The sequence below is a fragment of the Gymnoscopelus braueri genome (assembly GCF_963280865.1).
Source record: "Gymnoscopelus braueri genome assembly, chromosome: 24".
In the NCBI taxonomy this organism is placed as follows: domain Eukaryota; kingdom Metazoa; phylum Chordata; class Actinopteri; order Myctophiformes; family Myctophidae; genus Gymnoscopelus; species Gymnoscopelus braueri.
Window position 1 is genome coordinate 12,360,115 of NC_137626.1, and position 144,179 is coordinate 12,504,293.

The 144,179-nt window shown below is 40.2% G+C and overlaps 6 protein-coding genes across 8 annotated transcripts in view; 1 reads left to right on the forward strand and 5 right to left on the reverse strand.

Annotated features, from left to right (window-relative positions):
• The first annotated feature begins 26,298 nt into the window (after window positions 1–26,298).
• On the forward strand, window positions 26,299–45,240 carry cybb (cytochrome b-245, beta polypeptide (chronic granulomatous disease)). The gene is made up of 13 exons (XM_080422640.1): window positions 26,299–26,563; window positions 27,664–27,756; window positions 29,230–29,340; window positions 29,993–30,077; window positions 31,253–31,398; window positions 32,611–32,792; window positions 33,881–34,013; window positions 36,143–36,235; window positions 37,062–37,315; window positions 39,121–39,283; window positions 41,634–41,780; window positions 43,799–43,923; window positions 44,994–45,240. Exons 1-13 carry the CDS (start codon window positions 26,522–26,524, stop codon window positions 45,109–45,111), a joined length of 1,692 nt encoding a protein of 563 aa, XP_080278766.1. The 5' UTR covers window positions 26,299–26,521; the 3' UTR covers window positions 45,112–45,240.
• Window positions 45,241–49,198: 3,958 nt separating this feature from the next.
• LOC308080722 (dynein light chain Tctex-type 3-like) lies at window positions 49,199–57,111 on the reverse strand. Its single transcript, XM_080422675.1, has 5 exons — window positions 56,964–57,111; window positions 56,224–56,265; window positions 52,455–52,578; window positions 51,709–51,786; window positions 49,199–50,333 (listed from the first exon to the last, which is right to left on the reverse strand). Exons 1-5 carry the CDS (start codon window positions 56,988–56,990, stop codon window positions 50,260–50,262), a joined length of 345 nt encoding a protein of 114 aa, XP_080278801.1. The 5' UTR covers window positions 56,991–57,111; the 3' UTR covers window positions 49,199–50,259.
• A 2,697-nt stretch (window positions 57,112–59,808) lies between these two features.
• LOC308080699 (tubulin alpha chain-like) lies at window positions 59,809–69,999 on the reverse strand. The gene is made up of 4 exons (XM_080422646.1): window positions 69,944–69,999; window positions 64,357–64,579; window positions 63,099–63,247; window positions 59,809–61,036 (listed from the first exon to the last, which is right to left on the reverse strand). The coding sequence occupies exons 1-4, from the start codon at window positions 69,944–69,946 to the stop codon at window positions 60,056–60,058; spliced, it is 1,356 nt and encodes a 451-aa protein (XP_080278772.1). The 5' UTR covers window positions 69,947–69,999; the 3' UTR covers window positions 59,809–60,055.
• A 1,863-nt stretch (window positions 70,000–71,862) lies between these two features.
• Window positions 71,863–77,533, reverse strand: LOC308080700 (tubulin alpha-1A chain-like). The gene is made up of 4 exons (XM_080422647.1): window positions 77,474–77,533; window positions 74,050–74,272; window positions 73,380–73,528; window positions 71,863–73,281 (listed from the first exon to the last, which is right to left on the reverse strand). Exons 1-4 carry the CDS (start codon window positions 77,474–77,476, stop codon window positions 72,304–72,306), a joined length of 1,353 nt encoding a protein of 450 aa, XP_080278773.1. The 5' UTR covers window positions 77,477–77,533; the 3' UTR covers window positions 71,863–72,303.
• A 19,534-nt stretch (window positions 77,534–97,067) lies between these two features.
• Window positions 97,068–101,346, reverse strand: LOC308080701 (tubulin alpha-1A chain-like). The gene is made up of 4 exons (XM_080422648.1): window positions 101,232–101,346; window positions 100,109–100,331; window positions 98,409–98,557; window positions 97,068–98,310 (listed from the first exon to the last, which is right to left on the reverse strand). Exons 1-4 carry the CDS (start codon window positions 101,232–101,234, stop codon window positions 97,333–97,335), a joined length of 1,353 nt encoding a protein of 450 aa, XP_080278774.1. The 5' UTR covers window positions 101,235–101,346; the 3' UTR covers window positions 97,068–97,332.
• Window positions 101,347–112,541: 11,195 nt separating this feature from the next.
• The window catches only part of bin1b (bridging integrator 1b), a 44,236-nt gene continuing 12,598 nt past the window's right edge, over window positions 112,542–144,179 (reverse strand). For 2 of the 3 annotated variants that reach the window (XM_080422658.1, XM_080422657.1), the window contains 13 exons: window positions 135,023–135,103; window positions 132,983–133,037; window positions 131,244–131,338; window positions 130,279–130,374; window positions 129,167–129,274; window positions 124,458–124,543; window positions 123,216–123,291; window positions 123,057–123,112; window positions 121,746–121,790; window positions 120,247–120,298; window positions 115,276–115,329; window positions 114,238–114,339; window positions 112,542–113,889 (listed from right to left, as the gene is read on the reverse strand). In XM_080422658.1, coding sequence (XP_080278784.1) covers window positions 113,788–113,889; window positions 114,238–114,339; window positions 115,276–115,329; window positions 120,247–120,298; window positions 121,746–121,790; window positions 123,057–123,112; window positions 123,216–123,291; window positions 124,458–124,543; window positions 129,167–129,274; window positions 130,279–130,374; window positions 131,244–131,338; window positions 132,983–133,037; window positions 135,023–135,103 — 1,008 coding nt within the window. In that variant the 3' untranslated portion in view covers window positions 112,542–113,787. The remainder of the gene's footprint in view (window positions 113,890–114,237; window positions 114,340–115,275; window positions 115,330–120,246; window positions 120,299–121,745; window positions 121,791–123,056; window positions 123,113–123,215; window positions 123,292–124,457; window positions 124,544–129,166; window positions 129,275–130,278; window positions 130,375–131,243; window positions 131,339–132,982; window positions 133,038–135,022; window positions 135,104–144,179) is intronic. The other variant, XM_080422659.1, reaches the window with a different exon arrangement.

Consider the following 144,179-nt stretch of genomic DNA (forward strand, 5'->3'; position numbering starts at 1 on the left):
CTTAATGCGTTGAAGCCACCCCCCAGGAGGATGGTGGAGGAACATCCACAACAAATGAACTCACTGATAGTGAAGTCTCGGAATTAAAAACAAAGGACAGTGTGCTGAAAACAACTGCTGATAGCCTCAATCCACAGGAGGAGATTGCCACGGCCCCCCGACGTCGACTCTACTACAGCCACGGTCATGCCAGCAGTGGCTGAGGATGAAGACACAGAGGAAGATTATCCAACCTTCCTCCTCTTCATCATATTTTTCCCTGTCCCCAATACCTCTTCTGGAGTTCACCAGTAGCATGAATGACTTGATTAGCGCGGGGACTAGACTCACCCCCCCAAATCAAACGCCAGGCCCCACAACCAGACTCACCAAAAGAAAGAAAAGAAAAGAGAAGAAAAGAAGGGGGGAAACAAAAGCCCCCCCTGGGGATCAAAGTCTCTCTTGTGATACAGGCAGTGGTGTAAAGTAACTAAGTACATTTACTCAAGTACTGTACTTAAGTGCAATTCTCAGGTATTTTTATTTTACTGGAGTATTTCCAATTTTCAGTACTTTTACTTCTACTCCACCACATCTCAAAGGCAAATATTGTACTTTTACTCCACTACAATTATATGAAAACATTAGTTTCTAGTTACTTTGTAGATTTTCAATATTATTACAAAACATACAGTAACAACTTCAGCCTGAGGAAGAAATCACATGGCTGCTTATATCTAACCTTTATATATATTTTACCATCACTTATAAATACTTTTACAATACATTATGATAATTGACAGCTTGTAAGAGTGTAAATGTCCCCACTAGGCCTAATAGCTATTGTTTTGGTACAGCCTATCTTGTTATGGTTCAGTTTGTCCTTCAGGCAGCTACAGTATAACTATGATCTCTGCCCTGAGCTCAAGGCAGAACTACCATACCACTGACATGAGTGTTAATGTACTTCTGACCATGATATCATGTACATAAAGCATAACCACCTCCACCTAGAATATTGTCTCGACTCCTATGTGCCTCATCGATTGCCGATTGATCCAGAATTCCACGACAAGCCCCATATACATTTCGGTCATTTGAAAGTAGCCGATCTACAAGCTCGCGATGCGACGCATTGTGAGCTTGGAGATCTGCTATTTTCAAAAGATTTGTACACATTTTATACATTTGAAAACTTGTGAAACGTGACATTCTGCATAATGAGTACTTTCTACTTTTGGTACTTTAAGTACTTTTGATACCAATACTTTTACTCAAGTATATTTTTAATTCAGGACTTTCACTTGTAACAGAGTATTTCTACATTGCAGTATTGATACTTTTACTTAAGTACAACATGCGAGTACTTTTTCCACCACTGGGTACAGGAACGTGTGACCTCTGAACCCACACGGTGTCTGTTAGTGTGTGATATAACATGTCCTGTAACAGGCCGTTCACACCAAAAACACTCATGTATAACTAACAGTAAAGCGATAACTATAACTATATGGTTGACCAGTGTCTTTTTATAGTTGTGGTGTGTGAACTCTAACCGGACTCCGTCAAATGGAAGAAGCTTGCGACACACATTTTGTTTCACAGCCTACTTCCATCTGAGACTCCGCTAGCAGAATCGATGACAAACAGCGTTTAATTTTTTCAAGATACTTGGCAGGTGATTGGATGATCCCGCCCCTAGCAGCCGCTGATTGGTTCGCAAACGCGGCGACCGGGCAGCTCTACTCCCTGTGCAATCCCAGACCTCCTTCCTGAAATCAAATGCAAATGAGATTTCCGGAGGGAGGGGGGTTTACCAGGCTATGTGAACTCTGCCATCCACTTGAGTTAAAAAAGAACTATATTTACAGTTCTAGTTAACCCATTAACACATTGCATGCCAGTCGCGTAGATCTACGCGAACCTATTTATAGCCGCAGCGTGCCAGTCGCGTAGATCTACGCGAACCGCCGATTCCCATGTTAAGTGCCCCAGGTGCACTTTCCGAATTTTTTTGATCCATTTCCGTTTCCGGTTTCTGGTCGGAAACGGAATTATTCGGGTTCCGGTTTTTTCGATCGTATCCGCTTCCTGTCTGGGATCCTGTTTAAAACTCGATTTTCTCTGGTTGTTGTTTTTCTCCTCGCTGATCACTGTTTATGGTTGATCGGCTGTAGCTTCAAGATGGCGGCACGGATTTGGAAACTGTTTTCGCTCGCCGTTTCTCACGGATCCGCTGTGTGTTTAGAACCAAATGAACGCGCACTTTTAACTTATTTAGCGAGGTCTGTGGCGACATGAAAAAAACTAAAAAACAACAATAAAACGCTGGCACTGGTGAGTACATTATGAGATTAAACTCTGGCATGGAATGTGTTAAGACCGGGAACGCATCTCCGTGTCATTTTTAGATTTCTTTGGCTATTCAAAAATAGCAGATATACAAGCTCATGAGCTTGTAGATCAGCTATTTTTTTTAAATCGTGAAAATTTGTGCAAATGTTTGAATATATTTTTTCAAAGCAAACATTTTTAACTCAAATCTTTGCTTATGGGGAATTCTACAAATGTCTTCTAAATCCTAAAAGTAGCCTAAAAAAAAGGTATGTTGCTATATCAGTTCTCAAAAAATGTTCATGTCAAGGACCCCCAAAATGATATTAATTTGCCCGCGGACCCCCCCCCCCCCCCCACATCTCAAAATATTTTGTTCCAGGGAACCCCAGAGGCAAAGATTTGAGTAAAAAATGTATACATTATATATTCAAACATTTGCACACATTTTTCAAAAATAGCAGATCTACAAGCTTGAGCTTGTATATCTGCTATTTCTTAATAGCCAAAGGAATTTAAAAATTACACACAGATGCGTTCCCGGTCTTAACCCATGAAGACCTGGAACGCATCTGTGTCACTTTAGATTTCTTTGGCTATTCAAAAATAGTAGATATACAAGCTCATAGCGCGGCACTATGAGCTTGTAGATCTGCTATTTTTGAAAAAATATTGAAGAAGAAAAAATCCTAACATAAAAAAAATTAAAAAAAATCTTCTCTATTTTTATTTATTCTTTATTTGGAAAACATTTTTAAGAATCGCCTCAGGTCTTAAAGGGTTAATGGGTTAAAGTGCTCGGTTTGAGACACCATGGGGACAGAGGGCACTTGCACGTGTCACCTGCATGTCTTGTTCCAACACGTGTCACAAATGAACTATTAACTAGTAACTGCATACTTGCATATGTGTCTGTAACACACATGTGTTTGTGTATAGATGTGCCATTCATATTCTCAGTGGTGGAAAAAGTACTACATTTCTTTACTTAAGTCAAAGTATCTGTGAATACTGCGATATAGAAATACTCTGTTACAAGTAAAAGTCAGAAATTCCGAATTTATGTCAGTAAAAGTACGAAGGTATTGGTATCAAAATGTACTTAAAGTACAAAAGTATAAAGTTCTCATTAGGCAGAATGTCCCATTTCACAAGTTTTCAAATGTATAAAAAAAACTTTTGAAAATAGCAGATCTACAAGCTCACAATTATGAGCTTGTAGATCGGCCATTTTCAAATGGCCGAAATGTATATAGGTCTGAAGCGGGTAGTGTATCTTTTGTAATAATAATCAAAATCGACAAAGTAAATAGTAAACTTAAGTTTTCAAATAATTGTAGTGGAGTAAGAGTACAATATGTGCCTCTGAGATGTAGTGGAGTAGAAGTAAAAGTACTGAAAATTGGAAATACTCCACTAAAGTAAAAATACCTAAAATGTTTTACTTAAGTGCAGTACTTGAGTAGCCTACATGTACTTAGTTACTTTCCACCACTGTTGGGCACATATGCCACACGGTAAAATCAGAGTGTTAATCTAACAGAGTATACAAAGGTAACCAAATGGACCCATGCGGGCCATAATCCCTAAGTAAGTCCCATATATGCATGCACAGTATATGCTTAACTCTGAGCGCGAACAAATGGAACCAAATAGACCTGTAAGGGTCCATTTGGTTCCATTTGTACACTCTCAGAGTCTGGGGCTCTCAGAGACTCTCAGAGACTGGGGCGTAACATTAGGCAATGGCACAAATGGACCTAAATAACAATCCAAGTGAGAAGGCAACATCAGCATTTTCATGAATACGTTTCATGCGATTCCGAGGTGTTTAACTCATTTAGACCAGTAAAGCATCTTGAGTCATTTTTAGATATCTTTGGCTATTAAAAAAATAGCAGATATACAAGCTCATGAGCTTGTAGATCAGCTATTCTTTTTTTTTAAATCTATTTCTGCTATTGGGGTTTTGTGCCTTTGGGGGTCCCTGGAACAACATCCCTAGTCCCTTCCAGGGAACCCCCCCCCCCCACCCCACAGCAAAGATTTGAGTTAAAAACGTTTGATTTAAAAAAAAATGTATATATTCAAAGATTTGGAAAGATTTTCACGATTTTTGAATAGCCAATGAAACCAAATGGACCCATAGGTTTCATTTTCCATTTGGTTTCATTTTACTCTCTCAAGAGTTAAAGATCTATAAGGGTCCATTTGGTTACCAGCTCTCCATCATTCGGCTGGGGACCACCTGGAACCCCCTCAAAGGCACTGAGTGCCGCGCTATGAACTTGTAGATCTGCTATTTTTGTTAGACAGGGGATAAGTGTCTTGCTCAAGGACACCTCAGCGTGTTGCCGCGGTGCCGGGGATCGTACCTGCATGGACCTTCTGTCTCCCAACCAGTGTTGATTTTGTAGTCTTTTGAATAAAATTCCATTTAGTTTCGGTCATATTTTAGTCACCTGAAATGTTTTACTGTTAGTCTAGTTTTAGTCGACTAAATCTACAGTTGATTTAGTTAATATAGAAATACTCTGTTACAAGTAAAAGTCCGGAATTAAAAATGTACTTGAGTAAAGGGTACAAAAGTATTGGTATCAAAATGTACTTAACCCTTTAAGACCTGAGAAGATTCTAGAAAGGTCTTCTAAATCCAAAAAAAAATTTGAAAGAAAAACCCAATTTTTTTTCCCTCGATTTTTCAAAAATAGCAGATCTACAAGTTCATAGCGCGGCACTCGGTGCCGCGCTATGAGCTTGTATATCTGCTATTTTTGAATAGCCTAAAGAAATCTAAAGTGACACAGATGCGTTCCAGGTATCAATGGGTTAAAGTAACAAAAGTAAAAGTACTCATTGTGCAGAATGTCCCATTTCGCAAGTTTTCAAATGTATGCAGAATCTTTTGAAAATAGCAGATCTACAAGCTCACAATGCGTCGCATCGCAACGCATTGTGAGCTTTTTCAAATGGCCGAAATGTATATAGGGCTGAAGTGGTTAATGTATGTTTTGTAATAACAATCAAAATCTACAAAGTAACTAAAGCTGTCAAATAAGTGTAGTGGAGTAAAAGTACAATATTTGCCTCTGAGATGTAGTGGAGTAGAAGTAAAAGTACTGAAAATTGGAAATACTCCAGTAAAGTAAAAGTACCTCAAAATTGTACTTACAAGTACATTTACTTAGTTGTTTTACACCACTGATTTCTTTACCCTGCCCCGTGACGTCGCGCTCCATTTGCACGTGCACGGCACATTCCTAAAACTTTCACTCTCAATAAAGCGCCTTCTGTTGTTTGTCGGCGACGCCAGCCCAGAGCTCCATCGGCGAGACAAGAGGGACAGACATCCTGACGTCGGATCAGCCCCGACTCGAATGGATAATGGTTCTTCCTCTGGATTAACCCTTTAATCAACTTCTTAATCGACCCATAGTTTACAGCCCCCTCTCTTACTGGATACTGGACACCAAAAGTGACAAAGTCACAGCCTGTCACTCCTTTTTTTTAATTTATGATTTTTATTCAGCATAGGTAGTAGTTGGGCAGTTATAGCAAAAACATTATACAGTACTCATGCCTTTTTCTTTTTCCTACATACAGAAACAAACGAACAATACAATACAAAACAATTCACACCCTACAGAACATTTAACACGCAACTTAAGAGACAAGGATGGTTCAGTTCACTTTGAACAAAACTCAACTCTCCCCATACCCTCCCTCATGGGTCTTTAGTCCGTTCACTTCAGCACATGGGAAAAAAAAAAAATTGTAAGATGGAGGTTACAGCCTGTCAACTCCTACTGCAGTATCATCAGTAGTTATTTCACAAGCCCCTCCCAAACAATTCCCAAGTCCTTTGCAACCCTCAAATGCAAGTTCAATCGTTACTACGTTTGAACTTTACTACGTAAGCAGGGACTTCGCGATTATCAGCCAAAGCCAACCAAATCAAACCCAACAGCATCGTCGTGGCGATCAGCAGCGCACAGCTGCTGCTGATCGCCACGACGATTGCTTTTAAACAACCTGAACATAATCTCACCTCTGTTCCTCTCGGTGAGGCGTCTGACTGTCTGTACGTTAGGCGGATAAATCAGATGATCTCTCACCTTTATAGGCCCAGCGTGTGATGTCACTCATCTATGATGTCAGTAGACAACATATGACTGCAAATTTGGGCAAGGTGATATAGGTGTGTGTGTGTGTGTGTGTGTGTGTGTGTGTGTGTGTGTGTGTGTGTGTGTGTGTGTGTGTGTGTGTGTGTGTGTGTGTGTGTGTGTGTGTGTGTGTGTGTGTGTGTGTGTGCAAATATTTGAATATATATATTTTTAAAGGGAACATTTGTAACTCAAATCTTTGCTTCTGGGGGTCCCTGGAACAAAACGCTTTGAGATGGGGGTCCACGGCAAAATACATATAATTTTGGGGGTCCTTGAGAACCACTGATATAGAAACATACGTTGTTTTTTTTTAAACTGTAGGATTTAGAAGACATTTGTAGAATCCCCGGAACCAACGATTCAAAATAGCAGATCTACAAGCTCGTAGCGCAGCACTCGGTGCCGCGCAATGAGCTTGTATATCTAGCAATTTTTGAATAGCTAAAGTATAAAATGATGGTTTAAGTGATTACACAGATGTGTTGCCGGTCTAAATGGCTTAGGAAGAGCGTCTGCTAGATGCCTAAATTGTAAAGTTTCAAGTGAACCCCCGCCTCCATCAATCCATCCATCAGGTGAACGAACAACCTTGCCTCCCAGCTCGCCCGACACGCTCACATTCCATCTCCAATGGTGGACGACGACGCACGTCACGACATCTCCTGCAACATGCCTGTTGCCAAGACAACCGGTTCCAATCGATCAACGGTGCACTTGGAGGCCAATGGTGCACACAATGCCAGTGGTGTAAAGTAACTAAGTATATTTACTCAAGTACTGTACTTAAGTACAATTTTGAGGTACTTTTACTTTACTGGAGTATTTCCAATCGTCTATACTTTTACTTCTACTCCGCTACATCTCAGAGGCAAATATTGTACTTTTACTCCACTACAATTATTTGAAAACTTTAGTTACTAGCTACTTTTCAGATATAAATGAATACATTATAAAGCATACATTAACCACTTTAGCCCTATTTTATACCTAGGCTATTTGAAAATAGCCGATCTACAAGCTCACAACACGTCGCATCGCGGCGCGTTGTGAGCTTGTAGATCTGCTATTTTCAAATATTTTTGTGCTTTTGCTTTTGGTACTTTAAGTACATTTTGATGCCAATACTTTTGTACTTTTACTCAAGTCAATTTTGAATTCCGGACTTTTACTTGTAACAGAGTATTTCTACACTGCAGCATTGATACTTTTACTTAAGTAAAACATTTGAGTATACTTTTTCCACCACTGCACACAATGCTGTTTATTGTCCTATGCCTATGGTTTACGGAACTCAAACGGACGCACGCACGCGCTCACAGCAGGGCGCCAGAGCCCTGCAGGGCGCGAGCGGGAGTCGAACAAAAGACGAGACAGAGAGAGAGAGAGAGGATGAACAATATTGCTGGGTGGGTGTTGTGATGAAAACTGAATCACACATCACAAGACGTCCTCCCCGAGGACAAGCTTGGGGACAAAACGCACGATGAGTCTCATGTTTTCCCTCTATATATAGAGAATAAACAGGACGAAGGACATGTCCAAACACATTAGTCCATTAAGACCGGGAACGCATACAGTGTCATTTTAAGATGTCTGTGGCTATTAAAAAAAATAGCAGATCTACAAGCTCATAGCGCGGCACCGAGTGCCAAGCTACGAGCTTGTAGATCTGCCAATATCTTTTTTTTTTAAAGCGAACATTTTTAACTCAAATCTTTGCCGCTGGCGGGTCCCACTCCCTGCCTGGAACAAAATATTTTGAGATGGCGGAAAAATACATATAATTGTGGGGGTCCTTGACATGAAAAGGTTTTGAGAACCACTGATATTAGAGCAACATGAAGTGTTTTAAAAAAAAAACTGTTAGGATTTGTAGAATCCCCTGAAGCAAAGATTTGAGTTACAAATGTTCGCTTTAAAAAAGATATATATGTATTCAAAGATTTGCTAAATCTTTTATGATTTCTCAAAAAAATTAGCAGATCTACAAGCTTGTATATCTGCTGAGATTTGCCGTCACACTGGTTAAGATTACCAGCTCACGTCTTTTGTTTCCTAGGGTTGGGATCCGCAACCCGGAGGAACCGGATCTGACAATCGAGGAACCCGGAAATCGGTTTCATCACATTTGGAAACCGTTTCCGGGGAACAGTTTTTTTAATCTATACACTGTCAGAGCTGGTTCGTCTGCTGTCATTTTGGATTTCCTTGGCTATTCAAAAATAGCGGATATACAAGCTCGTAGCGCGGCACAGGCTACGAAATTGTATTATTAAAAAATTATTAATTAAATTATTAATTATTATTATTAAAAAAAAACATACATTAACCACTTCAGCCCTATATATATTTCAGCAATTTGAAAATAGCAGATCTACAAGCTCACAATGCGTCGCGATGCGATGCATTGTGAGCTTGTAGATCTGCTATTGTCAGAAGATTTTTATACATGTGAAAACTTGTGAAATGGAACATTCTGCCTAATGAGTAATTTTACTTTTGTACTTTAAGTATATTTTGATACCAATACTTTTGTACTTTTACTAAAGTACATTTTTCAATTTCAGAATTTTACTTGTAACAGAGTATTTCTACATTGCAGTATTGATACTTGTACTTAAGTAAAATAATTTAGTACTTTTTCCACCACTGGGAACTCCCTATAAAAATAAATAAAAAAAGAGAGAATCATTAAAGAACCAGAAAAGTAAAAATTCCTAATAGGAATTTTAACTTTTCTGGTTCATCTGACTTCAACAACCAGGCTAGCAGGAAGGTGTGTCGGAGCAGACAGTCTGGGAAAGAGAATCAAAACACAAAATGCACAGAGACATAGTGTGTTCTCTGTCCCAACTGTCATGGCAGATCCAGGAATGGATAACATCAACACCTTGATATGAAAAGGGTTGAAAACCACTGCTGTAGGTGTGTACACCACGCATGCACATAATAACAGAGTGAGGCGGAATCCCCTAGCATTGATACGGTACCAGCGTTGATTTCGTCGACTAAAACTATGACGAAAAATGTTCGTCGACTGCCTTTTTTTCACTGACGAAAACTAAATAAAAACTAAATAAAAAACTAAGCTATGACGACTAAAACTGAGACTAAATATATTGACAATATCGTCAACAAATAAAACCTAGACTAAAATGTCAGGGAGGGACGAGTGGAGAAGAGATCCAGTAGTTTGGTTGCACTCGTGTTATACGCTCTGAAAATAGCGTCACAGTGCGACGCGTTGTGAGCTTGTAGATCGGCTATTCTCAGCATCCAACCAAGTGTAAAATCAGCCATTACGACGCCATCAAGGCACCGCCAAAATACATTTTAGTCGGCTAAATCAACTGTAGATTTAGACAACCGTGATCTTATGATATTTAGTCGACTAAAACTAACAGCAAAACATTTCAGGTGACTAAAATATGACTAAAACTAAATGGAATTTTATTCAAAAGACTATGACTGAAACTGAATCAAAATTTGCTGACAAAATCAACTCTGGGTGTCACGCACACACACACACACACACACACACACACACACACACACACACACACACACACACACACACACACACACACACACACACACACACACACACACACACACACACACACACACACACACACACACACACACACACACACACACACACACACACACACACATTCCTAGGCCAATAATTTGATGACCAGCGGACCGGTAGGCAGCGGTTCCGGTAGGAGACACAAAGGAGACTCTTTGTGTCTCCTACCGGAGCCGCTGCCGGCTATCATATGATTGGCTTAGGAATGTGACAAAAAAATATATAAAAAATCCATGAATTCAAGTCTCCATGGGGTGACTAATCGATAGAAAAAAAATCATTTTGGGGGTGAACTATCCCTTTAAGCCTGATTTATTATATTCCAGGCTAGGTCTGTATACTGCCATGCTGCGAGAATAGCCGATCTACAAGCTCATTCCAAAAAAAACATGGATGCCACGTTGAAAATGGTTAATGATGAGCCTTGACGTGCGATTCCGATTCATAGTGGAAAACATAATTGAGAGTTAATCAACAACCTTCAGTTCTGGTTGTGTCCACTATAGTGCAAATTTACTCATGATTGAATTATGGTTCAATTTGGAGTGACCTCTAAAGTTACTAAATCAATGGATGTTGATTCATCTTGAATTCACCCAGGAATTCATCTTGTGACTTACCATGACTAAATAACGTTAAGCTCAAATTGGTTGGTTTTGAGGCTACACAACCAAAACACTTACACACAGAACATGTCAATTTAAAATGCTGCTACAATATGTGATGCTTAAAGGTGAGCAGACACAATTGGAACTGGAACACTATAAAAATGTAAGCTGATATAGCCTATGGCTCCTCTCTTCTGACTTTCTGACTGGGTATCCTGACTTTTTGCATCTTAATATCACAGCAATTCTAACAGTTTCTTTTGTTCTCACTTGACACTTCATTTTTCTCACCCGTTGCACAACTGCCATCACCTCTCACACAGGTAGAACGTGTATAAACGCAAAGAAAAGGTGGATTGTAAGATGTGTGGAATCCTTGACCAATGGCGATGTAGATGTAGATCTGCTATTATCGAAAGATTTTTTATTTCATACATTTGAAAACTTGTGAAATGGGATATTCTGCATAATGAGTACTTTCTACTTTTGGTACTTTAAGTAGTACATTTTGAATTCCAGACTTAGTTGTAACACAAGTATTTCTACATCGCAGTATTGATACATTTAATTAAGTAAAACATTTTAGTACTTTTTCCACCACTGCAAATCTGCAGGGGGGGGGGGGGTCACAATTAAAACGTGGGTGATTAGTGAGAAATTAGAATGCCACGGAGGTGAATGCCTCCAAGAAGAGAGTGACTATATATATCAGCCCCTTCCCAGGATTCTAGCAGGCAAATAGACCCCTTAACAGACGACGTCACACTGATAAGAACCAGTATGCGTGCAACCAGTGTGCGCGCAATGAAACCCATTCTGTCAGGTCTCGCTAGGACGTGCCTCACTAGCCAACACACAAGAGAGGGGGTTGGGGTGTGCTGAAACAAGCGCACCCCAAAACAACAGGTTGAGAATTGATTGCATGAAAAAATCACCTGTGCGTCCAGTCTCAATGTTGGTAAACAAATAATTGGTCTATACTGTACATACTTAATCATTATTGCAGACATTCACAATGCAGCCTAACAATAACATAGGCTCAGATGGTGATCCATCACCCGTGTGGCTCAAATGCCAAATAAATAATGGTCCTCGATATGAAGAAAAGGTTGAAAACCAATGCTTTAAAGGACAACTTTGTTTTTTTTACAACAAGGGTTATTTTATTAGTTTGTAATGATAATAATTAAAAGATGAGTGTTAAAAAAATCATGAATTGCTTTCTAAAGTTTTTTAATGATTTAGGCAGGCAGATTCACATTTTGGCCTATTTATAGGCTTATTTATAGGCCAAAACGTGAATCTGCCTGTTACAGCGCCACCTTGAGGCTGATTTGAAAAACGTAGGGTGGCATTTCTTCCTTGGCCTAGTGGGGATGTCTGTACAAAGTTTCACGGAAATCGGAGGCTGCGTTCATGACTATTTACCAATGGATCAAATACCCCCCAGTTAAAAATCACTGAATCATTAAAAAACGATAGAAAGCAATAGGCCTACATGTTTTGTTTTTTTTACACTCATCTTTTAATTATTATCATTACAAACTAATAAAATAACCCTTGTTGTAAAAAAGAAAACAAAGTTGTCCTTTAACACCAGTGGTTCGGGGGTCTAAATGGACCCTTGCAAGTTTGACCCTAACGGGTCCATTTGGGTCCATTTGTACACTGTCAGAGTTAAAGGTAGGGTAAGTGATATATTTTTTTTTATTTTTTTTGTTAAAAAGGTTAAAGTACTATATTCTGATAGTAATCATTGCTACAGAGCGTTTGTTCGGTCACAGGTCTCTTTTTAGTAAATTTAGGTGACAACATTTAAGCCAATCAGGAGGAGAGCACTGAAAATGCATTTTCTGTTATAATAAAGAGCTGGAGAGACATGATGGGATGGGAGGCTCCTTTTACTGAACAAACACTCAGTGAGTACTATCACAATATAGAGCTATTCAACACTTATTTTAACCAAAGTAAATCACTTACCCTACCTTTAAGGGGAGACCCTTAAAAGTTTGAGAACCGTTGCTTTACACCACTGCTGAATAATAATAATAATAATAATAATAATAATAATAATAATAATAATAATAATAATAATAAGGGTAATAATAATAATAATTATTATTATTATTATAAAGTTTATTTATATAGCACCTTTCATGACATAAATGCAGCTCAAGGTGCTTTACAGAGCAAGAAAGACAAAAAAACTAAACAGAGCAACAACAAAAAAAAACATTAGAGCAATGGCAACAATAGAGCAATGGCAAAAAAACAATGGCAAGAATTTATGGCTACAAATAAAAGGCAGAGGGTCAAGCAAAACAAGTAAAACAATAGAGCAATGGCAAAAAAAAAAAACAGTGGCAAGAAATAATGACTAAAAATAAAGGCAGTGGGTCAAGCAAAACAATAAATAAAGACAGAAATAACACAGAGATTCAGAAGAAACAGAATCAACTAAAAGCCAGAGTGAAGAAATGAGTCTTGAGCTGCGCTTTAAAAACTGTCTACAATAATAATAATAAGAGTGCGTCTCCTCTTACCTCGCAGAACACAAGCCAGTGAAGCCACGCTCTGCAGACAGTTAGTTGGAGCCGAATCCTTTCATTAAAACAGTCCTCAGTGCGCTCTGATAGTTAAGAGTTGAATGATTCTAGCCCCGGTGCCCCCACGTCATCGGCGCCCATGGTTGAATCCTTCCATTCCTGATTCCCGAAGGCAATTAACCTAACGAACAGCCCATGCATGTGCACGCGTGTCTTCTTTGGCTGCTGTCGACACAGTGAACAGCAGCTATACACGGCCTACTAGACACTACTGTAAAACAACTGTACACTAAACAGTTGAGTCCACTATGACTGGGCGTCAGTCAGCAGTGGACTCGTTGTCATGCGTTAGTATGGACTGGACTGGAGGCTCCACTACTCTGCTCCATCCCATAGCCCGGAGGTACGGTCGCGCTGTGATTGGATACCTATAGTTGTCAGCAGTGGTAGTCCATGAGCCAGAGCCCCAAAATTGAGCAATGATTATCAAAAGAGTGGGCAAAACCATACCTATATTAAATTGTTTATAGGGTCAATATAAGTAAATACTAAATAGATATATAACCTTTCCACAGGAGCAGCTTTTTCATATTTATCACACATTGTTATTTTCCCCATACGTACATGACAGGTGAAAAAATGACAACATTTAAAAAATACGTATCAAAATGAAGCTTCCCCAGTTGATTACTTACATGAAGACAATGATTTATCGAAATTGTATATTTAAATATGCAAATTAAGCATTTAGTCCATGAGCCATGCAGAGCCCCAAAATTGAGCCATATATTGAATATTCCCTCGTTAAAAACCTTTGACTCCAACATCTTAACAAAATGAAATAAGAATGTTGACTCTGGCTTTGTCCAATGTTCCAATGTTGATTCTGGAAAGTTATGCAAATTCGGGCATCCTTTCCTAATGCCCAATTTGCATATTTAAATATACAATTTCAGAAAACTTGTAATACGATAAATCATTGTCTTCATGTAAGTAATCAACTGGGGAAGTTTCATTATAACTATTTTTTAAATGTTGTCATCTTTTCACCTGTCATGTACGTATGGGGAAAATGACAAAATGTGTGATAAATATGAAAAAGCTACTCCTGTGGAAAGGTTATCTTATATTGATTTACTTATATTGACCCTATGAACAATTTAATATAGGTATGGTTTTGCCCACTCTTTCGATAATGAAATCTTGTCTGGCTCATGGACTATGGTACTGGTGGATGATTGAAATACTTTATTTAGAAGTTTGCAGAAAAAAAGCACATGAAAGTACTGGTTAAACACAAGGTGAACACATGAAAGCCTAATGGCAATGGGAAAAAGTACTCAAATGTTTTACTTATGTAAAAGTATCAATACTGCAATGCAGAAATACTCTGTTACACAAGTATAAGTCCAAGTATTCAACATTTACTTGAGTAAAAGTACAAACGTATTGTCATCAAAATGTACTTAAGTACCAAAAGTAAAAGTACTCATTATAGCAGATCTACAATAAACATTTTCAAATAGCCAAAGTATAGGGCTGAAGTGGTTAATGTATGTTTTGTAATAATAATCAAAATCTACAAAGTTTTCAAATGATTGCAGTGGAGTAAAAGTACAATATTTGCCTCTGAGATGTTGTGGAGTAGAAGTCAAAGTATTGGAAATTGGACATACTCAAGTAAAGTACAAAAACCTCACAGAATTGTACTTAAGTACAGTACTTGAAAGTTGAGGAAATGTACAGTTACTTTACACCACTGTGTAGTAGGCTATTAGAGGCTCCACTCTGCTCCATCCCATATCCCGGAGGTATGGTCGCGCTGTGATTGGATACCTCGTTGTCAGGCCAACCGCTGACTTGTCTTGGTCCGCCGGTAGTAAACAGTGAAACGTGACAGAAGTGGTCATATAATAATAATCAGTGGTGGAAAGTAACTAAGTACATTTACTCAAGTAGGCCTACTGTACTTAAAGTACCATTTTGAAGTGGAGTATTTCCAATTTGCTTGATACATTTGGAAACTTATAATGGTTAATTGTAGGCCTACTACTACACTAGTGGTACTCTAAGTATATTTTGACGCAGTATTTCTACATGGTGGTATTGTTTTACTCAAGTAAAGAAATTGAGCACTTCTTCCGGAATTCAATATTTACTTGAGTAAAGGTACAAAAGTATTGGTATCAAAATATACTTAGGAAGTAGTCATTATGCAGAATGTCCCATTTCACAAGTTTTCAAATGTATAAAAAATCTTTGAAAATAGCAGATCTACAAGCTCACAATGTGTCGCGATGCCACGCATTGTGAGCTTGTAGATCGGCTATTTTTAAATGGCCCAAATGTAGGGCTGAAGTGTTTATTATATGTTTTGTATAATAATGAAAAAAAGAAATTAACTAGTAAGTTTTCAAATAATTGTAGTGGAGTAAAAGTACAATATTTGCCTCTGAGATGTAGTGGAGTAGAAGTGAAGGTAAAATTGGAAATACCCCGGTAAAGTACAAACACCTCAAAATTGTACTTATGGTACTTAAATAAATGTAGTTACTTTCACCACTGGGTCTCACTACATTTCAACAACCCAGTGTGACCACTGATAAGCTCAAACATCTCTTGAGAGTCATATCTCATCTCATATATCAATGATTGCATCATGTTAGATCTATATGGTCAACAGGGTCATATAGGAGGTCAAATGGCCAATACAATTATTGTCAGGTGTTTGACATAAAGCTTTGGCTCTTAAAGGACTAATTTGTTTTTTTTACAACCAAGGTTTATGTTTTAGCTTGTAATTAAAGTAAATAAAAGAAGAGTGTAATATTATTTTTTTTCATTTACTGCTTTCTATAGTTTCAGCAATTTTCGCGATCTTTTTTACAGTGGGCGGGGCATTCGGGCAGGTGGCTAAATATGTCCTTTTTTACACAATAGCCCGGCGATTTCTTTATTATTATTTACAGTAGCTCTTCTAGCCCCCAATAACTCCCATCTGGCCATCAAAGACCACGGGACCTTTTGTATTGTGTAAAAAAAAAATACATATTTAGCCACCTGCCCGAATGCCCCCGCCCACTGTAAAAAAAAAAGACAAACTATAAAAAGCAGTAAATGAAAAAAAATGTAACACTCATCTTTTATTTACTTTAATTACAAGCTAAAACATAAACCTTGGTTGTAAAAAAAAACAAAGTTGTCCTTTAAAGGGCAAGACCACCATGGTAGAGGTCTGGGTTGTGTAGTTACCTTGCCACGATGTAACTCCAAAGGTGGACAAGAAACAGGTTGTTTCCTGATTGGACGTGGGCCTTTCACAGGACCATGATCTTCACAGGTCGTTGAACTAATCCCAGATTTGTAGGAGAGGGAGACACGCCACACTTTCACTATCATTACATACCGTTAGGCCCACAGCAGGTCAGTGACGAGTTACATCACACACTGGGGTGTTATGTAAAAGTTGCACATACACACACACACACACACACACACACACACACACACACACACACACACACACACACACACACACACACACACACACACACACACACACACACACACACACACGGCTTAACCTATTAAGACCGGGAACTATTTTTTTGAATAGCCCAAAGAATTCTAAAAATGACACAGAATTCTTTAGGCTATTCAAAAAATTAGCAGATATACAAGCTCATGCCGCGCTGTGAGCTTGTAGATCTGCTATCAAACAAGTGTAACTCAAATCTTTGCTTCTGTGGGGTTTCAGTTTTTTGAAAAAGAATGTTGCTTTTTTCATGTCAAGGACCACCCAAAATGATATGTATATGTGTGAGTGTGAGTGTGAGTGTGAGTGTGAGTGTGAGTGTGTGTGTCTGTGTGTGTGTGCGCCCGCCCGCGCGTGTTTGTGTGTGGACCCCCCCATCTCAAAATATTTTGCTCCCCCCCAGAAGCAAAGATTTGATTTAAAAAAATATATATATATTCAAAGATTTGCTCAAACTTGCACACATTTTCTAAAATAGCAGATCTACAAGCTCATAGCTATGTGCTTGTATATCTGCTATTTTTGAATAGCCCAAAGAAATCTAACACGTGTGTGTGTGTGTGTGTGTGTGTGTGTGTGTGTGTGTGTGTGTGTGTGTGTGTGTGTGTGTGTGTGTGTGTGTGCGTGTGCGTGTGTGTGTTTCTCTGTTGTGGTGGGCTGTGAATTATGTGGGACTGAACTGGGGGGATTAAGTAGAAATGTGTCACAACAAACAGACAGTGTGGATTTCCATGATAAGGTGAGCAGATTGATAAACCCCTCGGCTATATTGGCCGCCTGTATGCATCCTTCATGACACATAGGCCTGCACAGTGGTGGGAAAAGTACTCAAATGTTTTACTTAAGTAAAAGTATCAATACTGCAATGTAGAAATACTCCGTTACGAGTAAAAAGTCCGGAATTCAAAATGTACTTGAGTAAAAGTATGAAAGTATTGGCATCAGAATTTACTTAAAGTACCAAAAGCAAAAGTACTCATTATGCAGAATGTCCCATTTCAAGTTTTCAAATGTATAAAAATAATTAGAAAATAGCAGATCTACAAGCTCACAATGCGTCGCGATGCGACGCATTGTGAGCTTGTAGATCGGCTATTTTCAAATGGCCGAAATGTATATAGGGCTGAAGTGGTTAATGTGTGTTTTGTAATAATCTAAATCTACAAAGTAACTAGTAACAAAGGTTTTCAAATAATTGTAGTGGAGTAAAAGTACGATGTTTGCCTCTGAGATGTAGTGGAGTAGAAGTAAAAGTATTGGAAGTATGAAATACTCAAGTAGGCCTAAAGTACAAAAATACCTCAAAATTGTACTTAAGTACAGTACTTGAGTACATGTACTTAGTTACTTTCCACCACTGCACATCCATTTGAACTGTCTTGGGGCTTTTTTTCAGACATGTCATTTATTCCAAGTCACGCTCTGCAGTGCTATTTTTATGATAATTTTCATTTCTGATCATTTTCCTGAATTGAGTGAGATGATTATTAGATGATTCGTTAGATGATGATTGGATGATTACGAGGGAGCAGAGATAGTGCATGTTTCATAAAAGAGGATTCTGTCTGGCACGTTTCTGATTTATTTTTATTTTTTAGGGAACGATTACAAAAGCACAAGTATCCAATTATATACTATAATAGTCTCCGTTTGTAAAAAAAAAAGTAAAAAACAAAACAAACAAAAAAAGCTAAGAAAAGAAAACAATGAACAGGTAATCAGCAGAAATCATGTGAGTGTGTTATTTCAAATGTATTAACACATTCCCTGCCAATCATGTAGATCTAGGTCAATGCAAATACAACCGTTCACCGCCAATCACGTAAATCTACGTTTTTCAAAAGAAATTAAAAAATAATAATAATAATAAAATAATGATTTTATTGACAGAACCAGGAGATAACGCGATCCGAAGATTTACTGCTCCATTCACTTCCTGGTTAATTTATTTGGGAAATAACCTGTATCTTGGCTCCTGTGTTTTACTATGTATTTTTGGTGAAACATGAGCTTGTATATCTGCTATTTTTGAATAGCCAAAGTGTAAAATAATGCTTTTTAGCTCAAATATTTTTTTTTTTACAAAGATGCGTTCCAGGCCTTTAAAGGGTTAAGCCCTATTAAATTAAAGAAAACAATGAAAATGACTGAAATTGCAGCTGAAGTGCATTTTGGGTACATTAATCAATTTGTTAAAATGTAAGTTTTTAATTTTGGACAAAAAACTTTTTACCAAAGTTTACAAAGGAAATGTTTTAATTGCATGCTTTTACTTAATTAAAAATCCCATTTGATGGTTTAATGGTGTAAATATTATTACATTCAGAAAGACAACTAACGCACATCCTCTGTTCCTTGGTGCTGAGCGAAAAGAGCAGTGAATTCAATGCATCCCCTGATCAAGGCAGGCAGGCTCTATTATCACAATGGTAAAAATGTCAGCACTTGCACTGGAAACTAGGTTCAAATCTGGGGTAGAAGAGGAAAGTTCAAAGTAAAAAAAAGTAAAACTAAAGTAAATACCTCAAAATTAGTACAGTTAGTACAAAATTAGTACAGTACTGCTTTCCTGACGTCAAACGCGTGGGAGTTTGTATGACGGCCCATGTAACTGCCCTGTAAGTGAAAAGGAATGACTAAGATTTGCTCGAGGGCCTCCCTCCCATTGAATGATTAATCCAAGCTTCAGAGGGTTACAGAGATGCTTGATCGAGGTGAAGAATGCCAGCTAAAGTGTAACCCGGGGAGGAGGAGTAGAGACAGGGGCGTCACGGCCATTCACTGTGCGTACGACGTCGACGCGACACCCTCACTCTCACAGATCCGTGATTTCATACCCCCCACCTTTTGATTTTTTTTAAAAATAAAACGTTTTTTTTAAATAATAAATCGGTAAAATCAGGTAAAAATATGAATTAAATAACCTAACCCTAACCCTAAAACCGAAATAAAGTAACAAAAACACGAAAAAAAACTAACAAAATCCGCCCAAAAAACGCAACATTTTGAAATGACAAAATGTGTTTACATTTGACAGTTACAAATGTTTTTCACGACTTTTCAAAAATAGCAGATCTACAAGCTCATAGCGCGGCACTCGGTGCCACGCTATGAGCTTGTATATCTGCTATTTTTGAATAGCCAAAGTGTAAAATAAGGGGTATAGTCCAACGAAAGTCCATCCCCCCCACCTTCTGAGAGCCTGTGACGTCCCTGAGTAGAGACATACATATTTCAACGCCTGCTCACCGAGATGTACTGTAGTAGACGCGTCAGCTGTGGTATGCATTAACATGCTGGCCTCTGGGTGTACAGCAAAGTCGCATTATATGTGCAGGTTTCATGCCAGATCTCTTGGTTGAGAGATCACAAAGACCAGTGGTGGGAAAAAAGTACTCAAATGTTTTACTTAGCGCGGGGGAAAAAAATGACGCTTCACCGGCACGTTTCAATGTTGTAGCACTCCTTTAGCAGCCGCTGCTTCTACATTTCGGCACTTTTCGCTGATAGTTCTGTACTTCTTTCACTTTCTCCACGCCGTTTGGTTCCCCCCCCCCCCCCCCCCCCCCCCCAGGTTGGTGCCCTGTGCCTTCAGCACCTAAAGCCCGTTGGATAAGCCAGGCCTGGGCCTAAGGTGTGGTTGAATAGCAACTGCTTTTAGCTCTAGCCTGGCATGGTCAGACTATTATCACTAATCTGTCGACTTTCTTTGTTTAATTGCACCAGCAGATTCCTCTGGTTTCCAGGCTACTTTTGCTCCGTCTGCAAATTAAGTGATCTACAAGTGTTCTGCTGAAACGCAATCAATAATGCCGGGATTAGAAAGGATTACTTGACAAATTTAGCAGGGATTTTGAACACACACTAATGGTACAGTACAAACCAGAAACACAGGCTGTTGTTGGCCTAAATATTAAAACGATAAAATAGTATAAAGCATGTAACACTGTGAAGGGAGCCTCAAAATGATAGAAAGTAAATCCGTGTACGTCTCAGTGCGTGTACATGTACGTGAGTGCGTGCGCGTGCGTGAGTACAGTGGCGATTCGATACGGGGGACAAGGGGGGAAACTGCCCCTCCCCCTCCTATTTTTAAAATAACTTTTTTATTATTATGTTATTTTTTCCAATATATGGTAAGTACATGCAGAATATATGCTGCATATATTCCATATTCAGGTTCATATATGTGCATATATGTGAATATATAGAAAATGTATGTCTCATATATAGCTTATACTATATGTCCACATACAGTATATGCCTCATATATGGATATATATGCACATATGTACATATATACAGGCGGCAATTTCAAATATGTCACATATATGATAAATATGTATGTTGCATATATAAAAACATATAATATATGTTCATATATTTCCTTTGCACCCCCTGCTGGCAGAGGCAAAAATCGCCTATGCGTGAGTACACAATTGTATTCTTGGCTCATCTTACAACTCACCAATGATATCAAACCTCCCACAACCTCAACACACATACGTACGTACAACTCAAATCCATCCTTAGCATTCACTCACATTCTGACGATGCCTGTATGTGAAATGCTAGGTTTTACACACAATATCTTGGGTGGATCAGAGGGCTATAGGTGTAAACCATGCACATAGCAAGTATGAGTCCTTTAGCATGAACCTCTCTCACACACACACACACACACACACACACACACACACACACACACACACACACACACACACACACACACACACACACACACACACACACACACACACACACACACACACACACACACACACACACACACACACACACACACAAAAGTACCCTCACCAATCGAGTATATTCCCAGCATGCATTGAGCAAAGTGCCATACATGCATCACAATATGCATAATTCACCACCGTACGTACGGGTTGGCAAATCCTTGATCTGGTTGACATGCACTCAAGACGAAGCCTGAGTGTACATGTGAAGTCTTGGATATGGTTGATGTTAAGATAAATCATAGTAGATCTGCAGTTTCCTCCAGGGCTATCTACCATCTGTTCATCTAAATACAAATTTGATTTAGTCTTAAGCTCCTTATACACACCGGGGGCGTTTTTTTTTTCATGCGAATAATACGTTATTTTTTTAAAACCTTATAAAGTCAATGCAAGCTTCCACGGAGCGAAAAAAGCGAAGCGAAAAAAGCGTCTTTTAATTATTCGGAACGAGTCCGAATTTTGCGTATATTCGCATGATCTCGACCTTGACCTTTAGTCTTAGTCTTTTGAATAACACACCATTTAGTTTGAGTCCTATTTTAGTCTTCTGAAAATTGTTTAGTCTTAGTCTAGTCTAGTCGACTAAATATCAAAACCTTAAGTATTTTAGTCTTTTAGTCTTAGTCTTAGTCTTAGTCAAAAACAATTACACTGCAGCATATTCTGATTAAGTCTTAGTCTTTTGAATAACACACCATTTAATTTTAGTCTTCTGAAAATTGTTTAGTCTTAGTCTAGTCTAGTCGACTAAATATCAAAACCTTAAGTCTTTTAGTCTTTTAGTCTTAGTCGACAAAATTAACACTGCCAGCTAGGAATATCTATTCAAGCTTGGACTGAGACACTTACACAAGATGGCGCACAATTACAACACGCATGCTGTACAAAACGCATGCTGTCCCTCAAGTCCTGACAGGAGGATTTCTCCACTCTACCCTAAACATTATGAGTTCCGCGCTCTGCGCTTGTAGATCTGCTATTTTTTGAAAACAAGTCGTGGAAATGTGTGCAAATCTTTTGAATGTATAGATTTTGAACTCAAATCTTTGCCTCTGGGGGTCCCTGGAACTAAATATTTTCAGATGGGGGTCCGCGGCCAAAAACATATCATTTTGGGGGTCCTTGACATGAAAAAGGTTTGAGAACCACTTCTATATATGGCAACATATGTGTTTAAAAAAAACTGTTAGGATTTAGAAGACATTTGTAGAATCCCCCAGAGGCAAAGATTTGAGTTACAAATGTTCGCTTTAAAAAATTATAGATAGATAGATAGATAGATAGATAGATAGATAGATAGATAGATAGATAGATAGATAGATAGATAGATAGATAGATAGATAGATAGATAGATAGATAGATAGATAGATCGATAAATAGCACAAGCTCACAATGTTGTGAGCTTGTAGATCTGTTACGATTTGTATACATTTTTGTATACATTTTGAACTTGTGAAATGGGACATTCTGCACAATGAGAACTTTCTACTTTTGGTACTTTAAGTACATTTTGATACCAATACCTTTGTACTTTTACTCGAGTACATTTTGAATACCTTCTACTCGTAACAGAATATTTCCACATTGCAGTATTGACACTTTTACTTAAGTAAAAAATGTGAGTACTTTTTCCAACACAGCTTGAAAGACACTTTCAGAAGGCATCTCTTGTCCTCCTTCCAATCAATAGCTTGCCATAGCATTTTTTTTACATCACCACACTCCAATATACACTGCCACCATGAAGAAAAGTAGAAATCGCAGTGGATCCTTATTACTGCCGGTCATTAGATCATGTTTCACAGAGGATTAGGCCTTGGGAGCCAGATTGTTGACGTCATCCCAGACTTTAATCTTTAGTGCCTTTGTATTCTTCACGTCCACTTTTCTTTTTTTACATGTCAGAACCAGTGTTGCCAGATTCTGTGAGAGAAACAAGCAAGCAACCAGGTCTAGGAAAACCAGTCCCAAAAGAAGCGACTATGGGCCACATGAGCACTTTAACATATACATCAGCTAATTGAAAATAGCACATCTACAAGCTCACAAGTTGTGAGCTTGTAGATCGGCTATTTTCAAATAAAACTTGCGGGGAAATGATAATAAGCAGATCTGGCAACTCTGGTCAGAACCATGTGTTTGCCTTACATGTAAGCCTCTGTTTCATCAGAGAGTGTGGTATTTAAGGCTTTCTCCAGGCCAGGACACGTAGTGGTATACCGCAAACAATCAGCTTATTGGAAATAATCCCCAACAGAAGATAGAGTCCATTGATATAATGGCGAAATCGGTGATTGACGATGACGCAAAATCCCCTCTCAGAGTTGCAGTGGTGTAAAGTAACTAAGTACATTTACTCAAGTACTGTACTTATAAGTATAATTTTGAAGTATCTCCCACAGTGGTGGAAAAAGTACTAAACATTTTTTTACTAGTAAAAGTATCAATACTGCAATGTAGAAATACGCTGTTACAAGTAAAAGTCCGGAATTCAAAATTTACCTGAGTAAAAGTACAAAAGTATTGGTATCCAAATATGCTAAAGTACAAAAGTAGAAAGTACCCATTATGCAGAATGTCCCATTTCACAAGTTTTCAAATGTATACAAATCTTTGAAAATAGCAGATCTACAAGTTTGTGGATCGGTTATTTTCAAATGGCCGAAATGTACTGTATAGGGCTGAAGTGGTTAATGTATGTTTTGCGATGATAATCCAAATCTACAAAAGTAACTACTGTAGTAACTAAAGTTTTCAAATAATTGTAGTGGAGTAAAAGTACAATATTTGCCTCTGAGATGTAGTGGAGTAGAAGTAAAAGTACTGCAAATTGAAAATACTCCAGCAAAGTAATGCCTCAAAATTGTACTTAAGTACAGTACTTGAGTAAATGTACTTAGTTACTTTACACCACTGATATATAGTTAATATAATGAAGTGGTGGCATTAATAGTACGTCTAGAAGGTGAGAGTGCTCCGTTTTCTGAGAAACGGGAAGCTTCGTGGCAACTAAACTCATACAGTTTGCTCTGTTATTGCTACGGTGAAAATCCAACTTCCTCCACATCAAATTAACTGTATGTCGCCATTCAGTGACAACTTCCTCTAATCAGGCCGTGTGGTTGGGCCAATATGAACTAACCATTTGTTTGCATTTCTCCTCATTTGTGTTTTTTTTTTTCTCCATTATTTCCACAGCCGCTGGTATTGCGTGAATCTCTTGAGAACAAAAGGAGGAATTGCGGAATAGATTTAAGCTAAAGTCATATCCTCTTTTGACCCTTATATAGGCTTTAGACTCTAAAGTTTAGAGGGTGTGTTTATGTAAATCCCTTGGGGAGTGGACTCAGAGACTGAATGCAGTGGTGGACATTAACTAAGTACATTTACTCAAGTACTGTACTCAAGTACAATTTTGAGGAATCTTCACTTTACTGGAGTACTTCCAATTTCCAATACTTTTACTTTCTACTCCACTATAGCGTCTCAGAGGCAAATATTGTACTTTTACTCCACAACAATTATTTGAAAACTTTAGTTACTTGATTATAATTACAAAATATACATTAACCACTTCAGGCCTACTTTGGCTATTTAATAAATGTAATAAATGTTACACGTATTATGATAGCTTGTGAAACGGGACATTCTGCATAATAAGTACTTTCACTTTTGGTACTTTAAAGGGAAACACCACTCATTTTCAACATTGAACTATGTCTTTTATACACCTTAGAGCTGTTGTGTGGAAATAAGAAAAAAGTCCCCCCCCCCCTTCTATGTTGCCTAAAGCTGGATAAATGATTGAGGTCATGTGATCAGTGACATACGCAGGGTGTGCTTTTGGCTGAGGGGGCGGAGCCAAAAGTACACCCTGCGTATGTCACTGATCACATGACCTCAATCATTTCGCTTTTAAAAAAAAGATTATATTCAAAGGTTTGCACACATTTCCACAATTTAAAAAAAATAGCAGATCTACAAGCTCATATCGCGGCACTCTGTGCCTTGCTATGAGCTTGTAGATCTGCTATTTTTGAATAGCCAAAGTATAAAAAGGTTAAAGTGGTTAAAATTATTGTGATGCTATATTAACACTTTTCGCTGGGGACCCCCTGGAACCTTCCCCAAGGACCCCTGGGGGTCCCCGGACCCCACTTTGAGAACCAATGGGCTCCTGTCAGTCTGTGCAGGTTGTTGCACACACAGGGGGAAGTTGCCTCGCAACAAGACATTTAGAGGTTACATGCATGCCTTGCTCAGAGGCATCTGGACAGGAACGTGGAGCAATTCTCATCAACCACAAGAACCCTTTAGCGTCCCTATTCTGGGCATGTCGTAATAGGTGAATATGTTTGTGAAAATAGGTCGCTTTGCGTTGGTGAGCTTGTAGATCTGCTATTTTCAAAGGATCGTTATACATTTGGAAACTTGTGAAATGGGATATTGTGCATAATGAGTACTTTTACTTTTGGTACTTTAATCATATTTTGATGCCAATACTTTTGTACTTCAACTCAAGTAAACATTTAATTCCGGACTTGTACTTGTAACAGAGTATTTCTACATTGCAGTATTGATACTTGTATTTAAGTAAAACAATTTGAGTACTTTTACCACCAGTGGCCAATATGGCTGCCATGCAAAGGGCCTATTGCTGAGAATAGCCCGTCCCCTTTGAGAGAAAAGGATATAAAACACACTTCCTTATTTGCTACCCGGCAACAAGGCTATAAAAGCAGTGATGACTCCACCTGCCTTGCTTCAGAGCATGTTGGCCACCACGCACACTCTCCTGACTTCCTCCTCCTCCTCCTGTCTTTATCTGCTTCACTAGAACTCTCTCTCTCACACTCACACACACACACACACACACACACACACACACACACACACACACACACACACACACACACACACACACACACACACACACACACACACACACACACACACACACACACATTCACACACTGTCAGACGCACCCGCACAAAAAAGCAGTCACCATGGGCTTTGCCGCAAACGACGGACTGTCCATCTTTGTCATTGTGAGTATTAACCCATTAAGGCCTGAGGCCATTCTTTAAAAAAAATCTAAATCCTAAATGTTTTTTGGAAAAAAAAAAAAATGTTTAAGATTTTTCAAAAATAGCAGATCTACAAGCTCATAGCGCGGCACTCGGTGCCGCGCTATGAGCTTGTATATCTGCTATTTTTGAATAGCCAAAGAAATCTAAAGTGACACGGATGCGTTCCAGGTCTTAAGTAAAAGTATCGATCTGCAATGTAGAAATACTCTGTTACAGGTAAAAGTCTGGAATTCAAATTTCACTTGAGTAAAAGTACAGAAGTATTGGTATCAAAATGTACTTAAAGTACCAAAAGTAAAAGGATACTCATTATGCAGAATGTCCCATTTCAAGCTTTCAAATGTAAAAAAATCTTTTGAAAATACAAGCTCACAATGCGTCGCATCGCGACGCATTGTGAGCTTGTAGATCGGCTATTTTCAAATGGCCGAAATGTACATAGGGCTGAAGTGGCTAATGCATGTTTTGTAATATAATCTAAATCTACAAAGTTACTAGAAACTAAAGTTTTCAAATAATCGTGGTGGAGTAAAAATACAATATTTGGATCCGAGATGTAGTGGAGTAGAAGGAAAAGTATTGGAATTTGGAAATACTCAAGTAAAGTACAAATACCTCAAAATTGTACATAAGTGCAGTACTTGAGTAAAATGTACTTAGTTACTTTCCACCACTGGATTTGAGTTTGATTCTTTCAGCTATAAAGGGGTTTGCTTGTTTTTCATTTGTTCTCCTAAGCCTATTCACTGCATATGATGACAAAACATTGGAAGTATAGGGTTAAATCTTTTTTTAAATAGCATATCTACAAGCTCATAGCGCGGCACCGAGTGCCGCGCTATGAGCTTGTAGATCTGCAATTTTTTTTTAATCGTGAACATTTTCGCAAATCTTTTAATTTTTTACTTTTATATATATATATATATATATATATATATATATATATATATATATATATATATAATTATTATTTATTGTTATTATTTTCTATGCACACCGTATCTAACTTCTCACTGCACGGCCCACTATACAAACTGCTTTGTAATGTGTGTTTACAGTTCGTATGGATGGCGATCAACACGTACCTGTTTGTCCAATTCTACTTCAATTTCCTCACAGAGAGATGGTTCTATTCCAGGGTACTTCTGGGGGTAAGTTTGTCCTTTTCATCTTGTTCTGGGACCGTTTTCTAATCCTCCGGTAGGGGGCAGGGGGACGAGTCTGTGTCCTTCAGTAGGTCTGTCTTATGGGGGTAAACCAGCTTATTTTACACAACCATGGGGTTTTTCAGAGTGTAGGTAATAATGATAACAACAATGCTTTGCTTGGGTAATGTGGGGCGAAATCGACGCCTCTGCATTTGATATCTCTCCCTCTGATCATTAATTCTTTTCACAAATAGCCGATTATATAAGCTCACAACAAGCCCCCTCTGTGTTTCATTGAGCTAAAAAAGGATTTGAGCTAAAAAAGCATTGTTTTACACTTTGGCTATTGAAAAATAGCAGATATACAAGCTCATAGCGCGGCACCGAGTGCCGCGCTACGAGCTTGTAGATCTGCTATTTATTTTTTTAAATCGAGAAAATGTGTGCGAATCATTGAATATATATATTTTAAAGCGAACATTTGTAACTCAAATCTTTGCTTCTGGGGGGGGGGGGGGGGGGGTCCCTGGAACAACATATTTTGAGATGGGGGTCCGCAGCCAAATTACATATAATTTTGGGGGTCCTTGACATGAAACCACTGACACTGACATAGCAACATACGTTTTTTCAAAAAAAAAAATGTTCCTCAATGGGTTAACGAACTGAACCCTGGGCCTCGCTAACCCTACCCCCCCCCCCCCCCCGCCCAAACGGCAGGGCTGGGGAGATTAAAGATAGGGAAGTAGGTCTAGTCTGCAGGAGGATGTCATTCGGTATTTGAGGCCACACATCTGTTCTTATGACCCGCTGGGGGAATGCCACTGGCCCGCCCAGGTGGCTGAGCCACTGAGCAGAAGTGAAATGGAGGCCACTCACATGTTACTATGTCAGTGGTTCTCAAACGTTTTCATGTCAAGGACCCCCAAAATGTATATCTATTTGGCCAAGGACCCCCCCATCTCAAAATATTTTGTTCCAGGGACACCCCCAGAAGCAAAGATTTTGAGTTACAAATGTTCGCTTGAAAAAAAATATATTCAAAGATTTGCACAATTTTTTACGATTTCTCAAAAGTAGCAGATCTAGAAGCTCATAGCGCGGCACTCGGTGCCGCGCTATGAGCTTGTAGATCTGCTATTTTTGAATAGCCAAAGTGTAAAAGAATGCTTTTTAGCTCAAATGAAAAGGTCAGTTGTGTCTCCTACCTGAACCGCTGCCGGTCATCACATTATTGGCTTAGGAATGCGACAAAAACTAAAATAATATCCATGAATTCATATGAAAAAAAGGCTTTTTGGGGGTGAACTATGCTATCCCTTTCAATTGTCACTTTACTACCCCCCCCCCCCCCCCACGGGGGTCCAACCGTGTACATGTGCTAAATGTGTTGTTCATCTCTGCGTATATAATGCTGATATATTAACGCTCTCTCTCTCTCTCTCTCTCTCTCTTATCTCCCTTGTGTTCCTGCAGCAAGCGTTGCCCTGGGCCAGGGCGCCCGCGGCCGTCCTCAACTTCAACTGCATGCTGATCCTGTTGCCCGTGTGCAGGAACCTGCTCTCCATCATGCGTGGCACCATCCAGGTTTCTATAAATTCGTTGCTATCTCCCGTTCCTTAAAGGGATATTTCACCCCCAAAATGACTCTCCCCCCCCCCCCCCCCCCTATCGATTAGTCACCCCGTGGATACTTGAATTCATGGATATTTTTTTAGTTTTTGTCGCATTCCTAAACCAATACTTTGATGACCAGCCGGACCGGTAGGCAGCGGTTCCGGTATAGGAGACACAAGGAGACTCTTTGCGTCTCCTACCGGAAAATCATTGGCTTAGGAATGAGACAAAAACAAAAAAATATCCATGAATTCAAGTCTGCATGGGGTGACTAATCGATTGGTGAAAAAAGTCATTTTAGGGGTGAACTATCCCTTTAACCCATTCAATCCGGGAACACATCTGTGTCATTTTAGATTGTAATCTATTCAAAAATAGCAGATATACAAGCTCATAGCGCGGCACTCGGTGCCACGCTATGAGCTTGTAGATTTTTTTTTCTTCTTATATCTTATAATGTCAAGTACATGTTGAATTCCGGACTTTTACTCGTAACAGAGTATTTCTGTATTGCAGTATTGATACTTTTACGTAAGTATAAAGTTTGAGTACTTTTTCCACCACTGTTTTAAATGGAGAACTATAACCACAGGCCTGTCTTCTTTGTCTCCTTGCGTTTCAGTGTTGCGGTCGCACGGTCACTCGCCAGCTCGACAAGAACATAACGTTTCACAAACTGGTGGCTTACATGATCGCCTTGCAGACAGGTGGGATTCCATGTCTCGCACACGGTCAATGGTGTCGATAACGTGATTGTTGTGATACATACTGACAGTGGGCGTAAAGTAACTGAGTGCATTTACTCAAGTACTGTGCTTAACACATCGGGTGCCAAACACGGTCTGAACCGTGTTTGCGCAGAGTAGCGGTCCGGTGCCGAACACGGTCCAGACCGTGAAATATGTCTTTTTGTTTTTTTCGTTTTTCTCCACACGGGCGGGGCTAGAGCAGCTCTGGGAGTACCCATTGTGATCTTGAGAAGGATAGGCCAGATAGATCACCGGAAAAACAAAAACATGGCTGCCATCCACTTCCTGTCTATTTCCTTCTTTAAAACACCTATATCTCCGAATCTGTTTCCGGTGGGGAAAACCGGTCATGCGCGATGCGCGATCCCCCCCCATTGTAACTCGCGAGTGAAATGTTATCGTTCCAGGCTGTAGCCAGGGTCATCGCGCAACATGAATGGATGTTTTTTTTTACATGGATTTGCTCCTCGTGGAGTCTAGAGCTTTAAACAGCAAAGCGCAGTCAATGGGGAGAATGCTGGCACCCAACGTAAGTTGTTATGAAAAAATGCTGGCACCCAATGTGTTAAGTGCAATTTTTAGGTATTTTTTTTATTTTACTGGAGTATTTCCAAATTTCAGTACTTTTACTTCTACTCCACTACATCTCAGGGGCAAATATTGTACTTTTACTCCACTACAATTATTTGAAAACTTTAGTTACTAGTTACTTTGTAGATCTTGATTATTATTACAAAACACACATTAACCACTTCAGCCCTAAATACATTTCGGCCATTTGAAAATAGCCGATCTGCAAGCTCACAATGCGTCGCGATGCTACGCATTGTGAGCTTGTAGATCTGCTATTTTCAAAAGATGTGTTTACATTTGAAACTTAAAATGGATAATAAGTACTTTTACTTTTGGTACTTTAAGTATGCTGTGATGCCAACACTTTTATACTTTTACTCAAGTACATTTTGAATTCCGGACTTTTACTTGCGACAGAGTAATTTCTACATTGCAGTATTTATACTTTTACCTAACTAAAACATTTGAGTAATTTTTCCACCACTGTTTATCACTGAGCAAATGGACTAAAACAAAACAAAGAAAAATAACCCCGTTTTTCCCTCACCTTGTTGGGGCAGCTGTCCACATCGTAGCTCACCTGTTCAACTTCGAGTATTTCTGGGACGCCGCGCTGAGCGACGAGAACACGCTGCCCTTCGCCCTGTCTCAGGTCGGAAACAACCCCAACGAATCCTTCCTGAACGTCTTCAGGAACAACGAGACTGTAAGTTCCAACTTCCAACCAATCCTACACCTGAACATCATTAGGACTTGATTGATTGATTGATTGATTGATTGATTACTTTATTAAAATGCGTAGTAACAGTACAGGTAGGTTATAGTAAAGGTTACGAGACTGTATGTTCTCTGCTGTTGTTGTTTTTGTTGTTTTTTTAATACAAACTCTTAACAGGAAGTGCACCTTCAGGGAGAGAGAGGGAGGGGGAGAGGGGGGGAGAGAGAGAGAGGTAGAGGTAGAGAGAGAGAGGTAGAGAGAGAGAGAGAGGGGGGGGAGAGAGAGGGGGGGGGAGAGAGTGGGGGGGGAAGAGACACACACACACACACACACACACACACACCGAATTGTGATCTTGTATATCTGCTATTTTCAGTATCATATAGCAGTGGTTCTTAACCTTTTCAGGCAGTGACCCCCCCCCAATTTTTTAATTTTAATTTAAATGGACACTTTCTTATATTATTTGACAATTCGGCCAATGTTTGACCAGTTTTTATAGTATAGATTGTTGTTTACTTTTGATGCAGTAATGGTCTTTTTTCTTTTCTTTCTTTTTGAGGTATTAAAAAGGTCTTAAAAGTCCTTTAAATGGGGGTCTTGACCCACAGGTTGAGAACCACTGGCATATATAGCATATTTATCAAGCCCTTCGCATGCAGTCACACAGTATAAAACCAAGGGCCCAGCTTCCTGCTTTGAAATTGAATCGCAATAGGAAGAGAGTTCAAATGACAGTTCATACACTATGAATGGCCTGTAGTTTAGCTGTTTTACCCCAGCTGGTGTGAGAAAGAATTTATCTTAATGCAAGCGGATGGGTTTTTGACGAACTTTAAACTTGATTTTCCTACCTTAATAAACATTGTCATAAATGCTATATGCTTCCAGTCGCTAGTTTAAAGTCTCCTTTCAATCATCATGATGTGTGTTTTACCAACACACACACACACAGTGCGATGAGTCCTCTCAGGTCCCTGAACCAAAAGTCACACAACCTCTCCAGTTGCCTCAGTGTCGTCACTCTGTGACCAAAAGCAGAAGCATGTGGTCCAACTGGGAATCGGTGTGAACGTGCGTTTTATACATACTGTGTAGACTGTAAAAAAGAATGGACAAAGCCACACCATTGGTTTCTACAGACCATAAATGAAGCCGATTTTTTTGTGACCCCTCCTCCTCCTCCTCCTCCTCCCACAGAGCCCGACCATCGTGATGTTCACCACCATCGCCGGGCTGACGGGCGTGGCCATCACGCTGGCCCTCATCCTCATCATCACCTCGTCCATGGAGGTGATCCGCCGCTCCTACTTCGAGGTCTTCTGGTACACGCACCACCTCTTCGTCGTCTTCTTCATCGGCCTGGTCTTCCACGGCTTTGGGTAAGGGTTTTGATCCAAGGTTTTGATCTCCAGGTTTAGGGCTGTCTGTCGCCATCATGAAGTTTTACTTTTAGCGAATAACCCTTTAAGACCGGGATCTTATCTGTGTCATTTTACATTTCTTTGGCTATTGACAAATAGCAGATCTACAAGCTCATAGCGCGGCACCGAGTGCCGCGCTATGAGCTTGTAGATCTGCTATATTTTTTTTTATCGTGAAAATTTGTGCAAATCTTTGAATATATAATATACATTTTAACTCAAATCTTTGCTTCTGGGGGTCCCTGGAACACAATATTTTAAGATGAGGGGGTCCACTGACAAATACATTTTTGGGGTCCTTGACACAAAAATGTTTGAGAACCGCTGATTATAGCAACATACATACGTACGTATTTGTAGAATCCCCAGAAGCAAAGATTTGAGTTACAAATGTTCGAATTTTCAAAGATTTGCACAGATAGCAGATCTACAAGCACTGGGAGGTGTTGTGAGCTTGTAGTTTGGCTATTTTCACAACGTTTGCCCCTTTCTTACGGAATATTTGACAATTTTGCCAAATTGGTAATAAAAAAGGTCTTAAAAGTCATTCAATTGTAACTTAAGAAATGAGCAGAGACCCTGCATACACTTATACTGTATGTTGGTTTGTTTACTTGAGTGAGAAAACAATGTTGCACATTAAGTTAAAGGGACAGTTCATCCAAAAAAAACTTTTAGTCACCCCATGGAGACTTTAATTCATGGATATTTTTTTGTTTTTGTCGCATTCCTAAGCCAATAATTTGATACCAGCGGACCGGTAGGAGACACAAAAGAGACTCTTTGTGTCTCCTATACCGGAACCGCTGCCGGTCATCAAATCATTGGCTTAGGAATGCGACAAAAACAAAAGAATATCCATGAATTGAAGTCTCCATGGGGTGACTATTAGATAGAAAAAGTCATTTTGGGGGTGAACTATGCCTTTAATCATATAAAGGGACCCTCCAAAATGATGTGGGGGTCCACTGCTGTATAAGCATACCTATACTTCTATTAGCTATCCCAGTACTCGGTACGACTTCCTCTGTGCTCCCTGACCACAGGAGGATCGTGCGGGGACAGGTGCAATCTGACCTAATGCTGCACCGCCCCGCCGACTGCAAGGACCGCTTCCAGGAGTGGGGAAGGAACGGAACCGACTGCCCCGTGCCCAACTTCGCCGGAAACCCCCCAGGGGTGAGCTATATAAGTAGACAGGACTCACATTTTTTCACTTAAAGGGATATTTCACTTTCAAAAAAAGTTTTGGTCATTCTATCGTCTACTCAGGCTTTTGTGAGCCCCCCAGACCGTTTTTAAGTTGCTTGATTCAGTATTTAGATATTTGATATTCATTTTATCAGACACGCCCCCTTCCTATACAAACCCATTATAACTTCAAACTCCATTTGTAACATGTTAGATTTGTCAAAAACGCCCGTCCTTGGTTCTGGTGACTCACCCTGCCCTCCTAATACGCGAGGGGCCGTGTTTTTTCGATAACTTTTTTCATTTATTTTTAATATTTTTTTTGGAAAATGAAAAAAATAAAATACATTAAAAAAATAAAATAAAATAAATGAAAAAAGTTATCGAAAAAACACGGCCCCCTCGTGTATTAGGAGGGCAGGGTGAGTCACCAGAACCAAGGACGGGTGTTTTTGATGAATCTAACAGGTTAGAAATGGAGTTTGAAGTTACAATGGGTTTGTATAGGAAGGGGGCGTGTCTGATAAAAATGATTATCAAATATCTAAATACTAAATCAAGCAACTTAAAAACGGTCTGGGGGGCTCACAAAAGCCTGAGTAGACGATAAAATGACCAAAACTTTTTTTGAAAGTGAAATATCCCTTTAAGTAAAACTATCAATACTGCAGTGTAGACATAGCCTGGTTCCAGACCATAGACCCCGCCCACTCTCTGAGTGAGCTCCTCTTGGTCTGGTGTCATAATGTCAGCCATGTGGCTTTTCACGATCGAAGAGAAATCTGTCAAATCAGAGTCGTAGGTGGGGGTGGTCTAACGACAAGCCAATCAGCGAATATCTGCTGAAACAAGCTGTGCGATGACGTCAGATGTAGGCGGATCCGTCGATCTCTTGTGATTGGTTTAGGGCAATTTCAATCCCCTCCCCCCTGGTAATCGCGGACATTGCAGCCAATTTCAGACTGAAGCTCCACGCAGCTTCAGGCTGATAATCAGGCTAGTGTAGACATACTCTGTTACAAGTAAAAGAATTCAAAATGTACTTGAGCAAAAGTACAAAAGTATCGGTATCAAAATATACTTAAAGTACAAAAGTAAAAGTACTCATTATGTTGTTTTCAAATGTATAAAAATCCTTTGAAAATAGCCGATCTACAAGCTCACAATGCGTCGCGATGCGACGCATTGTGAGCTTGTAGATCGGCTATTTTCAAATGGCCAAAATGTATAGGACTGAAGTGGGTAATGTATGTTTTGTAATAATAATCAAAATCTACACAGTAACTAGTAACTACAAATAATTGTAGTGGAGAAAAAATATAATATTTTTCTCTGAGGTTTGGTGGAGTAGAAGTAAAAGTACTGAAAATTGGAAATACTCCAATGAAGTAAAAATACCTAAAAATTGTACTAAAGTACAGTACTTGATTAAATGTACTTAGTTACTCTACACCACTGACAGGAGGTCGACCGCGTGGCATTTAAGTGTCTGTACTGTATGTTGTCGATCATTTGTAATTGTTGGTTTTGGTGCTTGGATGGGCTATAGGTATAAATTGATGACCGGCAGCGGTTCCGGTAGGAGACACAAAGAGTCTCCTTTGTGTCTCAAAAGTATAAAAGTATTGGTATCAAAATGTACTTAAAGTACCAAAAGTAGAAGGTACTCACAAGTTCTCTGCTGTGTAAAATGCCTAAAACCCTATTTGGCTGAAATATATATATATATATATATATATATATATATATATATATATATATATATATATATATATATATATATATATATATATATATATATATATATATATATATATATATATGGCTGAAGTGGTTAATGTATGTTTTGTAATAATAATCAATACAAAGTAACTAGTAAGTTTTCAAATAATTGTAGTGGAGTAAAAGCACAACATTTGCCTCTGAGATGTAGTGAAGTAAAAGTACTGAAAACTGGAAATACTCCAGTAAAGTAAAAAATACATTTTTACTTAAGTACAGTACTTGAGTAAATGTACTTAAGTCACTTTACACCACTGATTGTATTACTCTACCATACAGATTGGTTACAATAATGCAGCTCTAACAAAACGTGTGTTTGTTTTCTCGTGGTCCAGACATGGAAGTGGGTGATCGGGCCTATGATCATCTACGTGACCGAGCGGATGGTCCGTTTCTATCGCTCTACTCAGAAGGTGGTCATCACCAAGGTATGTTCTCAACCTTCATCCTTACTGTGTGTTAGAGCCAGTGGTGGAAAAAGTACTCAAATGTTTTACTTAAGTAAAAGTATCAATACTGCAATGTAGAAGTACTCTGTTACAAGTAAAAGTCCGGAATTAAAAATTGACTTGAGTAAAAGTACAAAAGTATTGGTATCAAAATGTACGTCAGGGACGTGCTGGCCACTGGGAAATTCGGGGAAATTCCAGAACGGCCGCGCCATTTACAGATCTACAAGCTCATAGCGTGGCACCGAGTGCCGCGCTATGAGCTTGTAGATCTGCTATTTTTTGAAAAATCATGAAATTATAGTATTCAAAGGTATTCTTTGAATATATATAGGCTTATATATATATATTTTTTTTATGTATGTTGCTATAATCAGTGGTTCTCAAACTTTTTCATGTCAAGGACCCCCAAAATTATATGAATTTTGGCCGCGGACCCCCATCTCAAAATATTTTGTTCCAGGGACCCCCCGGAAGTTGTAACAGAGTTTAAAATGTTCGCTACGGAAAAGATATTCAAAGATTTGCACGATTTTTCAAAAAATAGCCAAAGGAATCTTAAAGGGTTAAGAATAGGGTTAATTGAAAATAGAAACAGGAAGCAAACCTATTTCCTTCCTATGTGAGCACATCCATGACCATCATGTATATCTGCTATTTTTGAATAGCCAAAGTAAAAAATAATGGTTATAGCTAAAATATCCCCTCCCCTCTCCTCTCCTCTCCTCTCCTCTCCCCTCCCCTCCCCTCCCCTCCCCTCCTCTCCTCTCCTCTCCTCTCCTCTCCTCTCCTCTCCTCTCTTCAGGTGGTGATGCACCCGTCCAAGACTCTGGAGTTGCAGATGAAGAAGAAGGGCTTCCGCTCGGAGGTGGGCCAGTACGTCTTCATCAAGTGCCCCTCCATCTCGCACCTGGAGTGGCACCCGTTCACCCTGTCCTCCTCGCCCGAGGACGAGAACTTCAGCATCCACATCCGCCTGGCGGGCGACTGGACCGAGGCCCTGTACGTGGCCTGCGGCGGCAAAAAGGACGAGACCCAGGAGGCCTGGAAACTGCCCAGGTAACGATGATGTCATGCGATTACTACAGGCCACGCCCCCCCCCCCCCCTTTTCCACAGCCACACCCCCTTTCCTGGGTAAATAATATGAATGCCGCTCCTTTCTCCGCCCCCTTTATGGCGGCCCGTTATAGAGCAGCTTTGCTAAAGCAAGCTGCTAAAATAACCAATTTAGACCGGCAACGCATCTGTGTCATTTTAAGATTTCTTTGGCTATTATTTAAAAAATAGCAGATCTACAAGCTCATAGCGCGGCACTGAGTGCCGCGCTATGAGCTTGTAGATCTGCTATTTTTTTTAAATCATGACATTTTTTGGAAATTTTTGAATATATATATATTTTTAAACATTTGTCAAATATTTTAGTTCCAGGTAACACCCAGAAGCAAATATTTCAGTTACAAATGTTCACTTTAAAAATATATATATTCAAAGATTTGCAAAACATTTCACGATTTTTCAAAAATAGCTGATCTACAAGCTCATAGCGCGGCACTCGGTGCCGCGCTATGAGCTTGTAGATCTGCTATTTTTTGAATAACCAAAGGAATCTAAAATGACAGAGACGTGTTCCCGGATTGAATGGGTTAAAATAGGTGTTAAGTGCTAACAGATATATATTCCCATACTGTAGCTATCATAGAGCGTTTGTTCAGAAACAGGCGTCTGCCTGTCTCTCCAGCTCTTTAGTAAACATAAAGTACATTTTCAGGTCAGGATACCAATTTTATCCAATCAGGAGAGAGAACGCAGGATACTGAGCAATCAAGTGAAATTGGACGTGATGAAAAAAAATATTATAATTGCGGTCAAAATTGGAACTGAAACACTATAAAATTGAAGCTGAAGATTTTCTATCCAATTTCATTTCCTTTTAAAAAAATAACAGATCTACAAGCTCACAAACTCAGTCACAATGTTGTGTTGTGAGCTTGTAGATCAACTTTTTTATGAATTCAAAACTTTTCCGACAAATTATAGTCAGAATTGGGCAAAGTTGTTAACCAATTTCTTGCTGGCTTGCCGAGTTGCCTGGTTGTGCTTCATTTGATATGCTCCGTCATCTGGAGAAATAGCAGGTCTACAAGCTCACAACGTGTCGCATCCACGATGTGTTGTGAGAGCTTGTAGATCGGCAAGTGAGATTTCAAGATGCTGCTCTTCGATGATTGTATTTATTGTCTATTACGGATCCCCATTAGTCCCTCACCACAGTGAAGACTACTCTTCCTGGGGTCCAAAAATGGCCCGTTTAGCACATTCACATTTGCAAGTTGCCCAATGCAAACCTCCAACCTCCTGTTGGTCAACATGAGGGACTCTGGTGGAGCAATAGGATATTTCAGAGCAATGCATCGACTACACAACACTCACACACAGTAACTTACACTGACACAACGGTTGACAATTACAATACACCCACCCACCCACCCACCAGTGGTGGAAAAAGTAGTCACATTTTTTTTACTTAAGTGAAAGCATCAATACTGCAATGTAGAAAGTATACCAAAAGTAGAAAGTACCCATTGTGCAGAATGTCCGATGTCACAACTTTTCACATGTATAACATTTATAAAAAATCTATTGAAAATGGATTTAATAAAGTTTTCAAATAATTGTAGTGGAGTAAAAGTACAATATTTGCCTCTGAGATATGGAGTAGAAGTAAAAGTATAGAAGACAATTGGAAATGCTCCGGTAAAGTAAAAGCTCCTCAAAATTATTATAATATAATATAACTATATATAACTATAATATAATTATAGTTATACCAACATATCTCTCTCTCTCTCTCTCTCTCTCCAGGGTAGCGATCGACGGGCCGTTTGGAACGGCCAGCGAGGACGTGTTCCGCTACGAGGTGGTGATGCTGGTGGGCGCCGGCATCGGCGTCACCCCCTTCGCCTCCATCCTCAAGTCCCTGTGGTACCGACGCGCCCAGAAGAACCAAGACGTCTTCACCAAGAAGGTGAGACCATACAGCATACATGGGCAACTGGCGGCCCGGGGGCCACATGCGGCCCCCCACCTTCACTTAATATCGGAATACTGATATATTATTGATTTCAGCTGTTACAATTCCAAACATGCAAACATGACCCGCTTTAATGACTTCAGTCTATATTAGTAGCTTAAAGGTTTAATGACATTCACTTTTACACCACATTCAAAGTCTTTGTCCTGGTCCTTCAAAAGTGTACAAAAAGTTTTAAGTGAAAATTCCATTCCAGTGATCCATGGCAGGTGTTTTTCTCTCACATTTCTAAAGCCTTTTCAACTGCAATGAAAAAAGAAATCTTTGCCTGCGGGTGTCGCTGGTGAGGGATTTTGCCTGTCAATCATCGCCTCTGCTCCGCCCCCCCCCAAAGGAAAGGATAGGGGAGGGGAGGGGCGAGGAGGAGAGTGGGCGGGATTAATCGACTGTGACCTCACTGTCGAAGGGCCAAGCTCAGATTACTTTTCAGCCTAATTATTCAGAAAACCCCAGACCACAGAAAATCCACTGAATGTTCTAAGTTCAGGTTTTTTGGGTGTAATTGAGGTCATAAAACCCCAAATAAAACATTGAAAATAAAAAAAGTGAAAATGAATGTCATGATACCTTTAATGACTAATGAATTAATATTCTATTGTCTTTTTTATGTCCAATGTATTTGTATTTAAGTTCATGAAGTTAATATAACTAAATGCATTTGAAATTAAATAAAAATGTTACTTTTCAGGATTCCAATTCCAAAATAGCAAAAAGAAAAACAGGATTCCAATTAAAAAATAGCAGATCTACAAGCTCAAAACGCGTCGCGCTGCGACGCGTTTTGAGCTTGTAGATCGGCTATTTTTGCTACTTTTGTGTGACAAAGAATGGCGAAGTACGGCATTAATTTACGAAAAAAAATGTAAAATACAGAGATAAGAGGTGTCTGCCCGACAGTATATGCAACGTGGCCCTCTGGAGTGAGTGTGAATTACAAGTGTGTTCACACTTTGGCTATTGAAAAATAGCAGATACACAAGCTCATAGCGCGGCACCGAGTGCCGCACTATGAGCTTGTAGATCTGCTATTTTTGAAAAATCTTGAAAATGTGTGCAAATCTTTGAATACATATTATTTTAAAGCGAACATTTGTAACTCAAATCTTTGCTTTTGGGGGGTCCCTGGAACAAAATATTTTGAGATGGGGGTCCGCGGCCGAATACATATCATTTTGGGGTCCTTGACATGAAAAAGTTTGAGAACCACGTGATCATAGCAACATAAGTTTTTTCAAAAAAACGTTAGGATTCAGATGACATTTGTAGACTCTCCAGAAGCAAAGAATCGAGTTACAAATGTTTGCTTTATAAATATATATTCCAAGATTTTCACACATTTTCCAATTTAAAAAGAAAATAGCAGATCTACAAGCTCACTCGGTGCCGCGCTATGAGCTTGTATATCTGCTATTTTTGAATAGCCAAAAATAAATCTAAAAATGACACACAGAATGCGGTTCCAGGTCTCTTGTTACGGGGAAACCTAGCCTGTAGGGGAAACCTAGGCAAAACATGTTAAAAGGGTAGTTCACCTCAAAAAAATCTTATTTTCTATCAATTATACACCCCATGAAGCATTGAATTCATGGAGTTTTTTTTGTTTTTGTCACATTCCTAAGCCAATAATTTGAGTACCGACGGAAAGATGCTAACGTATCCGATAGAATTGAATTCAAGGCTACATGGGGTGTGTAATTGATAAACATAACCAACCTAACCTAACCTAAACAAATCAAAATAAACCAAAAGACGAATCACTAGCCTTAACACCAAATCAAATGTGAGCTTGTAGATCTGCTATTTTTGGCTAAAGTTCTCCTCAGAACAGGGACGCTAGGGTTCAAGTGGTCAATGTTTAAAAAAAAAAAATAATCATATCACACAAAGATTTGGCGGCCCCCCTGTAGTAACTCTGAGGACCCCCTGTTGAAGACGCCTGTTCTATTCTATTCCTTTCCGATTCCAAATAATGACCCCATCTCTACTACGGTGCTCTCCATATACTCCTCCGCCCCCTCTAACCAGTGGTGTAAAAAGTACTCAAACATTTGACTTCAGTAAATGTATCAATACTGCAATGTAGAAGTACTCCGTTACAAGTAAAAGTCAAGAATTCTAATTGTACTTGAGTAAAAGCACAAAAGTATTGGTATCAAAATGTACTAAAAGTACCAAAAATAAAAGGACTAAGATGTTTGAAAATAGCAGATCTACAAGCTCACAACGCGTTACTTGAGTAAATGTACTTAGTTACTTTACACCACTGCTCTCTAACCCCTTTTAGATCTATTTCTATTGGCTGTGTCCGGAGACGGAGGCGTTCGAGTGGTTCGCCGACCTGCTGCAGTCCCTGGAGGACCAGATGGCGGAGGCGGGCGTGACCGACTTCCTCAGCTACAACATCTACCTCACCCGCTGGAAGGAGACCGAGGTATGAAGGTTTTTTTTTTTTACTTCAGTTACTGGTGTAGGCCCAGTGGTAGGGCTTTCACCACTAGAGATTTTTACTGGTCGACTAATTTGACCCTGTGGCTTTTTTTTGCCATTGTTTTAACCCATTGAGACCTGAAGCCGATTCTACATGTCTCCTAAATCCCAACAGTTTTCTGAAAAACGGATGTTTCTATATCAGTGGTGCTCAATCTTCTTCATGTCCAGGACCCCCAAAATTATATGTATTTGACTGCGGACCCCCATCAAAATATTTTGTTCCAGGGACCCCCAGAAGCAAACATTTGAGTTAAAAATGTTTGCTTTAAAAATATTTAAAAATATATTCAAAGATTTGCACACATTTTCACGATTTTTCAAAAATAGCCCAAAGTGTAAAATAATGCTTTTTAGCTCAAATCTAAAAATGACAGTTCCAGGTCTTAATGGGTTGATGTTGGGTTGATTTGCTCTGATGTGTCGCTAATCACTCACCAACATACCAGGGGCAGTTGATTTTTTTCAGAGAAGCCCCTGTTGTCCATTGTGGAGACCCCTTCCACCGGCAGAATGGGAGTATGTGTAACAACGAAACTCGCCTATTTTAGCAGCTGCAAACTTCGTTTTTCTTTCACGAATCCCCTCTATGCAGTGTCCTGGCACTCTCACATGCACTGTTTGTCACTTATGAGAGGAGGGGGAGCGCTACACGCGAAATCTCGCGAGAGTTCACGCATCAGAGCCGTTCTGTACGAACGGCAGCTCATGTGTGAGTTTGGAGTTGCTAAAATTGGCGAGTTTCGTTGTTACACATACTCCCATTCTGCCGGTGGAAGGGGTCTCCACAATGGACAACAGGGGCTTCTATGAAAAAAGTCAACTGCCCCTGGTATGTTGGTGAGTGATTGGCGACACATCAAAGCATACCGTTCAAGAGTGGATCTCTCCTTTAATGCCATTACTATTATTATTATCCCCCTGCCTTTATTTTCATGCCGTTTTAAGGGAAGTGCTTCTGGCACAGCAGCACAGCAGCGTCTCCAAGGATCCTCAAAAGGGGGTTATTGCCCAATAATAGGCTATTATTGGGCATACCTTTGACCCCCTTTTGATAAAGATAAAGGCAGGAGGATAAAAATAATAGTAATGGGCCATTACTATGGCATTAAAACAATGAAAAAAAAAAGAAGCTTTTTTTCAACTATTGGACTAGTACCAACAAGGTCGACTAGTGGTTATACTAGTCGACTAGTTGGTGAAAGCCCTACCCAGTGGTTCTCAAACTTTTTCATGTCATGGCTATGAGCTTGTAGATCTGCTGTTTTAGAAAAATCGCGAAAACATGTGCAAATATTTGAATATGTATGTTTTTGTTTTGGAAGGAGACCGAGGTACCAAGGATTATTTTTTTTACCTGAGTACTGGTATAGGCCAGTGGTTCTTTTTCATGTCAAGGCTATGAGCCTTGTAGATCTGCTGTTTTTGAAAACAGCAGATCTACAAGCACCGAGTGCCAAGCACCAAGTGCCACGCTATGAGCTTGTATATCGGATATTTTTGAATAGCCAAAGACATCTAAAATGTAAATGTACTTTTGAATACCTTGAACCCCTTGCATCCATATATATTCTGGGGGAAACATTTGCCAAAAATAGCAGATCTACAAGCTCACAATGCATCGCAACTCGACACGTTGTGAGCTTGTAGATCGGCTATTTTTGGCAAAGAAAGTTGGTTTAGAGGTAAAGACAATTGATATGATTTTTTTTTTAAATTATCACTGGGACCACAATCTATACTGTTAAATTAACCTGGAGAGTTACAGTCCCATATTGGGTTCCTATACTATCAATCATTCAGCTGGGGACACCCTGGAACAACCCCCCTCCCCCCCAAGGACCCCCTGGGGTTCCCCCCCAGAAACCCCACATTGAGAACCAGTGCGGTGAAATGATAATAATAAAGTAATAATGTACGTATTCAATCAATCAATCAATCGATATGGTTGCGTCCTTTCAGGCGGCACACTTCAGGGTCCACCACGAGGCGGAGAACGACCCCATCACCGGCCTCAAACAGAAGACGCTCTACGGGAAGCCCAACTGGGACAACGAGTTTGGCTGCATTGCCATGAAACACCCGGGGTGAGCCTCTCTCTCTCTCTCTCTGCTATTCTAGTGCTGCAAGCAGTGGAGTAAATGAGTGATGTACTCAAGTACTGTACTTAACCCATTAAGACCTGAGGCCGCTTCTAAACATTTTCAAAATCCTAAAAAAAAAAATCGGAAAAAAATATTTTAGAAATAATTTTCACGATTTTTTCAAAAATAGCAGATCTACAAGCTCATAGCGCGGCACTCGGTGCCGCGCTATGAGCTTGTATATCTGCTATTTTTGAATAGCCTAAAGAAATCTAAAAGTGACACAGATGCGTCCCAGGTATTAATGGGTTAAGTTAAACTTTTACATATTTTCTTACTTTACTTGAGTATTTCCAATTTTCTATCCTTTTACTTCTACTCCAACTCAGAGGCAAATATTGTACTTTTACTCCACTGCAATTATTTGAAAACTTTAGTTACTTTGTAGATTTTGATTATTATTACAAAACACACATTAACCACTTCAGCCCTATATACATTTCGGCCATTTGAAAACAGCGGATCTACAAGCTCACAATGCGTCGCATAGCGACGCATTGTGCGCTTGTAGATCCGCTATTTTCAAAGGATTTTAATTAATTTTATACATTTGAAAACTTGTGAAACGGGACATTCTGCGCAACAAGTACTTTTACTTTTGATACTTAAGTACATTTTGATACCAATACTTTTGTACTTTTACTCAAGTCCATTTTGAATTCCGAACATTTACTTGTAACAGAGTATTTACTACATTGCAGTATTGGTACTTTTACTTAAGTAAAATATTTGAGTACTTTTTCCACCACTGGCTGCGTGTTACTCGAAAGCTGGAACTAATAGCGCATTGGTTCTCAAAACTTTTCATGTCAAGGACCCCCAAAATGATACGTATTTGGCCGCGGACCCCCACCTAACAATATATATATCATAATAATGAAGGGAAATGGCAAGCTCCACTCCACAATTTATTATAAGTAAAATATTGTAATTATATATTTTTATGTAATTATGACATTAAAAAAATACACAATAATGATAATATTTCCATGTATGTGTGTGTATGTCCTCAGCACCAAAGTGGGGGTGTTTCTGTGTGGCCCGGCGGTGCTGGGCAAGGCCCTGGCCAAGCAGAGTGTCTCTCACAACGAAGGCGGTTCGTCGTTCATCTTCAACAAAGAGAACTTCTAGAACAAACCAAGAACTGTCCCAGGATTCTAACCAACACCCCGCCGCCTCCCCTATTACCAAACCAGTGGGGCAGTTCAGTGGTTTTGAACTCCCGTGCCGGGGGGGAACAAGACAAGAAGAGTTCCCGCGGGTTGCTATAGAGCACCGAAGTCTGACGTGACTGCCACTAGACTGCCACTGTTCCACGAGTTCGTGGCTTTATTTTTTGTGTTGAAATCCCCATTTGGGAATCTTAGATCACGTCATATAAGAACTGTGTTCCAAACATAAACACACCACCCTGGCGTTTTTGTCAGGGGGGTGGCTCTGCATCGTTTATGATATTCATTCATATTTGATACAGCCTGTTTCTGGCAAAAATGGAATGAATTCTGCCTTAAAAGTCTTAAGAACTACTACTTCCGGGTCTGAAATCACTGTCCCCACAGCAGCCGCTTTCATGGGAAATGTAGTCTTTGGGTTGTTTGACTCGTTTCTAGTGTTTATATTGTGTTACTCTTTGGGTAAATGTGTACATTTACACCTTCAGTCGATGCTTCATATCCATATGAGTAAAATCGCCAGGGTGGTGTGTTTATTTTTGGAACACAGTTCTTATATGAAGCGATCTAAGATTCCCCAATGAGGATATCAATACAAAAAGTAAAGCCATGAAACTAAGGAAAGCGCCCTCTACTGGCAGTGACGTCAGGACTTTGGTGCTCTATTCTAGCCATCCACCGCAAAACATAATTCTGGGTTTCGCTCAGGACAACAACACAGGAAAATCTGTGTGAAAAATGGAACCCCTAAAAAAGGGTCCCGCCAGAGTTAAATTAACCCCATTCAATCCGGGATACGCGTCTCTTGTCATTTTAGATTTCTTTGGCTATTCAAAAATAGCAGATCTACAAGCTCATAGCGCGGCACCGCGTGCCACGCTATGAGCTTGTAGATCTGCAATGTCTGTTGAAAAATCGTGAAAATGTGCGCAAAATCTTTTGAATATATATTTTTAAAGCGAACATTTGTCAAATATTTGTGTTCCAGGGACCTCTCCAGAAGCAAAGATTCGAGTTATTAAAAAATATATATTCAAAGATTTGCAGAAATTGTAATGATAAAAAAAAAAAAAAAAAGCGCCACGCTATGAGCTTGTATATCTGCTATTTTTTAATAGCCAAAAAAATGACAGAGATGCGTTCCCTGGATTGAATGGGTTAAAAATCGTGTAGAGCTGAGTATACAGCTGATTTAAACCACTCAAACCCCAGCATCCATATTCTGGGCCAGAAATAGCAGATCTACAATGAGTGACAAAGTGGAATAATGGCGCCAAACGGCCATGGGGAGCCGACAACGTTTTCCCGGTCAGAAAGCCTTGAGGGGAGTCTTCTCTTGAGGGGAGTCTTCTCTTGAGGGGAGTCTTCTCCCGCGTGCAATAACGGCAGCCGATCAATGAACGTTGACGGCTCCGTTATCCCATTAAGACAGGGAAAGCATCTCTCACTTTTAGATTTAAACCACTTTAACCATTATCTTATACTTTGGCTATTCAAAAATAGCAGATCTACAAGCTCATAGCGCGGCACCGCTATGAGCTTGTACATCTTGCAATTTTGGGGGGAAAATCATGAAAATGTGTGCAAATCGTTGTTTTTTTTTTTCTTTCAAGCGAACATTTTTAACTCAAATCTTTGCCTCTGAGGATTCTACAAAATTGTATCTATATCGGGGGTTCTCAAACTTGTTCATGTCAAGGACCCCCAAAATGATATGTATTTGGCCACGGACCCCCCCCCCCCCCCCCCCTCAAAATACGTTCTTCCAGGGACCCCCCAAGAAGCAAAGATTTGAGTTACAAATGCTCGCTTTAAAAAATAAAATGCCAAAACAAAACGCAAAAATGTCCACGATTTTTCAAAAATAGCACCAAACATTTTCTTTGAGTTCATGCAATGTGTGAAGAGCTAGTTCTGTGTGCCGCTTCACACGGCGTGTGCAAACGGAACTTCAGGGTTAATAATATAAGCCATTAAGACCGGGAACGCATCTGTGTCATGTTACTTTTATTTGGCTATTCTTTTTAGAACTTGTGCAAATCTTTGAATATATATATTTTTAAAGCAAACATTTTAAACTCTGTTACAACTTCTGGGGGGTCCCTGAACAAAATATTTTGAGATGGGGGTCCACGGCCAAAAACATTTTTTTTTTAAACTGTGAGGATTTAGAAGACATTTGTAGAATCCCCCAGAAGCAAAGATTTGAGTTATAAATGTTCGCTTTAAAAAATATATATATATTCAAAGATTTGCACACATTTTCAGGATTTTTTCGAAAATAGCAGATCTACAAGCTCATAGCACGGCACTCGGTGCCGCGCTATGAGCTTGTAGATCTGCTATTTTTGAATAGCCAAAGAAAGAAAAAAAAATGACACACAGATGCGTCCCCGGTCTTAACGAGTTAACACTGAGGATGGTGTTCTAAAACTTCTACCAAGTCATTTCACAAGGTCTTCGTTTTTTTTTCAGTTTCTTTCTCAATTTGATAAAGAAATGACCGTCAGTATTTACGACATAGCCCCTCTTCTCTTTTTGTTTCGTCACATAGTGAAACTGTTGGTTTCAAAACTCTACTCTTCCTATTTCACATGTTGCTGCTGTGTCCTTACTGTGCACCTGTTGAGGTCAAGCCCGGAACGCATCTGTGTCATTTTAGATTTCTTCGGCTATTAAAAAATAGCAGATATACAAGCTCATAGCGCGGCACTCGGTGTCGCGCTATGAGCTTGTAGAGCTGCTATTTTTTGTGCAAATCGTGAAAATGTTAATAATTTTTTTTTTAAGCGAACCTTTGTAACTCAAATCTTTGCTTCTGGGGGATTCTACAAATGTCTTCTAAATCCTAACAGTTATGTTGCTGTAATATCAGTGGTTCTTAAACTTTTTTTCATGTCAAGGACCCCCCAAAATTATATGTATTTGGCCGCGGACCCCCATCTCGAAAATATTTTGTTCCAGGGACCCCCCAGAAGCAAAGATTTGAGTTAAAAATGTATATATATATATTCAAAGATTTGCACACATTTTCACGATTTCTTTTCTCATAAATAGCAGATATACAAGCTCATAGCGCGGCTATGAGCTTGTATATCTGCTATTTTTTAATAGCCAAAGAAATCTAAAAATGACACAGATGCGTTCCCGGTCTTACGGTCAAGCTGCTTCAAATGCAAAGTCTTTTTTTTTGTTATCCTCCTTACTTGAAGCTTGTGAACTGTATTTACAAAGAATAAAGTGTTATATTAGTATATTAATCCCAGGTTTTAACAGTATTATTATTATGTATATGATGATGAATTCTTAAGAGAAATATTTTATGAAAATATATTTCCCAAATTGAAATGAAAAAAAAGGGAGAAAATCAAGCCATTTTCTATACCTCTGCTGTCGGGCAGAACCCAGCTTAGCTGGTTTTGTCAGAAGCGCTTTTTAATACTTTTCATTGGTTAAATATTTTTTTAACAAACACACAGACGTAAAGGGTGTTCAATAGCAATGATTTATGGAAAAAAACAAATTCAAACGCGTCAAAATTGAGTTTTCTGCCCGACAGCAACGATATGCATGTTGACAAAATCTCAAATGAAATCTAGAATGTTCCATTCAATCTTATTCCAGCCTTCTGCTTTCCCTGGTGTAAAGTAACCAAGTGCATTTACTGTAAAGTACTGTAATGTTGAGGTATTTTTTTACTTTACTCCAGTATTTTTCCAGTTTTCAGTACTTTTACTCCACTACACCTCAAAGGCAAATATTGTACTTTTACTCCACTACAATTATTATTTGAAAACTTTAGTTACAAGTTAATTTGTAGATTATTATTACAAACCCTACATTAACCACTTCAGCCCTGTACATACTTCAGCTACGCATCGCGTTGTGAGCTTGTAGATCTGCTATTATACATTTTATACATATGATACCTTGTGAAACACAATTTTGCATAATGAGTGCTTATAGAGTATTTTGATGCTAATACAATTCTGAAACAGATTCGTCTGGAACCAGGCTGGAGTAATATTAGTTCAAAACAAATGACTCACACAAAGAGGATTGTTTTCAACCGTTTATTGCCTCCCATTCCTGTAACTAACTTTATAAAACCTAACTAACAATCTTTTCAACATGGCACAACAGTATGCAATGGCACTAACCATCTTTTCAACATGTCAGTAGTGCATGATATAATGCATTGGTTCTCAAAGTGGGGTCCGGGGAGCCCCAGGGGTCCTTGAGGGAGTTCCAGGGGGTCCCCAGCTAAATGATGGGATAGTGAGGAACCAAATGGACCATTATGGGTTTGTAACTCTTGAGAGTCGGGTCCATTTGGTTCCATTTGTACACTCTCAGAGTTAAATTAACATCGATTGTACAATATAAATTGAGGTCCCAGAGATAGAAACGCCGTTAAATGGGGGTCCGTAGCCTAATGCATGTCAATCTGGGGGTCCTTGAAATTATAATGGTTGAGAATCACTGCTAGAGCCGTGAAAATCTTCTCCTATGGGGGTCCCTGGCATATCTTTTCAAATGGGGGTACGCGGGCTAATAAGTGTCAATTTGGGGGTCCTTGACATGAAAAGGTTTGAGAACCACTGATATAATGAACAGATGACGAAATACTTAATAAGTGCACTAAAACCGTATTGTTCACTGATGGAGGCCACATGAATGTAACTCAGAATATAACTTCCATAATGGCCTTTGATGCAAGCTTTTAAAGCACTGCGGTAAGAAAACATCATCCTTTGAATTGGCCATTTCTTCCCTAGCAACTCCTTTCGGTTAACCTCAAAGCAACCTTGGTTCGTCTCTTTACACATTCATGATTACATAACCAGAAAGAAGGAACCAAAAGAAGAAAAAAAAGAAATATAAACACAGCATCTCTCCTTGAACTGTCTCTGGGTAGTTTTAGGGTATAAAGAGAGGACAGCCAGTCAACAAGATGTATGTACTGCAGAATCTGTGGCACTTGGGGGCCCCCTGCTGGCAATGGGAACGCATTGCATTGTCTTTGAGCGGTTTGGGTGGGTTGTGTATGTATGTGTGTGTGTGTGTGTGTGTGTGTGCGTGTGTGCGTGTGTGAGTGTGTCCCCTCCTATGCTACTGCCACAGCGAAGACACTAACCACACAGTACATAGTACGGTTCTCCCATCTTACTGTGCAGCTTCCTGGATGGAGAGAAAACAAAAAGAGAGAATATAATACAAGTCCATGCAACAGCTTGACAGAGGTCAATGACGTTTCTCCATTTTTCAAACATTGAAAACACAAATCCTCTCTTTCTTTACGAAACACATTGCGTTCACCAGTGGTGGAAAAACTACCCAAGTAAAAGTATCAATACTGGAATGTAGAAATACTCTTGTTACAAGTAAAAGTATTAATATTGCGATGTAGAAATACTCTTGTTACAAGTAAAAGTCCGGAATTCTAAATTTACTTGAGTAAAAGTACAAAAGTAGAAAGTACTCATTGTGCAGAATGACCCATTTCACACAAGATTTCAAATGTGTAAAAATCTTTCGAAAATAGCAGATCTACAAGCTCACAATGCGTCACGACACATTGCGAACATGCAGATCTGCTATTTTCAAATGGCCGAAATGTATATAGGGGCTGAAGTGGTTGATGTATGTTTTATAATAATCGAAATCTAGTAACTAAAGCTGTCAAATAATTGCAGTGGCGTAAAAGTACAATATTTGCCTCCGATGTAGTGGAGTACATTGTAAAAGTATTGAAAATACTCCAGTAAAGTAAAAAAAAAATCCTCAAAAGTATACTTAAGTACAGTACTTGAGTACATGAGTACATGTACTTAGTTTGTTCACCCAGGTTTTTAATACATTGGTTGAAAGCAGTCTGTGCTGAAATCTTGTAATTATTATCACCTGTTTTCTAATATATTTTCTTAGCCTGTTTGTCGGTTATTGCATTGTTGTTTTGTTTATGTTTTGTGTTAACCCATTGAGACCGGGAACGCATCTGTGTCATTTTAAGATTTATTTGGCTATTCAAAAATAGCAGATCTACAAGCTCATAGCGCGGCACCGAGTGCCGCGCTATGAGCTTGTAGATCTGCAATTTTTGGGAAGAATCGTAGATATATATAGTTTTTTAAAGCGAACATTTTAAACTCAAAACTTTGCCTCTGGGGGGGTCCCTGGAACAACATATTTTGAGATGGGGGTCCACGGTCAAATGCATATCATTTTGGGGATCCTTGACATGAAAAAGGTTTGAGAACCACTGATATTATAGCAACATAGGTTTAAAAAAAAATGTTAGAAGACATTAGAAGAATCATCCAGAAGCAAAGATTTGAGTTACAAATGTTTGCTGTAAAAAATATATATATTCAATGATTTGCCCAAATTTTCAACGGTTTTTCAAAGAAATTGCAGATTATACAAGCTCATAGCGTGGCACTCGGTGCCGCGCTATGAGCTTGTAGATCAGATTTTTTTTTTAAAGCCAAAGAAATCTGAGAATGACACGGATGCGTTCCCGTTCTTAATGGGTTTAAAATGGGTCGTTTCTCACCATCTGTGGTGGTGTCCCAGTAGCAGGAGTTGGCCGCATGGAGTCCCGCACCACTCTTCTGCATCACAGCGCACGTCACTGCAGTCACAGAGGCGCCACATGTCACATCAACCACATCTCACTCATAAGGCATATTACATCATGCATTGAAAACAAGATTTAAAATAAACATTAAAAAAAACACATCAGGAAAGCAACACACACACACACACACACACACACACACAATTGATTTTCCTGAGGAACAGGGACGCCATTTGCAATTACTATGGCAGAAGTGTTTACAAGTAAAAGTCCGGAATTCAAAATTTAATTGAGTAAAAGTACAAAAGTATTGGTATCAAAATGTACTTAAAGTACCAAAAGTAAAAGTACTAAAATGATTGAAAATAGCAGATCTACAAGCTCACATTGCGTCGCAGAGCTTGTAGATCGGCTATTTTCAAATAGCCTAGGTATAAAATAGGGCTAAAGTGGTTAATGTATGTTTTATAATGTAATCATTTATATCTGCAAAGTAACTAGTAACCAAAGTTTTCAAATAATTGTAGTGGAGTAAGAGTACAATATTTGCCTCTGAGATGTAGTGGAGTAGAAGTAAAAGTATAGACAATTGGAAAAGTAAAAGTAACTCAAAATTGTACTTAAGTACAGTACTTGAGTAGATGTACTTAGTTACTTTACACCACTGCTTAAGACCCACTCACTCTCACTCACACACACACACACACACACACACAGCATACCGATGTACTTGTAGGCCTTGGCCAGTTTGACCAGCTGGGCGAGGGACACCTCCACGATACCGGCCGTCCATTTGTTAACCAGGTTCTGGTTGTAATCTACCGCACCTATGATGTTGTCAATACACTGCAACACACACACACACACACACACACACAATTAGAACAGTGGTTCTCAAAGTGGGGTCCGGGGACCCCCAAGGGTCCTTGGGAGGGTACCAGGGGGTCTCCTAAAGCGTCACAATCATTTTAAACCCTTTACCCATATTTTATACTTTGCCTATTTAAAAATAGCAGATTTACAAACTCACCGAGTGCAGCGCTATGAGCTTGTAGAAATCTGCTATTTTTTTTTAAATCTTGATAAAGTGTGCAAATCTTTAAATCTTTATATATTTGTTTTAAAGGTGAACATTTTTAAAACAAATCTTTGACTCTGGGTCGTCCCTGGCACAACATATTTTCAGGTGGGGGTCCGCGGCCACACACATATCAATTTGGGGGTCCGCGGCACGAAAAAGTTCGAGAACCACTGGTTTAGAACAGTAGTTCTCAAAAAAATTGCAGATATACAAGCTCACAGCCCATCACTTAGTGTTGGCAAGCTTGTACATCTGCTATTTAAAAACATCATGAAAGTGATTTCTTTTTTTTCCTTATTTTTTCTTACACATATCTTCTCTTCTGGGGGTCCATGGCACGAAAAAGTTTGAGAACTATTTAGAAGGCATTTGTAGAATCGATTTATTATATTAACTGATATTAGAATTAATCCACTAAGACCGGGAACACATCTGTGTCATTTTAGATTTTAGCTATAACCATTATTTAATGTTCAAGTGGTTAAGGTAAAATAAAAAAAATCACAGAAAGATTTGGCGGACCCCTTGAAGTAACTCTGAGGACCCCCTGAAGTAACTCTGAGGACCCCCTAGAGGTCCCGGAACCCCCTGTTGAAGACCTCTGGGTTAAAGGGACAGTGCGTGTATTTACAGTCATGTGGTAGTCACTGGTTGTTGCAAAGCACCTCAGGCAAATCTCAAAGCGTCAATAAAGCTGAGCCTCACTTGTGTTTGGCTACTGATACTATTTATAGCTGTGTGTGAACAGAACAGAACACATCATAACACAACATTACACAATATAATAAGAACAGTGGTGGAAAAAAAGTACTCACATTTTTTTACTTAAGTAAAAGTATCAATACTGCAATATAGAAATATTCTGGTACAAGTATAAGTCCGGAATTAAAAATGTACTTGGGTAAAAGTACAAAAGTAAAAGTACTCATTATGCAGAATGTCCCATTTCGCAAGTTATAAAATGTATAAAAATCTTTTGAAAATAGCAGATCTACAAGCTCGATGCATTGTGAGCTTGTAGATCGGCTATTTTCAAATGGCCGAAATGCAAACAATCAAAATCTACAAAGTAACTAGTAACTAAAGCTGTCAAATAATTGAAGTGGAGTAAAAGTGAAAGTACTGAAAATTGGAAATACTCCAGTAAAGTAAAAGTACCTCAAAATTGTACTTAAGTAGAGTACTTGAGTACATTTACTTGGTTACTTTACACCACTGAATAAGAGTTGATCTGCAAATGCTCTCATTCCAGATATTGATTCAATTAATGGACCAACATTATCCGACATCAGCTCCTATGCGAGAGGAAACTCTGCTGTCTGCAGTGTGCAACAATAAAGGAATAGTTCACCCCCAAAATGACTTTCTTTTTGCTATCGATTAGTCCAGGGGTCTTCAACGTTTTCAGGGCCAAGGACCCCCTAGCTGAGAGAGAGATGAAGCCGGGACCCCCTCTGTATCGTATAAAATTGTGTTTCAGATTCAACATTTTTAGTTTACGTGGTCTGCTCTTTTTTCCCCCTCTACACCTATGCCTTTTTGCCAAAAATAGCAGATCTACAAGCTCACAACGCCTCGCAGCGCGAATGGAGTTCTCCTCAGAAAAGGGATGCTAGGGTTCAAGTGGTTAAGGTAAAATTAAAAAATCCTATCACACAAAGATTTGGCGGACCCCTTGTAGTAACTCTGAGGACCCCCTGTTGAAGACCTCTGGATTAGTCACCCCATGGAAACTTGAATTCATGGACATCTTTTTTGTTTTTGTCGCATTCCTAAGCCAATCATTTGATGACCGGCGGCAGCGGTTCCGGCAGGAGACACAAAGAGTCTCCTTTGTGAGGTTGAGGCGTTGTGAGCTTGTAGATCTGCTATTTTCACAATCTTTGCCTATTTCTTATTATTTGACAATTTGGCCAATGTTTGACCAGTTAATATCTGGATTTTTTGGATGTTCTCAAGCATGCGTAGAGGTACCAGAATCAATTGAAAAACCTTTTGTAGCAATGTTTTGGGAGGTTAAGTGATGTTATTTCATATAATGGCCCTGTCTATTTCTCATAAAAAGTGCTAGTTTAATATAAGGCTGAAAATCACCACCTCAGAATTAAATAATATGGGTAAATTATACATTTCCTGAATCCTTAGTGTCATGTCAGTATTCCAGTTATTGTGGTTTGTGCCTGTTATGTTTCTTGATGCCACAGGACTAAAAGAAAATATATGGTTTAGGTGAAAATGGTGGAAACATTTGTGCTATTAAAGGTTTAAAGAGCTCCAGTGACCACTGTACTTGTCATACATATTCACAAAAGGGCTTGAATGAAAGCTTAAAGTGTCCCCTTAAAAATGACACCAAACCATAGAGTAAACAATATTTAGAAATGTCCTGAACATGAGCCAATACCATTACCAAGATATGCACCTGCATTCTAAAAGGCAGATTTTCAATGGGGGAGGGTAACTTTAGCAGCTGATAACACTAATTTAGCTGTGACTCAGGAAGGGTTATCATACAAAAATAGTATCTACAGACATAGCCCTAGAATGTCTGTCATCTTACATACATTTCATGCATTTCAAATATATTGTATATAATGTATGTAAGATCACAGACATTCTAGGGCTACTACAGACATAGAGCTTCTCAAAAATGATAACCTTTGCCACCTTGACTGAGACCGACATCTCGTCTGGCCTAGCTGTAGAATACAACTCTCGTAGACGTATTTATAATTCTGACGTTTTCAATCTACGAGAGTTGTAGGGTTCACGCCCCATGGAGACAGGGACTTTCTGCACTATGCCCCGTAGACACTCCAAACATGTACAAATGTAAAATAAAGGTGCTTACCCCCACGCCACAAATGTTTACTGTCTCTACGCGGTAGTAGTTTAATGTAATAATCCATATATTTCAATAAAGACGTGTTTTAATGCCCTCTGTGGCCGAACGCCATTTTTTCACCCTCGTTTACTTCCTGTTTACATTTAGTGTAATTCCGGGTTTCACCGGATGCGCCCGTCACTACCCGTCACTACCGCCCATTGGTAACTTCCGACAGAATCAGCCACAGACGGCATTAAAACACTTCTTTATTGAAAGATATGGATTATTACATTAAACTACTACCCCGTAGCGAGAGTTAACATTTGGCACTTGGGGGTAAGCACATTTATTTTCAATTTGTACATGTTTGGAGTGTCTACGGGGCATAGTGCAGAAAGTCCCTGTGTCCATGGGGGGTGAACCCTACAGCTCTCGTAGATTGAAAACGTCAGAATCATAAATACGTCTACGAGAGTTGTATTCTACCGCTACGTCTGGCCCATGGACTTGCACTACAATGGGACAGCACACAGGCATCACGACCGTGATGACACACAGCTAAAATGAACATGTTAATTAATACCTCTTTAACGGTGTTACTTGCGTCGTCGGCATTGAATGAGCCCTGCAAAAAAAAAACATGTATGAAATGATGATAATAATAATAATAATAATTCGTATATATTAGCCTAGTTGGATCATAGCTGTATTTTATAGTCTGACTTTTTCAAAAATCGATCGTCTGTCATCATGACCGTCATGGTTGAACTTCAAGATAGTGTTTGCACTTTCTCCCTGTATCGCCCGTACATATACATTAACGTTCAGATTTGAAATATAAAGTGCTTACCCCATGACCACGGATGTTACAATTATGTTCGGGCCCTCAGAAGTACCCTTATCTTCCGTATTGTTCAATACGAAGCATTTTAATCCGATTGTTGGCCATTTTCTTCGCATTTTCTCCACGTGCTTTCAATTGCGAGACCCTATCGGTTGGGAGGTGTATTGCACTCTGATACATTATCACTCATATGAGAAAATGGTCACCGATCGGATTAACTTGCTTTATATTGAACAATACGGGTACTTCTGAGGGCCCGTATAGAATTGTAACATCCGTGGCCATGGGGTAAGCACCTTATATTTGAAATCTGAACGTTTACGTAGACGTACGGGCCAAAAAGGGAGAAAGTGCAAACACTATTTTGAAGATTATCCAAGACGGTCATGGCTGATGACCAAGGTTCTCTGTCTGACCACATAGAAACATGTATTATGTCCATGTTGAAAATGTAACTGTATTAAACATCCAATTCAAACCTCATCGCTGGGATGATATTCTTCCATTCTGTCTCTAGTCTCTCCAGGGTTCAAATGAAAACCAGTAGGATTAGAAGTAGCTTGTTGCTGTTGTTGCTTTAGATTCCTGCTGCTAAATGATCTGAAGACAAAATGTTATGCAGATGACTTCCTGATCGATAGACGCTGCTGGTGTTGCCAGACTTTTGCGAGAGAAATAAGCAACCAGAGTCTAGGAAAACGAGCCCAAAAAGAAGTGACTTTGTGAAAATAGCAGATCTACAAGCTCACAACGACACGACTACAATGCATCGCGATCGCGACGCGTTGTGAGCTTGTAGATCTGTTTTTTTTTTTTTTTTTTTTTTTTTTCAAATAGCATTTTTTTCTTTAAATAGCAGATCCTGAGAAATAAAATAGGTCATTTTTGCAACAAAGCTTGTATGGGGGGGGGGGGGGGGGGGGTCCATGACACAAAATATTTTTAGATGAGGGGGTCTGCGGACGATTACATATTAAATTGGGGGTTCCTTGCCATGAAAATGTCTGAGAACCACTGGTTTAGATAATAATGTAACACTTTAGAAGCAAGCCTCAACAACCAATTTGCAGGCTCAACAAAGGGAATGAACTCGTTCTCATGCTATTCAACAAAAATGTGGAATGCCCTACCAAAAGGAGTAAAGGAGTGTAAAACCCTACTCACTTTCAAATCTGCCCTAAAGATACACCTTCAGGAGGGCTGCAATTCGAAAATGGCCCCTGTCTAACCTACCCCCCCCCCTCCCCATTTTTTCTTCTCTTGTAGGCCTACATATTTTCCCTCTTCATACCAGTAACCTGTAAGCTGATTGTATGACGCTCTGTATAGTAGTGTGTATATCTGTCTGTCTCTTATATGTCATCATGATTTGTGTGCATGGGGATCTCATCTTAAACAAGCTCAGTGCTTAATGAGTATTCCAGTTTAGTAGACCTTGTATTGTGAACTTGTACTTCCATGTACTGTTGTTCTCATGTCTTACTAAATAAAGTACATCAATCAATCAATCAAGCCCAAATAAGTAACTACACTTTAGAAACAAGCCCAAAGTGGCTTATAATAAGCGGACATGGCAACACTCACTCCTGGTGTTAGGAGAGGTCAACGACTGGTGGAAAAAAGGAGAAACACGTTCATGACTATGATGTGTTGATGCTGCCCCCTATCGACGCGTTTGGTTTTCACTGTCGTCTGCCCCTGTTTATTTACAGTGGTGGGAAAAGTACTCACATTATGTACTTAAGTAAAAGTATCAATACTGCAATGTACTCTGTTACAAGTAAAAGTCCGGAATTCAAAATATACTTGAGAAAAGCACAACGCGTCGGCTATTTTCAAATAGCCGAGGTATAAAATAGGGCTAAATGGTTAATGTATGTTTTATAATAATCATTTATATCTGCAAAGTAACTAGTAACTAAAGTTTTCAAATAATTGTAGGGGAGTAAAACTACAATATTTGCATCTGAGATGTAGTGGAGTAGAAGTAAAAGTATAGACAATTGGAAATACTCCAGTAAAGTAAAAGTACATCACAATTGTACTTAAGTACAGTACTTGAGTAAATGTACTTAGTAACCACTGAATAATGGGAATTTCAATCACATTTTGAGATCAACTTTAAATGGTGTTCACTGTTCATTGCTCAAAAACGTTTCACTGCATCTTTGAATCAGACAGTTCCAGTGAGGGCTATAGGTTTGCAGTTAGTTGGGTGATCTGTCACAGCTGGCTCCTTCGTTTTGTCCGGCAAACTAAAATTGTTCAACAGAAGTTTATGTTATGAAGGTTTTAAAGGCTTTTAAAGAGTTGAAGGTAAGAATGTTACATTTTCACATTATTCTCTTATGTCAGTAGGGGGCGTCCTCTAACCATTGCAGTGGTCCAACACAGACACTGGCTGCACTTGCTAGCTCAAAGATGCTGCTATGTCCTTCAAAAGGTCGAAAGAATAAGTGATGTTTTGGGTTTTGCTAAAAGGTTAAAGGGGCCACACCATGAATTTAATTTTTTTTTGGGGGGGGGGGGGTATTTTTTGGGCTCCCCAGTGTCTCTTGTACCCCAAAAAACAATTGTTTTTAACATTCAGTCATTCATTCTCATTTCAGAGATTTTCAGAATGGGCGTGTCTGAACAGGCCATTTCAGAATGGCAATGCAAGTGACATCACTTGCCTTGCCATTGCATTGATGATGGCCAGACAGAATTGCTCAGTAGCCCTAGCCTGGTAAACCCCCCTCCCTCCGGAAATCTCATTTGCATTTGGTTTCAGGAAGGAGGGTCTGGGATTGCTCACAGAGTAAAGCTGCCCGAACCGCTGCGCATACGAACCAATCAGCGGCTGCTAGGGGCGGGATCATCCAATCACCTGCCTAGTAGCTTGAAAAAATGAAACTCCGTCTGTCATCGATTCTGCGCCCGGAGTCTCAGATGCAAGTACGCTGTGAAACAAAATGTGTGTCGCAAGCTTCTTCCATTTGACGGAGTGAGGTTACAGTAGCCCCCCCCCTGCCCAAAAGGACGTTTTGGTATTGCAGCTGAAAGAGAGACATGGGGAGTGACACGCAGCAAAGGTCGTCGGGATCGGGACTCGAACCCGTGACACGCTGCCTGGCCGCATTGCAGCCTAGGTGCCCGGGCTACAATATAGATATTTCACAAAACAAAATCACTTAGTGGGGAATTACATCAACTTGTCCTAATGGCACCCATTTCAACAACTCCTTGCTAATGATAGAACATTTATCACTTGATTCTACACAGATTCTGTTGATTGATTGCTGATTCTACAACAGTAACCCAGTGAAAACACAAGTCGAACAATTGCTTGAAGTACTTTTCTTTATTAAAAGGGTGGGGGCAGGAATGTGCTTCTTAATAAAACATGTCCGATCCATTACAATTTGTGGGGGGTGTTTAGCCTTGTGCTATTGAATTGAACATCGTAACACAATGTATTGAGGGGAAAAACGGCGAAATGAAGACAACACATGTCAAACTGGGATAATAACGTTGACCTTGAAGAACTTGGATATCATGTACACCGCCTTGGAGCAAACAACAAGTACTTCTAGTACTCCTCGCCTTCCTCCTCCTCTCCCTCTCCGACACTGTCGGTGCCCACCTCTTCGTAATCCTTCTCCAGGGCGGCCATGTCCTCTCTGGCCTCAGAGAACTCTCCCTCCTCCATGCCCTCGCCCACGTACCAGTGGACGAAGGCCCTCTTGGCGTACATGAGGTCAAACTTGTGGTCCAGGCGGGCCCAGGCCTCGGCGATGGCCGTGGTGTTGCTCAGCATGCACACGGCCCTCTGCACCTTGGCCAGGTCTCCTCCGGGAACCACGGTGGGCGGCTGGTAGTTGATGCCCACCTTGAAGCCCGTGGGACACCAGTCCACGAACTGGATCGTGCGCTTGGTCTTGATGGTGGCGATGGCCGAGTTGACGTCCTTGGGCACGACGTCGCCTCGGTACAGCAGACAGCAGGCCATGTACTTGCCGTGGCGGGGGTCGCACTTCACCATCTGGTTGGCCGGCTCGAAGCAGGCGTTGGTGATGTCGGCCACGGAGAGCTGCTCGTGGTAGGCCTTCTCCGCGGAGATGACCGGGGCGTAGGTGGCCAGAGGGAAGTGGATACGAGGGTACGGCACCAGGTTGGTCTGGAACTCTGTGAGGTCCACGTTCAAGGCGCCGTCAAAGCGCAGAGAGGCGGTGATGGACGACACAATCTGACCAATGAGCCTGTTGAGGTTGGTGTATGAGGGGCGGTCAATGTCCAGGTTCCTGCGGCAGATGTCGTAGATGGCCTCGTTGTCCACCATGAAGGCACAGTCAGAGTGTTCCAGGGTGGTGTGCGTGGTCAGGATGGAGTTGTAGGGCTCCACCACGGCCGTGGACACCTGGGGTGCAGGATAAACGGCAAACTCCAGCTTGGATTTCTTCCCGTAGTCGACGGAGAGACGCTCCATCAGCAGGGAGGTGAAGCCAGAGCCGGTTCCTCCACCAAAGGAGTGGAAGATGAGGAAACCTTGGAGCCCAGTGCACTGGTCCGCCTAAACGAAGAACAAAGAGTTGATCAAGCTCTCGCCTCTCCACATTTTCTACATGTCATAACATCACTAGTATTGTTTTTGTAATTAAAGAGTGCACAATGCCAGGCGATGACCATATTACTACATTAACCCATTGAGGCCTGAGGTTCCGATTCTCCTAAACGGTTTTCTGAAAAACGTATGTTTATATATCAGTGGTTTTCAAACTTTTTCATGTCAAGGACCCCCAAAATGATACGAATTTGGCCGCGGACCCCCATCTCAAAATATTTTGTTCCAGGGACCCCCCAGAAGCAAAGATTTGAGTTAATGTTCGCTTTAAAATAATATATTCATATTCAAAGATTTACACACATTTTCACGATATTTCAAAAATAGCAGCTATTTTTGAACAGCCAAAGTGTAAAATAATGCTTTTTAGCTCAAATCTAAAAAAGTGACACAGATGCGTTCCAGGTCTTAATGGGTTAAAATGTGACTAAAACATCTACTACTGTATGCCACGCCCCCAAGACAGCATTCTTCATGTTATTTTTTTTCTCTGATAACAAAACCTATTAAAACCTTCAAATTACTGTTGCCTAGTTTTGTTTTTTTAAAGATTTTTTGGGGGGGGGCTTTTATGCCTTTATTTGACAGGACAGCAGGCTGACTGGAAATGGAGAGAGAGGAGGGGAGTGACATGCAGCGAACAGGGCCGGCCCTAGGATTTTCGTGGCCCTAAGCAAGATTTTTTGGGGTGCCCCCCCCCCCCCAAACACCCCCATTATAAAATCATTATGTCATTTTTTATTGCATACTTAAATAATAACGCTAGTTGTTGGATAGGAGATACAAGACATAATTACAATATGAAAGTGTTTTTTGTGGCCCCCTAGTGGTTGTGGCCCTAAGCGACCGCTTATATTGCTTATGGCAGCGGCAGGCCCTGGCAGCGAAGGCCAGTGGTGAGCTGTGGATTTTTTTGAGCTATGGGGGCTCTATTTTATGATGTCCACGGCGCGCGCACGTGCACGCGTGCGGGGCATGTGCACATAGCCACTCAGCTCAGTGCTAGTTGAAACACTGTATTCAACATGTGATTATTAATGTAATCATATTTCTTATTATTGTGTTGCATTGTTAATTTGTTGTTTTTATTTTTGTTTCAATTAATTAATTATTTTATTTTCCTTTTAGTTTTTATATAAAAGCCCTTTACTCACCCACACAAAAGTAGTTCAAATAAATCAGACAACTTGTCTTTGTCTTGTCTCAGAGAACTGGGTCCCCTGGGAACCTTGAGAGGCTATTGTTTAAACTTTAAGGTGTTAAAGACCGCCGCTGACGGTGCGCGCTCGCGCGTGCATGTGGAGCATGCGTGAGCCCCGAACCCCCATAGTGTCAGAGCTAAGGGGTCGCCGACCCCCTGAGCACCTCCTAGAGCTCACCCCTGGCGAAGGCCGTCGGGATCGGGAGGCAAACCCGCGAGGCGCTGTCAGGCTTCATTGAGCCTATAGGTGACTGGACCGCTACGCCAGCGATCCGGGCCTACTGTTGCCTAGTGAACCCATTTAAGACCTGGAACGCATCTGTGTCATTTTTTGATTTGAGCAAAAAAGCATTATTTTACACTTTGGCTATTCAAAAAAAGCAGATCTACAAGCTCATAGCGCGGCACCGAGTGCCGCGCTACGAGCTTGTAGATCTGCTATTTTTGAAAAATCGTGAAAATGTGTGAAAATCTTTGAATATATTATTTTAAAGCGAACATTTCTTAACTCAAATCTTTGCTTCTGGGGGGGGGGGGGGGGTCCCTGGAACAGAATATTTTGAGATGGGGGTCCGCGGCCAAATTCATATAGTTTTGGGGGTCCTTGACATGAAAAAGTTTGAGCACCACCGATATAGAAACGTAGGTTTTTTTTCAGAACACTGTTGGGATTTAGAAGACATTTTGTAGAATCGGCTTCAGGTCTCAATGGGTTAACGGAGGTACACAGACACCCCCAGGGAAAAAAACACAACACATACTAACACACAGAGGCAGGGGCGTACAGCACGTACATTTGGCATGGCTTACCAGCTTACGAGTCCTGTCCAGAACCATGTCGATGATCTCCTTGCCGATGGTGTAGTGACCACGGGCGTAGTTGTTGGCCGCGTCCTCCTTGCCGGTGATCAGCTGCTCAGGGTGGAACAGCTGGCGGTAGGTGCCCGAACGGACCTCGTCTGTGGGAACGACACGGAACGTAACGTTTCTTTAGTCTGCGCGTCGTTCGCTCGAGGCAACGAGGCCAGTCGTATGAATTACAACTGACGCACAACTCTATGGCCGTCACGATTACCAATTTAACTTGACAATTCATTGTCGCACAAAAAATTGCGATCAACGATTTCATTTGTGTTTTTTTTGGCATTGAACGTTGGAACTTGTGAATAAAAACGTCATTTCGGTTTGCCTTTTAGCCTTCGTAATCAAAAATTGCACAGGGCAAATATGACAAATAACTTAAATATACAAAGACATTACTGACATATTAAAAATGTAGAAATAGCAGAAATAGCTGATCTACAAGCTTACAACGCGTGACGCGTTGTAATCTTGTAGATCTGCTATTTCTGCTTTTTTTTATATTTGAAAATGTATGAACACTTTTCAACACGGAAACGATTAGGACAAAATAATTGCGATTATCTCAAATGATCACGATCAGGCGATTGTGTAATAATTGTGTCAGGCCTTAGATCATACATGGGCCCACATGTTAATATCGGAATACTGATATATTATTGATTTCAGCTGTTACAATTCCAAACATGCAAACATGACCCGCTTTAATTACTTCAGTCTATATTAGTAGCTTAATGACTAATATTACAATTCAAGTGTCTTTTTTATGTCCAATGTATTTGTATTTACGTTCATAAAGTAAACATAAGTATAACTAAATGCATTTAAAATTAAATAAAAATGTTACTTTTCAGCATTCCAATTAAAAAATAGCAAAAAAATAAATAAATCAAACACTCACACTTTCCAATTCACAAACAGCAAAAATAGCAGATCTACAAGCTCGTGCGACGCGCTTTGAGCTTGTAGATCGGCTATTTTTGCTACTTTTATGTGACATAGAATTAATTTACGAAAAAAAAGTTAAAATACGGAGATAAGAGGTGTCTGCCTGACAGTATTATGCAATGTGGCCCTCTGGAGTGAGTGTGGAAATATAGTGGCCCTCTCCATCATCAAAGTTGCATCACCCCTGCCTTAGATACAACCTGTAACAGAAATATCTGCCATGGTGAAAAAGCGGCTTTCCTTTTGACCTCTTCTTTACCTATGACTGTTGGCTCCAGGTCTACAAACACAGCCCTGGGAACGTGCTTCCCCGCTCCGGTCTCGCTGAAGAAGGTGTTGAAGGAGTCGTCTCCACCGCCCCTGGTCTTGTCACTGGGCATCTGACCGTCCGGCTGGATGCCGTGCTCCAGACAATAGAGCTCCCAGCATGCATTGCCCATCTGGGTTCCGGCCTGGCCCACATGCATTGAAATACACTCACGCTGCAAAGGGGGGGAAATTAAGAGCATGTTATTGTCTCGATAAATATTGTGCAAATGAGTCAATGTGTACTGTGTAAAGCAGTGGTTCTCAAACTTTTTCATGTCAAGGACCCCCAAATTGACACTTATTAGCCCGCGGACCCCCATTTGTAAAGATAATTAAGCCAGGGACACCCATAAGAGAAGATTTGTACGGCTCTAGCAGTGATTCTCAATCATTGTAATTTAAGGACCCCCCAGTTTGACGTGCATTAGGCTACAGACCCCCATTTAATGGCATTTGTATCTCTGGGACCCCAATTCATATTGTAAAATCAATGTTAATTTAACTCTGAGAGTGTACAAATGGAACCAAATGGACCAAACGGGTCCATTTGGTTCCATTTGTACACTCTCTGAGTTACAGACCCATAAGGGTCCATTTGGTTCCTATAAATCATTTAGCTGGGGACCCCCTGGTATCCCTTCAAGTACCCCTGGGGGTCCCCGGACCCCACTTTGAGAACCAATGATTTATCACACCGTCAGAGCTGGTATGTGGACTTCACTTCACATCTGTCGTCTGCAGTGGTGGAAAGAGTACTCAAATGTTTTACTTAAGTAAAAGTATCAATACTGCAATGTAGAAGTACTCTGTTACAAGTAAAAGTCTGTGAGTTCAAAATGTACTTCAGTAAAAGTATTATGTAAACAAAAGTATTGGTATCAAAAATTGGTATCAAAAAGTATTGGTATATACAAAAGTATTGGTACTTAAAGCATCAAAAGTGAACTGAAATGTTTGAAAATATGTTTATGTTATGTTTGAAAATTGCAGATCTACAAGCTCACAACGCGTCGCGATGCGACGCGTTGTGAGCATCACGCATCACGCGTTGTGAGCTTGTAGATCGGCTATTTTCAAATAGCCTTGGTATAAAATAGGGCTGAAGTGGTTAATGTATGTTTCGTAATGTAATAATTTATATCTGCAAAGTAACTAGTAACTAAAGTTTTCAAAGAATTGTAGTGGAGTAAAAGTACCATATTTGGATCCAAGATGTAGTGGAGTAGAAGTAAAAGTATTAATACTCAAGTAAAGTACTTAGTTACTTTCCACCACTGGTCGTCTGCTATACAGTTACAATACTGGTGGTTCTCTCTCAACCTTTTGAATTTCAAGGACCACCATGACTGTGAGAGTGTACGAAATGGAACCAGTTCCATTTGTACACTCTCACAGTTACAGACCCGTTAGGGTCCATTTGGAACCCTGTATAGGAATCGTTAAAGATGGTTTTGCACTTTTTCCGTTTTTCATGTGTCTATGAGGTTGATAGAACTTCATCAAGCCCCCTGGTGGTGTTTTTATGGTGTTTTATGTCTTCTCCGACTATTTTGAGTTTCTTCCTGGAGGCTGAAACCTTGAGGGTCAAACGTGCCTCCCTCCCCCCTCATTATCATAACACAACAGGTGTGGGCATGAGGAGGAGGAGGGACTAGGACAGGTGGGTGGTGCTAAGGTGGTGGAGGAGGTGCTAAGGTGAGAACCAGGTATACTTAATGAACTTAATGAGGCGTGTCCACATAAAAACGTAATTTTAACACTTTCTGTACAATTAAAAAAAAAAAAAATCTTCCTCCTAGTATAACCATAATACCTGATGATTATGTTTTAGGGGGGGGGGGGGGGTCACTGAAAATCACGGCACCCCGTCTTTAAAGGGAACTGTTCAGGAATCGGACCGTTAAGAGAGAATCCTAAGGAAATGGAATTGTAAAAAAAAATCCTAAAGGATCCCATTCCCAGCCCTACTGTACGTGCAGCCTATTCTATGCCTTGTTCCTTTATGTGAGGTCTTGGGTTGAATTAGTGTGTATTTATGTTGTGTGACATGTCTGTTTTACAGTATGTCTGGCCCTGTTGTGATGTATATGTGAGGGCCACCCATGTCACCGTCCCTGTGTGCCTCGCTATGTAGGCTCAGTGGTTCTCAACCAGTGGTCTTGAGAGCGTAAAATGAAACCAAATGGACCCGTAAGGGTCCATTTGGTTTCATTTTACGCTCTCAAGAGTTAAATCAGTGTTAAACATCTGCATTACTTAATGTAAAAGAAGTCTTACACAATTAGAGAATGTAGAAGAATTGTTATGTTGTTCAACGTTTGCATGTTGTCTCTCCTAATGGTACCAACATCAACACAGCATGGGTGGAATTGTGGACAAAATCTTATTCAAAGATAGCAACACTTTCAAAGTTTTGGGTCTGAGAGTCTACATCTCATTTAAAATGGTGGTCCTGTGGCTCAAATGGCGAATAAATAATGGACCTTGATATGAAAAGGGTTGAAAACCACTGATGTAGGCTACTCATAAACATGAAAAGAACACGTCTAGTTTACAGATATGCTCTCTGCAGTCGTGCAAGAGGAGTTACTACTTACCGGATTATTCTAGCTCAACCGTTGCAAATTTTCTCTTTAGGCCTAACTGATTATTGTAGCAAAAATCTCATTGTGTAAATATTTTGCAGAAGCAGCAATAGTCATCCCCACAATATAGATTTAGAGGTAGTACGTCAAAAATAATGTTTTATTTGATTGTCCATATTGCCCAGCCCAGCTATGATCTTGAATGTAGCGTAAAATCTCACAAATGTCACAAAAATGTGATCGTGAACATAAAGAGTGAACATGTGAAATGCAGTCACGTATAACCCAAACAAAAGACTGTATTAATCCATGTACAACATGTTAAACCTTTCCCCATCTAAAAAGCCATGATGACGTTTTACCTCACAAGTACCACGTCTATCATTATTGTATTTCTTTGACCAGTATATATGTCATATAATCCCATTACGGGATGGGCCACTGAGTGCCGCATGACACAGATGAAATATTTATTCGCCACGTATCCGCTTGCGTATCTTAAAAGGGACTAAAGGAAACATAGACCGCCGTTGTAATTGCATATATATTAGGTCATGTTTAATTCAGGCCACGGGGAGGGACTCATCTGCCAGTCAAATACATGATGCAGGCTGAGTCACCTTGCAGAATTTCCCTGCAGCCGGTGTAGTGTGATCAGCTCGACCCCATCCCCATCCCCATCCCCATCCCCATCCCCATCCCCATCCCCACGCCCATCCCCTCCCCCACAAAATGGACACAGTAGGCTATATAGGCTGTGTCAGCGGATCATGGAAACCTTGTGCTACAAAGAAAAGCCACTCCCTAGTATCTGCCCTACCCCCCACTGCTGATCGGTGTTGCCATGTCTGCTTATTGTAAGCGACTATGGGCTTGTTTTTCTGTAAAGTTGCTTGTAAATTATTGCAGGTTGTTGGGCATGTTTCTAATAGTTGCTTATTTTGGGCTCGTTTTCCTCATGTTGTTTAAACCAGTGGTTCTCATTAAACATTTTCATGTCATGGACCCCCTAATTAATAATATGTATTTGTCCACGGACCCCCCATCTGAAAATATTTTCAGCCAGGGACCGCCATACAAGATTTGCGTTGCAATATTTTCTTGGGGAAATAGCCAATGAATATAGGTATAAAGCGCTTATGTAGCCTATAGTCGCTTCTTTTGGTCTCGTTTTCATAGACCTGGCCGCTTGTTTCTTTAGCAAAATCTGGCAACACTGATAGCTGGCAACACAGATGCTGATAGCATCATCATAATGACACTTTGGTAGAGGTTTGGGCTGTGCATTTACCTTGCTTTGTTGTATCTCCAAATATTGGTGGTGAGATACATCTAAAATAGTTGCTTCGTAGATTAAAACAACAGTTAATCCAACATATCATCCCTATTGACTTGTACTACTGCATGGTGAATACACACCGGACCCAGCACTAGTGAAACCGATCTACAAGCCCGATACGACACGTTGTGAGCTTGTAGATCTGCTATTTTCACTACTTGAAAATATGAAATTTCAGGAAAAAAAAAAATCCTTTTAAAAGTTTTTTTTTTTCCCCCTGAAAGATTTCGATAGATTTTTGTGTAATACAGACAGTATTACACAAACACACAGGTTGTGTATTCTGCCAGACAGCGTTTGTGTTCTAAACCTACACACAATATGCCATCTGTGTTTACAGTACACAACAAAGTGCTGGTGTGGTGGGGGTGTGTATTCACACAGACAGCTGTTGTGTGTATCATTTTGCTGATGGCAAGGTCAGACTCCAGTCTCCCTGTTTTTATTTGTCTTTTTTTTATTTGTAAAACGTTTATACTTATATTCCCATATACTAATGTTAATCGTATCTGTACTCTTACCTGCTTTTTTTTTTTTTTTTTTATGCTATAGAGACAGCCAGCCCCCCCTCCCACCCACCAACAAAGGTCCATGTATCCATCATAGTGTGTGTGTGTGTGTGTGTGTGTGTGTGTGTGTGTGTGTGTGTGTGTGTGTGTGTGTGTGCGTGTGCGTGTGCGCGTGCGTGCGTGCGTGCGTGCGCGCGTGCGTGCGCGGCATCACGTTGCGCCTCTCCTCCAGACAGTTCGTGTAACGTTACATTAACACCCGCATTGATTTTTCCCTCCACTTACATGCATCACCACCACACCGCAAGGACACACGTTTTAAATGAACGCAAAAACGTGATTTAAAAAAATGACTCGATGTTTCACATATTTTATGTTACTACAGATAACAGTACAGTAGTATACAGTAGTAGTACAGTAGTACAGTAGTAGTAGTAGTAGGCCTACAGTAGCCTACATGTAATGTGCTCAGACCATGTGGCTCTATCAAGGCCCTTCTCCAGCCTCTGCAGAGGGAAGAAGACCATTTTATGAGCAGATTTATTTGGCTATTCAAAAATAGCAGATATAGCCTACATACTATAGATCAGAGCTTGTAGATCTGCTATTTTTGAAAAATCGTGAAAATGTGTGCAAATCATTGATATATATTTAATCTTTGTAAAATATGTTGTTCCAGGGACCCCCAGAAGCAAAGATTTGAGTTACAGATGTTCTCTTTAAAAAAAAGGTATATATTCAAAGATTTGCACACATTTTCACGATTAAAAATCAAATAAAATAAATTGCAGATCTACAAGCTCATAGCGAGGCACCGCTATGAGCTTGTAGATCTGCTATTTTTTGAATAGCCAAAGAAATCAATTCCCGGATTGAATGGGTTAGTTAGAATAAGAAAAAAAAAGCATTATTCCTATTCAATAATATAGCCTATGCTGCTATAATAGGACTGATTCTAACTGAAATCGTCCAGGCATCACCTTTTTAACGGCCATTAGTCAAACTAAAACATCCCTACACCACATTTTAGACTTCTAAAAACAGCAGGGCTAAACGTCCCTTCTTGTTTCTATGAAAATAGGAGTTAATTCGCATAACACTCACCATTTTTGAGCAGGTTGTTATGCTTCCCTTCTTGCCGACGTTGAGGATTCGGTGAATGAAGGCTGAATGAGGCTGAAGCGCTCCGAGCAGCCTTTATACACGGGACTCTCTATTTTCTAGGTGCTTCGACCAGGTGGGCGTGGTTTTGAGGTTTAGGTTTTAGGCATAGTTTTTGTGAGGTTAAATTTAGGGTTTAGGGCAGGGGTGTTCAACAGGGGGTCCGGGACCCCTAGGGGGTCCTCAGAGTTATTACAGGGGGTCCACCAAATCTTTGTGTGATATATATTTTTTTTCCTTAACTTTAACCCTAGCATCCCTATTCTGAAGAGAACTTTAGCCAAAAATGGCAGATCTACAAGCGCTGCGAGGCGTTGTGAGCTTGTAGATCTGCTATTTTTGGCAAAGAGTTATCGGTGTAGAGGGAAAAAAGAGCAGACCAAGTAAACAAAAAAAAGTTTAATATGAAATTAAATCTTATACAATATAGAGGGGGTCCCTGCTTCATCTGTCTCTCAACAAGGGGGTCCTTGGGCTGAAAACGTTGAAGACCCCTGGTTTAGGGCATTGTTTTTATGAGGTCAAAAGCCAAGGTTAGGGTTAGGGTTTGGGATTAGGCGTAAACCACGCCCACCTGGGCGAAACACCAAAGAAAGAGGGAGGACACCGGAAGCAGAGGGGCGAGGCCTAACCTTGAGAGGATCATATTTCATGCGATATGACGTGGTGCAGTGGTGGAAAATGTACTCATATTTTTCACAAGTAAAAGTATCAATAATGCAATGTGGAAATACTCTGTTACGAGTAAACAAGTCCGGAATTCAACATTTAATTGAGATAAAGTACAAAAGTATTGGCATCGACTTAAAGTAGGCCTACCGAAAGTACTCATTATGCAGAATGTCCCATTTCACAAGTTTTCAAATGTATAAAATGTACACAAATCTTTTGAAAATAGCAGATCTACAAGCTCACAATGCGTCGCATTGTGAGCTTGTAGATCGGCTATTTTCAAATGGCCGAAATGTATATAGGGCTAAAGTGGTTAATGTATGTTTTGAAATGATAATCTACAAAGTAACCAGTAACTAAAGTTTACAAATAATTGTAGTGGAGTAAAAGTATAATATTTGCCTCTGAGATGTAGTGGAGCAGAAGTAAGAGTATTGAAAATTGAAAATAATCAAGTTAAGTAAAAGTACCTCAAAATTGTACTTAAGTACAGTACTTGAGTACATGTACTTACTTTCCACCACTGTGGATATGAATTGATCCATTATTTAACCCCGTGGTTCTCAAAGGACCCCATACTCTGAGTGTACAAATGGAACCAAATGGACCTTACGGACACATTTGGTTCCATGTGTACACTCTCTGAGTTACAGATCTGTAATAGGGTCCATTTGGAGCCCCTGCAAGGATCCTGGCGGCCCCTATAGGGTCACACGTTGAGAACCAACTGATTTAAGCTGCTGTCCCTATGTTTTGGTCATTATTATTGGTGAATATTTTCTGAAAAACAACACATTTCTAAATTTTAAATAGCAAAAATAGCTGATCTACAAGCTCACGATGCGACATATTGAGCTTATATCAGCTATTTTTGCCACACAATATACATTGTACATAAGTAAAAATATAGGGTGGGTTTTAACTCACCCCAACATTGAAAACAACAAATATCATCCAATGTTGTTTTGTTTGTTTCTTACCTCTACTAATTTGTTATTGATGTATAACCATACAATCACCAAACATGTATCTGACAATATACCTCAATATAAAAAAAGATAAAAATGATCTCATTGTTTGTGTGTAGCCTACTTTGTGCTTGTCTGTCATGCACACATTAACTACTTTAACTCAACTACTCACAATCCAAGTCACTTGGGATTCGTTTTGTTGTTAGTTGGCTTAATTTATTCACACAGAAAGGACATATTTGTGCACCAAAATACACTATGCAGATTATGAAAGGTCTGAATATTATACTGCTCAGGCTATATAATGCAGGCAATCAGTGAGTGACTGGATTATTTTAAAATAATTTTAGTTTTAAGTATTCTATAGAGAGTATAATGTTGATTGTCATTTAAACTTGGAAACAATAGTAAGACAGATTTGACACAACATTTTTTTCTTGAATTCAACCAATTTCTGAAAGTCACGGCACAATGAGTCTGGCTGTTTGATTCTCCATGTCATATCGTGTTTCATTTAATGGGACATTACTCTGTCACAAAGTTGATGTAAAATATTAAAGGTTTATTCCTTACATTTTCATATGAATTACTGTTACATAACTGGCAGGAAAAAAAAAAAAACCTTACAGTCATTGATTTTGAGACGTTTGCTTCTGAAGCCTAATATTCTTCCCCCTCCTCTCCCTCGTCCGCGAGGGTGTCGGTGCCCACCTCTTCGTAATCCTTCTCCAGGGCGGCCATGTCCTCTCTGGCCTCAGAGAACTCTCCCTCCTCCATGCCCTCGCCCACGTACCAGTGGACGAAGGCCCTCTTGGCGTACATGAGGTCAAACTTGTGGTCCAGGCGGGCCCAGGCCTCGGCGATGGCCGTGGTGTTGCTCAGCATGCACACGGCCCTCTGCACCTTGGCCAGGTCTCCTCCGGGAACCACGGTGGGCGGCTGGTAGTTGATGCCCACCTTGAAGCCCGTGGGACACCAGTCCACGAACTGGATCGTGCGCTTGGTCTTGATGGTGGCGATGGCCGAGTTGACGTCCTTGGGCACGACGTCGCCTCGGTACAGCAGACAGCAGGCCATGTACTTGCCGTGGCGGGGGTCGCACTTCACCATCTGGTTGGCCGGCTCGAAGCAGGCGTTTGTTATCTCGGCCACGGAGAGCTGCTCGTGGTAGGCCTTCTCCGCGGAGATGACCGGGGCGTAGGTGGCCAGAGGGAAGTGGATACGAGGGTACGGCACCAGGTTGGTCTGGAACTCTGTGAGGTCCACATTCAAGGCGCCGTCAAAGCGCAGAGAAGCGGTGATAGAGGACACAATCTGGCCAATCAGCCGGTTGAGGTTGGTGTAGGTGGGACGCTCGATGTCCAGGTTCCTGCGGCAGATGTCGTAGATGGCCTCGTTGTCCACCATGAAGGCACAGTCAGAGTGTTCCAGGGTGGTGTGCGTGGTCAGGATGGAGTTGTAAGGCTCCACCACGGCCGTGGACACCTGAGGGGCGGGGTAGATGGCGAACTCCAGCTTGGATTTCTTCCCGTAGTCGACGGAGAGACGCTCCATCAGCAGGGAGGTGAAGCCAGAGCCGGTTCCTCCACCAAAGGAGTGGAAGATGAGGAAACCTTGGAGCCCAGTGCACTGGTCCGCCTGAAGAAATGAAACATTGAATAACATTTAATATTTTGTTCAAAGTTAATTACAACATCAAAAATCTATTTCATACTATTGTATAAATAAAAGCTTACCAGCTTACGAGTCCTGTCCAGAACCAGGTCAATGATCTCCTTGCCGATGGTGTAGTGACCACGGGCGTAGTTGTTGGCCGCGTCCTCCTTGCCGGTGATCAGCTGCTCAGGGTGGAACAGCTGGCGGTAGGTACCTGTACGGACCTCATCTGTAATGGGAAAACATCCATTATATTTAACATGCCTGTTACCTCCACCAGCTGAGTTGTTTATGTGTTTGTCTGTGTCTGTCAACAAAATGACTTAAGAGCTTGAGAACAGGCGCATTTTTATTAAACTTTATTAAAGTAGGTAGATTCCAAGGATGTCTCGAAGAGATGGCTAACTTTTGGGTCGAAAATATCGAACACCATGGTAAAAATCGAGAATGAGTGGGTGGTTTTTCAAGAAACTGGATACTTGATAATCAGTCATACCTGAGTGATTATGTGATAGTTACTGGCTGCAGTTGTCCATACTGTATGTCCCTCCACCCAATATCACCAAGAAAACATGATCTTTCCTGGTTTATATGACCATTCTGTTTTAATTCTTACAGAATTATCTTTTGAGTGCACACCGTGCGGCTTCGGTTTCAATCCAAAACATTGATGTCTGTTCAAAGGACAGGATAATGAATGAATGCTTTTTTGTTACCAGATCACTTTCACTTTGAAAACAACTGATTTACCTATGACTGTTGGCTCCAGGTCTACAAACACAGCCCTGGGAACGTGCTTCCCCGCTCCAGTCTCGCTGAAGAAGGTGTTGAAGGAGTCGTCTCCGCCTCCGATGGTCTTGTCACTGGGCATCTGACCGTCCGGCTGGATGCCGTGCTCCAGACAATACAGTTCCCAGCATGCATTGCCAATCTGAGCTCCGGCTTGGCCCACATGGACAGAGATACATTCACGCTACGGGAAAAGTGAAGTGTTTACATACAAAAATGCATTAATATATATATATATAAGGTGCACGGTGGCACAGTCGGTAGTGCTGTCGCCTCACAGCTAGAAGGTCCTGGGTTCGATTCCCGCAGGGGACGCTGTGGGCGCTGGGGGCGTGTTCTCTCCTCCGCGTCATCAGTGCCCATACCCTAGGTGGGGTTGGCGAAAGGGCCTTTCTGTGTGGAGTTTGCATGTTCTCCCCGTGTCTCCTAGCGTAGGTACCCTCACAAAAACATGCAGTAATCCTGGTCACTATACTGCCTCCCCCTGGCCAGCCGGGGCGCCTGATGGAGGGGAAGGGAACTGGTTGGAATAACGTGTTCCTTCCACGCGCTACGTCCAACCAGGGAAACTCTCCCCTGTCAGGTGACAAGAAGGTCAGTAGGCTCTCATGCATTGAAGGAGGCATGAGCTCGGCCCTGGCCTCCCTAGGTTGGCAGAGGGAAGGTAGTGCCCAGGATTACATAGACAATTGGCACTGGGTGTAAAAAATAGGGTTACAAAAATCGTGGGATAAAAATAAAAGTTAAAAAAAAATATATATATATATATATATATATGTCACAGGGTGTTTGGAGAACCAGGGTGATTGAAGACAGAGAGCTCGTTTTTAGGCACGGGGCTTCGGGGCGAGGCGGGGCTTTTCGACACAGGGTTTATTAGCGAGGCTCGCGAGGAGGAGGAGGAGAAGGAGGACGCGGCGCTGCGAGGCGGGGGTTTATTACGCGAGGCTCGCGAGGAGGAGGAGGAGGAGCCTCCTCCTCGCGAGCCTCGCGTAATAAACCACCTCGCGTAATAAACCATCTCCTTGGTTATTACTATTCATGAGGAGAAGGAGAACGCGGCGCCACAAGGCGGGGCTTTGATCCGACGCGGACCTGTCTTTTGTTGTTCCCCCCCACATAGCAACCAGGAAGCTAGGCTAGGGGAACGCTGAACCGTTATGCGCTGAACACGCGTTCACACGCACACGCTTGTCCATGACGGAGGCGCGCCGACTCAGCAGAGCTTGAGGCCGAGGAGGCGCGAGTGCCCGCGCTGACCGGCCGATGCTCTGCTAGTCGACACAGCGCCGTTCGAGTTGTAAACCAATAGGGACAGAATAGTTATTTTCATGGATCACTGTGTGTGTGTGTGTGTGTGTGTGTGTGTGTGTGTGTGTGTCAGGGAGAAACTAAAACAAAAGCCAGAACACAATAAAAGTATCTTAACAGTCCTGCTTTCAATAAACCAAATTGAAAGCATGTGTGGGAGTGCGTGTGTGTGTGTGTGTGTGTGTGTGACTGTGTGTGTGTGTGTGTGTGGTCGCGGCCATATTGTGCACAAGCCTGGCTTGTGGCTCCCTCTAGTGTTGCTTCTACAGAATTGCTGGGTGGGTGGTAAAAACGAGCGTGCCTTCTTCAATCACCCTGGTTCTCCAATCACCCTGTAACATATATATATATATATACACAGTGGTGGAAAGTAACTAAGTACATTTACTTAAGTACTGTACTTCTACTCCACCACATCTCAGAGGCAAATAGTGTACTTTTACTCCACTACAATTATTTGAAAACTTTAGTTACTAGTTACTTTTCAAATATAAATTACGATATTATGAAACATACATTAAGCACTTTAGCTCTATTTTATACCTGGGCCAATCTACGCAATGCAAAACTTTGTGAGCTTGTAGATTGGCTATTTTATATATATATATATATATATATATATATATATATATATATATATATATATATAATAATTATTATACACACACACACACGCACACACACACACACACCGTATACAGTATATTCATGATTAAATATTTCACAAGTATAGTTTTATACTTGTATGCGTTTCCTCTTAGTGAGCAAAGTTCTTAGGCTATAGAAAATAATTATGCTATTCCATCATGAGTTGAGTTGTACAGTAGCTTCCAAGGTAAGGCATCAGTTTTAAGAAATAGTTGCTAGACCTACTTTATAATGTATTACTGAACATGTCATACATAAAGGTTACTTCATCATCAAAATAGCATTGCTTATAATTAGAGGTTTCTAATAGGTAACAAAAAAGGACAAATTCATGTTAGCAGTCTAACATGAATTGTGCTTTTTACCCAAACAATCGTTTTCTAACATAAGATGACACTTTCTCCAAATGGTGGCCGGCTCATTTTGAAGTGGACATACTATAGGTACACAAGGTTGAAGTGCATGTCTTTAAAGGAGGAGTTCACCCAAAAAATGACTTATTTTCTATCAATTGCACACCCCATGAAGCCTTGAATTCATGGATTTATTTTTGTTTTTGTGGCATTCCTAAGCCAATAATTTGATGACTGGGTGTGTTTCCGGTAGGAGACACATATAATCTACTTTGTGTCTCCTACTGGATACATTAGCCGGTAGGAGATGGGAACCAAATTATTAGCTTAGGAATGCGACAAAAAATAAAAAGAATCCATGGATTCAAGGCTTCATGGGGTGTGCAATTGATATAAAACTAGAAAATGTGCTCCTCGGAGCACAAGTCTCCGCCAGCAGACCTGTGCTATTTTAATAGCACGGGTCGTCTTGGTAGAACGGGTCGTCTTGGTAGAATGCGCGTGGTTTTTGGTGTTCTGCAGGGGCGACTGAATATGTAGTGTCTGCATCTAAAAAAATTTCTTCTTGAAGCAATGTGTCATATGGGAGTCGTCGTAATTGACTGGTTTGTTCAAATGCTTGTCTGTCTTCTTCATCTTCATTGTCTTGAACAGTTTCAGCAGTTGATTGGTGTGTTATGTCAGTTTTCTCTAGTGCTACATAATGTATTTGATCAAGGTGGCCAATTGTTACAGTATTAAGACTTCGGCCTTGTTGTGGGATCAATTCAACTCTATAGTCCTCTTCTGTGTTACTGTTGTAGATGAGTATGCTTTCTTAGCTTTGGCCTTCTGCGCCTTTGCTTGACCAATGTTAGGTGTTCTCAGAGGGACACACACACGCACTCCGGCGCTCCGGCGGCAGACAATAAGTACTCCTCCTTTAATGCCTTAAGAAATTGACAACTTCATGTTCACAGAATATAGAAACATTTAGGCCTATCCTTTTGTTGCATCACAAATATCAACATGCATTCTAACATTATCATTTACTATTTGTATTAACATTTGACCATGAATGAAAAAGGCCTCACCATTTTTTATTGCTTCAAAGTAGTCTCTCGCTAAGCTGTGATGTGCCTGGCTCTGGGACCTTTCTTGTGTCAGGTAAAAAGTGCATGGAGCACCTTTATAGGCCCGGGGTTGCTAGGCAACCAGCTCGGCATGTTGTGGTAACCAGAGAAGCCAGAGAGACCAAGGAGCGGGGCAAACAGAAAATCCGCTGCTACGCTCTCCTGCACAGATCGAAGGAATGGCGGCTGTTGGTCACACAGATGGCTGCCTGGCAACCAAGATTACGGCAGCTGTGAAATGTGACCCATATATTGTTCCCTTGTCCCACCATGTGTCTGCGAGAAACAATATTATTCACTGGGATTAGCCTATATACTTTAGGCCAGTGGCTCTCAAACTTTTTCATGTCAAGGACCCCCAAAATTATATGTATTTGGCCGCGGACCCCCATCTCAAAATATGTTGTTCCAGGGACCCCCAGAAGCTAAGATTTGAGTTGAACAAAAATATACGTATTCAAAGATTTGCACACATTTTTCACGATTTTTCAAAAATATCAGATCTACAAGCTCATAGCGCGACACTCGGTGCCGCGCATGAGCTTGTATATCTGCTATTTTTGAATAGCCAAAGTATAAAAGTGGTTAAAGAGGTTGAAATTATTGCGATGCTGTATTAACACATTTTGCTGGGGATCCCCTGGTACCCCCCAGGGACCCCTAGGGGTCCCCGGACCCCACTTTGAGAACCAATGCTGTATAGGCTACGTACTTGGAAAAATGTATGCGAATTTCAAAACATCTTAGATTTGGGGTATTTAAAGCTCAATTTACTCATTGTACAACCGCATCCCAGATGAACTGCATGGTGTCATAGTCTAGTCCCTGATCTGGGAAGCCTGTGACCTTCCAATTACGTAGTGGTGGAAGAAGTACTGGGATATTTGCCAGACCCAAGGGGTCGGGCTTATATGAGGCTTTGTACCTGTTTCGTCCATACATGGGCAGGGGCCATTTGTCCTCCGGCCCCAGCCAAAAAAAAGTTTGTGACGTCCCCTTTCGTCACGAACTATTCATGACATCATGAACTTCAGTTATAAAGTGGTTTAAAAAATCACACCCAGTGTGAAGTGGGCGGTGTGGTCATCACAGTGGTCATCATAGTGATGGAAGCTCACTTTTTAAAAAAATTGATTTTTTTTTTAAGTGCATAATCCTATGTATAGGTTATTAATGTCATCATGTGTCTCGCTAGCCAATCACAGTACTGAATAGAGTCAACCAATAGAGTCCAATCACAGTACAGCTAGGGGTGTACTAATGAGCCAATCACAATACAGCTAATGAGGTGTCCCAACCCCACTTATAGGGGTGGCTACACCGCCCAAAAATACTCTGTTACAGGTAGAAGGCCAGTGTTCAAAATGTTACTTGAGTAAAAGTACGAAAGTATTGGCATCAAACTATACTTAAAGTACCAAAAGTTAAAGTACTAAAATGTTTGAAAATAGCAGATCTACAAGCTCACAATATTGCCTCAATATTGCCTCAATATTGTACTTAAGTACAGTACTTGAGTAAATGTTCTTGGTTGCTTGCTTTACACCACTGCAATTGTGTTATCACTCGTCTGGGCATTAATCCAATGAGCCGCGAAATTCTAACCAGCTACTCAGTACCGCGGGAAGTAGGGGTGCCCCAGGTACCGCACCCCCTACCGCCCCCCATCAAAAAAAAGAAGTTTTTTTTTATAATAAATCGGTAAAATCAGGCAAAAATAAGAATTAAATAACATAACTCTAACCTAACCCTAATCCTAACCCTAATCCTAACCCTAAAAACGAAATAAAGAAACCAAAAACTGGGAAAAAAAACGAACCCAATCCGCCCAGAACCGCAAAAAAAAATCGCCCAAGGGAGACAAAATAAAGTAACCTTGAACCTTGATCCCGGGTCCGCCACAGCTAAAAACGCTCGCCAATAGGCCAATAGGCCTCGCGCGGGGGGTCCTCATGCGCGCATACCGCACCCCTAACCTAAAAGGTCTTCCCGCGGCTATGCAGCTACTGTATCTGAGAAGTAGCCTAATGAGAATTGATCAGGTCATAAGTCATCATTTAACTAATGAGTTTCAACTCACACAATTCCATTCAACTTTAGGTTAGACCAATTGACTCAAACACCAATTGTCCGTTATCTAAAGGTAGGATCACATTCATTCTCAGGAAGGAACATGGATATCTCCCTCTGGTGACCTGAGTAGTCTGCAGCAACATATCACTGTTGTGTGACATGCATGCATGCGGGTTGAGATTAATTTGCAATGCAAACGTGATGGTGGACATGACAAGCGCCTAATAGGGGAAAACCTCAACGTGCGCTTCCCTCAAAGCCAGGTGACATCTGAGAGGAATGCTTCTATCCTGAGTGTAACAGAACACTAACTGATGGAAGTGTGTGTGCGCATTTCCGTGCGAGTTTTATCCGGCCAAATTGCTTTCAAAACACAGGCTTCTCATATAAGGGGAGTCCTCCTTTTTTTTTGGCCCCTTCAACAATTTAGAGATAAAAATACAATCAGTTAATTATCAGAGGTGGACAACGACAAAACAAAAAAGATTCTAATGAAACGTCTGTCCCACATAAGTAAGAATGCGGCTCACAACCACGTTTTAAATGGTAGGCCAGCAAATAGCAAATAACAACACCTGCCACGTGCAACCTAGTCAGGAGCAGTGGCGGAAAAAGTACTCAAATGTTTTACTTAAAGTAAAAGTATCAATACTGCAATGTAGAAGTACTCTGTTACAAGTCCGGAATTAAAAATGTACTTGAGTAAAAGTACAAAAGTAATGGTATCAAAATGTACTTAAAGTACTAAAAGTAAAAGCACTAAAATGTTTGAAAATAGCAGATCTACAAGCTCACAACGCGTCACGATGCGACGTGTTGTGAGCTTGTATATCGGCTATTTTTAAATAGCCTATATATAAAACAGGGTTAATGTATGTTTTATAATATAACAATTTATATCTGCAAAGTAACTAGTAACTAAAGTTTTCAAATAATTGTAGTGGAGTAAAAGTACAATATTTGCCTCTGAGATGTAGTGGAGTAGAAGTAGAAGTATTGAACATTGGAAATACTCCAGTAAAGTAAAAAAATACATAAAAATTGTACTTAAGCACAGTGCTTGAGTACATAGTTGAGTACTGAGTACTTAGTTACTTTCCACCACTGGTCAGGAGTATTACTCTACAAGCTAGGAAAGGCAAATATTTTGAAAATAGTAGATCTACAAGCTCACAATGCGTCGCGAGCTTGTAGATCTACTATTGCACATTTCAGATCTACACTCTGAAATGTGCAAATATCCAATAAACAGTGGTATTAAAGGGGAATTTTGCCCCACGGTTTTCTTACCCTTTCTATGATGTCATGATAATCTAGGATGAATGGTACAGTATAAAAATGTCATAACTCCATCCCGGGTCCGCCACAGCTAAAAACACACGCCAATAACGTGATTGTCTTGAATGCGCCGGAAGTCTCGCTAGACGAAATTGAAATCTCATCAAGCGAGACTTCCGGTGGGGCGCATTCAAGACGTTTCACGTTGCTTAGTGTTCTGTCACTATGGACATCAGATCTCACAAGAAAAAAAAAAAGAAAAAAAAGCTATCAAAATATGCGATCTAGCGCAAGGCCTATTGGCGAGCGTTTTTAGCTGTGTCGGACCCGGGATCGAGTTATGAAATCTTTCTACTGTAGCCTACCATTCATCCAAGGATATCATAACATCATAGAAAAGGTAAGAAAACTGTGGGACAAAAATCCCCTTTAATAAAGCAGTTTTCAATCATGCTAGCTTTAGCAGCTGCATGTATCAGAAAACCTAGCACCACCAGGCACACACTGTAAATGTTTAACACTACTCACCTCAGTTGTATAATTGATTCTGAGGAAACAAAATGGAGAAACATTTACAGATTCAGAGCTTAAAAATTTGGTACAACATCATTGCTGTCTGGTAGAAATCGTGTATCTCCACTGTTCAACTTGTTTTTATAATGCCCTACTTCACACTTAAGTATTGAAAATAGCCGATCTGCAAGCTCACAATGCATAATGATGATCGCGACGCGTTGTGAGTTGTAGATCGGCCATTGTCATTACATTCTTTTATTAATCCATTAGGTTCTAAATAGCATTTATGGGGTTACCTTAACCTTATTGAAACATGCATATGGCATGTTTCCACACATGTCATATCCATGTTTCAATAAGTTAATTCGTCACCTTGCTAAACTAATGGCCTAGCCTAAGTCATTTTTTAAAGTTTTTCAGGAAAAAAAAAAACTGATCCAAAACAAAACTATAGGATATTTCTTAATCATTTCACCCTAAACGTTTATAAAAAAATATGACTATTAAAATAAAAAATAACACTGTCTGTCAGTTATGTAACATAAGAGAGACACTGGGGACAGACTTTTAACATTTGCATTGTTGGGACTGCAGAACAAGCTCCTATAGTTACCATGGCAGCAGACTGTTTACACTTGGTTGTCAGCTGATCCTAAAAGCACTGTTCAAAGACCCTGGTTACCCTGAGGGACAAACCACATACAAAGTGATGTTTATTTACAGTACTGGAAAAAGTTGTACTAGTACTCAAAAAAAACAAAACAAGTAAACGTATCAATATACCGCAATGTAGAAATACTCTGTTACACAAGGAAAGGTCAGGAATTCTAAATTTACTTGAGTAAAAGTAAAAGTAGGACTCATTATGCAGAATGTCCCATTTCACAAGTTTTTTCCTCTCCTTTTTTTCGGTCAGTGTTTTTCTAGGGTAGGCGAGATCGCAGTCATCGCACTGCTTCAACATCGTTTGTTGGTCTTGGTCCTGATGGCCCGTTTGTGAACGCTCCAATGCTCTACAGAGCATTGGAGCGTTCACAAACGTGCCATCATGGCTGCCATCATGGCTGCCACCAGCAATCAATCCAGCCAGCCAGGTCAGGTGTTGTGGATGTAGTTGTTTAGGGGTTCGAGCAGCGGACTTTTGACCGCGTTTGTTGTGTTGTGCTTGGTTTAAAGAACACGTGGGTTAATATCACCTACCAACAACAGAGCAGCATGCTATGAAAAGTTAAAAAACACTTGTGGACATGAATCCTAATTCAGGTGCCCACTCGTCCAGGTGCCCAGTTATCTCCAACCCTAAGTGCCCACTCGTCCAGGTGCCCACATGTCATATAGTGCCCAGACCCCCATCTCAAAATATGTTGTTCCAGGGACCCCCAGAAGCATAGATTTGAGTTACAAATGTTCACTTTAAAAATATATATATTCAAAGATTTTCCACAACCTTTTTTGCAGATATACAAGCTCATAGCGCAGCACTCGGTGCCACGCTATGAGCTTGTAGATCTGCTATTTTTGAAAAATCGTGTACATTTTTGCAAATCTTTTAATATACTGTATATATATTTTTTAAGAAAACATTTTAAAAACATGCTGTTCTAGGGACCCCCAGAAGCAAAGATTTGAGCAACAAATGTTCGCTTTAAAAAATATATATTCAAAGATTTGCACACATTTTCAAGAAAAAAAAAATACAGATCTACAAGCTCATAGCACTTGGTGCCGCGCATAACTAAAATGTAAAATTAAAAACACCTTAAATATGTTATTTATTTTAGAAATAGTTAATCTTTCACTCAATAGGGACAATGCCGGGTCGCAGGTTGATGATGTCATTTGTCCATGTGTGGCCTAGCCCTATGGACTTTATGGAATGCATGTGAAAATAAAAAACAACTTAATACTTCCTAAGGTTAATATGAGCATCAAATCAATATTTGTCTCCGCCAGGCCAAAGGCATGGAGGAGAGTATGTTTTACCCTCCGTCCGTCCGTGTGTGTGTGTGTCCGTCTGTCACCAGCTGTGATTGGCTAGCGAGACACATGATGACATGATGACATCACTCGTATCATACCTACCTGACCTGGCGGAGACCTGTGCTCCGAGGAGCACATTTTCTAGTTGTCTCCGCCGTAGGAATAACCTTCTATATATGAAACTTTTTTTTATCTCTTTTTTTCATCCTATCTTTTTTTTAATATTGGAAGACAAAATATGATTTTTAAAACATTTTTTTGAGAATAAATATTTCTTTAACATTCACCTTTTAAGAAATAACTTTTTGTTTAACTAAAAGATATATCTTTTACCCTACTGTATCTCATTAGTTATTGCTATGATAATATAATTGCTATATATCAGATGCGTCATAGTATATATACATTTTTGTAATACAGTAATACATTTATGAAAATTAGTATTATTGTCTGTTCACCTGCCAGAGGTTGTATCTCATTACTTATTGTATCTCATTACTTATTGTTATGATAATATAATTGCTATGATATAGTAACATGTTCTATTTTACGTAGAATATTCCTAGAGAACTACGGTTAAAGATAGGGTAGGTGATTTCATTTGATTAAAATAGCACGGTCTGCTGGCGGAGACTTGTGCTCCGAGGAGCACATTTTCTAGGGCTGGACCATACATGGACAAATGACATCATCAACTTGTGACGGGCATTGCCCCTATTGAGTGAAAGATGAACTATATCTAAAATAAATAACATATTTAAGGTGTTTTAAAAATATATATTTTAGTTATAAAGGCCATTATAATGTATTAAGGCATATTTGGCTTATTAGCCAGGCATCCTTTTAAACTGCTCAAAATGTTAGTAAATATCAGTGGTTCTCAAACGGTTTTAATGCGAAGGACCCCCAAAATGGTATGTATTTGTCCGCGGACCCCCCAAGCTCAAAATATGTTGTTCCAGGGACCCCCAGAAGCACAGATTTGAGTTAAAAATATACATTCAAAGAGTTGCACACATTTTCATTATTCTTTAAAAAAATATAGCAGATCTACAAGCTCATAGCACGGAACTCGGTGCCGCGCTATGAGCTTGTACGCACACGCACACGCACACGTACACACACGCACACACACGCACACACACAATGAGAAACAAACATCTGAGCTCCCCTCGACACATTTCTACTGCGTTTTTTCCCTTTAATTGTCTAGCCCAGTGGTTTTCAACCAGTGGTCCGGGGACCACCAGTGGTCCTTGGGGGGGGTACCAGGTGGTCCCCAGCAAAATCAGTTAACATAGCATCAGATTTTTTTTAACCACTTAGCTTTGGCTATTCAAAAATAGCAGATCTACAAGCTCAAGCTCATGCCGCGCTATGAGCTTGTAGATCTGCTATTTCTTGAAACATCTCGATTAGGTGTGCATGTCTTTGAATATATTTATTTTAAGAGAACTTTATTAACTCTAAATCTTTGCTTCTGGGGGTCCCTGGCACAAAACATTTTCAGATGGGGGTCCGCGGCCAAATGTTTATCAATTTAGGGGACCTTGGCATAAAAAAGGTTGAAAACCACTGGTCAAGCCAAACATCTCCGTTTTCAGAGCTTCCTGCAGGCATTAAGTCATTAAAACCAGGAACGCATCTGTGTAACCACTTAAACCAGTGGTTTTCAAACCTTTTCATGTCAAGGACCCCCAAATTGACACTTATTAGCCTGCGGACACCCATTTGAAAAGATATACCAGGGACCCCCATAAGAGAAGACTTTCACGGCTCTAGCATTGATTCTCAACCATTTTAATTTCAAGGACCCCCCAGTTTGACATGCATTAGGCTGCGGACCCCCATTTAATGGCATTTCTATCTCTGGGACCCCAATTTATTTTGTAAAATCAATGTTAGTTTAACTCTGAGAGGGTATAAATGGACCTGTTAGTAAGTTTTACAAATAGCGAAAATAGTTGATCATCAAAAGTTTTCACAATTTGTCAAAATCTTTCAGAAATAGCAGATCTACAAGCTCACAACGTGTCGCATCACAACACATTGTGAGCTTGTATATCAGCTATTTTTGAAGAGCCGAAGTATAATATAGGGCTTAAGTGAATAATGCATGTTTTGAAATAATAACCTAAATCTTCAAAGTAACTAAGTAAAGCTGTCAAATAATTGTAGTGGAGAAAAAAAGTACAATATTTGACACTAGGATGTAGTGGAGTAGAAGTATAAAGTATCAAAAATGGAAATATTTAAGAAAAGTAAAAGCACGTAATTTCTTTTACTTAAGTACAGTACTTGAGTAAATATACCTACAGTAGTTACTTTCCACAACACCCTGAATTAGTTCTAAAGTGCATCGTCAGACCAGTTGTGCTTCAGAACATTGTTTATTGTTTATTAAGGATCCCTATTAGTCTACACCGTAGTGGAGACTATTCTTCCTGGGCTCCAGGCAGAAACAAACAATACAAATCATAAAATGCAGTACAGCATGGTCAATGTTAGTGAAATGAACACATTTGAGACGGCAGTTTACATTAAAAGTATATTAACAATATAAAAAAAAAACTGGTTTGTCTGTCTGAAAATACCAACAAAACCACATCTTCTAGTGGTGTATTTGAAACAGTTATTATTCAGGGAGTATCCATTGAGTACTAATGGCACAAAAAACAACAACATTTATTTATGACTGGGAGCAACAGTACAACCAGTTATCTACAAGAAAATGAACTTTGATTCATTGTCTTATGATAACTTTGTGTGTAGAATTATCCAGGGCTTTCAAGTGCGTGAAGTTTACGGTTATTATTGTAATTATTATTATTATTTGTGTTAGTTTATGAACCAAAGTTATAAATGAAGAGGTAAACGCCTGCATATGTAGAATAAATTATTCTACATATTATGATTATTCTGAATAATCCATTATTATGATGTAACGGTGGAGTTTGTATTTACATGTTACCTGCACAACTTCTCGTACAATTTATATATTTACTATCTTATTTTCAGAGGGATATTTAGTCATAATAGGTACACATATATACAGATTCTAAAGGCCACAGCTCTGACCTGTGGTGTTGGGGTCCACAGCGGGGGACTTGCATGTGTCACATGAGAGTCACATGAGAGTGTTGATTGATTAGGTCAGATGAGGAGCTGGGGGACAGTCGCTACTGTAATAGAACAGTGCTAAAGCCTTTGTTTACACTTTTAAGACAATACACAAGTCACATGATTAATCAACAGAAGGTTACACCCACATGGGTAGACCAAACCCATATAAACAGAGAGAAAGCTCATTAAAAGGACAAAGTGGTCTAAGCAGGCATCAGTGTTACTAGTTACCAGGGTGTTATTGCTGCGTTCGTCATTTTCCATTGCAAGCTCCGAAGGATTGGCGGTAACAATTGAGAACGTGTTTACAAAACTATAAATGTATATATTTCTGATTTGTTTTATAGTTCTGTGTGTACATTTCATGTCAGTAATTTTTCGTTGTGTTGTTGTTTGCGTTTCCTTTTCTATGTTTATAACTTAATGGTCTAAAACTGTTAGTGTTTGTTTGTATGTATCGTGTGTTAGTATAATAAAACCATCAAAGACACGGTTCTGAGTTGTGTAACTCAAATACCCTTTACATCACATCTATTGCATAGCCAGTGTGATTGGTAGATAATTGTACAATTGATACTCATAATGTTATCGTTGTTTTGTCTTCTAGTATTCCTCTGGTGTAACAGCCTTCAGAGTACATTCCAGATCAGGGAGCAGCAGGGAGCAGCAGAGAAAATGGCTTCCCGTTTCACTGTTCCGAAAGAGGAGCTGACCTGTCCCGTGTGTCATGACATCTTTAAACATCCCGTTGTGCCGTCCTGTGGCCACAGCTTCTGCAAAGACTGTCTGCAGGAATGGTGGACGGAAACACCAACAAAAGAATGTCCTGTCTGTCAGAGAAGATGCTCCAGGGATCATCTTCTTACAAACATTGTTTTGAAGGACCTGTGTGAGAACCTCTTGGAGGAGGAAGGCCAGAGCTCCTTGTCGGTGAGTTCTGAGGTCCTCTGCATCGTACACGGTGAGAAGCTCAAGCTCTTCTGTCTGGAAGACCAACAGCCGATGTGTCTCGTGTGTCGCAATTTAGAGGAACACGCCGGACACAAGTTCTTACCCGTGGACGAAGCGTCTGGACTTTGCAAACAGAAGGTCCAGGAATCACTGAAGGCTTTACAGAAGAAAAAAAAATCACAGAAATTTTATTTTAGTTTAAAAAAAGAGTGCGACGAAATAGAAAATCACAACAAGGTTCAGGTCAGGAAAACAGAGACGCAGATTAAGGAACAGTTTCAGAATCTTCGTCGGTTCCTACAGGAGGAAGAGGAGGCCAGGATCGCCGCTCTGCGGGAGGAAGAGGCTCAGAAGAGTCAGGAGATGAAGGAAAGGATTGAGGGTCTGATTAGAGAAATGGAATCCCAAGACGCCTGGGTGACTGTTCCTGGTCGTAAGCGGAGATATAAACAAAAGCACACGGGACACCAACCACTTCACGTTTCAAACAGATTTTCCCCACTCGCTGCTACACCCGTTGAGTTTAGCAGTGAGACGTCAGCTCCACTCTGTGACACGCCCCCTCCGCGTGTCACTGCGCTGATAGACGAAGCCAAACACCTGAAGAACCTGACCTTCAGAGTCTGGGACAAGATGAAGGACATTGTCTCCTACACTCCTGTCATCCTGGACCCCAACACTGCTCATCCTTTATACATGCTGTCTGATGATCTGACCAGTGTGAGATGTGGAGAAGAGTGGCAGCAGCTTCCTGGCAACCGAGAGAGGTCTGAATTTTGGGATCAAGTTCTGGGTTCTGAGGGCTTTAACTCAGGGTCTCACAGCTGGGATGTTGAGGTTGGAGACAATACATCCTGGCAAGTAGGTGTGTGTGAGGAGTCTTACCACATATGGGGACACACAGGGAGTGGAGGCTGGTTTATACAGTGCTATGAGGGTTTTACGAGGGTGGATACAGAGCACAAGGGTGGATACAGAGCACAACGGGATAACTCCTCCTCATCGGTGACAGGGGAGAGGGCGATTGATGATCTCTCAGTGAATCAGAAACCCTGGAGGATCAGAGTCCAGCTGGACTGGGACAGAGGACAGCTGTCCTTCTCTGATCCTGATTCTAACACACACCTACACACCTTCACACACACTTTCACTGAGACACTGTTTCCATTCATTTCTACTGATGATGATGTACGACGTGGTGGTCCATCTAATCCGTCTCTGCAGATGTTACCAGGGAAGATCTGTGTCACTGTGGAAAACCACAGTTAGAACGTCTGGCGTCCAATAAGAAACCTACATAATATATTGATTAAGGGCTATTATTCTATGGCAGGTCATTAATTATTATTATAAATTGATTGCAGTGATTATTTAATTAATCATTCAGTTTCAAATGACTTTGGTATTATAGACAGATAGACATGTAATTCTATTGGTATAATGGTGACATGTTTGATATGATTATTACTGATAACATGTTTTATATTGTAGTGTTTGTCATTTATGGATCAGGTTTGAATTCTATAGTTTCTATGTGACAGTGATGATGTCTGCTGATGTATTTGATCTTATTAAAGATGATGAGAGTAAAGTGAGTCAGACGAGTGTTTGTAACAGTCAGCATTCAGCAGATCATACACTAGAAGAGTTATTACAAGTAAAAGTACCAATCAACCCCAGTAGTTGAGTCAGAGTATAAATACTGCTGGAAAAATATTAATAGTAAGTCACTCTGTCAAATGAATACTTGAGGTGAAGTATCAGAGTGCACACTTTACAAAAATACTTAAGTATTCAAAAGTGCTTTTAAAAATACTTAAAGGACGACTTCACCCATTTAAGATGGTTATGGTTCCACTCTGTTATAATGCTGTTACAAGATGTGATTTAATCATTTTATTGATGTGGTTTATAGAGATAATTACACTGGGGGGGGGGGGGTGGGAAGAGTCCTAACAGAGGTGTAAAGTAACTAAGTACATGTAGTCAAGTACAGTACTTAAGTCAAACTTTGAGGTATTTTCTACTTTCTACCGTATTTACAATTGTCAATACTTTTACTTCTACTCCACTGAATCTCAGAGGAAAATATTGTACTTTTACTCCACTACAATTATTTGAAAACTTTAGTTACTAGTTACTTTGTAGATTTTGATTATTATTACAAAACATACATTAACCACTTCAGCCCTATATATATTTCGGCCATTTGAAAATAGCAGATCTACAAGCTCACAATGCGACGCATTGTGAGCTTGTAGATCTGCTATTTTTTTAATACATTTTGAACTTTGTGAAATGGGACATTCAGCACAATGAGTACTTTTACTTTTGGTACTTTAAGTATATTTTGATAACGATACTTTTACTCAAGTATATTTTGAATCAATCATTTTGAGTACAAATCATGAAATGCAATACAGCCTGGTCAATATTAGTGAAATAAACACAAAATTAGAGAATAAAATGTACATTAAAAGTAAAATAAGAATAAAACATAATGAGTGGTTCTCAAACCTTTTCATGTCAAGGAGCCCCAAAGTATTTGGCCGTGGACCCCCATCTCAGAAAATGTTGTTCCAGGGACCCCCAGAAGCACAGATTTGAGTTACAAATGTTCACTTTAAAAATATATATATTCAAAGATTTTCACCTTTTTTGCAGATATACAAGCTCATAGCGCGGCACTCGGTGCCGTGATGTGAGCTTGTATATCTGCTATTTTTGAAGAAATCGTGAATTTTTGCAAATCTTTTAATATACTTTATATATTTTTAAAGAAAACATTTGTAAAACATGCTGTCCCAGGGACCCCCAGAAGCAAAGATTTGAGTAACAAATGTTCGCTTAAAAAAATATATATATTCAAAGATTTGCACAAATGTTAAAGATATATATTTTTTTATTGCAGATGTAAGCTCATAGCACTTGGTGCCGCACATAACTAAAATGTAAAATTAAAAACACCTTAAATATGTTATTTATTTTAGAAATAGTTAATCTTTCACTCAATAGGGACAATGCCGGGTCGCAGGTTGATACGATACGATACGATACGATAATACTTTATTGTCAGTTTGCTCTGAAATTTGTCTTGCGACCCAACAGCCATGTATGCAACATATAACAGTACACACATTTGACATGACACAAGAAAACAACAAAATACATACATAAAGACATGCAAAGACAAGAGCAATGTCCACCACTCAGCCTACCCCTGGCCTACAACTCCTGATTAAGCCTCAATGTCGTCTGATGGACAAAGGACCTCTTCAGTTTGACCTTATTGTATATAGGAACACCGTATCTCCTTCCTGAAGGCAGCAACCTATATTCTCCATACAAAGCATGGCTAGTGTTTGAAGTGATATTCCTTGCCAACCTTATCATACTGTTATTATACGTAGATGTATAGAAGTGGCTCTGAAGTGGTTGTCCAACAATCTTTGAACAAATGTTCACTTGCTGCAGCAGTTGTGACTTTAAAGCTACAGACAGACATCCATACCAGGTGGTACTACAGTACTGCAGAACACTCATAATAACAGAAGTGAAAAACAAAAGAAGAATCTGTCTACTAGCACCAAAAGATCTCAGACGGCGAAGGAAATAGACTCTTTGTTTTGTCTTCTTATACCCACTGATTCAATCTGGTCTTTCCATGACAAAAGGTGGTCTATTACTACTCCTAGGTATGTATACGAACATACCTGGTTGATCTGTTCACTATGAATAGTAATGGGGGATCTGTGTATCTCTAGTGGAGCACCAAAAACAATCTCTTCTGCCTTTTTTGTGTTAATGATAAGAGCGTTGTTATCACTCCACTCCACCACCTTATTTACTCTGTGTTGGTGCAGTCCAGGATCACTGGAACTATCCAAAAGAGAAATCAAGACTGTATCATCAGAGTACTTTAGAATGTATTGGTCTGGTTTGTCAGTGCGACATTCAGACAGACATTCCTCAGTACGACAGCTGTCAGTATAAAGGGTGAAAAGTACAGCTGAGCTTACACAACCCTGGGGAGCACCAACATTAGTAGTTAATGCTGAGGAGAGGGTTTTGTTCACTTTCACCCTCTGTACTCTGTTCGTAAGGAAGGAAGCATACCAGTGAATTAAGTATGGATTCAGTTCCAACTGTACCATCTTTGACACCAGAATATCAGACTGTATTGTATTGAAGGCTGAAGAGAAGTCTAAGAACAGCACCCTTGCATGATTCTTATTAGACTTATCTAGGTGTTTTGTAATGAAGTGGACCAGTGTGACAACCGCGTCCTCTGTACCGCAACCTTTCTTATAAGCAAACTGACAGGGGTCAAATTTGTCTTTAGTTATACTCACAAGATGTTGCAACAGTATTCTTTCCAGTGATTTCATGGTCACTGAAGTGAGAGCTATGGGTCTATAATCCTTATGTTCTTTTGGACATTGGATTTTGGGTAGTGGTTTTATGTGCGAGGTTTTCCAACACAGAGGAATTATGTGTGTGTCTACAGAGGTTTGAAATATTGGTTGCCACACAGGAGCCAACTCAGATGCAAAGTTTTTGAGGAGAAAAGCACTGCACTCGTCCGGCCCATTAGCTTTCCTTGTGTTAGTACACCTAGTAAACACTCTCCTGACATCCTCTTCAGTGATGATAATTCTGTCTGAGGGGGCAGGTGTTACAGCCTTCAGTATTTCAGTGCACTTAGAGGAATCACCTAATGATTCGAATCTGGCATAGAAAGTATTTAGGTCATTGGCAAAGCCAAGTTCATTGTCTGTCACATTAGGTTTGGTTGGGGATGACATTCCTGTCATGGATTCCCACGCCTTTTTGTGATTTTTGGCTTTAAACACATACTTTAGATGCTGTCTATGTGCCAATTTTGCCTGCCTCATTTTTGTTTTTAGCTTTTTTTCTGTCAATTTAAGTGCACCGAAATCTTTGTTTATGAAGGCTGTTTTCCTTTCATTTATAACATTCTTTATGTCCTTGGTCACATAAGATTTATTGTTCGGATAGATTTTAATTTATTTTGTAGGAACAACCAGCTGTACACAAAAATGTATGTAATCATTTGTAACTGGTTATTTCGTCCAATGAACCATCTCTAAAAGTGTCCCAATCTGTACAGTCCAGGCATGCTTTTAGTTGTTCCTTGCTTTCATTTGTCCATGTCCTAACTACTTTCTTCTCCAGCTTTCCTCTCTTCAGTTATGACAGACTCATTATGCAGAATGTCCCATTTCACAAGTTTTCCTATGGGCGAGGGTCGCGTTTTTTTTTTCCTCTCCTTTTTTTTCGGTCAGTGTTTTTCTAGGGTAGGCAAGATCGCAGTCATGATATCGCACTGCTTCTACATCGTTTGTTGGTCTTGGTCCTGATGGCACGTTTGTGAACGCTCCAATGCTCTGGCTGCCACCGGCCACCAATCCAGCCAGCCAGGTCAGGTGTTGTGGATGTAGTTGTTTAGGGGTTCGAGCAGCAGACTTTTGACCGCGTTTGTTGTGTGGTGTTTGGTTTAAAGAACACGTGGGTTAATATCACTTACCAACAACAGAGCAGCATGCTATGAAAAGTTAAAAAAAACACTTGTGGACACGAATCCTAATTCAGGTGCCCACTCGTCCAGGTGCCCAGTTATCTCCAACCCTAAGTGCCCACTCGTCCAGGTGCCCACATGTCATATAGTGCCCACTCGTCCTAGTGCCCAGTTATCCCGGTGCCCACCTCTCCAGGTGCCCAGTTATCGCCACCCCTAAGTGCCCACTCGTCCAGGTGCCCACATGTCCCTAGTGCCCAGATGGTTTTGGTGCCCAGTTGTCCTGGTGCCCGCCTCTCAAGGTGCCCACTCATCCAGGTGCCCAGTCACTCCAAAAATATGGTGCCCAGATGTCCCTAGTGCCCACCTGTCTTGTATTTGTTTACATCCTATCCACAAGTTTCCTAGGGCGTTGTGGGCATCACTTCCTGTCGATTTGATCCAATGAAATCCAATGATATCCAGTGAAATCGACAGGAAGTGATGCCCATAACGATCTATGAAACTTGTGGATACAATCTAAATTAATTTGGCCATCTTTACTTCTAATCTAAATCATGGCCAGTTCTAAACTAATACTGCCACCTGGTGTTGTATAATGGGAGTACAGATCAGTGGTGAATATAGAAATCAAAAGTTAGGAAGATCCCAGTGGCTTTGAGCTTGCAGGTGCACAAAGACTTAACATTTCACATTCTTACCTTCAACTTATAATTATGTCTTTAAACCTTCAGAACATTAACTTCTGTTGAACAATGTCAGTTTGCTGGACAAAACGAACTGCAAACCTATAGCCCTAGAACTGTTTGATTCAAAGATACAGTGAAATTTTGGTAAATCAGTCGTTTTTGAGCAATGAACACCAATTAATGTTGATCTCCAAATGTGATTCACATTCCCATTAACTGGCAAGTATGACACACACAGTCATGTACATACAAAACCACCACAAAAGTAAAGAGGACAAGAGGACAAGTCTAAACAATAACAATAAGAACATGCATGTTTTTGTATTCGTCTTTAATGACACCGATTTGATCCAACAGATCGTTGTGATGGCTTCATGCCCTGTAACATCATGGTACAGCATTCATCCAGTTTTAGTTTTTAGTTTTTTTCTTTCCAATAACTTAAAGGTAGGGTAAGTGATATTTTTGGGTTAAAACAAAAAGTATTTTGTAAAAAGGCTAAAGCACTATATTCTGATAGTAATCATTGCTATAGAGTGTTTGTTCAGTAACAGGAGTCTCCCCGTCTCTCCAGCTCTTTAATAAACAAAAAATACATTTTCCGGTAGGTGTCAAAATCTCAGCCAATCAGGAGAAAGTACCCATTTTTAAGCTTCATTCTTATAGTGTTCCAGTTCCAATTTTGCCTGCTCATTTCTTAGTGTCACCACTTCCAATTTCACTTGTTTAATCTATATCCTGATTGAGTTCTCTATCCTGATTGGATAAAATTGGAAATGAAACTGAAACTGAAATGAAAATGCATTTTCTGTTTTATAAAGAGCTGGAGAGACAAGGAGACTCCTTTTACTGAACAAGCACTCTATAGCAATGAGTACTATCAGAATATAGAACTATTTAACACTTATTTTAACCAAAGAAAATCACTTACCCTACCTTTAATTCCTTTGTTTTGTATCAGGATATCGTTGCATAGCTTAATTTCCTAAGTCATACTTTTAAGGTTTTCAGAAATGAAGAAATGAAAAGCCACTATTACTTAGGCCAGTGGTTCTCAAACTTTTTCATGTCAAGGACGGTGGACCCCCATCTAAAAATATTTTGTTCCAGGGACCCCCCAGAAGCAAAGATTTGAGTTACAAATGTTCGCTTAAAAGAATATATATTCAAAGATTTGCACAAATTTTCAAGATTTTTCAAAAATAGCAGATCTACAAGCTCATAGCACGGCACTCGGTGCTGCGCTATGAGCTTGTATATCTGCTATTTTTGAATAGCCAAAGTATAAAAGGTCATAATTATTCTGATGCTATATTTACACATTTTGCTGGGGACCCCCTGGAACCCCATCAAGTACCCCTGGGGGTCCCCGGACCCCACTTAGGCAATTACGCTATAATAATATTATGCTATATCTAATATGTTGGCAGGTTATACTGAGATACTGACATATATATGTGTAATAACTAGGAAATTGATGGATTGAGGGGTATGGTGTGATGTGGTAGTGTTGGCGTTTGTATATAACGGTATGATATTAGAATGGGTGTATATGGGTATATGCACGCATTCGGGTGTATATATGTGTATAAGAATGAAGACATGGGTGTATATATTGTATATTTTCGAGTGATCGATTACTACAAACAACGTAACATCTTGAATGTAATTCCGAAATATTTTGAGTGTTCATACAATATGAACTTTATAAATGATGTAACTAAGTTAAATCAACATGTAGGAACTAGAAGGATGGGCACAAATAAGCTTTGAGCTTCAGCCTATGCCTTTTTGATCAATCAACATGAACTATTGGATTATAGTGTGGTACGTTTTGTGTAATTGTTGATGTGGATCACAACAAACTAACAACAAAAAAAGCTATGAGGCTAAAGATATCGTAATTGGCTTGACTTGGGGATGAGCATGGCCATCACTCTCTCTCTGACATGGCCAAAGGTATATTAAAGCCTGTTAAAACTCAGCAAATGCTTTACTTGTCTTTACTGAAGCCCATTCCAGTACAGATACATGTACAGTACATTCAGATATCATTATAGACAAGGGGTCTTCAATGTTTTTCAACCCAAGGACCCCCTTTGCTGAGAGAGAGATGAAGCAGGGAACCCCTAACCTGACACCGCCAAATGGAAGAAAGCTTGCGACACACATTTTGTTTCACAGCGTAATGCAAATGAGATTTCCGGAGGGAGGGGGTTTACCAGGCTAGGGAACCCCCACATATTGTATAAAATTGTGTTGCAGATTAAACTTTTTCATTGATTTCATAGATAGATTCATAGACTTGTTTGACAGCACTGTCATCAGTGTTGTGTTTTTTTCAGACATTTAACCACTTAAACCTTCAATACTTAGTAAACTTGACCTTTGGTGCTGTACTTGGTCTGCTCTTTTTTCCATCTACACCAAAAACCTCTTTGCCAAAAATAGCCGATCTCACAGCGGAGGCGTTGTAGATCTGCTATTGTTGGCTAAAGTTCTCCTCAGAATAGGCCATGCGGGGTTCAAGTGGTTAATGTCACAAAATTATCCTATCACACAAAGATTTGGCGACCCCCCCCTGTAGTAACTCTGAGGATCCCCTAGGGGTCCCAGACCCCCTGTTGAAGACCCCTGTTTATATAGGCTTTGTTCAGACTGCAGGCAAATCTTATAGGACACTGTCCACACTGTTTGCAGATCAGATTGGATTTGTGTTAGTGTATCCTGACATGATCTGCATTGGTTGCTCTATAGTGCTCTATAGAAGTCTTACACAGTGCTTAACTTAAACTCTGTCGTAGGACGGTGTCGCTCGCTGAAAATAGCAGATTTACAAGCTCAAAGTGCGTCGCGACGTGACACGTTGTGAGCTTGCAGTGAGTAGTTGATATTTTATACATAGGCTATTTGAAAATAGCAGATCTACAAGCTCACAACGCGTCGCATCGCGACGCGTTGTGAGCTTGTAGATCGGCTATTTTCAAATATTTCGTACTTTTACTTTTGGTACTTTAAGTACATTTTGATGCCAATACTTTTGTACTTTTACTCAAGTAAATTTTTAATTCTGGACTTTTACTTGTAACAGAGTATTTTTATATTGCAGTATTGGTACTTTTACTTAAGTAAAGAATTTGAGTACTTTTTCCACCACTGCATGTGCACAAGACATTTAAATGGCATTAAGCGACTGACCCTGATAAGAGAAAACTAATCTAAGCAGTGAGTGTCAGATGAACCATGCCACTTGAGATTCGTTTTGTTGTTAGTTGGCTTAATTTATTCACACAGAAAGGACATATTTGTGCACCAAAATACACTAAGCAGATCATGAAAAGTTTGAATAGTATAGTATACTGCTCAGGCTATATAATATTTAAGTTAGCATTCATATAATGTTGATTGTCATTTAAACTTGGAAACAATAGTAAGACAGATTTGACAAAATCTTTTCTTGAATTCAACCAATTTCAAGTCACGGCACAATGAGTCTGGCTGTTTGATTCTCCATGTCAAATCATGTTTGATTTAATGGGACATTACTCTGTGACAAAGTTGATATTAAAGGTTTATTTCTTACATTTTCATATGAATTAATGTTACATAACTGGTAGAAAGAAAAAAAAGAACCTTACAGTCATTGATTTTGTGACGTTTGCTTCTGAAGCCTAATATTCTTCCCCCTCCTCTCCCTCGTCCGCGAGGGTGTCGGTGCCCACCTCTTCGTAATCCTTCTCCAGGGCGGCCATGTCCTCTCTGGCCTCAGAGAACTCTCCCTCCTCCATGCCCTCGCCCACGTACCAGTGGACGAAGGCCCTCTTGGCGTACATGAGGTCAAACTTGTGGTCCAGGCGGGCCCAGGCCTCGGCGATGGCCGTGGTGTTGCTCAGCATGCACACGGCCCTCTGCACCTTGGCCAGGTCTCCTCCGGGAACCACGGTGGGCGGCTGGTAGTTGATGCCCACCTTGAAGCCCGTGGGACACCAGTCCACGAACTGGATCGTGCGCTTGGTCTTGATGGTGGCGATGGCCGAGTTGACGTCCTTGGGCACGACGTCGCCTCGGTACAGCAGACAGCAGGCCATGTACTTGCCGTGGCGGGGGTCGCACTTCACCATCTGGTTGGCCGGCTCGAAGCAGGCGTTTGTTATCTCGGCCACGGAGAGCTGCTCGTGGTAGGCCTTCTCCGCGGAGATGACCGGGGCGTAGGTGGCCAGAGGGAAGTGGATACGAGGGTACGGCACCAGGTTGGTCTGGAACTCTGTGAGGTCCACGTTCAAGGCGCCGTCAAAGCGAAGAGAAGCGGTGATAGAGGACACAACCTGTCCCATCAGCCGGTTGAGGTTGGTGTAGGTGGGACGCTCGATGTCCAGGTTCCTGCGGCAGATGTCGTAGATGGCCTCGTTGTCCACCATGAAGGCACAGTCAGAGTGTTCCAGGGTGGTGTGCGTGGTCAGGATGGAGTTGTAGGGCTCCACCACGGCCGTGGACACCTGAGGGGCGGGGTAGATGGCGAACTCCAGCTTGGATTTCTTCCCGTAGTCGACGGAGAGACGCTCCATCAGCAGGGAGGTGAAACCGGAGCCGGTTCCTCCACCAAAGGAGTGGAAGATGAGGAAACCTTGGAGCCCAGTGCACTGGTCCGCCTGAAGAAATAAATCAGGGAATAACATTTAATATTTTGTTCAAAGTTAATTACAACATAAAAAATCTATTTCATACTATTGTATAAATAAAAGCTTACCAGCTTACGAGTCCTGTCCAGAACCAGGTCAATGATCTCCTTGCCGATGGTGTAGTGACCACGGGCGTAGTTGTTGGCCGCGTCCTCCTTGCCGGTGATCAGCTGCTCAGGGTGGAACAGCTGGCGGTAGGTGCCTGTACGGACCTCATCTGTAATGGGAAAATATCCATTATATTGAACATGCCTGTTACCTCCACCAGCTGAGTTGTTTATTTGTTTGTCTGTGTCTGTCAACAAAATGACTTGAGGCGTATTTTTATTAAACTTAAAGAGGTGGTGCCATGGTTTTGCACTTTTTCTGTTTTTCATGTGTCTGAGGTTGATAGAACTTCATTAAGAGTGGTGGTGTTTTTATGGTGTTTTATGTCTTCTCTGACTATTTTGAGTTTCTTCCTGGAGGCTGAAACCTTGAGGGTCAAACGTGCCAATAGAAAAACAGCACTTTAATGACACAGTAAAATTATACCCTCCCCCTCATTATCATAACACAACAGGTGTGGGCATGAGGAGGAGGAGGGACTAGGACAGGTTGGTGGTGCTAAGGTGGTGGAGGAGGTGCTAAGGTGAGAACCAGGTATACTTAATGAACTGGAGGCGTGTCCACATAAAAACATAATTTTAACACTTTCTGTACACTTTTTTGAAAAAAATCTTCCTCCTAGTATAACCATAATACCTGATGATTATGTTTTAGGGGGGGGGGGGGGGAATCACTGAAAATCACGGCACCCCGTCTTTAAAGTAGGTAGATTCCAAGGATGTCTCAAAGAGATGCCTAACTTTTGGGTCGAAAATATCGAACACCATGGTCAAATCGAGAATGAGTGGGTGTTTTTTTATGAAACTGGCTACTTGATAATCACTCATATACCTACTGAGTGATTGTGTGATAGTTACTGGCTCCAGTTGTCCATACTGTATGTCCCTCCACCCAATCACCAAGAAAACATGATCTTTCCTGGTTTATAATATGACCATTCTGATGTTACAATAAACGTTCTGTTTTAATTCTTACAGAAGTATCTTTTGAGTGCAAACTGTGAGGCTTCAGTTTTGACCCATTAAGACCTGGAACGCATCTGTGTGTCATTTTTAGATTTCTTTGGGCTATTCAAAAATAGCAGATCTACAAGCTCATAGCTCACAGAGCACAGAGTGCCGCGCTATGAGCTTGTAGATCTGCTATTTATTTATTTTTAATCGTGAAAATGTGTGCAAATCTTTGAATATTTGAATATTTTTAACTCAAATCTTCGCTTCTGGGGGTCCCTGGAACAACATATTTTGAGATGGGGGTCCGCGGCCAAATACATATAATTTTGGGGGTCCTTGACATGAACAAGTTTAAGAACCACTGATATACAAACATACATTTTTTTTTAAAGAAAAACTGTTAGGATTTAGAAGACATTTTGTAGAATCCCCAGAAGCAATCGCTTTAAAAAGATTTGCACAAACCTTCACGGTTTCAAAAGAAAACAGCAGATATACAAGCTCATAGCGCGGCACTCGGTGCCGTGCTATGAGCTTGTAGATCTGCTATTTTTGAACAGCCCAAAGAAATCTAAAATGACACAGATGCTTCCCCGGTCTAAATGGGTTTTAATCCAAAACATTCATTGTTGTGTTCAATGGACAGGATAATGAATGAATGTTTTTTTGTTAAGAGATCACTTTCACTTTGAAAACAACTGATTTACCTATGACTGTTGGCTCCAGGTCTACAAACACAGCCCTGGGAACGTGCTTCCCCGCTCCGGTCTCGCTGAAGAAGGTGTTGAAGGAGTCGTCTCCGCCTCCGATGGTCTTGTCACTGGGCATCTGACCGTCCGGCTGGATGCCGTGCTCCAGACAAAACAGTTCCCAGCATGCATTGCCAATCTGAGCTCCGGCTTGGCCCACATGGATAGAGATACATTCACGCTACGGGAAAAGTGAAGTGTTTACATGCAAAAATGAGAGTATACAGTATACAGTATATTCATGATTAAATATTTCACAAGTATAGTTTTATACTTGTATGTGTTTCCTCTTAGTGAGCAAAGTTCTTAGGCTATAGTAAATAATTATGCTAGTCCACCATGAGTTGAGTTGTACAGTAGCTTCCAAGGTAAGGCGTCAGTTTTAAGAAATAGTTGCTAGACCTACTTTATAATGTATTACTGAACATGTCATACATAAAGGTTACTTCATCATCAAAATAGCATTGTTTATAATTAGAGGTTTCTAATAGGTAACAAAAAAGGACAAATTCATGTTAGCAGTCTAACATGAATTGTGCTTTTTACCCAAACAATCGTTTTCTAACATAAGATGACACTTTCTCCAAATGGTGGCCGGCTCATTTTGAAGTACACAAGGTTGAAGTGCATGTCTTTAAAGGAGGAGTTCACCCAAAAATGACTTATTTTCTATCAATTGCACACCCCATGAAGCCTTGAATTCATGGATTTATTTTTATTTTTGTGGCATTCCTAAGCCAATAATTTGATGACTGGGTGTGTTTCCGGTAGGAGACACAAATAATCTACTTTGTGTCTCCTACCGGATACATTAGCCGGTAGGAGATGGGAATCAAATTATTAGCTTAGGAATGCGACAAAAACTAAAAAGAATCCATGGATTCAAGGCTTCATGGGGTGTGTAATTGATATAAAATAAGTACTCCTCCTTTAATGCCTTAAGAAATTGACAACTTCATGTTCACAGAATATAGAAACATTTAGGCCTATCCTTTTGTCGCATCACAAATATCAACATGCATTCTAACATTATCATTTAGTATTTGTATTAACATTTGACCATGAATGAAAAAGGCCTCACCATTTTTGATTGCTTCAAAGTAGTCTCTCGCTAAGCTGTGATGTGCCTGGCTCTGGGACCTTTGTTGTGTCAGGTAAAAAGTGCATGGAGCACCTTTATAGGCACGGGGTTGCTAGGCAACCAGCTCGGCATGTTGTGGTAACCAGAGAAGCCAGAGAGACCAAGGAGCGGGGCAAACAGAAAATCCGCTGCTACGCTCTCCTGCACAGATCGAAGGAATGGCGGCTGTTGGTCACACAGATGGCTGCCTGGCAACCAAGATTACGGCAGCTGTGAAATGTGACCCATATATTGTTCCCTTGTCCCACCATGTGTCTGCGAGAAACAATATCATTCACTGGGATTAGCCTATATACTTTAGGCCTGTGACCTTCCAATTATGTAGTGGTGGAAGAAGTACTGGGATATTTTACTTAAGTAAAAGTAGCAATACCATAATATAAAAATACTCTGTTTACAGGTAAAAGGCCTGTGTTCAAAATGTTACCTGAGTAAAAGTACGAAAGTATTGGCATCAAACTATACTTAAAGTACCAAAAGTAAAAGTACTAAAATGTTTGAAAATAGCAGATCTACAAGCTCACAACGCGTCGCGACGCCTCAACATTGTACTTGAGTACAGTACTTGAGTGAATGTACTTGGTTGCTTGCTTTACACCACTGCAATTGTGTTATCGCTTGTCTGGGCATTAATCCAATGAGCCGTGAAATTCTAACCAGCTACTGTATCTGAGAAGTAATGAGGATTGATCAGGTCATCATCATTTATCATCATTTATCATCAAGTCATCATTTATGTCCCCACACTAACTAATGACTTTCAACTCACACAATTCTATTCAACTTTAGGTTAGACCAATTGACTCAAACACCAATTGTCCATTATCTAAAGGTAGGATCACATTCATTCTCAGGCAGTGGTGGAAAAAGTACTCAAATTCTTTACATAAGTAAAACTACCAATACTGCAATATAAAAATACTCTGTTAGTAGTAAAAGTCCAGAATTCAAGTAAAATTCAAGTAAAAGTCCAGAATTCAAAATTTACTTGAGTAAAAGTACAAGAGTATTGGCATCAAAATGTACTTAAAGTACCAAAAGTAAAAGTACTAAATATTTGAAAATAGCAGATGTACAAGCTCACAACGCGTCGCATCGTGACGCGTTGTGAGCTTGTAGATCGGCTATTTTCAAATAGCCTATATATAAAATAGGGTTAAAGTGGTTAATTTATGTTTCATTATATCATGATTTGTATCTGAAAAGTAACTAGTAACTAAGGTGTTCAAGTAAATGTAGTGGAGTAAAAGTACAATATTTCCCTCTGAGATGTAGTGGAGTAGAAGTAAAAGTATTGGAAATTGGAAATACTCAAGTAAAGTACAAATACCTCAAAATTGTACTTAAGTACAGTACTTAAGTATATGTACTTAGTTACTTTCCACCACTGTTCTCAGGAAGGAACATGGATATCTCCCTCTGGTGACCTGAGTAGTCTGCAGCAACAGATCACTGTTGTGTGACTGCATGCGGGTTGAGATTAATTTGCAATGCAAACGTGATGGTGGACATGACAAGCGCCTAATAGGGGAAAACCTCAACGTGCGCTTCCCTCAAAGCCAGGTGACATCTGAGAGGAATGCTTCTATCCTGAGTGTAACAGAACACTAACTGATGGAAGTGTGTGTGCGCATTTCCGTGCGAGTTTTATCAGGCCAAATTGCTTTCAAAACATGTAAGGAGAGTCCTCCTTTTTTTTGGCCCCTTCAACAATTTAGAGATTAAAATACAATCAGTTAATTATCAGAGCCAGAGGGGGACAACGACAACACAAAAAAGATTCCAATGAAACGTCTGTCCCACATAAGTAAGAATGCAGCTCCCAACCACGTTTCTAGGATCAATAATCTATTAGGCATTTCATGCTGTGGTGTGCCTACTGTGCAGGGCCATGGCTCCTGGGGATTAACCGTAGCACATTTCACAATTAAACCTCCATGTATTCATCATCTAAATGAGAAAACACCTGAAACCATCAACTCAACACAAACCTTATGGTGGCCTTCTCACATTCCAGTTGCCTCCAGGCAGTTGCCATAGCAAAGACAGAGACAGAATCCCCTACTTAGTGCAGATGTTTGGTGCAGAAATAAATATGAAAAGAAAAACTCTGAAATGTAATGTGCAATTATCCAATAAACAGTGGTATTAAAGGGGACTTTTGCCCCACGGTTTTCTTACCTTTTCTATGATGTTATGATCTAGGATGAATGGTACAGTAGAAAAATGTCATAACTCCATCCCGGGTCCGCCACAGCTAAAAACACAAGCCAATAACGTGATTGTCTTCAATGCGCCGGAAGTCTCGCTAGACGAGATTGAAATCTCATCAAGCGAGAAAAAGCTATCAAAATATGCGATCTAGTGCAAGGCCTATTGGCGAGCGTTTTTAGCTGTGGCGGACCCGGGATCGAGTAATGAAATCTTTCTACAGTACCATTCATCCTAGGATATCATAACATCATAGAAAAGGTAAGAAAACTGTGGGACAAAAATCCCCTTTAATAAAGCAGTTTTCAATCATGCTAGCTTTAGCAGCTGCATGTATCAGAAAACCTAGCATCACCAGGCACACACTGTAAATGTTTAACACTACTCACCTCAGTTGTATAATTGATTCTGAGGAAACAAAATGGAGAAACATTTACAGATTCAGAGCTTAAACATTTGGTACAACATCATTGCTGTCTGGTAGAAACCTTGTATCTCCACTGTTCAACTTGTTTTTATAATGCCCTACTTCACACTATATAGCCGATCTGCAAGCTCACAATGCATCATGATGATCGCGACGCGTTGTGAGTTGTAGATCGGCCATTGTCATTACATTCTTTTATTAATCCATTAGGTTCTAAATAGCATTCATGGGTTTAACTTAACCTTATTGAAACATGCATATGATGCATAATATCCACACATGCCATATCCAAGTTAATTTCTGATGATCATCATATTTTTCTTTTTATTCATTTTCTTCATCTTTTTGGCAACTAAAACTAAAGGATACTATAACTAAAATAAAGATGTCTCCATCTACTGTACAATCAAAGGAGCAAAACTGACCAAAGTCATGAGAAGTAAAAAAAAAAAAAAGTTGACCCTTGGGGTCAAATCTCCCAATGAAATTTACAAAGAATTAAAGGAGTAGTTCACCCAAAAAAACGACTTATTTTATTTCAATTACACACCCCATGAAGCATTGAATTCATGGAGATTTTGGGGTTTTTGTCGCATTCCTAAGCCAATAATTTGATGACCGGCGGAAAGATGCTAATGTATCCGGTAGGAGACTCAAAGGAGACTCTTTGAGTCTCCTAGCGGAGAGACCGCCGGTCATCAAATTATTGGCTTAGGAATGTGACAAAAACAAAGAAATCTCCATGAATTCAATGCTTCATGGGGTGTGCAATTGATAGAAAATAAGTCATTTATTGGGTGAACTACTCTTTTAAGACACAAAAATAAGACTACACCGTATGCCTCCAATGTTTCTGAATGCTTGGACACTATATTGTTTGAGTCAACGTCTTGTAACATTATCCAAAGCATTAGAATTGTAACCGTAGAGACACTGGGGACAAACTTTTAACATTTGCATTGTTGGGACTGCAGAACAAGCTCCTATAGTTACCATGGCAGCAGACTGTTTACACTTGGTTGTCAGCTGATCCTAAAAGCACTGTTCAAAGACCCTGGTTACCCTGAGGGACAAACCACATACAAAGTGATGTTTATTTACAGTACTGGAAAAAGTTGTACTAGTACTCACATTTTTTAATCAAGTAAACGTATCAATAGGCCTACCGCAATGTAGAAATACTCTGTTACACAAGGAAAAGTCAGGAATTTTAAATGTACTTGAGTAAAAGTAAAAGTACTCATTATGCAGAATGTCCCATTTCACAAGTTTTCAAATGTACAAAATAAATGTACAAGCTCACAATGCATCACATTGTGAGCAATAGAGCTGGGTAATGTTTTGTAATAATCAAAAAGTAACTAGTAACTAAAGTTTTCAAATAATAGTGGAGTAAAAGTATAATATTTGCCTCTGAGATTAGTGGAGTAGGAAAAAGTGCTGCAAATTGGAAATACTCCAGCAAAGTGAAAATACCTCACCTCACATACTTAAGAAGAGAGAAGGATGGGGCGAAGCGGGGGTGAGGGGGGGGCATCCCCACGGGCGAGGGTCACGGTCGCTCTACTGCAGGGGTCTTCAACGTTTTCAGACCAAGGACCCCCTAGCTGAGAGAGAGATGAAGCAGGGACCCCCTCTATATTGTATAAAATTGTGTTTCAGATTCAACATTTGTTTACGTGGTCTGCTCTTTTTTCCCTCTACACACCTATAGCCTCTTTGCCAAAAATAGCAGATCTACAAGCTCACAACGCCTCGCGCTGCGAGGCGTTCTCCTCAGAAAAGGGATGCTAGGGTTCAAGTGGTTAAGGTAAAATAAAAAATCCTATCACAAAGATTTGGCGGACCCCCTGTAGTAACTCTGAGGACCCCCTGTAGAAGACCCCTGCTCTACTGAATGAATACAGTGGTGATTGTCTGCCTGCCTGTGAATGGACGAGGAGACAATTAATGGACGAGCAGCCTATAGCTTGGTTCCAAACCATAAACCGCAGGCCTGCCTCTCAGTTTGATAATCAGGCTGCGAGCCGGGTTATTTATTTTTTTTCTCTCCTTTTTTTCGGTCAGTGTTTTTTTCTAGGGTAGGCGAGATCGCAGTCATCGCACTGCTTCAACATCGTTTGTTGGTCTTGGTCCTGATGGCACGTTTGTGAACGCTCCAATGCTCTGGCTGCCACTGCATGGCCATCAATCCAGCCAGCCAGGTGTTGTGGATGTAGCCTAGTTGTTTTGGGGTTCAAGCAGCGGACTTTTGACCGCATTTGTTGTGTTGTGTTTGGTTTAAAGAACAGTGGGTTAATATCACTTACCAACAACAGCGCAGCATGCTATTATGGGTGCGTTCGGATATTGCACACCGGAGCGCACTCGCCTATTAGTTTGTATTGGCCAGTGCGCTCAGTGCTGTATTTCCGAACGCACCCTATGTAGCCATGGTTCACATGACGCTTGTATACAAGCGTCATGGTGCCGAGTCCCCCAGGTCTAAAGTTGTGTTCGATTTTTTCACATTGCCATCTCTCACATAAACATAAACGTTCAGATTTCAAATATAAAGTGTTTACCACCGAGCCACGGATGTTACAAGGCGATGCGGACCGCGATGAGTACCCGTATCTCCCGTATTGTTCAATAAAAAGCATTTTAATCCCATCGCCGGCCATTTTCTCCAAATTGTCTCCGATACTTTCAACCATGCGACACTAATGGTTGGGAGGTGTATTGCACTCTGATACATTACAAAAAAAAAAAAAAAAAAAAAAAAAATGGCCGGCGATGGGATTAAAATGCTTTTTATTGAACAATGCGGGAGATACGGGTACTCATCGCGGTCCGCATCGCCTTGTAACATCCGTGGCTCGGTGGTAAGCACTTTATATTTGAAATCTGAACGTTTATGTTTATGTGAGAGATGGCAATGTGAAAGAATCGACACCATGACTGTCATGGTATGACAGTCATGTTTCAGGGCTAGACACGAATCCTAACGAATCCTAATTCAGTTATCGTCCCCTAAGTGCCCACTCGTCCAGGTGCCCACTCGTCCTAGTGCCCAGTTATCCCGGTGCCCACCTCTCCAGGTGCCCACTCGTCCAGGTGCCCAGTTATCGCCACCCCTAAGTGCCCACTCGTCCAGGTGCCCACATGTCCCTTGTGCCCAGATGGTTTTGGTGCCCAGTTGTCCTTGGTGCCCGCCTCTCAAGGTGCCCACTCATCCATGGTGCCCAGTCACTCCAAAAATATGGTGCCCAGATGTCCCTAGTGCCCACCTGTCTTGTATTTGTTTACATCCTATCCACAAGTTTCCTAGGGCGTTGTGGGCATCACTTCCTGTCGATTTGATCCAATGAAATCCAATGAAATCCAATGATATCCAATGACAGTGAAATCGACAGGAAGTGATGCCCACAACCTAGGAAACTTGTGGATACAATCTAAATTAATTTGGCCATCTTTACTTCTAATCTAAATCATGGCCAGTTCTAAACTAATACTGCCACCTGGTGTTGTATAATGGGAGTACAGATCAGTGGTGAATATAGAAATCAAAAGTTAGGAAGATCCCAGTGGCTTTGAGCTTGCAGGTGCACAAAGACTTAACATTTCACATTCTTACCTTCAACTTATAATTATGTCTTTAAACCTTCAGAACATTAACTTCTGTTGAACAATGTCAGTTTGCTGGACAAAACGAACTGCAAACCTATAGCCCTAGAACTGTTTGATTCATGAGATACAGTGAAATGTTGGTAAATCAGTCGTTTTTGAGCAATGAACACCATTTAATGTTGACCTCAAAATGTGATTCACATTCCCATTAACTGGCAAGTATGACACACACACAGTCATGTACATACAAAACCACCACAAAGTAAAGAGGACAAGTCTAAACAATAACAATAAGAACATGCATGTTTTTGTATTCATCTTTAATGACACCGATTTGATCCAACAGATCGTTGTGATGGCTTCATGCCCTGTAACATCATGGTACAGCATTCATCCAGTGTTTGTTTTCCAATAACTTAATTCCCAGAGTAGGCCTATACAGTCTGCCTTTAATCTTTGTTTTGTATCAGGATATCGTTGCATAGCATAATTTCCTAATATTTTTAAGGTTTTCAGAAATGAAGAAATGAAAAGCCACTATTACTTAGGCCAGTGGTTCTCAAACTTTTTCATGTCAAGGACCCCCAAAATTATATGTATTTGGCCGCGGACCCCCATCTAAAAATATTTTGTTCCAGGGACCCCCCAGAAGCAAAGATTTGAGTTACAAATGTTCGCTTAAAAAATATATACATTCAAAGATTTGGCACTGGGTGCCGCGCTATGAGCTTGTATATCTGCTATTTTTGAATAGCCAAAGTATAAAAGGTCAAAATTATTCTGATGCTATATTTAGCACGTTTTGCTGGGTACCCCCTGGAACCCCCTCAAGTACCCCTGGGGGTCCCCGGACCCCATTTAGGCAATTACGCTATAATAATATTATGCTATATCTAATATGTTGGCAGGTTATACTGAGATACATACTGACATATATATGTGTAATAACTAGGAAATTGATGGATTGAGGGGTATGGTGTGATGTGGTAGTGTTGGCGTTTGTATATAACGGTATGATATTAGAATGGTGTATATGGGTATATGCACGCATTCGGGTGTATATATGTGTATAAGAATGAAGACATGGGTGTATATATTGTATTTTTTCGAGTGATCGATTACTACAAACAACGTAACATCTTGAATGTAATTACGAAATATTTTGAGTGTTCATACAATATGAACTTTATAAATGATGTAACTAAGTTAAATCAACATGTAGGAAGGATGGGCACAAATAAGCTTTGAGCTTCAGCCTATGCCTTTTTGATCAATCAACATGAACTATTGGATTATAGTGTGGTACGTTTTGTGTAATTGTTGATGTGGATCAAAATAAACTAACTAAAAATAAACTATGAGGCTAAAGATATCGTAATTGGCTTGACTTGGGGCTGAGCATGGCCATCATCACTCTCTCTCTGACATGGCCAAAGGTATATTAAAGCCTGTTAAAACTCAGCAAATGCTTTACTTGTCTTTACTGAAGCCCATTCCAGTACAGATACATGTACAGTACATTCAGATATCATTATAGACAAGGACCCCCTTTGCTGAGAGAGAGATGAAGCAGGGACCCCCCACTACATATTGTATAAAATTGTGTTGCAGATTAAACTTTTTCATTGATTTCATAGATAGATTCATAGACTTGTTTGACAGCACTGTCATCAGTGTTGTGTTGTTGTTTTTTTATGTGTATTTTCAGACATTTAACCACTTAAACCTTCAATACTTAGTAAACTTGACCTTTGGCGCTGTACTTGGTCTGCTCTTTTTTCCATCTACACCAAACCTCTTTGCCAAAAATAGCCGATCTCACAGCGGAGGCGTTGTAGATCTGCTATTGTTGGCTAAAGTTTTCCTCAGAATAGGTCATGCTAGGCGGTTAATGTCAAAAGATTATCCTATCACACAAAGATTTGGCGACCCCCCCCCTGTAGTAACTCTGAGGATCCCCTAGGGGTCCCGGACCCCCTGTTGAAGATCCCTGTTTATATAGGCTTTGTTCAGACTGCAGGCAAATCTTATAGGACACTGTCCACACTGTTTGCAGATCAGATTGGATTTGTGTATCCTGCCATGATCTGCATTGGTTGCTCTATAGTGGTAACAACATATAATGACACAGTGCTTAACTTAAACTCCGTCGTAGGACGGTGTCGCTCGCTGAAAATAGCAGATCTACACGCTCACAGTGCGTCGTGATGTGACACGTTATGAGCTTGCAGATCGGCTATTTATAGATTGTCTATTAACCAAATATATTTCAGACATCAGTGTCCGAGTGGACTGTCTGAGACTCTTTGGAAATCAGAATTGAATCCCATTTCAAACCATCTAGGAATGTGGTTCAAATCTGATTAACAAAGATCTGTTTTTGTGTGTTTATTTGCTGTTCAGACTTCAGAAAAAAAAGTCAGATTCCAATCGGGACAGGCCAAGAATCGGATTTGGGCTGCAAGTCTAACATCACAGCCTAACATTGATAATCTACATTAAATACACTCTAAAGCTGAGCTCTGATCCAGTGTTAAACGCCTATACCGGTCCAGGAATCCATTAAAATGACATAAGTCCAGCCCCAGAGAGCATAATGGGAACCTTGTGTCACATTTTGTTAGGAACATTTTTGTATTTTTTATTATTGCTAAAAGAGATACACCATATCTCTACTTTGGTGCATACAGAGTTATCTATATCATTGGTTTTCAACCCTTTTCATGTCAAGGTCCATTATTTATTCACCATTTGAGCCACGGAACCACCGTTTGATGAGACCCAAGACTTCGAATATTTTGTTATCGTTGGTTACGATTTTGTCCACAATTCCATCCATGCTGTATTGATGTTGGTACCATAGGAGAGACAACATGCAAACATTGATCAAAATAACAATTCTTTAATTAAGTAATGCAGATGTTTAACAATCATTTAACTCTTGAGAGCGTAAAATGAAACCAAATGGACCCTTACGGGTCCATTTGGTTTCATTTCACACGGTCAAGAGTTAAAGATCTATAAGGGTCCATTTGGTTATACCAACTCTCCATCATTTAGCTGGGGACCACCTGGAACCCCTCAAGGACCACTGGTGGTCCCCGGACCACTGGTTTGAGAACCGCCGATCTATATCAAAGTTATAGTTACAGTGTGGGAGTCAAGAAGTCTCTGCTTCGTCCCGTTTGATGATAGAGTTGAACAAAACAAAGCAAAGTTAAAGGTAGGGTAAGTGATTTTCTTTGGTTAAAATAAGTGTTAAATAGCTCTATATTCTGATAGTACTCATTGCTATAGAGTGTTTGTTCAGTAAAAGGAGTCTCCATGTCTCTCCAGCTCTTTATAAAACAGAGGGGAAAAAACAAATCCAATTTTATCCAATCAGGATAGAGAACTCAATCAGGATATAGATTAAACAAGTGAAATTGGAAGAGATGACACTAAGAAATGAGCGGGCAAAATTGGAACTGGAACACTATATAAAATGAAGCTTAAAAATGGGTACTTTCTCCTGATTGGCTGAGATTTTGACACCTACCGGAAAATGTATTTTCTGATTATTAAAGAGCTGGAGAGACAAACACTCTATAGCAATGATTACTATCAGAATATAGTGCTTTAACCTTTTAACAAAATACTTTTTGTTTTAACCCAAAAATATCACTTACCCTACCTTTAACATGACTAAATCACATTTAGTTCAAATGACAAACTCCAAATGGCCACTGAGATAAAGATAAAGAAATGTTTCCTCTGGCAGGTTTAAGCCCAGCCAACAGCCATTGCTGAGGAAGATGACCACGCTGTCCAAACCAGGTGACATATTTGTATTAGGGATGGGACGACATGAAAATGACATGACACGATTATTATGGCAAAAACAATTGCGATTAACGATTATCGCGATCATCAAAATATGCTTAAAACTCAAAATGTCACTTTTGTTTACCACTTGAACCCCCAGCATCCCTATTCTTGGGGGGATCGATGTGTGTAGTGTGAACTAAGAGCGTACCAAATGCGCTCTTTACAAGTCCGTCTTATCAAGTATAGAGGGTTTAAGTGGTACTGAATTTTCAGCTCAACAAAAGCTAATTCATCCTACAGTAGTGTATGACGGAGGACAATTTCACGATAAATTTAAATCTCTGCGATAAGATTATTGTGAGCGTTTATTTTTTTGTCACGATAAACGATAATGACGATTATCGTCTCATCCCTAATTTGTATGTATGCATAATTTATACTCCATCATACGACAGTGTCCCGTGCGCAAACATGTTTTAGCAGATCGACAAGCTCAGACGATGCCGACGCGTTGTGAGCTTGTAGGCCGGCTATGTTCGGCACGGCCGTGATCGTACGGCCGAGTAGAAATCAGGCTATAGCTGTGTGTCATTTTTAGATTTCTTTGGCTATTCAAAAATAGCAGATATACAAGCTCATAGCGCGGCACCGAGTGCATTTTTGCAAATCTTTTTGCAAATCTTTGAATATATATATATATTTTTTTAAAGCGAACATTTGTAACTCAAATCTTTGCTTCAGGGGATTCTATAAATGTTTTCTAAATTCTAACAGTTTTCTGAAAAACCTATGTTGCTATAACAGTGGTTCTTAAAATATTTTCATGTGAAGGACCCCCAAAATGATATGTATTTGGCCATGGACCCCCATCTCAAAATATTTTGTTCCAGGGATCCCCCCGAAAGCAAAGATTTGAGTTGAAAATGTTCGCTTTAAAAAAATATATAATGATTTGCAAAAATGTTCAAGATTTTTCAAAAATAGCAGATCTACAAGCTCGTATATCTGCTATTTTTGAATAGCCAATGAAATCTTCAAATGACACAGATGCGTTCCCGGTCTTAATGTACTCAAAAGTAACAACTCACAATAACAAGTCAAATGTGTGTGTCATGCAAGGAACTGTGAAAAGGTGTCAACTGTCCAAAAATCCTATGACATTACATAACGTGTTTTAAAGTAGCACAGTACATTCATGAGTTCCATATTCCCCTTTTATTGCTAATAACATATTTGGTTTCTGATGAGAAAACTTATAATTAAGTCGTGACTCGCGTAACATAACAGAAACATGCTGATGATTTGGGTCATAAATTTTTTTTTTACATCCCATCACCTCTTAACTAAAAACGCTTTGATATTGTATAGCTGTATGTGTGCGTGTGCGTGTGCGTGTGTGCGTGTGCGTGTGCGTGTGCGTGTGCGTGTATGTCTGTGTGTCCAGTGGTGTAAAGTAACTAAGTACATTTACTCAAGTACTGTGTACTTAAGTACAATTTTGAGGTATTTTTTACTTTACTTGAGTATTTTCAGTGCTTTTACTTCTACTCCACTACATCTCAAAGACAAATATTGTACTTTTACTCCACTACAATTATTTGAAAACATTAGTTACTAGTTACTTTTGATTATTGTAGCAAAACAGACATTAACCATTTCAGCCCTATACATTTCAGGCATTTGAAAATAGCCGATCTACAAGCTCACAATGCGTCGCATTGTGAGCTTGTAGATCTGCTATTTTCAAAAGATTGTTACACATTTAATACATTTGAAAACTTGTGAAATGGGACATTCTGCATAATGAGCACTTTTACTTTTGGTACTTTAAGTACATTTTGATACCAATACTTTTGTACTTGTACGCGAGTACATTTTGAATTCTCGTCTTTTACTTGTAACAGAGTATTTCTACATTGCAGTATTGATACTTAAGTAAAAAAAGGTAGTACTTTTTCCACCACTGTGTGTGTGTGTGTGTGTGTGTGTGTGTGTGTGTGTGTGTGTGTGTGTGTGTGTGTGTGTGTGTGTGTGTGTGTGTGTGTGTGTGTGTGTGTGTGTGTGTGCGTGCGTGCGTGCGTGCGTGCGTGCGTGCGTGCGTGCGTGCGTGCGTGCGTGCGTGTGCGTACGCGTGTGTGTGTGTGTGTGTGTGTGTGTGTGTACAGAACTGGCACTGTTTTCTAACCCCACTCCACGAGAACAATGTAAACCTCAAACATAAATCAAACAATAACGCAATAACGTGTATTTCAACTTACAATTCTAATCCCACTCCGTACCGGTTAACATTTCAATTCAGAGAGCCACATGTTTGTGCCGATTTGACCGTTGTCTTTCCAGACAAGATGTTCCAAGGATTTTTGGGGACAGAGAAGTGAAGGGGGTGGGGGGGCTGGGGGGGGGGGGCTGGGGGGGGGGTTCGTTGACGGAAAACCGCTCGTCTCAAATCTTCTGAGTAAAGTTTTCGGGGAACACGCCCTTGATCGACAGATCTTTATGTTCCAACCAGTGAGACTCCTTCACTCCCATGAGCCAGCCATCATCCTGCGAATACACAGTAAAACCAAGTACATTTACTCAAGTATGTTACCGAAGTACAATTTTGAGGTACTTTTCCCAATTGTCTATACTTTTACTTCTACTCCACTACATCTCAAGAGGCAAATATTGTACTTTTACTCCACTACAATTATTTGAAAACTTTAGTTACTAGTTACTTTGCAGATATAAATTATTACATTATAAAACAAACATTAAACCACTTTAGCCCTAGTTTATGTCTAGGCTATTTGAAAATAGACAATCTACAAGCTCTCAGATACTTTTTACTTAAGTAAAACATTTGAGTACTGGTCAGTTGGCTTCTGTAAATGTGATGCACCACACACTGACCTGTTCGTCAGGAGTGTCAAAGGCCATAACCAGCACGACATCGCCAGCCTTCAACTCCAGCTCATCTCCGTCTGTCGCCGCGTAGTCGTGCACCGCCTTTGCCTGGACAAACGATATACAGAACGTATAGGTTTTAGATTATGTTAATGCATTGTTATAATCTCTCAAGAACAGATTCCAGCCGCGCTACTGCAGGAAAAAAAACAGCAGAGGGCGCTGTTCTTTGCTCTTTTTTTGACGATGGGTTCCCAGATTGGCTTTGGTCAGACCAGGGCAGCCCTAGGGTAGATATTACAAATTGCTTTACAATACAAAACTAAGCAAGTGCTTTAAACAGCAAGCAATTTAAATAGATATGCAACTTATAATATAGACAATAAAATGTTCAAGCAAAACTACACATTGAAAGGGTAAAGGTTCTATTCTATAAAAGTAAATATATATCTTTAAGAGATTTAAATGACGCCACCGAGGTTGTTGCCCTCTGGGAGACCTTTCCAGAGGTTAGGCTTATACCGTATTTTCAAGACCTTTTCTGTCATTCAGAAACCTTTTAATTTAAGGACTTGGAAATGTCTTTATTATTCAAAACATTGGACCATATTTAACCCATTTAGACCGGGAACGCATCTGTGCAATTTTAAGATTTCTTTGGCTATAAAAAAAATTAGCAGATCTACAGGCTCTCAGTGCCAAGTTATGAGCTTGTAGATCTGCAAAAAAAAAAGATTTGTGCAAATCTTTGAATATATATATGTGCGGCCAAATACATCATGGGGTCCTTGACATGGAAAAGTTGGAGCACCGCTGATATAGCAACATACTGTTCTCAAAATATTTTGTTCCAGGGACCCCCTCAGAAGCAAAGATTTGAGTTACAAATGTTCGCTTTAAAAATACATATTCAAAGAGTTGCACAAATCTTCACGATTTTTTAAAGATAGTGCCGCGCTATGAGCTTGTATATCTGCTATTTTTTAATAGTGCGTTGATGGGTTAATCTCGACTGCTTTTAATCAGGGTTAATAAGAATCCGACCTTGAAGACGAATCCTGGTGGTAATTCTCCGTCGGAACCGTTGGTCACCACCTCCTACACCAGGAGAGAACGAGAAGAAATCTGGTTAAAATGTGGAAGGAAATCCCAGAAATGGTCAAGTAATGTTATTATATAATATAATATATATATAATTAAAAAAAGAAAGTACGTTTCCCACATTTGCTTGAAGTTAATATTTCAAAGGATTTTCAAGATTAACAATTTAAAAAATGCAAACATTTTGTAAAACAATTCTTTGATTCACAATGTATTTTTGTAAGTTTGGGTCACGGGGAGACACCAAATGTACGTATCTTTTGGGGTATCGAGCTGAAAAGGTTTGGGAACCCCTGCCAGTGGTGTAAATTAACTAAGTACGTGTACTCAAGAACTGTACAATTTTGGAGGTATTTTTTACTTTCTTCAGTACAATTTTCCATACTTTTAATTCTACTCCACTAGAGTAAAATCTCAGAGGCAAATATACTTTTTACTCTACTACAATTATTTGACAACTTTACTGTAATGTTTTCTACTCCACTGGTTCTCAACGCGGGGTCCGGCGACCATAGGCGGCGGGTAATGAAGGCTAGGGTAGGCTAAGCCTTCCCAAATGTTATGCTGGGAAATGATGGGAATTTTGCAAATTATATATAATATATTTGCGCAGCATTATTTAGTAAATGTTTTGATAATAAATCAGTAAAATCAGGCAAAAAATAAGAATTAAATAACCTAACCCTAACCTAACCCTAACCCTATAACCGAAATAAAGTAACCAAAAACCAAAAATAAACGAACAAAATCCGCACAGAACGCGTTTTTTTTTGCGCACGTGCACTGATTCATAGTTAGGAACCAGATGGACCGGACCCTTAAGGGTCTGTAACTCCAAGACTGTACAAATGGAACCAAATGAAACCAAATGGACACTCTCAGTGTGAAAATTATCAACACCAAAAATGTATCAAATGACGCATACCAGGCTGCGGGGGGGGTGGGGGGGGGTCCTTAAATTAAAAAAAGGTTGTGAGAACCAGTGTTCTACTTCTACTCTATTCAGACCCCAGCCTTCCCGCCCTGCCTCATCATCCCAGTTGGGCTGTGCGTAGGATTCAGGCGGAGCGCCACCGTCGTTCCAGGCTTCCCTGGGCTCGCCAGGGGGCGTCTCTTCTTCATCGCCCCAGCCAGACCCTGCCTGGGGGGCATAGCCCTGGGGGGCTGCTGCTGCTGCTGCTGCTGCTGACGACGACGTGCCCTCGTCGTCCCAGCCGCCTTGAGCTTCCTGGGGCGGGTACTGGTACTCATCGTCATCCTGCCCCGCGGAGGAGGGCTGCTCCGGCTGGGAGGTCTGGGTTTTTTGGGGGGGGGTTTTGGTGGACGAAGCATAATAATAGGGTAGGATGGGGTTTGGATGGAATGGAAGGCGCAGGTGGGTGTGGGATAAGGTTGACATGATGGGGGGGCAATTGCGGCGTCCCGCCCAGCCCCCAAGGAGAATTTTGGTTTAAAGGGTATAATGGGAGACGCAGATCAGGGGTTGCGTAGGGTGTCACAAAACCAAGAGAGGGAGGGTGACAAAATAAGTTTATTATTATAGGAAAAGAGCTTTCTTTCATACTCCTCTTTCATAAAATGCCTCCGGTTTTATCACCGGAGGCATTTTTTTTTATTTGCCCCTCGGAAACGCAGGTTCCACACAGAGATTCAAGACTAATATCTACGCAGTGATATTAGTCTGGCCATGCCAGGCTAGTGGATGAGCTCCACATGACACAAGATGTTTATTGTTTACAGCAGGACACGCTTACCTCCCATGAATCCCAAGATGGCGCCTTTTCCGTGCAGCGGTAACAAATAGAAACAGCTATGGTGAGATGAGGGTGCGGTTCAAAAAGAAAAGCATCAGTGAGAGAGACCTGTGCAACGCCTGAAATTTGAACCCGTGTCTCCCGCATGGAAAGGTACACTAAAGCCAAACGTCTTATCCACTAGCCTGGAGGTCTTCAACGTTTTTCAGGCCAAGGACCCCTTAGCTGAGAGCAGGGACCCGATCGCCACAAGCCACACAAGATTCCCGAGATTTTCATACTAAAATGCCCTTTTCAGGGAGACAAATCGGGTCTTTATTTATTAAATCTACTTTATTATCAACCTTTCACCTTTCTGTCCCAGCAACACACTCTCGCGGGATCTAGCAGGTAAACATAGGACGTTTGCGAGATTTGTCGCCAGACGCCGGCGCCTACTTAGGAGACCATTTGTAGGATTTGCGTACCAAACGGTTCGCGGCCAGGTTTCCGTGAAAGCGCCACGGTTCCAAGGAATCTAGAACGGAACCAGTTCTGACTGAGGAGAACCAAAGTTATTTTGGTGGTAAATGGGCCTCTAGAGAGGGGCCGTGTGCGACGCTGACAGGAGAGAGGTGACCTGCTGACCTGCGGCGGCGCCGCCACCGCGGCGACAGGGTGCGTGTACGTGTCGGGCGGCGAAGAAGCCTCGTCGCCAGAAAGGTCGTCTTCATCCTGGTTGGGGGTGGAGGTCGGACGTGGAGGCGGCCGGTTTGGCGGCGGACCGGGCCTCAGACTGGGCTGACTGGGCCTCTGAGGGGTACACATGCAGGCGCACACACACACACACACACACACACACGCATGCATGCAGACAGACACCCATGCACACACATCCACATGCGTGCATGCACAAGAAGTGAAGTTCCCACGCACGCACACTCACGCACACACACACACACACACACACACACACGCACACACGCACACACACCATGCAGTTAGTAACCACAACTTGATAGTTGTAGGTGTTGACGTTTTGTATTGTTATTACTGTTGTTGTTATTATTATTAGTAGAAGTAGTAGTAGTAGTAGTAGTGGGACTACATAGTATCAAAATGAATACAATAGAGTACAGAAGTCCTGACGTCACTCGTCCATCCCCAGGTTCGTAAAGTAATTTACCTATGGAGAATAACACTAAGAATCGTCTCATATAAGAATTGTGGTCCAAAACAAACTGTCTCGGCGATATTGTCAGGGAGGTGGCTCTGTATCGTTTATGATAGTCAGTCACTCATATTTGAAACAGTCAGTTTCTGGCGAAAATTTTACTAATTCGTCGGAAGTAACATTAGCGTTTTCTCACCGTCAGTTGATGGTTCATATCCATAAGAGTCAAACCGCCGGGGTCATTTGTTTATTTTTGGAACACAGTTCTTATTTGACGCGATATTAAATTCAGAACGGGGGGGAAAAACCGCGACCAGGTAGGATGTGTAAATTACGTCAGACTTTGGTGCTCTATAGTATAAATCAATAGCTGCATTACAGTAGTATTATCCAAATAGTAGTACACAAACACACAATACTGATCGCCTACAGGTTAGATAAGCAAACTTGAGGAGATGGACAAGAGGGATTGCCGGTTTGAATCCCCTGCTCAGAAACCCCAGCTGTGCAGGGAGAGAATCACACCCACTCTCCCCTTCCCTTAATATCTACTGTCAAGATGGCCCTTGTGCAAGAACCCCCATTTTGCTCCAATGAAGCGACTGGCTGGTCAGCACAGCAGCAGAACACTGACTGTACTGCTGGATAGCAGCTAAACTCTATATTTGATCTTTTGTATCAGGTGTTTCCAAACGTTTTTCAGCTGAGACCCAAAAGATCATTTTGTTGTCTTCACGGGACCCAAACTTACAAAAGTATTATTTAAATTAATTTTGTTTTTTTCGTTTTCGTTTTTTAACCCTTTAACAGTCTGCTCAACCAATTGGTAGAGCACATTTTAAGTCACTATTTCTCATTGACAACATTGCTGAACTTAACTCAACCTGATTGAGCCCTTTCTACCATTTGGTTGAGGTATGTTATGGCAAAAAAAGGTCCACCAGATGTCACTGTTTCCCAGTCACATGGATTCTCAGGTAGCCACTTTTTAGGAAGTGAAAATCAATTAATCCACTCCTGAAAGGTAGGATTTTTTTGGTTGAAATTTCAGAGGTAAGATTTTTTTATTGTCATATTATCATCTCAGAGGTGTTACTGAACCTGATTATGTAGCTTGATACAATAAAAAAAAATCTAATAATGGTCTAATAATTTTCTGAAAACATGCTCTACCAAACGGGTTGTTTGTCACTTTATGGTAAGTAGTGAAGCTAAACTAAAGTAATTAAAATGTACTATTTGCTATGGATAAATAGGGCTTTTGCTAATTCAGTGTTGTTAATATAATACATATAATGTTATTTCATTATATTTATGTATTAGTATGATTTTATTCCTATCTAAAAAAACATGCTCAACCAAATGGTTGAATTGTCATTTAATGGTAAAGGTAGTGGTGCTGAAATAAAAAATGGACTATTTTGATGATCTGTGTGATGAAGAAGATGACCAAACAGATGATGCTGATCAACTCTCACAAGCAGAAGAGACTGGGGAACATAATGGGAGACATATTTCTCAGTGAATGCATATAAATCAATGTATATGCATGAAACTTTTACCATTACCATAAAGTGACATCTCAACCGTTTGGTAGAGGCCTATATTTGGAAAACTGTTGGGTCTGCTAAAGAAATTATAATTGATAGTTGTTACTATTGCCCCAAATAAATAAAAAATGCAAAGAAATAATTTTTCCAATGCTTTTTTCTTGGGGTGACCTTTAAAGGGTTAAGGGAAAACATTTTTTTCCTGAAAGCAAAGCTAGATATTCTTATTTGTGAAAATCCTTTAAAATAATAATGAAAACAAATATATATAAGAAACGTAAAAAAATATAAATAAAAAGGGATACACACTCACAACCCATAAAAATATGGTTGCATGACCCAAAAATGGTTGCATGACCCATTCTTGGCGCAACACTGTTTATGACTTTGTAATAACAACAACATCATCCCACAGACAGGGACAGTTACAAGAGGCTTTCATTTGATCATACTGTACCTTTGGTGGTGAGTCAGCAGACTCTCTGTGATTGGCTCCCTCACTGACCTCACTGAGACAGAAGAGGGAGGGGACAATATTACTGACCACATTGCGTGACAAGTTTAGTACATCATTAATACCACAAGAGGGCGCCAGAGAGCTACAAACACAGTAAACAGGCGACTTCAGTCTCACACAGCAGCAACAACAGTGTTTAGTTGTGTTTGGGCACAGAGTGGCACCCAAACTGCACAGGACAAAGTACTCACAAAGTACTCACATGTTTCACTTAAGTAAAAGTATCAATACTGCAATGTAGAAACACCCTGTTAACAAGTAAAAGTCCGGAATTCAAAATTGACTTGAGTAAAAGGACTGTATTGGCATCAAAATATACATAAAGTACCAAAAGTAAAAGTACTCAGGTCCCATTTCACAAATTTTCAAATGTATAAAAATCATTTGAAAATAGCAGATCTACTGTGAGCTTGTAGATCGGCTATTTTCAAACGGCCGGAATGTATATAGGGCTGAAGTGGTTAATGTATGTTTTGTAATAGTAATCTACAGTAAATCTACAAAGTAACTAGTAACTAAAGTTTTCAAATAATTGTAGTGGAGTAAAAGTACAATATTTTCCTTTGAGATGTAGTGGAGTAGAAGTAGTGGAGTTTATGTATGAAATAAATAGTCTAGTTTGTTGCGGTTAGTTTTGCAAACACATGTTACAGCCTCATTTGTATTAGTTAGTTAACTATCAATGTTATCTTTTCACATCTAGTTTTTGTTATCGTTTTAGTTATAACCGTGGCACTTTGTTAATCATTTAATGCAGGGTTGTCGCTACACTATGTCAGTTCTTTGAAGGAACCTCATATAGCCTATACTTCATATATATCAAGCGATATCAAATCATCACGCAATGATGATGCAGAGCAAATGAACTCCTGTGAAATGTTTTGATGTGCCGATGAGTTTTTCGGAACGGATTCAGGATACAGACACCCACGTGTACAGAGCATGTTAGTAACTATGGAAGCCGATTGGTCCAAAAATGTAATACTTACAAATTACAATGAGATAAATAAAAACGTCAAAGGGGAAGGAAAGAAACCACACACACAATGAAATAAATACATTATTGTGTCTATGGTTGCCCAATTGACCTAGGGTTGCCTAATTGCTCAACGCAATTTTTATTTATTCATTAATTTCAACGTGGTATTTATCATTACAAATTTGGACAAATGCACCTCCATAATGTCCTCTCTGGGTGACATTGTGTTAATTAGTAAATTCTGCAGGACAATAACTGATTATCAACATGTGGCTCATGTCAAGCATGCTGAGCCACTTCAAAACACAAACCCCCAGGCCCCACCCAGTGAGACTTGCGAGGACCAATCGGAAGCGAGGAGTCAAGACACACGGCAACCAACCAGGACGCATTGGTTAATAATAAGACGCACGAGTCTCATTGGCCGTACGGGGGGGGGGGGGCAGGGCGGTTCAATTACCTCTTCCCAGAATCTTCTGTTATTTCTGCTGCATTACCAGCCTTTCTGCAGAGGGGTTGGTATATGAGCACATTACTGACTGCACTGTGTCATTCTAGGGTTTAAAAACCCATTAAGACCTGGAACGCATCTGTGTCACTTTTTGATTTGAGCTAAAAAAGCATTATTTTACACTTTGACTATTCAAAAATAGCAGATCTACAAGCTCGTAGCGCGGCACTCGCTGCTATTTTTGAAAAATCGTGAAAATGTGTGCAAATCTTTGAATATTATATTGTTTTAAAGTAAACATTTTTAACTACAATCTTTGCTTCCTGGGGGGTCCCTGGAACAAACTATTTTGAGATGGGGCTCGGTGGCCAAATACATATAATTTTGGGAGTCCTTGACATGAAAAAGTTTGAGCACCACTGATATAGAAACATACGTTTGTTCAGAAAACTGTTGGGATTTAGAAGACATTTGTAGAATCGGCTTCAGGTCTTAATGGTTTAAACACACTTTCATCCTGGCGTCTCTATACGTTCATGTACGTACATGTGTATCCCAGTGGTGGAAAGAAGTACTCAAATGTTTTACTTAAGTAGAAGTATCAATACTGCAATGTAGAAGCACTCTGTTACAAGTAAAAGCCCGGAATAAAAGATTTACTTACGTATGTTTTGTAATAATAAATCAACAAAGTAACCAGTAACTAAAGTTTTCAAATAATTGTAGTGGAGTAAAAGTATATTTGCCTCTGAGATGTCTCCAGTAAACTCCAGTGAAGTAAAAAAAAAGACCTCAAAATTCTACGTTTGTAACCATGAAGTAGGGCAGTAATTTACCCATAACATTTTGAAAGTTCAAATATGGAGATACAAGGTTGATGCCCGACAGTGTTGATTTCGTCGACTAAAACTATGACGAAAAATGTTCGTCGACTACCTTTTTTTACTGACCAAAAATAAATAAAAAATAAATAAAAACTAAGCTATGATGACTAAAACAGAGACTAATTATAGTGAAAATTTCGTCAACAAATAAAAACTAGGCTATTTTCAGCATGCAACCAAGTGTAAAATCAGCCATTACGACGCCATCAAGGCACCGCCAAAATACGCTATAGTCGACTAAATCAACTGTAGATTTAGTCGACTAAAACTAGACAAAAACTAAAACATTTCTGGTGACTAAAATATGACTAAAACTGGATGGAATTTTATTGAAAAGACTGTGACTAAAACTAAATCAAAATCGGGTGTCAAAATCAAACACTAATGCCCGACAGCAGTTACATGTTACTTAACAAGAGGACGGCTTGTTACGTACTTTGCATCTCTCTGTTCCTCCAGTTTGGTCATGATGTCATTCAGGTTCTGGCTCAGCTGGAGACACACAGGGAGGAGCAGAGATTACACATGGCCGCGCACGCACGCACACACACACACACACACACACACGCACAAAGCAGAAAAAATTCTGTCTCACCTTCCCCATTTCTTTGTGGAACATCTCCTGATATCCTGCCATGCTCTGGAATGTGTTAACATACAAGCCAACACGACTGGACACACACACACACACACACACGCACGCACACGCACACACACACACACACACACACACACACACACACACACACACACACACACACACACACACAATGAGAATAATACTACATGTTGCATGGCGATATGAAATATTACGTAAAATACTCCCAAGAATAGAATATGATTCCGAGGACAATGAAACGATTGGTATGATTAAAATGTACGTGTTTGGAAACATGTTGGAAAGGCAAAGCAGAATTCTTTTTTTGAGGGTCAAACGCCCCCAAAACCCCCGAAATGCATAGAAAACGATGCATTATACCTATGACACAATACAAACACAATGGTCTTACACCTGCATTAGGCTAATATTCATGATTTGACGCCCCTGCTCGGGATGGTCTTATTCTTTGTGCAAAACCATTTAGTATCAAACCTCAAATCAACAACAAAATGTTTTGGTACATTTAAGCAGTGGTGGAAAAAGTACTCACATTCTTTACTTAAGTAAAAGTATCAATATTGCAATATAGAAACACTCTGTTACAAGTAAAAGTCCAGAATAAAAAAATTACTTGAGTAAAAGTACAAAAGTATTGGTATAAAAATGTACTTAAAGTACCAAAAGTAGAAGTACAAAATATTTGAAAATAGCAGATCTACAAGCTCACAACGCGTCGCGGTGCGACGCGTTGTGAGCTTGTAGATCGGCTATTTTCAAATAGCCTAGGTATAAAATAGGGCTGAAGTGGTTAATGTATGTTTTATAATGTAATAATTTATACCTACAAAGTAACTAAATAAAGTTTTCAAATAATTGTAGTGGAGTAAAAGTACAATATTTGCGTCTGAGATGTAGTGGAGTAAAAGTAAAAGTATTGGAAATGGGAAATACTCAAGTAAAGTACAAATACCTCAAAATTGTACAGAAATTAAGTAAATGCACTTAGTTACTTTCCACCACTGCATTTAAGCGTGTGTGTATTTCATGGTGTTGTCAGGGCATGTCTACCTAAGCAAGCGTCCAATTTAAGCAGTCTAATTGGCATTCATCATCCGGCAGACGTGGGGCCCTAAATTACGGGGGGTTGGTTTTTCATATCCTCTGCTCCTCTCAAGAATAAAAAAGCCAGAAGAGTCTAAGAAGCGTTTTGTGAATGAATGTCTCTTGTAGTAGTACCTGTCATACAGGGTGGGGAGCTCGTCTTGCAACTCCACGTTCAGCTCCTCAAACACCTTCTGAGCTCTTCCCAGCTCCTCCTCCGCCTACACACGCACACACGCACACGCACACACACACACCCAGAAGAAGTGTGAAAACGACAACCATCGTTATAAGTATTCATCAACGATTAGATGCAAAACCAGAACAGAGTGAATCCTATCATATCAAGCGTTACCACATCGTCTCTTGTTTCAAACATAAACAAGGAAATTGAAATAAGTAAAGCACACAGCTGAGCTATGCTGAGAAAAGTTGCGTGGTTAAAAGTACTATAAGAATTATTTTAAAGGGATAGTTCACCCAAAAAAAAAAAAAATCCTATCGATTAGTCAACCCCATGGAGACTTGAATTCATGGATATATAAGCATTCCCAAGCCAATAATTTGATGACCAGCGGACCGGTAGGCAGCGGTTCCGGTATAGGAGACACAAAGGAGACCCTTTGTGTCTCTTACCGGAACCGATGCCGGTCATCAAATTATTGGCTTAGGAATGCGACAAAAACCAAAGAAATATCCATGAATTCAAGTCTCCATCGATTAGAAAAAGTCATTTTGGGGGTGAACTATCCCTTTAATGCACTTTTTTTTCTACCAGACATTACATAGTGTCAACGGGGGGGGGGGGGGGGAGACCGTTATTAAGTCAGAAACAGAAACGGGGGGAGATTGGTTAGCAGGAGCATGCAGGTAACATTAATGTTGGTGTAAGTGATATGTTTCTGTTAAAATAAGTGTTTAATAGCTCTATATTCTGATAGTATAATCGTTCATCGTCTCCCCATCTCTTCAGCTCTTTAGTCGAAAATGTATTTTTCAGATCGGGATACCAATCTTATCCAATCAGGGGAGAGACTGAAGAGAGACTGAACACTATAGAATTTAACCCATTAAAATGTCTTAGTGGGTTAAATTTTCCATTTTCAGATTTCTTTGGCTATTTAAAAATAGCAGATATACAAGCTCATAGCGCGGCACTGAGTGCTATGAGCTTGTAGATCTGCTATTTTTATTTATTTTTATCGTGAAGGTTTGTGCAAATCTTTGAATATACATGTTTTTTAAAGCAATTTTTTTTTTCATCAAATCTTTGAACTTATGTGATTCACAAACTTTTTCACGTCAAGGACCACCCAAAATGATATGTATTTGGCCGTGGACCCCAATCTCAAAATATGTTGTTCCAGGGACCCCCCCAGAAGTTGTAACAGAGTTAAAAAATGTTCGCTTAAAAAAATAAATAAACATATTCAAAGATTTGCACACGTTTTTGAATAGCCAAAGAAAATCGAAAATGACACAGATGCGTTCCAGGTCTTAATGGGCTAAGCTGATGAATGGGTTCTCTATTCTGATTGGATGAAAATGTATTTAGTCTATATTAGCCAAACTTTGTGTGTTAACCAAAAGATATTACTTACACCACCTTCAAGTCATTGTTTTTTTTAGTAAGTATTAACTTCACCTGGTTTCTTGACAAGTTATTCTGTGCCACGGCGTGGGCTGAGATTAAACCCTGGGCCCAGCTCGGAGCGGCCATTTCCAACAGGGCAGTCGGCTAGACATGCAGCATGCAGGAAGGACAATGAGAAGAAAAGCAAGGAGAAAGCAGAACAGAGCAGAGAGAGAGAGAGAGAGAGAGAAGGAGAGACAGAAAAGTAGATAGAGAGAGAACGAGGGAAAATAAGCATGGGAGCGGAAAGAGAAAAGATAAAGAGAAGTGAGAACGCCACCGACAGTACACCAACCAGCCAGTAGGTGTCAGTGTAGCAGAGTGGCTCACAGACCTCAGCCTGATGACCTAGAAGCCTAATATCTATACCTCCCCCCCGGGCTATAGGGAATTTCCTCTAGTCTAGGGGAGACTCGGGTCGTATCCCCAAGGTTGTGTCCCCAAAGCACTCCCAAGGTAACATGCCTGAATGACTGGAGTCCTGCCGCCCTCGCCAATATTGTCAGCAAAAACTTTGAGAGGCTGGTGAGAGATTCCATCTCTTCCCGTGCCTCGTTGGACTCGTCTTAACACATTGATTGCCAGAATTATTTCAGATTTTTTGCATTTTCATGCCAGGGTTTTTACATTGAAAAAAAAAAGTACTCAGGAGCTGAGATACAACATTTTTAAGTTTTAAGTTAACAATAACAAGGAAGTGGATGGGAGTCTAGATCTTCGACAAATCATATCTCCTTGGTCTTTGGGTCAAATAAAAAATAAAAAAAATTAAAAAATTAAAAATATATATATATATATATTTTTTTAACAAATTTTTTTCCTAAAAACGAGTTAACTCGATCTAGGCAAACGGATCCACCGACAATGCAATTTCCATGGCCGTTCACATCGCCCTTTCTCGCCTGTATGAGCGAGGGGGGGAGAACAAAAACTGTACGTACTGTATATGGTTTTTGTGGACTACAGCTCAGCATTCAACAAAAATAGTCCCTGCCAAGTTTAACACAAGAGAGAGACCTATAGGCCTGCATGCCAGCATGTGCAACCGGATGCCTGGACCTCCAGACAAAACCGCCGCCGAGGGGTGAGAATAGGCAACGTCACTTCAGAGCCCCTGACCCTCAACACAGGAGCCCCCCCCATGCCCCATCAGGGCAGTGCGCTGCGTTCCCGTCTTCTGCGACTTCTGTGGCCACACACTAGGGCTGTCAAACGAATATTCGATATTCGAATATTATTTGAATATTGTGAAAATATGTATATTCGAATAAGAAAATTAACATTCTTTTTTTCAATTTTTTATTATGTTTATTTGACAGGGACAATACAAAAAACTATGTATGAAGTTATAAAAACAAACAAAAGATATGTTTTATTAGATCCGAGCACTCGATACATTGTTTTTTGTACTGTTTCCGTGAAAAGAAGAAAAAAAAACATTTTTGGAAAAAATAAATATATATTTTTTTATTATAATAATATTCAAATATATTCGAATATCTGCAAATTTTTAAGACCAATATTCGAATTTCGTTTCTGAGGAAAGTTGACAGCCCTACCACACACCGCTCCGATGTCATCATCAAGTATGCCGATGACACGACAGCGATAGGCCGCGTTGTCGTCGTCGACGAGACTGGGTCAGATCAGTGACACTTTGGTGTCAGGAGTACAATCTCACTCTCGGTGTCAACAATCACCAATGGATCCCAACCTCAGTGTTTGGGAAACAGTGCTTTAAACCAGTGGTTCTCAACCAGTGATCCGGGGACCACCGGTGGTCCTTAACGGGGTACCAGGGGGTCCCCAGCAAAATTAGTTAACATAGCGTCACAATCATTTTAACCACTTAGCTTTTGCCTATTCAAAAACAGCAGATATACAAGCTCATAGCGCGGCACCGAGTGCCGCGCTATGAGCTTGTAGATCTGCTATTTTTGAAAGATCTTGAAAATGTGAACATTTTTAGCTCAAATCTTTGCTTCTGGTGGTCCCTGGCACAACATTTTCAGATGGGGGTCCGCGGCCAAATGTATATCAATTTAGGGGTCCTTGGCATGAAAAAGGTTGAAAACCACTGCTTTAAACTATGCACCTTGTGTATATATCAGTTACTGTGTCTGCTGCTATTTTAACTGCCTCATTCCAGTTCTTATAACCATGCACCTTATGTACGGATATATTTACTCTACTCCTATTAGGAATATTTGACACCTCTCATCTATGTTCCTTATTTTTCTTTCAATCTCGATTCTCTTCCCTCTTTCCTGAAAACCGCTAATGGGAACGTGTATGGCAAAAGAGTTTCACGCACCTTTTTACACCTGTAAAACTGTGATGTGACAATAGAGTTGAAGAGATAGGAGAGAAAGAGAGATGTAGACATAGAAGAACAAAGGTAAAAAGTGGAACAGAGAGACGACAATGCAAGACCAACAGGCATGTTAATAATAAGCTGATTAGTAATCGAGAAGAACGCCAGACAAGCGCCCGCTTTCAATTATAAAAGGTAAATTATGTCATGTATTATGCAAGGTAACGCAAAGTCCATCACCACACACACATTTATGTAAACAGTCACTCGAATTCCTGTTCACACATTTATGTTCTTTTTTTTTAATACATTTTTTATCCCACGATTTTGTAGCCCTTTTTTTACCCGGTGCCAATTTTCTAAGTGATCCTGGGCGCTACACTCCCCACACCAGCCTAGGGAGCCCAGGGCCGAGCTCATGCCTCCTTCAATGCATGAGAGCCAACTGGCCCTTCTTATCACCTGACAGGGGGGGAGTTTCCCCGGAAGGACGTAGCGCCTGGAAGGAACACGTTATTCCAACCAGTTCCTTTCCCCTCCATCAGGCGCCCCGGCTGTCATGGGGGAGGCGGTATAGCGACCAGGATTACTGCATGTTTTTGTGAGGGTACTAGCTACCCTAGGAGACACGGGGAGAACATGCAAACTCCACACAGAGTAGGCCCTTTCGCCAACCCCACCTAGGGTATGGGCGCTGATGATGCTGAGGAGAAGACACGCCCCCAGCGCCCACAGCGTCCCTGGTGGGAATGGAACCCAGGACCTTCTAGCTGTGAGGCGACAGCACTACCGACTGCGCCACCGTGCCCCTACACTTATGTTCTTTATACTGTACATAAAGAAAATGCATAGCAGTCAATATACAAACACCAGTGTTCTCAAACACTGTCACTGTACCTTGGCGATCTTGGCTTCATCCTTCTTCTTCCCTTTCTGTACTGAAGCAAAGTGATGTCTGGCGCTGTCAAAGTCTGTCATCTTCCTCTCACGCTTTGCTATACGGGCCTGCGGGGGCACAGAGACATGTTTTAAACAGTGGATTTAAAGTACATGTACTCACTGAGTTTTTTTTTTACTTTACTAGAGTATTTCCAATTGTCTATACTTTTACTTCTACTCCACTACATCTCAGAGGCAAATATTGTACTTTTACTCCACTACAATTATCTGAAAACTTTAGTTACTAGTTACTTTGTAGATATAAATTATTACATTATAAAACATACATTAACCACTTTAGCCCTATTTCATACCTAGGCTATTTGAAAATAGCAGATCTACAAGCTCACAACGCGACGCGTTGTGAGCATGTAGATCTGCTATTTTCAAACATTTTAGTACTTTTACTTTTGGTACTTTAAGTACATTTGGATACCAATACTTTTGTACTTTTACTCAAGTAAATTTTTTATTCCGGACTTTTACTCGTAACAGAGTACTTCTACATTGCAGTATTGATACTTTTACTTAAGTAAAACATTTGAGGACTTTTTCCACCACTGGTTTTAAAGATGTTATGTTTTAGTCACTTCTGTCTTTGCCAGCTTTGTTTCTGTCCAATTGTTTTCATGTGACACAATGTGAATTACGTTGGAAAAGCCGGATGGCAATGGGACCTTTTGATAAATAAGTTGTCAAGTAAGACGAAAATGCTTTTTACGCTTGCTTTCGGTGGAAGCAAACGTTTAAACCAGAGACATTTAAGAAGTAAATGATAAACCCTCCCCATATTTGCATACTGGGCCCTGATTGGTGCCCCACTACTTCGGGGGCAGCGAAATCCAATCCAAACAACCGAACGGGGCCAGACAAATCTGCTGTGAATTATATAGTGATAGCATGGCAGAGATAGACATACAATACATGACACTGGTTATGAGCTGCATTCCAGATCAAAACTAGAACACACACACACACACACACACACACACACACACACACACACACACACACACACACACACACACACACACACACACACACACACACACACACACACACACACACACCTTAATTTCAGGGAACTGGGTGAGGTAAGTGTCCATTGAGATCACAGGGTTGTCTGTGATCTTGTCGTGATAGTCTGTCCATAGCACATCTGTCTCCTGCAAGACAAACACACACAAGCACACACACACACAGAGTTTCAAAAGGCATGTAGGCCTACACCTAAGTCTAACTAGCAAAGAGCTGAGTGGGTTTGTAAATCTACTGGGTGTTAGTATCCGAACAGCTCATTAGAACAATTAACCACCGAAGAAGGCGTAGGGAAAGAACCGCTGAAGAAGAAATCTGTAGGGCAGCTAAAACGCATTGTAATTAGCCACCGGAAGAAGAATATGGGTAGGGCAGCTACAGCTACAACTCGTAATTAACCACAGAAGAAGAAGGGGTAGGGCAGCTACAACTTGTAATTAACCACAGAAGAAGAAGGGCAGGGGTAGGGCAGCTGTCTTTTACCTCCAAGTTATAATCCATCTCTTTCTCTATCATCTCCTGTGGATGCATGGGGGGCGTTGGAAGGAAGGTGAGAAACATGCAGTGATGAAAACAGAAAAGATAAGCCACTGAAGATGTGAGTGAGTTATAGAACTGGAATGAGATGGAGAGGAGAAGAGGAGAGAAGAGAATTGTTTCCTGATTTGCTGTCGTTCTCCAAGAGGGATCAGAAAGTGGGGTTGACTTAGGAGATCCTTAGACATAAAATACCCTCATGAATTATTATGCATTCATTTGAGCCCTGTGACTCTCTCTCTCGCTCTCTCTCTGTGTCTCTCTCTGTGTCTCTCTCTCCGTCTCTATCGAACACTCAAAGAGGAAGACCCACTCATAAGTGTCATGGCTCAAGCCCATGATTTATACTTCGTCGTACAATTGTGTTGTGTTCTCCTGCTTGAAAACGTGTTATTTTTGCTGAACACACACACACAGCGAGAGACAGAGCGAGAGAGAGTAACACTGCCTTTCATCTCACCTCTGCCATGGAATCCATCTCCTCCTTGCCAAACCATTCAGGTTCGTACATATCTGCCAGACAATCCTGTAGTCTTCGCGATGCCTCGTGCATGGCTGACAGAGACAGAGACAGAGAGAGAGAGAGAGAGAAAGAGAGAGAGAGAGAGTTCAGTTTATAATTCGATCAAAGTGAGAGTGCATTCTTTGCCGCTAATCATGCATAGCAAAATGGTAAAATGATTCCACATTAATTTGGGGTGTGCCGATACACTAATTTCACGAAACGATACGATACGATATTGGGCTCACAACTTCGATACGATTTCGATACGATACGATACGCACTTTTTTATTATGAAAATATATGGGGAGAAAAAAAGCAAATGCAAACAAATAATTCAGTTTTTGCATTATTCAGACATGCAAACTTGTAGCTTTTCAGCAACAATAGCCGTTTTGAATCATAGGGCAATAGTGTGACACCTGACCCGGGAAAAAAAGCATGTTGTCACCCTTTTCACCTCGGGGCTGTTTGCATGCCTGATTATTATTATTGTAAAAAAAAATTAAAAAAATAATAAATCTAAACGATTTTTTATAATCGCAATTCATTTTGCATAATCGTCATCATCGTTTTCCACGTTGAAACTTTGTCACACATTTTCAAATATTAAAAAAAGCAGAAATAGATGATCTACAAGCTTACAACGTGATGCGTTGTAAGCTTAAAGATCAGCTATTTCTGCTATTTTTACATGCATACAATGCAAAAAAATAAAATATGTCAATAATTTCTTTGCATAATTCAGTTATTTGTCATATCTGCCCTGTGCATTTTTTGATTATGAAGCCTAAAAGGCTTCATAATGTTCCAATGTTCAATGGCCAAACACACAATTAAATCGTTTATCGCAATTATTTGAGTGACAATTAATCGTCAACTTAACCCATTAAGACCCGAGCTTCCGATTCAACAAAATGTCTTCTAAATCCTAACAGTTTAAAAAAAAAACCTGTTGCTATGTCAGTGGTGCTCAAACTTTTTCATGTCAAAGACCCCAACATGTATATGTATTTGGCCACGGACCCCCATCTCAAAATGTTTTGTTCCAGGGACCCCCAGAAGCAAAGATTTGAGTTACAAATGTTCGCTTAAAAAATAAATATATATTCAAAAAATGTGTAAAATCGCGATTTTTCTAAAATAGCAGATCTACATGCTCGTAGTGAGCTTGTAGATCTGCTATTTTTCAATAGCCAAAGTGTAAAATAATGCATTTTAGCTCAAATCAAAAAGTGACACAGATGCGTTCCAGGTCACATTGACTGCCAGAGTTTAATCATAATGTACTCACCCACTGCCAGGGTTTTTAATCATTTTTTTATAGAAAAAAATTGAATTATTTGTCTGTTTATTTTTTAACATTGAAGTGAATGGATTTTTTATTTATTTTTATTTTATATCTCCTAATTCGTTGTGAATAACGAAAAAAAATATATACTCAAAAATTAGAGAAACATTTTAGAAATTCAAAAACAAAATTTAAAAAAATAATAAAAAAGGGGAGAATTCTCCCCTTTGGCGGTAAACACCATTGACTGAAAAGGGGAGAATTCTCCCCTTTGGCGGTGAGTGTGTTGAATTTGTAATCGTGACAGCCCTACGTGGCACACACAGACACATGACAAAATAGCCCATAAGACTGTTAGGCAACATACTTATCACAAAACACTCTCACAGACCAGATAGATTCTTACTTTTAACTGCTACGAGGTAAGCCTTCAAGTCCTTCTGCAATTTAGTGCCCTCCATCTGGACACGCAAAACACACATGTGTGAGCAAGAGTCATGTTGTTCCTGTCATTTTTTCATGTCAAAGACCCTCAAATGAATAGGTATGTGTGCTAGGGACCCCCATAAGACATTTGTGTTGTTAAAACAAGTTTTTCAAAAAGTATTCCAAAATAGCTGATCTACGAGCTCACAATGCGCCGCCTCAAGACGAGTTGTGAACTTCTAGATCCTATATTGAACTATGAATAGTTGAAGTATGAAATAGGGTTAAAGTGGTTGAAGGGATAGTTCACCCAAAAGATGACTTATTTTCTATCAATTGCACACCCCATGAAGCCTTGAATTCATGGAGTTTCTTTTTGTTTTTGTCACATTCCTAAGCCAATAATTTGATGACCAGCAGCAGTGGTGGAAAAAGTACTCAAATGTTTTACTTAAAGGGATACTTCACTTTCACATAAAATAAACATTTTAAAAATATATTAAAAATAAATGAAAAAAGTAATGGAAAAATCACGGCCCCCTCATGCATTAGAGTGTCCTACTAATGTGTGAGGGGGGCTTTATTTTGCCATAACTTCTTTCATTTTTTTTTAATATATTTTTTTAATGTTTATTTTATGTGAAAGTGAAGTATCCCTTTAAGTAAAAGTATCAATACTGCAATGCAGAAGTACTCTATTACGTAAAAAGTAAAAGTCCGGAATTAAAAATTTACTTGAGTAAAAGTACAAAAGTATTGGTATCAAAATGCACTTAAAGTACCAAAAGTAAAAGTACTAGCATGTTTGAAAATAGCAGATCTACAAGCTCACAACGCGTCGCATTGTAGATCGGCTATTTTCAAATAGCCTATGTATAAAATAGGACTAAAGTGGTCAGGTTAATGTATGTTTCATAATATAATCATTTATATCTGAAAAGTAACTAGTAACTAATGTTTTCAAATAATTGTAGTGGAGTAAAAGTACAATATTTGCCTCTGAGATGTAGTGGAGTAGAAGTAAAAGTATTGGAAATTGGAAATACTCAAGTAAAGTACAAATACCTCACAAATGTACTCAAGTACAGTACTTAAGTAAATGTACTTAGTCACTTTCCACCACTGACCGGCAGAAAGATGCTAATGTCATCAAATGATTGGCTTAGGAATGCGACAAAAAAAAATCTCCATGAATTCATGTCTCCATGGGATGTGTTAATCGATAGAAAAAAGTGTCATTTTGTGGGTGAACTATCCCTTTAAACCGATTTTGATGTTGACTCCCTGGAACCTCCTCAAGGAAGCCATGGGGGTCCCGGACCCCTATACTTGCCCCCATCATTTCTCAAACATGTAAACTCAATATGCTTCACAGGAAATGCATGCAGCCATGCATATTACATTATGATAAAAAAAAATAGCATAGGCCTACTGTACATTTCCGTAAAGAGGAAGAAGGGGAACAAAAAACATGTCTAGTACTGAGCAGTGGTGGGAAAAGGTACTGCGCAGTGGTGGGAAAAGTACTCCGATATTTTACTTAAGTAAAAGTAGCAATGCACATTCTAAAAATACTCTGTTACAAGTAAAAGGCCTGTGTTCAAAATATTACTTGAGTAAAAGTAAAAGTATTGGTATCAAAATATACTTAAAGTACCAACAGTAAAAGTACTAAAATGTTTGAAAATAGCTGATCTACAATGCGATGCGACGCGTTGTGAGCTTGTAGATCGGCTATTTTCAAATAGCCTATGTATAAACTATAGGGCTGAAGTGGTTAATGTATGTTTCATAATATAATAATTTATATCTGCAAAGTAACTAGTAACTAAAGTTGTCAAATAATTGTAGTGGAGTAAAAGTACAATATTTGCTTGTAGCGGAGTAAAAATTGGAAATCCACTGAACTAAAAAATACCTCAAAATTGTACTTAAGTACAGTACTTGAGTAAATGTACTTAGTTACTTTAAACACCACTGGTACTGAGTTCATAGAAAGTGAGAGTTAAGACGTTCTGACCATCTGTTTGTTGAAGTTAGCCACCAGCTCTTCAAAGGCCGTGTCTCTGGTCTCATCTGCTTTGCCCAGCTTCTGCATAACCTGAGAAAGACAACACACACTTCAAATACACCACAAAACTGCTGGAATTTCATTCACACTTCTATATGCATTATTGATGTTTTACTTTCTTCCTTAACCTCTTAAAAGGGATAGTTCACCCAAAAAATTACCTTTTTTCTATCGATTAGTCACCCCATGGGAGACTTGAATTCATCGATATCTTTTCGTTTTTGTCGCATTCCTAAGCCAATACTTTGTTTGATGACCAGCGAACCTGTAAGCAGCGGTTCCGGTAGGAGACACAAAGGAGACTCTTTGTGTCTCCTACTGGAACTACCGCTGCTGGTCATCAAATTATTGGCTTAGGAATGCGACAAAAACAAAAACAAAAATCCATGAATTCAAGTCTCCATGGGGTGACTAATCGATAGAAAAAAAGTCATTTTGAGGGTGAACTGTCCCTTTAATCCATAAGGTTACTTTCGTAACCCCAGTTCTCTGATATCTTATAGTTTGCATTGCACTGTCTGTGTCACGTGGCAAAAATAGCCGATCTACACGCTCACTAGATCTTGTAGTGACCATCCATCTCTTTGTTACAGTAAGCTGTATATATCTGAAAATAGACCTGTGTATTTTTAGAAGGCCACAGTGGAGCCATGTGTCTCTCTCTGCTTTATGGCTGCTCACCTGTCCAGCACATGCAAGCAGGGTTGCCAGATCTGCTCATTATAATTTCCCCGCAAGATTTTATTTGAAAATAGCCGATCTACAAGCTCACAACGCGTCGCATCGCGACGCGTTGTGAGCTTGTAGATCTGCTATTTTCAATTAGCTGATGTATATGTTAAAGCGCTCATGTGGCCCATAGTCGCTTCTTTTGGGCTCGTTTTCCTAGACCTGGTTGCTCGTTTCTCTCACAGAATCTGGCAACACTGCATGCAAGCCCTTTGTGGGTGTTCCAGCCATGGGAACATCACCACTAGCAACAATTTGAATGTTTATTTGAAAATTTGCGCCTCTTCACTGTCCAGTGCATTGTTATCCTGCTAGTATACAATGCAGGCAGTGGTGGAAAAAAAGTACTAAAATGTTTTACTTAAGTAAAAGTATCAATACTGCAATGTAGAAATAGTCTGTTACAAGTAAAAGTCCGGAATAAAACATTTACTTGAGTAAAAGTACAAAAGTATTGGTATCAAAATGTACTTAAAGTACCAAAAGTAGAAAGTACTCATCAGGCAGAATTTATCATTCATTTCATAAGTTTTCAAATATATGAATTGTTTAAAAATATTTTGAAAATAGCTGATCTAGATCGGCTATTTTCAAAGGGCCGCAATGTATATAGGATGGAAGTAGTTAATATATGTTTTATAATAATAATCAAAATAATATAATAATATAATAAAATAAAAAACTAGCAACTAACGTTTTCAAATAATTGTAGTGGAGTAAAAGTATAATATTTGCCTCTGAGATCTAGTGGAGTAGAAGTAAAAGTACCAAAAACTGGAAATACTCCAGTAAAGTAAGAATACCTCAAAATTGTACTTAAGTACAGTACTTGAGTAAATGTACTTAGCTACTTTACAGCACTGGTTCCAGCCATGGGAACATCACCACTAGCAACAATTTGAATGTTTATTTGAACATTTTGTGCCTCTTCACTGTCCTGTTACAGCATACAGTACAGTACGCTGTTATCCTGTTAGTATACAATGCAGGATGCTGTACTATCACAGTCTGGACTACCGACAATAGGACATTGGTAGTCCGGCGGTCATTGTCTGATGTTACAGCAGTGGTGGAAAAAGTACTCAAATGTTTTACTTAAGTAAAAGTACCAATACTGCAATGTAGAAATACTCCATTACAAGTAAAAGTCCAGAATTCAAAATGAACTTGAGTGAAAGTACAAAAGTATTGGCATCAAAATGTACTTAAAGTACCAAAAGTAAAAGTACTAAAATGTTTGAAAATAGCAGATCTACAAGCTCACAAATGCGACGCGTTGTGAGCTTGTAGATCGGCTATTTTCAAATAGCCTATGTATAAAATAGGATTAAAGTGGTTAATGTATGTTTTATAATGTAATAATTTATATCTGCAAAGTAACTAGTAACTAAAGATTTCAAATAATTGTAGTTGAGTAAAAGTACAATATTTGCCTCTGAGATGCAGTGGAGTAGAAGTAAAAGTACAGACAATTGAAAATACCCCAGTAAAATGAAATGTACCTCAAAATTGTACTTAAGTACAGTACTTGAGTAAATGTACTTAGTTACTTTACACCACTGACCGCCGTGTCCGGCGGTCATTGTCTGATGTTACAGTTGAAACTGCACCATGAAATACACAAGACAAAACACTATAGAGTATATATAATATATATAATAATAATCTACACCAGGGGTGTAGATTAAACCAACTGTTTATAAACCAGGGACCACCACCCTGGCTGAGAATCAACCTGGGGACCACTGTTGTGTTGGGAGGGGGGGATATGGGCCTCGATTGCCGCGCTATGAGCTTGTAGATCTGCTATTTTTGAAAAAACGTGAAAATGTTTGCGAATCTTTGAGAATATATATATATTTTTAAAGCGAACATTTTTAACTCAAATCTTTGCTTCCGAGGGGTCCCTGGAACAACATATTTTGAGATGGGGGTCTGCGGCCAAATACATATCATTTTGGGGGTCCTTGACATGAAAAAGTTTGAGCAACGCTGATATAGAAACATACATTTAAAAAAAAAAACTGTTAGGATTTAGAAAACATTTATAGACTCCCCAAATGCAAAGATTTGAGTAGCATCAAAAATAGCAGATCTACAATCTCATAGCGCGGCACTTATGAGCTTGTATATCTGCTATTTTTTGAGCATAGCCAAAGAAATCTTAAAATGACACAGATGCTTTCCCGGCCTTAATGGGTTAAGGGCTTAATTGAATTTGTTAAATCGAGGTGAATTAAATCAAGCCCTTAAAAGTCATCATTTAACTGAGATATGCTAGTGGTCAAGAGCTCAAAAAAAGATTGAGAACCACTGATCTATTCCTTTCCCATGGTTGCCCTTGTTCTGTTCTCTTAACCTTCCATATTAAACTCATGTAAACTGATGCATGGCAGCTGTATGAGCAAGCAGACACATGCAATTGATTACGGGGACATTTCCTAATAACCTAATAGCCATTTCCTCAACCAGGCAACCCGGTGCGGTTTCCCTTGAGATTCTAACTCTCATTTCTGTGGAAGTCCTTGACATCCGACTTCCCAGTAACTGACTGACGCGTCATCATACGTCACCAGGTCATTTAGTGCACTGTGTTTCTCAACTAGTGGTCGATTGAATGAGATAAAATACAAATCTTCACTTTCCTACATTAAATGCATGGTCAGGGACCACATGCAATACCTTCACGGGACCACCAGTGGTCCACGGACCACCAGTTGAAAACCCCTGATCGAAAAACCATGATAGAAAACAGTGAATTACTTAACCCATAATGACCTGAGGCCAATTCAACAAATGTCTTATTGTTTTCTAAACAGTTTTCTGGTATGTTGCTATATCAGTGGTGCTCAAACGTTTTCATGTCAAGACATTATATGTATTTGGCCGCGGACCCTCCCATCTAAAAAATATGTTGTTCCAAGGACCCTCGGAAGCAAAGATTCCGAGAAGAGTTAAAAATGTGTTTTGTAAAAATAAAAAAATTCTTCACCACACTGAGGTGTTGTATATCATTGTATATTGTATGTTGGTAGTCATTGTATATTGCATGTTGGTAGTCATGCATTAACATATGTACTAATATACTCTGCTGTCTGATCTATCATCCATGTTGATGAATCAAATCTGATTATGTTATGTCTATGTGCTTTGTTGTTCTATGTGAATTCCTTGTACGGCTGAAGTGTTAATACTGACTCTGACTGAGTGCTAGTGTGTCGTGTCGTGTCTCTGTGTCTGTGTCTGTGTCTGTGTCTGTGTCTGTGTCTGTGTGTGTGTGTACGTGTGTCCACTGTACAGTATTGTTGTGGCACGGATTCTCCCTCCTTCACTGACTTCTGCATTCTGTTAAGCTGCCAAACTCCCTGACTCGACAAAAAAAACAAAGCAGTTTCTAGAGGTCAGGAAAAGGCCTCTAAACTACGACCAAACAGGAAGTGGCAACAGGGTTTACGGGGAAAGAGGAAGACGGTCGTAAAAAAAAAAGGAAGAATAGGGCTACATCGGAAAAGAAAGACATTACATTACATGATGGCACCAATGCCATGAATGAAGTACAACTCAAAGCTGGAATCAGCATGTATAGTCAAACATTCCACATGATATTCCATTTCCTTTTTTTGCCCAAGACCCAGACGTATAGAGACAAAAGGTATCCTGCCACAGCACACGATGTCCTCTCCCTCTGTCCATGAAAGCATTCATGAAATAAATAGATAGCTGTAGTCAACAATTGCAAAGATTATGTCTCTATATCAGTGGTTCTCAAACCATTTCATGTCAATGATATGTATTTGGCTGCGGACCCCCATCTCAAAATATTTTGTTCCAGGAACCCCCAGAAGCAAAGTTTTGAGTTTAAAAAATGTTCACTTTAAAAATATACATATATTCGGGGACTGTTATGCCTCATTTATACTTGATTTTATTGTTGGTGAGCTTGTGGATCGACTATTTTCAATGCATGACACCGGTGTGCATCTACTACTGTAAGAACAAATTAAGGACAAACGTTATTGTAATCGTACAGGTTATTGGTGTTTACTGCTGCAGAATGGAAGTGGTATCATGAAACACAGATTGATTAAAAACAAGCACATTCTTCTGCCTAAGAGCTGAACAGACAAAATGTCTGTGATGTGGATATTGAACCATAATTCAACTTTTGCCATAACTTAGCCTTATAGCTAAATGACTACTGTACATTAACCCATTAAGACCTGAGGCGATTCTTTAAAAAAATTTTAAATCATACGTTTTTGGAAAAAACCGCGCTATGAGCTTGTAGATCTGCTATTTTTGAATAGCCAAAGACATCTAAAGTGACACAGATGCGTTCCAGGTATCAATGGGTTAAGCAATACAATTAACCACATGAACCCTGTGCATGCATCCATGTCATAATAGGGATAGTAAATAGGCAAACATTCACTGAAAATAGCAGATAGATCTGCTATTTGTTTTGGGGGAAAAAGGGACGGGGACCAGGTAAAGACCCCTGGTGGACCCCGTGTCAACTGAAGCATGTAAAGGTTATAAGTGGTTACAAGCTTCTTGTAATAAATGTAATAAAAGTCATTAACTTCTTGAACAACATGGGGTAGATAGATGACGAGAGAGAAGAGGAGAAATGTACGAGAGAGAGAGAGAGAGAGGAGGATGAGTTGGTTTTGTCAGCCGGTCAGGATGTTGTTGTGGTGGGACAAGGTCGCCGTGCTATAATCTGATCAGATGACTAACTTGGAACACATATGTCCGGGGCTCCGGCTCCACCGCGGGCCACCTGCCACCGCCTTAATCCCCCCCCCGCCCCCCATGGTCAACGCAGGGACCAGGGGGACTTCCCTTACCGCCGTGAACCCCCCCCCCCCACACACACACACACACACACACACTGGCATGGCATCCATGCACGCTGTCCCCCTTTTCTCAGGCTGGCCGCAGACCCTACAAAAGGGACGAAGGGTCCAGTTCCATACAGTGTCTCAACGTTAAGCCCACAAAGAATACTCCACAAGTGGAACATTTTCATAGACAAGGAAAACGTAAACCACTTGAACTGCAGCATCCATATTCTGTGGGTGTGTGTGTCTGTGTGGGGGGGTGGACATAAGCCAAAAATAGCAGATCTACAAGCCTCGTAGATCGGCTATTTTTGGCAAAGAGATTTAGTGTAGACAACAGTTGCAACGGTTAAAGGAGCAGTCCGTAACTCTCCTATGTCCTATCTGGCATTCAAACCCAGGTCCTCTATGCGAGTGTTAAATGGTTACGGTTGAGCAAGGAGCACGTTTGGGAAGACCAGTTAATTTCCATTTCAGTTTCACGCCTAATACCTCTTGTCAACCAGCAGTGGTCATACCAGGGACGTGCTGGCCACTGGGAAATGTGAGACGACTCCCGAACGGCCGGTCCATTCCAGGCCGAACCAGGCCGGCCGTTAAAAAAACATGCATTTTTTTCATGCCCCGCCGGCCACTGGTAATTACGGTAATCGGCTTCGTTCCAGTTTTTGAAGTAAATATAACTCATGTAATTGGCCCACTGGCTTGTCTCTCATCTGGAATGGCCAATCCTTGAATAGCACCGGCCCACACAGCGCAGAGAGACATCCCATTGGCCCACTGGCTTGTCTATCATCTGAATACCGGCCTAGTGGCCCAATCACCGGCTGATCTACAAGCCCATAACGCGATGCTGACTCGACGTGTTATGCGCTTGCAGTGGTGTAAAGTAACTAAGTACATTTACTTAAGTACTATACTTAAGTACAATTTTGAGGTATTTGTACTTTACTTGAGTATTTCCAATTTCCAATACTTTTACTTCTACTCCACTACATCTCAGAGGCAAATATTGTACTTTTACTCCACTACAATTACTTGAAAACTTTAGTTACTAGTTACTTTTCAGATATAAACTATGATATTATAAAACATACATTAACCACTTTATTTTATACCTAGGCTATTTGAAAATAGCCGATCTACAAGCTCACAACGCGTCGCATCGCGACGCGTTGTGAGCTTGTAGATCTGCTATTTTCAAATATTTAGTACTTTTACTTTTGGTACTTTAAGTACATTTTGATGCCAATACTTTTGTACTTTTACTCAAGTAAATTTTGAATTCTGGACTTTTACTTGTAACAGAGTATTTTTATATTGCAGTATTGGTACTTTTACTTAAGTAAAGAATTTGAGTACTTTTTCCACCACTGCCCATAACGCGTTGCTGACTCGACGTGTTATGCGCTTGTAGATCTTCTATGTTCAGCACACAACGCGACGAGGAATATATGAGCAAAGAGAGCGAGAAAAAGCCTACGGCACACTCGTAGAGAGGACAGTTTACCATGGAGGAAGGAGGTGATGTTGATGTGCTAAGCAAGCACAACAGGAAGACTGTACGCCTTTCTTATCCGACATCATTAGGCATGGATAACTTTTTAAGAACAAACTAGCGTAGCGACACATGATCGCATCACGTTGTGAATGCCAATCAAAGTAAAAAAAAGCTTTCTATCACAAAAGAGTTCAAAATGGTTGCTTAGCTATCTGAAGAATGTTAAACGACAAACTGCACGTTGTTGGTGTGTTGCAACTATGTCTAGTTCAGTGGTTCTCAAACTTTTTCATGTCAAGGCCCCCCAAATTGACAGTTATTAGTCCGCGGACCCCCCATTTGAAAAGATATGTCAGGGTAAACCATTTTAATTTCAAGGACCCCCAGTTTTACATGAATTTGGCTACGGACCCCCATTTAATGGTATTTCTATCTCTGGGACCCCAATTTATATTGTAAAATCAATGTTAATTTAACTCTGAGAGTGTACACATTTTTACACTCTCTGAGTTACAGACCCATAAGGGTCCATTTGGTTCCTAAGGTCATAACTATCTATCATTTAGCTGGGGACTCCCTCACGGACCCCTGGGGTTCCCCGGACCCCACTTTGAGAACCAATGGTCTAGTTAACTAAAGTAAATAAAAAATATACCGCTCAACGTCCCTGGGTCATACCCAACCACGGGATCTGAAAGTCTCAATAGAAGAGCAGGGAGTCCAACTACAACCACCGCAACTGTGTTTGTTACATTGTATCAACATACTGTACCATACAGATTGGATTTTTAATTTAAATCACAAAAAAAGGTTACATTGCAGCTTTAATGTGCCCCTTCGGGGGATGCCTGCAAGATACCCCAAACAATTACAAAAATTCTATACAAATGAAACTAGAAAAAGTGCTCCTTGGAGCACAGGTCTCCGCCAGGTCAGGTACATTATTGTGACCTCCTGGTGGCGCTATAATAGGCCAATGTGAAAAGGGTGCCATTTCTTCTTAGGGCTTTCATGGCAATCGGACACTGCATTCATGATTTGAGGCATTTTGTTCGAAAAACGCGTTATGCTAAATTAGACCTGCTGGTGGCGCTATAACAGGCCAATGTGAAAAGGGTGGCATTTCTTCCTCGGCCTAGTGGGAATGTGTGTGTGAAATTGCACGAAAATGGCAAGCTGCGTTCATGATTTCAGGCATTTTGTTCAAGATCCGTGTTGATCACATGACTATAGAGATACTGTATACCGATTTGCATGACGTTTGGATAAAATCTGTAGGAGTACTATCAAAAAATGGGTTTTGCACAAATCGGCCTCCTGGTGGCGCTATAACAGGCCCATCTGAAAATGTGGGGCAGAGGTTCTGAATTGGCATCCAGGGAGTGTGTGTGCACAGTTTCACAGCGACCGGGCCAACGGTGCCGGAGATTAGCTGCTAACGGACGGACAGGACGGACGGACAGGACGGACGGACACACGGACGGACGGACAGGGTGCAAAACATACTCTCTCGCCATGCCTTTCGGCCTGGCGGAGACAACAATGTACAGCATCTATACAAAAGTAGAGAGTGAAGGGTGTGTGAGACAGACTGGAGGTTAGGGTAACGGGACACAGCAGGGTGCCGTGTGAAGGAGAAGCCCAGTTGGACAGAGACCAGGTTTAGGGTGAGGGGCCAAGTGTGGGGCTGGGATAAGGTTATAGCTAAAGTTAGGAGTATCTCTATTAACTTTGTGGTCTTAGCCTTTACTAAGCAACATGGTCTCTCTCTCTCTCTGTGTGTGTGTGTGTGTGTGTGTGTGTGTGTGTGTGTGTGTGTGTGTGTGTGTGTGTGTGTGTGTGTGTGTGTGTGTGTGTGTGTGTGTGTGTGTGTGTGTGTGTGTGTGTGTGTGTGTGTGTGTGTGTGTGTGTGTGTGTGTGTGTGTGTCATGGGTGGAACTTCAACCACATGAACTCTAGTGCAGGGGTCTTCAACAGGGGGTCCGGGACCCCTAGGGGGTCCTCAGAGTTACTACAGGGGGTCCACCAAATC

Coding starts and splice junctions, on each gene's coding strand:
- cybb (XM_080422640.1), top strand. CDS start 26,522: ATGGGCTTTGCCGCAAACGACGGACTGTCCATCTTTGTCATT. Junction 26,564..27,663: donor GACTGTCCATCTTTGTCATT/GTGAGTATTAAC, acceptor GTGTGTTTACAG/TTCGTATGGATGGCGATCAA. Junction 43,924..44,993: donor ATTGCCATGAAACACCCGGG/GTGAGCCTCTCT, acceptor GTATGTCCTCAG/CACCAAAGTGGGGGTGTTTC.
- LOC308080722 (XM_080422675.1), bottom strand. CDS start 56,990: ATGGAAGAATATCATCCCAGCGATGAG. Junction 52,579..56,223: donor CAAGTAACACCGTTAAAGAG/GTATTAATTAAC, acceptor TGTGTGTTGCAG/TGTATTGACAACATCATAGG. Junction 50,334..51,708: donor CTGGGACACCACCACAGATG/GTGAGAAACGAC, acceptor CTCTCCATCCAG/GAAGCTGCACAGTAAGATGG.
- LOC308080699 (XM_080422646.1), bottom strand. Junction 63,248..64,356: donor CCTGGAGCCAACAGTCATAG/GTAAAGAAGAGG, acceptor TCGTTCCCACAG/ACGAGGTCCGTTCGGGCACC. Junction 61,037..63,098: donor TGGACAGGACTCGTAAGCTG/GTAAGCCATGCC, acceptor TTCTTCGTTTAG/GCGGACCAGTGCACTGGGCT.
- LOC308080700 (XM_080422647.1), bottom strand. Junction 73,529..74,049: donor CCTGGAGCCAACAGTCATAG/GTAAATCAGTTG, acceptor TTCCCATTACAG/ATGAGGTCCGTACAGGTACC. Junction 73,282..73,379: donor TGGACAGGACTCGTAAGCTG/GTAAGCTTTTAT, acceptor TCATTTCTTCAG/GCGGACCAGTGCACTGGGCT.
- LOC308080701 (XM_080422648.1), bottom strand. Junction 98,558..100,108: donor CCTGGAGCCAACAGTCATAG/GTAAATCAGTTG, acceptor TTCCCATTACAG/ATGAGGTCCGTACAGGCACC. Junction 98,311..98,408: donor TGGACAGGACTCGTAAGCTG/GTAAGCTTTTAT, acceptor TTATTTCTTCAG/GCGGACCAGTGCACTGGGCT.